At 46.5% G+C, this 144179-nt stretch overlaps 2 protein-coding genes across 3 annotated transcripts in view; one reads left to right on the top strand and one right to left on the bottom strand.

Annotated features, from left to right (window-relative positions):
• LOC144601619 (cytokine-inducible SH2-containing protein-like) overlaps window positions 1-7007 on the top strand; it is a 13947-nt gene extending 6940 nt beyond the window's left edge. The window contains exons 2-3 of the mRNA XM_078413837.1: window positions 4847-5088; window positions 6226-7007. Of these exons, the coding sequence (XP_078269963.1) occupies window positions 4847-5088; window positions 6226-6710 (727 nt within the window). The 3' untranslated portion in view covers window positions 6711-7007. The remainder of the gene's footprint in view (window positions 1-4846; window positions 5089-6225) is intronic.
• Window positions 7008-59573: 52566 nt separating this feature from the next.
• On the bottom strand, window positions 59574-141859 carry hemk1 (HemK methyltransferase family member 1). Of its 2 annotated transcripts, XM_078413835.1 has the most exons (11): window positions 141765-141859; window positions 139512-139951; window positions 137132-137223; window positions 134654-134747; window positions 101315-101461; window positions 94999-95063; window positions 89498-89547; window positions 77598-77703; window positions 75186-75281; window positions 62191-62304; window positions 59574-59778 (listed from the first exon to the last, which is right to left on the bottom strand). In XM_078413835.1, the coding sequence occupies exons 2-11, from the start codon at window positions 139884-139886 to the stop codon at window positions 59748-59750; spliced, it is 1170 nt and encodes a 389-aa protein (XP_078269961.1). In that variant the 5' UTR covers window positions 139887-139951; window positions 141765-141859; the 3' UTR covers window positions 59574-59747. The 2 variants fall into 2 exon arrangements, with proteins under 2 accessions (XP_078269961.1, XP_078269962.1); XM_078413836.1 differs by lacking the exon at window positions 101315-101461.
• Between the last annotated feature and the right edge of the window lie 2320 nt (window positions 141860-144179).

Genomic DNA, 144179 nt, shown 5'->3' with positions numbered 1-144179 from the left:
CATGTAGGTCAGCGTGGGCAAGTTTGGCTGAAGGGCCTGTTTCCAAGCTGTATGATTCTGAGACTCTCAATTTATCTACAGTCAGACAAAGGCTTCATTTAACATCACAGCTTGAAAGAAGCATCTGTGACTGTGTAGTGATCCCACACTGTGCCACATCACTAGGTTTAGGTTTATTATTGTGTGTACTGAGGCATTTAGTTGACTTTTTGGAGCGATACAGCATGGAAACAGGCCCTTCGGCCCACCGAGTCCACACTGACCATTGATCATCCATTCACACCAGTTCTAGGTTATCCCACTTTCTCATCCACTCCCGACACACAAGAGGCCAACAACTAACCTACAAACCCACACGTCTTTGGGAAACCGGAGGACACGACACACACATGGTCACAGGGAGAACGTACAAACTCCACACAGGCAGCATCCGAGGTCAGGCTCGAACCTGGGTCACTGACACTGTGAGGCAGTGGCTCTACCAGCTGCGCCACTTTGGTTTGCATGGTTTAGTTCAGTTTAGTTTATTATTGTTACGTGCACCAAAGTACAGTGAAAATCTTTTCCCATTGCGTGCTATCCAGTCAATGAAAAGACTGTGCATGATTACAATCAAGCCATCCACAGTGTACCGATACAGGATAAAGGGTATATTATTTATTGCAAGATAAAGTCCAATTGAAGATAGTTCAATGAGCTAGATGGGAGGTCAGGACCTCACTCTAGTTGATGGTATTGTGGTTTAGTTGCCTGATAACAGCTGGGAAGAAACTGTTCCTGAATCTTGAGACTCTGAAACATTGTGGGCTCCAGAAAGGTGGCAACTGTTTATGCTGTCTCGGTGGATGTTCACTATTATACTACACTTTTGTACTAGATGGTGCTTATCAATAGTATGATTTTACTGGATTGTATGCAAAACAAACATTGTCAATGTGCCTTGGTACATGGGTGCATGTGACAAAAAAGTTTCATCAGCAGCACTTCATCATCAATCTGGAGGTATGCGCTTTCAAACTCCTGTACCTCCTGCCTGATGGAAGAGGGGAGAATCAAGCCAAACTCAAATACAATAGGTGGGGCAAAAGGAAAGATACAGAATGCAGAAAATAGTTCTCAGCATTGTAGAGCATCAGTTCCATTGCGACTATCAGCCAAGATTGTGTGTCTAAGGTGGCACGGTGGCGCAGTGGCAGAGTTGCTATCTCACAGCGCCAGAGACCCGGGTACGATCCTGACCTTGGATGCTGTCTGTATGGAGTTTGTGCGTTCTCCCTGTGAGCACGTGGGTTTTCTCCGGGTGCTCCAGCTTCCTCCCACATTCCAAAGAGTGCAGGTTTGTAGGTTAATCGGCTTCTGTGAACGGTCCCCCATTGTGTAAGGGAGCAGATAAGGAAGTACTATTTTTACACACAGTTTTCTATTGTGCCGCTTCAAGTAAGAATCCCATTATTCTGATTGGGAAATATGACATTAAAACATTCTTCTGTAAAATTGTGTGTAGGATAGTGTGTAAGATAGAACGTGTGTAAAGGTGGTCGGTCGCTGGTCGGCGTGGACTCGGTTGGCCGAAGGGCCAGTTTTCACACTGTATCACTAAAACTAAAATCTAGAGCTATCAGCATTGCAAGCTGCTTTTCAGAGGAATGATACAGTGGCCTTGTAAATTGAAAGAAGATAACATAAAACGGACATACTTCTCCACGATTTTGAACAACAGCCAATGTCTAAAATGGGAGTGCGTTGGAACATTGTATTCTTGGATGTGAACCCATCACACATTTGTCCAAATCACAGACAAACCCATCTCGCCTCTCACCTTAGTGAATGGTGGTCAGGCTTTGTCTCATCACCACAAAGCCTGGGGACTTTGTCCTGCTCTCTTTTCCAGCTTTCTCCCCCCCACTACAACCCGTCCCGACCTGAAACATAACCTGTCCACGTTCTCCAGAGATGATGCCTGACATGTTGAGTTACTTCTGCACTTTGTGTCTTTGTTTGTGTAATCCAGCATCTGTAGTTCCTTGCGTCTACCAATCTTGGGTCTGCTTGGAAATCTCTGAAGACAGTGGAGGAATGCGAAGTGTGTCTCTGTGTCTGTGTCTGTCTCTGTCTCTGTCTCTGTCTCTGTCTCTGTCTCTGTCTCTGTCTCTGTCCCTGTCCCTGTCAAACGTAACCCTGGTAATTGACACTGTTTACTGGTGAGGAAGCCTGGATTGAGAAGGGGATGTTTGTCTCATTGACGCACTTGTTGCGTGCCTCTCTCACAGTAAGCACACTGTTCCTGTTGTCTTTGCAGTGAAGGCCATGGCTGTAACTCCACCCCTCCCTGTATCTCCTGCAAATCACAGGACATGACAGTCATTTTTCCCAATGACACGGGGCGTTGGCAGCCTGGGTTTGTTGTTCCTTACTGCTTTATGTAACTGAATGGGTTGCCAAGTTTAGGAAACGCCCATGTTTCTGGTTTAAAGATACAGCATGAAATTCATCTTTGTAAAAAGCTCAGTACAAGTATCCCTATACATAAGCCCTTAGATACATCTTGGATAAGCATGTCAGATACAGTACAAGTGTACAGCAGTCGTACACAGAGTCACAGATTTGGCGCCATTTTCAAGTCCCAGTTGTAAGTGTAGGGTTCTTGGCCGAATCATGAAGGCCCATTGTCCTGGCAGCGTTGGCCTGGCCAAGCGTAGTCTTGGTGACCTCCACCACTGTAGGCCGTGTCCGGTCCACGCACTTGGCCTGGCCAAGCGTAGTCTTGGTGTCCTCCACCACTGTAGGCCGTGTCTGGTCCACGTGCTTGGCCTCTTGGAGCGGCGCTCGGACCAGCCGAGCCCCAGGCAACTGCAGGGCCTCCAGCAGCCCACTCCCCTGTCGAGGCCGTGCATTCCCTCCTACAGCCGCTCCGTTTACCGACCCTCCGTTCCACTCCTTCCTCTCTGGGCAGGCGAGTCGTTTGCACGTCCCCCCCTGGGTGACCCGCCCTGGGTTTCCCCCGAGTGCTCCACTTTCCTGTCTGGTTGTTGTTAATTAACTGCTCTGGGTCAACTTTGGTGTGGATGGGTGGTGGGAGAATCAGGAAGGGTCAAAGGGCTGCAGGGAAATAAATGGAGACACTGGAGGACATTGATCAGACTGCTCTGAGAGCTGGTATAGGCTCAATGGGCCAAACGGCCTCATTCTCATTGATGAGCTGGACAGCCTCCTCTCGATGGACCTCATGGCCCTCACTGATGAACCGAAGGCTGCATCCACCTGATGAGCTGAATGCCCTCGCTCTCGTTGATGAAACAAGGGCAACTCTGTCTTGATGGGCTGCATGGCCTCATTCTGATTGATGAGCTGAGCAGTGTCATTCTCTTGTGGGTACAACAAACTGCAGATGCTGGTTTATGAAAAAAAAAGATACAAAGTGCTGCCGTAACTCAGCGGGTCAGGCAGCACAAGTAGAAACAAGAAACTGCAGATGCTGGTTTTTGTAGCAAAGATAGACAAATAGTGCTGGAGTAACCCAACGGGTCAGGCAGCAACTCTGCAGAACATGGATAGGTGACGTTTCAGGTTGAGACCCTTCTTCAGACTTCAGACCCTTTCCCAATCAGTCTGAAGACGGGTCCCAACCTGAAACATCACCTATCCATGTTCTGCAGAGTTGCTGCCTGGCCCGCTGAGTTACTCCAGCACTTTAAGCCTCAACATCTTGATGATATAAATGGACTCATTCTCATTGTGAATTATAAAAACATTAAGCAAAAGCAAACTGTGCTGCTGTTCACATTGAATTATGCTTTGTGCTCTAGTCAGTAGTGATTGGGGATTTACAACTCCACTGTTACATTCTCAGCTTTGTCGTTGCTGATTAATGTTTGAGCCTCGGTTCTAAAAGGTTACAACATTACTGAAGCAATAAATAATTGATCTGAGTACCGGTTTTATTAGTGCATCGATTTTGATTTAATTTAATCAGCTTCACTGGCAAGTAAAGGGATTTAAAGGTTGGAATCATTCCTGGTATCTAGCCTGGAATGGCACGGTGGCACAGTGGCAGAGTTGCTGCCTTACAGCGCTGGGGACCCAAGTTCGACCCTGGAAGTGTAGGAGGAAACCAGAGCACCCGGAGAAACCCCACACAGTCACAGGGAGAACGTAAAACTCCGTACAGACAGCACCCGTAGTCAGGATCGAACCTGGGTTTCTGGCGCTGTGAGGCAGCGACTCTATTGCAGTGCCATTGTGCCACCCCATTGAGGGACAAACTGTGGGTGGGATATCACAGATAATCATACCTTTGCATCTTTGAAGTAGTGCAAGGTGATCTTATATGCAAGAGGCATAGTCATTGAGCACACAAACCGACTACCTGACATCCATATTTCTCCATTCCCTGCTACGATCAGTTTGAGGAAGGGGCCTGACCTGAAATGGTGTGGCATTTAGGAGATTTTTTGATAGGTTTATGGATGTGCAGGAAATGGGAGGATATGGAGTAACTACAGGCAGATAAGAGTTGGTCTTGGCATTTTGTTCGGCACAGACATTGTGGGCTGAAGGGCCTGTTCCAATGTTGTAATGTTCTATGTTCTATACCGTTTATCCATGTCCTCCGGAGATCCTGTCTGTCCCATTGAGTTACACCAGGTTTGCTTGAGATTCCATGTATCTGGAATTTATTTTGTATCTCTCACAATTTCGGGGATGTAAGTGGGCCGTACTTATGATGTGGATATTCATATTGACAAAAACTTTTTTTTTCTCTCTTTCTCTCTCTTTCTCTCAATCTCCCCCCGCTGCACTCCCACCCTCCCCCTCCCTCCTCTCCCCACTCCTTCCCTACCCATAGACCTTTGGCGACACAGCAAGGAGCAAGGAACCTCACTCGACCCCGATCAAGGTCCGACATACTCATGATCTTGGAGCAGCCGGACGCTCAGATCCCAAGGAACGTGTCCCTTATGACGTTCCAGGAGGAGAGCGCCTCCGTTGGTCCGGTGCAAGTGCCCAGCGTGGAGCCCGTCGCCAAGAGAGACCCAGAAGATGACATGCAATGCCTCACCACCACCCTCCGCCAATTGGATCTGTCAGGTAGGCTAGTCAACGGTCAATGTACAATGAAAATTCTTTACTTACATACTGTCCTATGGCATCAGTGTCCGTAGGTCGTGTAGATACTACTTTGACATTGGGCTTGGGTTTTCTTGCTGGAGCACCTATCCTGGTGTGACAGCACGAGTACTTTGTGTTTTAACAGTAATTGCCACACCTGAGCACGATCCCCATTCACAAAGTGTACAGAAATATTCCACTGAGCCTGTATGCAAGAGGCGCCATGTTTTGGCGCCATTTTGAAAAGTCCAGTCCTATGGCCTGGGTCTTATGAGCGGGCAGGTAGGACTGGTGTAGGTGGGGCATCTTGGTAATTGATCACCCGTTCACACTAATTCCATGTTATCCCGCTTTGTCACTAGCGTAATATTTACAAAGGCCAATTAACTTACAAACCTGCACGTCTTTTGGGATGTGGGAGGAAAACGGAGCTCCCAGAGAAAACCCAGGTGGTTGTGCAAATAGGGAGAACGTGCAAACTCCACACACAGACAGCACCCAAGGTCAGGATTGAACCTGGTCTCTGGCGCTTTGAGGTGCAGGATATGGACTACCTCACCAACCGACCACAGTATGTGAGGACAAAGGACCTGGTCTCGGACAGGGTGGTCTGCAGCACTGGGGTTCCGCAGGAGATTGTTGGTCGGCGTGGACTTCGTGGGCCGAAGGGCCTGTTTCCATGCTGTGTCTCTAAAACTAAGCTAAAATCTAAAGTGTCGAGACAAAGAACTGTAGACGTTGGTTTATACCAAAGATAGAGACCATGTGCGGAGGTAACGGTGGCGCAGCTGTAGAGTTGCTGCCTTACACCGCCAGAGATGGCCGGTGAATATGGGTACGGAGTTTGTATGTTCTCCTCGTGACCGCGTAGGTTTCTCCGGGTGCTCCGGTTTCCTCCCACACTCCAAAGACGTAGAGGTTTATAGGTTAATTGGCTTTGGGAAATATTGTAAATTGTTTCTCGTGTGTAGGACAATATTGACGGTTGGCGCAGACTTGGTGGGCCGAAGGGCCTGTTTCCTGCTGTATCTTTAAACTGATCTAAACTGAACTAAACTCAATGGTTTGGAGATGTTGCCTAAACAGTAAAGTGACCGCTTTGCCTTTGATTTGCAGGATGGTACTGGGGCTCTCTCACTGCTACCGAGGCCAAGCTGCAGCTCAACAAGATGCCGGAAGGAACCTTCCTCATCCGCGACAGCTCGCACCCTAGCTACCTGTTGACCTTGTCGGTGAAGACCAGCCGCGGCCCCACCAACGTGCGCATCGAGTACAGCAATGGCAAGTTCTGCTTGGACTCCTACTTCCTGGCCAAGCCCAGGATCCTGGCCTTCAGGGAGGTTCTCGGCCTGATCCAGCATTACGTCACCTCTTGCGTGGTGGACCGGTACGACAAGCCTGCGGGCACCACCGCAGCGCTCCCCCCCAAGGACACCGCCATCCACCTGAAGCTCATCAAACCCCTGCACCGGAAAGACTCCTTCCCCTCGCTCCAGCACTTGTGCCGATTGTCCATCAACAAGGCGACGCACCAAGTGGACAAACTCCCATTGCCAAAACTCGTCCGGCGCTACTTGGAAGACTACCCTTTCCTTCTCTGAGCCATCTCCATAAGGGAAGAGATGGAGCAACATTGGTGCTTTTATATATCCATGGCTGAGACATGGTCAATTGATGGGTGCTTTAAGAACCTTGACATGGAGGAGATTAAATCCATGCGTTGTACTACGTTGCTCCTGTGACAGTTGAACATGCCTCTGTGGACATGACCTGCACATCGGGCCGATGACTTAAATGTGCACCGATGCATTTCCTAAACTCGTGGATCGGCAGCGATTTTAAAATAATGCGGGAAAGAATGCAGATCTGCAAAAAAACAAAAACAAACACAACTATCTATACAGTCTTTATATTAAAAGGATTGCACATTGAACATTTTTAAGGTTTCTGTATTTTTTTTAAAGAAAGACCAAAAGCAATGCAGTATTTCAAAATAAAGTATTATTAACTCACTTTAACTCACTCTGAGCCAAAGGCAAGCAGCTGGAAGAACGCGATGGGTCAGGCAGCATCTGCGGAGGTGAAAGGGCAGATGAATAGCGAAGGAGTGAATAGAGTGGATGTGGAGAAGAGGTCTCCACTGGTGGGAGAGTCTAGGAGCAGACGGCCGAAAAGCCTCTAACTCTTTTCAGAGGTTTAATTTAGTTTATTATTGTCATGTGTACATATAGGTACAGATAAAGAATGAAGGACACAACATTTAGTGCAAAATAAAGTCATAAAAACATAGACAATAGGTGCAGGAGGAGGCCATTTTTCCCTTCGAGCCAGCACCGCCATTCATTATGATCATGGCTGATCATCTACAATCGGTAACTGTGCCTGCCTTCTCCCCATATCCCTTGATTCCACTAGCCCCATGAGCTCTATCTAACTCTCTTTTAAATTCATCCAGTGAATTAAAGCCATGATCACATTGAATGGCGGTGCTGGCTCGAAGGGACGAATGGCCTCCTCCTGCACCTATTGTGTATTGAATTGGCCTCCACTGCCTTCTGTGGCAGATAATTCCACAAATTCACAACTCTCTGGGTGAAAATGTTTCTTCTTAAATGGCCTCCCCTTTATTCTTAGACTGTGCCCCCTGGTTCTGGACTCCCCCAACATTGGGAAGTGCGATTAAAGATTATATAAAGGCTATTTGCAGGTCAAGAGGTTTGGTTAGTGGGAAGCTTTTAAACGTAAGATTCATCTTGCCGACATACAGGAGGCCACATTGGGAACAGTGGATGCAGTAGATGAGGTAAGAGAAGGTGCATGTGAACCTTTGCCTTAACTGGAAGGACTGCTGGGGTCCCTGGATGAAGGCGAGGGAGGAGTTATAGGGACGGGTGTTTGATCTCCTGTAGTTGCTGGGGAAAGTATCTGGGTAAGGGGTCGTTTGGGTGGGAAGGGATGTGTGAACCAAGGAGTTGTGGAGGGAGCGGTTTCTACGGAAAGGGATGTGGATGGGAAGATGTGACTGGTGGTGGGAATCACATTGTAGGTGTTGAAAATACCAGAGGATTTCCGGATGTGGCCTTCTCTCAATAGCGAGACCCAGCGGCCGTTTCACCGAACACTCGTCTTGATACTCCAACGCCTGCAAGATCTCTTGGTTGTTATCCATGTTAATGTGTCTTCCCACTCCCATACTAACCTATATATTCCCAGGACTATCCTGGGCCTCCTCCATTGCCAGAGTGGGGCCATACGCAAACTGCAGCAACAGCACCTCGTATTCCACCTGGGTAGCTTGCAATCCAACGGTATGAACATTGAATTTTCCAATTTTAGGAATCGACATAACCCTCCCCTTCTGCCTTCTTCCTCCTGGACTCGCACCGATTTCTCCCCTCATTCTCTCCTTCCACCTATATTCCTTTCTCTAGCTTCACAATTTACAAGTCTTCAATCCTTTTGTCTCATTCCTTCTGTCTTTTCATCTCTGGCCTTTGACCAACCATCTTTAGATGTTAGACTTTAGCACAGAAACAGCCTGTTTGGCCCACTGAGTCTGCGCTGATCGGTGATCTCCCTATACACTAAGCTACACACTAGGTTCCATTTTACAGCTTGCCAATTAACCTACAAACCTGTATGTCTTTGGAGCGTGGGAGGAAACTGGAGCACCTGGAGAAAACCCACGCGGTCACAGGGAGAATACAGACAAGAGACAAGGGTCAGGATCGAACCTGGGTCTCTGGCTCTGTGAAGCAGCAACTCTACCGCTGCGCCTCCGTGCCACACACCTGCCTACCCTCAAACCCTCCTCGCCCGTGTCAGCCTATTACCTGCCAGGGTTTGTCCTGCCCTTCCTCTCTTCCAGCTCCCTGCTCCTCCAGAATCAGTCTGGAAAAGGGTCCCGACCTGAAACGTCACCTCTCCTTGTTCTCCTAAGATTCTGTCCGACCCGCTGAGTTACTCCAGCACTCTGTGACTTCCTTTGTAAACCAGCATCTGCAGTTCCTTGTTCTACAAGGGTCAAGAGCGTTTAATTGTCACATGTAGAGTTGCTGCCTCACAGTGCCAGAGGCCCAGGTTCGATCCTGACTCCGGGTGCTGTCTGTAAGGGGTTTGTAGGTTCTCCTTATGACCTGAATGGGTTTCCTCCGGGTGCTTCGGTTTCCTCCCATATTCCAAAGATATACAGGTTTGTAGGTCAATTGGATTGGTAAAATTGTAAATTGTCCCTTGTATGTGTAAGATAGTGCTAGTGTACGGCGGGGTGATCGATGGTCGGTGCGGACTCGGTAGGCCGAAGGATCTGTTTCTGCACTGTATCTCTGAACAATGAAATTCTTACTTGCTTCACCTTTACAGGCACATTAATGCAATAACACACAAATAATATATAATAATGAATAATACAAAATAAGAATAACCCTTAATACCAGGTAACCAGACCATAAAAGAGCAAAACAAAGTCCATAGTCGATAAAGTCCATAGTCGCTGAGATAGGGCTGAGGTTAGTGTTGTGCAGTGTTCAAGAGTCTGATGGTTGCTAGGGAGAAGCTGTTCATGAACCTGGAGCTGATGGTTTACAAGCTTCTGTACATTCTTCCTGATGGTAGCAGTGAGATGAGAGCATGGCCAGGATGGTGAGGGTCTTTGATGATATTAGCTGCCTTTTTGATGCAGCACCTCCTGTAGATCCCTTCGATGGTGGGTAGTTTAGTATCCATGATGGACCAGGCAGTAGTCACCACTTTCTGCAGCCTCTGTCATTCCTGGATGTTTGAGTTACCAAACCAAGCCATGGCTCAACCAGTCAGTGCGTTCTCTACCACACACCTGTAGACGTTCACCAAATCTCCTCAGTCTTCTAAGGAAGTAAAGGCACTAGAGTCATAGTCATACAGCGTGGAAACAGGCCCTTTGGCCCAATTTGCCCACGCCGACCTACATGCCCCATCTACACTAGTCCCACCTGCCTGCATTTGGCCCATCTCCCTCTAAACCTATCGTATCCACGTCCATGTCTAAATGTTTCTTAAACATTGTAATAGCACCTGCCTCAATTACCTCCTCCTGCAGCTCATTCCATACACCCACCACCCTTTGTGTAAAAAAGTTACCCCTCAGTTTCATGATAAATCTTTCCCCCCTCACCTCAAACGTATGTCCTCTGGTTCTCGATTCCCCTACTCTGGGCAAGAGACTCTGTACCTGATCTATTCCTCTCATGATTTTGTACCCCTCTATAAAATCATCCCTCATCTTCCTGCACTCCATAGAATAGAGTCCTGGCCTGCTCAACCTCTTCCAATACCTCAGGCTCGAGCCCTGGCAATGTCCTCGTAAATCTCGGCACCTTTTCCAGCTTGACAACATCTTTCCTACAAAATGGTGTCCAAAATACTTGCGTTGGTGAGCTTTCTTTGTGATTGCATCGATGTGCTGGGCCCAGGACAGATGTCCAGAGATGTGCACGCCCAGGAACTTGAAGCTGTTGTCTCTCTCCATCTCCATCCTGTCAATGAAGACTGTTGTTTTGTGGATCCCTTGCTTTCCCATCTTGGAGTCAACAATCAGCTCCTTGGTCTTGCGAGCCATTTCCACTGGCTGGAAGATCAGAAACCAGGCATCACAAATGCAATTCCCCCATGCCAACTGGAACAACAGCACATTATATTCCACATGGATAGCTTACAACCCAACAGTATGAACATTGGATTCTCCTGGGTAACCTCTAACAACACCCCCCCCCCCCCCCCCATTTCTACTCCCCTCCATTTCTCCTGCCTCCAAACCTCTCCACTGTGCCCCACCCTTGGAAGTTCACTTATATCTTCCCTTCACCTACATTCCTTCCTCCAGCTTCACAATCTGCAACTCTTCAATCCTTTATCTCATACTTCTTTTTTCATCTCTGGCCTTTGTCCAACAATCTGCCTATCAAGCCCCCCATGTCCTGTGTTTACCTATTACCAGCCAGGCTTTACTTTCTTCCATCTTTTTCCAGCGGGGGGGGGGGGGGGGGGGGGGTGTTGCCAACAAAGAGGGATGGGGTGGAAGGGGTGGCGCCGAGAACAAAGAGTGACCAACATGAGTCTAATGAGAACTTTTGTAATTTTGTCGGCAGATGCAGGTTTATACCAAAGGTATACACAATGTGATGAAGTGACTCAGCAGCTCAGACGGCATCTCTGGAATAAAAGGATGGGTGACGTGACGAGTCGGGACCCTTCTTCAGACTTATCGACCCATCCTTTTTCTCCCGCTGAGATACTCCAGCACTTTGTGTCTATCTTTGCCAAGTTAAACTAATCACTTCCATCTGGATGTGATCCATATCTCTCCATTCCTTGCATATCCATTTGCCTACACAAAGTTTCAAAGTTTAGTTTAGATTTATTATTGTCACGTGTACCGAGGTACAGTGAAAAGCCTTTGTGTTGCGTGCATCAGAGGAAAAACTATACATGATTACAAACAAGGTGTCCACAGTGTACACATTCAGGGTAAAGGGATAATCTTTAGTGCAAAATAAAGTCCAGTGATCCCTCCAATTAAAGATAGTACGAGGGTCTCCAATGAGGTAGATGGTAGGTCAGAACTGCTCTCTAGTTGGTAAAATTGTAAATTGTTCCTAGTCTGTGTAGGATAGTGTTAATGTTCGAGGATCGCTGGTCGGCGCACACTCAGTCGGCCGAAGAGCCTGTTCCCATGCTGTATCTCGAAACTAAAAATAAAACTAAACTTATAATATCCCTGTACTTTGTTTTAATCAATATATCCACAAACTCCACGTTCAATATGCCTTTTACTTGCTTCCATACGTGTTCTTCGAGCCAAGATGGCTGACCATTGGTGCCGACAAGCTCTTCGAGGAGTCATGATTGCTTTGCGAGAATGAGCACAGGGAAGCGGGTCAGAAGATGCGTTGCTAAAATCACGCCCAAGTTAACAGCCAGCTTGTACAGGATTGGCAGCCATCACGGATGTTTATCCATTGACCTGAAATGCCCTGCCACAAGTTAGACTGTACACGTCATGATCCTACGTGTCTGAGAGCATTGTTACTGCTTTTGGACATCCATTGCATTTGTAAATGAGGGCAGCGCAGTTGGTAATGGGATGGTTCAGTTGCCCGGTAATATCTGGGAAGAAACTGTCCCTCTTGCCTGACGGGAGAGGGGAGAAGAGGGAGTGTCCGGAGTGAGACTGGTACTTGATTATGCTGGTGGCCTTGCCGAGGAAGTCCGATAAAGTCCGATTAAAGACAGTCCAAAGGTCTCCAATGAGGTAGATGGGAAGTCAGGTAGCTGGGAAGATAGAGGCAAAGGTCTCAATCCAAAGGCCTCTTAAACACCACATCCTCCCTGCCCCGAGTATGCTAACTTTGGACAGTTCCCGTGTTTACGGCAGCTGATCTAACCTCTACCCCGGCAGTGTGCTGGGTCCACAGGCTCAACCCCAGGTTTCGCTGACCCAACGCCAGCAGGCAATTGCTCAAATCAAATTTCTCTGAAAGCCTTCACCCACGGTTTCAATGTATTGAAGATGAAAGTGAACTCTGCCCACATTCCAGCATAACATTGTCAAATAATCGCAATTTATTGATTAGGAGTTCTGATGAAACCGTTTGTCAAGAATTCCCTTATCAGTTTGACGTTGTAAATCAAATACAGCCGGACCTGGGAGGGTAATGTTTGAAAGGGGCTGTCAGGTGAATCTAGTTGATGCAGTTGATGCATTTATTTAGAGAGGACTAAAATATAAAAAACTGGAATGTAATGCTGGGCTTTATAAGGTGCTGGTCAGACCGCATTTGGAGTATTGTGAGCAGTTTTGGGAACCATACCTTAGGAAGGATGTGCTATCGTTGGAGAGGGTCCAGAGGAGGTTTACCAGATGATCCCAGGAAAGATTGGGTTGACGTAAGATGAGCGTTTGACGGCACTGGGCCTGTACTCGCTGGAGTTTAGAAGGATGAGGGGGGACTACGTTGAAACTTACCGAATAGTGAAAGGCCTGGATAGGGAGGATGCGAAGAGGATGTTTCCACTAGTGGGAGAGTCTAGGACCAGAGGCCATAGCCTCAGAATAAAAGAATGTACCTTTAGCAAGGAGATCAGGAGGAATTTCTTTCGTCAGAGGGTGGTGAATCTGTGGAATTCATTGCCACAGAAGGCTGTGGATGCCAAGTGGATATTTTTTAAGGCAGAGATAGATAGATTCCTGATTCTTGACGGGTGTCATGCGTTATGGGGAGAAGGCAGGAGAACGGGGTTAAGTGGTAAAGATAGATCAGACATGATTTAATGGTGGAATAGATGATGGGCTGAATGGCCTAATTCTGCTCCTATCACTTAAGAAAACACTCGAAAGACGTGTAGGTTTGTAGGTTAATTGGCTTTGGTGTAAGTTGTAAAATTATCGCTAGTGTGTAGGATAGTGCTGGTGTACGAGGATTGCTGGTTGATGCGGACTCAGTGGGCCCAAGGACCTGTTTCCATGCTGTGTCTCGAAACTCTAAAGGCTAAACTCTAACCTCTGCAGACTGGTTCACGAGCTGAGCACCATATGCAATGTGTTCCGTTTATTGTTTCATCTTCTGAAAAGCTGGGGTGAAGATGATTGTACGCGCTGCACGGGGCAGACATGCTCAGTACACAAGCACCTCCAGCCAATGTGCACCGTGGGAGGGTTTCATTTCAGTTCAGCAGAAAACCACAACCTTCCCAGGAGATCATCTAATGTCGTTGCACACCCGTTGCAAATCTGCAAACTACCCACAAAGTGCTTAATGCAGAGGCTTTTGGACAACGTGTTCACCGTTCTCATGTCTGATCGACTTGATGAACCAGATGTCTCGTGGTTTGTGTTAATTTACTGTTGGCATCGAGCACGGCTCCAGTTTAGTTTAGAGAAACACTGTGGAAATAGGCCCTTCAACCCACTGAGTCCATACTAACCATCAAGCATCAAGCGCTGACCATGGTGTGGCACAGCGGTAGAGTTGCTGCCTTACAGAGACAGAGACATGGGTTCAATCCTGACCGTGGGTGCTGACTGTATTGACTTTGTACGCTCTCCCTGTGACCGTGTGGGTTTTCTCCGGGTGCTCTGGTTTCCTCCCACACTCCAAAGACGTGCAGGTTTATAGTTAATCGAGTTCTGTAAAGTATTAATTGTTCCTACGGTGTAGGATAGTGCGAGTGTACAGGGTGACTGCTGGTCGGCGCGGACTTGGTGGGCTGAAGGGCCTGTTTCCATGATGTATCTCTAAAGTCTAAAGTAAAGTAAAGCACCCATTTAAACTAATGTTAGTTTAGTTTAGTTTAAGTTAGAGATACAGCGTGGTAAAACGAGGAGAACACAGCCCAGTCCCTCGAAGGGATCTACAAGAGTCGCTGTCTCAAAAAGGCAGCTGGCATCATCAGAGACCCACACCACCCTGGGCATGTGTTCAATTCACTCCTGTCATTGGGAAGAAGGTACAGGAGCCTGAAAACTGTAACGTGCAGGTTCAGGAGCAGCTTGTTCCCAATGCCCATCAGGCTATTAAACACGGAGATAGACACAAAAAGCTGGAGTAATTCAGCGGGACAGGCAGCATCTCTGGAGAAAAGGAACGGGTGATGTTTCAGGTCGAGACCCGTCCTCAGGCTTGCTTCAGGCTATTAAACACAACAACCTCCATATAGGCTCCGAACTACGTAGACTTGTGGACATAGTTTTTGTCTTTACACAAGTATTGTGTGTTTATTTGTTTGTTTGTATTCATATATGTGAAATCAAATATATTTCCGCAGGTGCTGCCTGGCCCTGCTGAGGGTTTCCTGCATCTTCAGGAAACTGGAAGAGTTTCTGATTTCAGATTTCAGATTTTCAGCATCCGTCGTAGTTTTTTTAACTTCCGGGCGACACCAGTAAGCGAGGGGTCATTGGACCGGCGGGGGAGAAGGGGCGTTGAGGGGCTGAGTTCCTGAATCGCAGGGGTCCTCGGCTGAAGGAACTCCCACAGTGCTGCTGATCACACAGTTCCATAGAACACATGACCCTCAGCCAAGTGGAGTAGGAAAATAACTGCAGATGCCGGTACAAATCGAAGGTATCACAAAATGCTGGAGTAACTGCTGGAGTTTAAAAAAATCTAAATCTAAATCTAACTCAGCAGGTCAGGCAGCATCTAGGAGAGAGGGAATGGGTGACGTTTTGGGTCGAGACCCTTCTTCAGTCTGAAGAAGGGTCTCGACCCGAAACGTCACCCATTCCCTCTCTCCTGGATGCTGCCTGACCCGTTGAGTTACTCCAGCATTTTGTGATACCTCAGCCAAGTGGACATTCGGGGCAAGTCAACAGAAACTTGGCCAAGGAATTAGGTCTTCGGAGAAGTTTTGGGTGGGAATTTCAGAGCTTGGATGCCAGACCACCAAAGACTAATGGCTGAATTGGTGAAAATCTCTACACCGGGCAGTAAATTATAATTTCCCAAAGCTCGGCAATCAGTCTAGAAGAAAAATGTTACTGGAAGTCGCAGCAATTTGGCACCAAATTGACAGAGTTTTAAAACACAACAACATTAACTGTGCAGTGCCTCAAAGGATTCCTGGAATCAAGCTGTCAACATTGCAGCGTTCTTGGGTCAGATTCACCTGTTTAAGCAAACATTCCTGGAATTAAACTGGATTTAATGGTTACAGATTAGATTAGGATCGTTTACAGTTGGTTTGAGTTATGGATAATTGAACCTGAATTTCACTTGCAGCAATCTTATAATATTTCATTACTTGTAGGACGGCACGGTGGCGCAGCAGTGGAGTTGCTGCCACACAGAGCCAGAGACCCGGGTTCCATCCTGACCTCGGGTGCTGTCTGTACGGAGATTGTACGTTCTCCCTGTGACCACGTGGGATTCCTCCGGGAGCTCCGGTTTCCTCCCACACCCCAGGGACGTGCAGGTTTGTAGGATAATTCGTTTCCGTAAATTGTCTAGTGTGTAGGATGGAACAAGTGTACGGCTTGATCGATGGTCGGCGCGGACTCGGTGGGCAGAAAGGCCTGTTTCTGTGCTGTATCTCTAAACTAAACTAAACAATCAGCCTTTGCAAGTTCCTGTCTAATGCCATCGAAGTTGGCCTGGCCCCGATTAGGATCGTCTCTAACACTGGTACAGTACTAGGTAATTTCAGATATCAATAAGGATCCTTCATTCATGAACTAGATTACAAAGGCCACTCACAGTGGCTGGCTCAGTGTTCAAATTACCTCCTAAAACCTTTTGTTCCTGGGTACTGTTGTAGCCTTTGGCAACATCTGATTACGTGAAGCTGTCTTTAAAGGGGTGTTGGCACAAAAGGAATAATTATTACTCATGGAGCAAATTACACATGAAACTTGCCTTCCAGGAAACACTGCTGACAAACAACGTGATTAACTGTTGCCCGATGTTGGTTGGGTATAAACATTGGCCTGGAAACACGCGTCGGGTTAATTGGCTTTGGTAAAATTGTAAATTTTCCTGAGTTTGTAGGATAGTGCTAGTGTATGGGGATCGCTGGTCGGCGCGGACTCGGTTGGCCAAAGGACTGTTTCTGCGCTGGATCTCCAAAGTCAAAGTGTACCGAGGGTACAGTGAAAAGCTGTTCTTTGCGTGCTATCCAGTTAAATCAGATTGCACTATGCATCAATACAATCAAGCCCTACACAAGTACAATGGGAAGAAAGAGAAAAATACCAGAGTGCAGAATACAATTTCATAGTATTGTAGTGTTACAGTTCCAGAGAAGAAGTACAATGTTTGCCACAAAGTAGGTTGGAAGATTGATATTATCCCTTAGTTTATGGGAGGAATGTTCAGTAGTTCGGTGTAATTTAGTTTATTTTAGAGAAATAGCATGGAACAGGCCTTTCAGCCCACTGAGTCTGTCTATCTGTCTGTCTGTCTGAATATCTATCTGTCTGTCTCTCTCTCTCGTTCTCTCTCTCTCTCTCTCACACACACACACACACACACACTTGTGTATATATATATATATATATATGCTGAACTTTATTTTGTCGTTTATTATGGTGTTTACAGGGTACTATGTTTACATATCTGTTGTGCTGCTGCAAGTAAGAATTCATTGTTCCATTTCAGGACATATGACAATTCTTGTTATCTTGACTTGAAATCAGATAACTTTTACTCAGAAGTGACTTTACTCCCAATGGATTCCTGGTTGGTGGGATTGTGTTTCATATTTATTGTGACATTAGTTGGCTAGGTCTAAGCATCCTTTGGCCCAAGATCAAACTTCCTTGGCCTTCTCCTCCCATGATTTCTCTCTGCTTTGATGGTCAGGGGTGCAGATAGCTGTGATCCAAATTGATCTTATCTCCCCTGCACTTGTCCAAACATAGGATCCCCCCAGGGTTGCTTCCTTAGCCCCCTACTGAACTCCCTGTACACACATGACTGTGTGGCCAGGTTCAGCTACAATTCCCTCATCAAGTTTGCTGACGACACTGTGGTGGTGGGCCTGATCTCCGATAACGAGGTAGCTGATCTGGCACTCTGGTGTCAGGACAACAGCCTCCTCTTGGACCTGTGTGTGTGTGTGTGTGTGTGTGTGTGTGTGTGTGTGTGTGTGTGTGTGTGTCTACCTGTGTGTGTGTGTGTGTGTGTGTTTTTGTGTGTGTGTGTGTGTGTGTGTGTCTGCCTAGATAGATAGATAGATAGATAGATAGATAGATAGATAGATAGATAGATAGATAGATAGATAGATAGATAGATAGACAGACAGACAGACAGACAGATAGATAGATAGATAGATAGATAGATAGATAGATAGATAGATATGCATAGGGATTACTATAAAAAAACAGTGCTTCAGATTTATAGGAAAAATTGTCTTGGATCCATGGAGCCATACAGCATGGAAAGAGGCCTTTCAGTTCAACTTGTCCATGCCAACCAAGATGCCCCATCTAAGATAGTCCCACATTTGGCCCATCATCCCTTTAAGCCTTTCCTATCCATGTACCTGCCAAATGTCTTTTACCCACAGTTCTCAGGAATGGAGCCCTTGCTTAACCATCAGTCCAAAAAAAGGTCATGACCCCGAAAGGTTGTCTGTCCATTTCCCACCGCAGATGCTGCCTGACCCGCCGAGTTCCTCCAGCAGTTTGTTCCTTCTTCGCTCAGGATTCCAGCATCTTGCTGTCTCGCGTGTATCCGCAAAACCTGGGAACCGCCTGAGCGTAGTTCTTATCGCAACGCTGTTTGTGAGAGCACTGTCATGGTTTTCTTTAAACATTTCCACATGCACTTCAAGTTATATTTATCTGTACGGATGTGAAGGCCAGCAACAAAATGTGTCTTATTTTTCATTTCCTGGGAAGGACCCAATCTCTCCTGATTCTGGTGATCCTGGCCCTGTGTTTTGAAATGCAATCACGGTTGCCAAGGAGATGAATGATCATGGACTGCTTTCCAGCTGAGATTAGCATGAACTGACACCTCTCAATTACCAATCAATGTTGTCTTTCTAGAATCCATTAAAACCACATTGCTTACAAAAAAAATCATAATCTCATTAAACAAATAAACATAAAAAATGCTTCATGTTAATTTTCCTGGAAGTTGCATTAGCAAACCTTCCAGGAACACCATCGCTCCTGTAATATTTACAAAGCCTTACATTTGCAAGGGAATGCTATCGGTGTTCAGTGCCAATATTGTGCAGGAAGGAACTGCAGATGCTGGTTTACACCGAAGATAGACACAAAATGCTGGAGCAATTCAGTGGGACAGGCAGCATCTCTGGAGAAAAGGAATAGGTGACGTTTTCGGGTCGAGACCCTTCTTTAGGCTTGTTCTTCAGAAGCCCGAAAAAGGGTCTCGGCTCGAAACGTCACCTATCCATGTTCTCCAGAGATGTTGCCTGTTACTCCAGCATTTTACGTCTATCTTTACTGTTCAGTGACAATCAGAAAAGGAAGCCATTTTTGCACGAAATAGTGAGGCTGAGCGGGGATTGGCACTTGATGGGAGAGGGGGGAAGCGTGTTTAGGGAAGTAAAAGGGAAAAGGACACTGAAGGACATTTTAACTGCGATGGTTGATTCTACCATTTAGAGTCAGGACCCTCCTTTCTCAGACTATCGAACAGCACGGTGACCAGCGACCACCAGTACACTAGCACTATCCTACACACAAGGGACAATTTACAATTTTACCAGAGCCAATTAACCTACAAACCTGTACGTCTTTGGAGTGTGGGGGGAAACCGAAGCACCAGGGAGAACGTACAAACTTTGTGCAGACAGCAACCGTAGTCAGGATCAAACCCGGGCATCTGGCGCTGCAAGGCAGGAATTCACCCGCTGCGCCACTGTGCCTCCCCAAAGTCAAAAGAGTTAGTCGCTTTTCTACAGGGAAAGGTTCATCTCAAGAAGGGTAGAAAAAGAAAATAGGGAGCTCTTGAATGGACCCCATCTCCATGGAGCTTTCATCTCCACTGTGCTTGTTGGTGTATGCGGGGAGATTTGTGGATAATATGGCCACCTAGACAAGCCAGCGCTGTAAAAGAGTTTGAAGTAAAAGAGATACAGCAAGGAAACAGGCCCTTCGGCCCACCCTGACCATCGATCTCCTGTACACACTAGTTTTATGTTATCCCACTTTCCCTACACACCAGGGACAATTTACAGAGGGCCAATTAACCTACAAACCCGCACATCTTCGTGATGTGGGAGGAAACTGTGTAGGATAGTGTTAATGTTCGGAGTTCACGGGTCGGCACGGACTCAGTTGGCCAAAATGCCTGTTTCCATGCTGTATCTCTAAACTAAAAACTAAACGAAACATAATATCCCTGCACTTTGTTTTAATCAATATATCCACAAACTCCACGCTCAATATACTTACTTCCATACGTGTTCTTCGAGCCAAGATGGCTGTCCTTTGGTGCCGACAAGCTCTTCGAGGAGTCATGATTGCTTTGCGAGAATGAGCACAGAGAAGCGGGCCAGAAGATGCGTTGCTAAAATTACGCCCAAGTTAACAGCCAGCTTGTACAGGATTGGCAGCCATCACGGATGTTTATCCATTGACCTGAAATGCCCTGCCACAAGTTAGACTGTACACGTCATGATCCTACGAAACAGTCACGTGGCTGAGAGCATTGCTACTGCTTTTGGACATACGTTGCATTTATAAATGAGTGGGGCGTAGTGACGCAGCTGGTAGAGCTTCTGTCTCACAGCTCCAGAGACCCAGGTTTGATCCCGACCTTGCACGCTGTCTGTGTGCAGGATTTGCACATTCTCCCTGTGACCTTGTGGGTTTCGTCCGGGTGCTCCGGTTTCCTCCCACATCCCGGTGACGTGCAGGTGTGTAGGTTAATTGGCTTCAGTAAAATTGTAAATTGTCCCTAGTGTGTAGGATAGTGCCAGTGACAGCTGGTCTACCACTGCCAAATTCCTCAATAGAAGCGTGCTGTTGAAGCCAGCCGCCACAAGGTGATCAAGCCTGTTACTATGGGTGGCATAAAGTAGGAAAGGATTTAATTTGCTCAGCGTACACGGCACCACACTGCCTTTTGCACAAAACTCTTAATATAGTGAAAGCGAGTACCACCAGACTCAGAAACAGCTTCTTCCCCTCAGACACTTTTTTTAACGCTGCTATGGACAGGCTTTGCACTACTGTTCATTATTTTTTTATTGTAATATATTCATCTTCATCTTTTTTTTTTCATTGAAGTGACTATATTTTATATTGATTGTTGTTTGCTGTGCCTTTTTAATTTTAACTTAATTTAATGCACTTTATTCCTCGGGATTGTGGGAAACGGTATTTCGATTTTCTGTCTGTGTAAACTAACTGAAAATTGACAATAAAGTTGACTTTGACTTTGACTTTGACTTTTCAGGCTTCTGAACGGTCCATCCATAAGCGAGAGTACTGTCCCATTCACCTCCACCCCCATTGCTGACATTGGAATTTGTCTCTGGAACTGGTGCGCTACAATGTCTGAAGAAGGATTTCGACCCGAAACGCCACCCATTCCTTCTCTCCTGAGATGCTGCCTGACCTGCTGAGTTACTCCAGCATTTTGTGAATAAATACTCTACTATCTTCCACTTTTCTTTACCTATTGTACTGAGTTTGACTTGACTGAATGGCTCGTGTTACCTGATCTGTTTGGATAGCATGCAAAACAAAGCTTTTCACTGTGCCTTGGTAGACATGACAATAATAAATCTAAACCCATTGAGTCATCAGACTGTTTTACATCTCCTTTCAATTTTACATTTCATGATCCATCGAAGTTGTTAATGATCAAGAGCGAGACTAACATGTGCCTGGATAATTCTGTCCAAAACCTAAGAGCTCCTGTATGAAATTAAGCCTCTAAAAAATGCAGTAGGGCATAATGAACTAATAGATCCATCTTGTTCATTCCCTCCACAGAGGCACAGATAGAGTAGACAGTCAGAACCTTTTTCACAAGGTATGAAAGTACAGCACTAGTGGGCATAACTATAAGGTGAGAGGGGGGAAGCTTAATGGGGATGTCAGGGCATGTTTTTTCACACAGAGGGTAGAGGAGACATGGAACACATTGCCAGGGGTGGTGTTGGAGGCAGATACAATATTGGCGTTTAAGAGGTGTTTAGAAAGGCACATGGGCGTTCGGGGAATAGAGGGATATGGATCATGCACAGGCAGATGAGACTACTTTAACTTAACATCATGTTCGGCCAAAATCGTTCCTGTTCTGTTTCATGTTCTGTCTTGACTTGGTGCTGTTTACAGCTGGCGAAAGAGTAACACGCAAAGACCAACTTAATTACATTATAATGCAAAATAGCTGCTGTAAAGCGGGCAAACATTAGTCCATTTGTAGAAGGCAAGATCCTTTTAAACCCAAATGAAATCTCTTTTGAGTTTGAGCTTAATTTATTGCATTGCCTGAGTGTGGATTGCTAGTTAACCCATCTCTCTATATGATGCAAACTTTGGTGACAGGACTTTTTATGTTGATTTTAGTTTAGTTTAGAGATACAGTGTGAAAACAGGCCCTTTAGCCCACCGACCAACGGTCCCTGTACACTAGCACAATCCTACACACTAGGGACAATTTACAATCTTTATCAAAGCCAAATAACCTACAAACTTGTACGTCTTTGGAGTGTGGGAAGAAACCGGAGCTCCCGGAGAAAGCCCACACAGTCACAGGGAGAATGCACAGACAGACAGCACCCGTAGTCAGGGTGGAACCCGGGTCTTTGGCGCTGTAAGGCAGCAACTCTACCGTAGCGCCACCATGCTGTCCAGCGGTTGGATTGCACATTTGAAAGATGAAGCGTATCGATTTTGGGGCCGACTTCCATACCCCACACTCTGATGGCTTGGCTTGAAAGCAAAAGTCAACGATCGCATCAATTGCCAACCAGTTTCACAACTCTGCTTATAACTATTTCCATTTTGCATAATTGAACAAAGACCAAGAGTATCCCTGGGTGATGCAAGCACAGAAAAATAACAAGATAAAGCCGTACCTGCCCACAGGCCTTTGTGCTGTTTGGCTGGATTGCAGTTGAGTTGCAACACATTGCACTGCCCCTTTGTTCCTTTTTTAATTCGGTTCCGTTCCATTCCGTTCCGTTCGGTTTGGTTTAGTTTAGTTTAGTTTGGTTTGGTTTGGTTTAGAGATGCAGTGTGGAAACAGGCCCTTCGGCCCACCAAGTCCGTGCCGACCAGTTATCCCCGCACACTAGCACTATCCTACACACACTAGGGACAATTTACAATTTTATCAAGCTAATTAACCTGCAACACCTGTACGTCTTTGGAGTGTGGGAGTAAACCAGAGCAAACCCACGCAGTGACAGGGAGAACGTGTAAACTCCGTACAGACTGCACCCGTGGTCAGGATCAAACCCGTGCCGCTGGTGCTGTAAGGCAGCAACCCTACCACTGCCCACTGCGCCGACCTGTAATTTATAGTCATTCATTAGTATTACCAATCAGAAATCCAGCGGCATCCATTCCAAAAGCAAAAGACGAGCGGCACGGTGGCGCAGCACATAGAGCCGCTACCTCACAGCGCCAGAGATCCGCGTTCAATCCAGACCTCGGGCGCTGTCTGTGTGGAGCTTGTACGTTCTCCCTCTGGCCGCGCGTTCACCCTCTGTGTGTAAAATGCCCCTAGTATGTAGGATGTAAAACTGGGATGACACAGAACTAGTGCAGAAACAAAGAACTGCAGATTCTGGTTTATACCAAAGGTAGACACAAAGTGCTGCACTGATCAGTATGGGTGCCAGGGGTTATGGGGAGAAGAATGGGGTTGAGAGGGAACAATAGATCAGCCATGTTTAAATGGCAGAGTAGACTTGATCGGCCGAATGGCTGAATTCTGGTCCTATAAGTTAAGAACTTATGAACTCAGTGGGTCAGGCAGCATCTCTGGAGAAAAAAGATGGGCAACGTTTTGGTCGAGACCCTCCTTGTGAACGGGTGATCGTTGGTTGGCATGGACACGGTGGGCTAGAGGCCCTGCTTCCACGCTGCATCTCTAAACTAAACCACGCTAAACTAAACCACGCTAAACTAAAACGTTCAACTTTCCATTCACGCACAAACTTCCACGCAACAATAAATTGCGTCATCGCTCAGTCACCACAGCCGAGAAAAAACCCGTTTTGAAATATCACCTCATCATTGACACAGCTCCACATGTAAAGAATCTTCTCTTGAAATGTGATCTCAGCCGTTTTTGCTGATCGCCAGTTCTGTGGAACCCAAGCTGCAGATGAACCACACTTTTCTCGGAATTTGCGAGGCGATGCACAAGATTTGCTTCCACATAAACTGAAGAGTCAGGCACTCTCGCCAGCCAATGAGAAGAACAGGTTTGCCTGCTTCACAAAGCGCTTTTGACGCTTGCATTTAATACGCATGCAAAACTCTGCCCTGCAGCTCTTTGATGTCTCATTCAACCCATCGTTTTAAAAGATTTTAATCTTGGCACCAATTAGCTTCAGTATTTTAAACAATATCTTTCACAGACTTAAGTGTTAGTTTAGAGATACAGCGTGGAAACAGGCCCTTCGGCCCACAGAGTTCACACCGACCAGCGATGGGTCGTGCACTAGGGACATGTGACCATTTACAGAATGCTAATTAACCTATAAACTTGTGTGTGGGAGGAAACCGGAGCACCCGGAGAAAACCCATGCAGGTCACAGGGAGAACGTATAAACTACATACAGACAGTGCTCGTAGTCAGGATCAAACCCGAGTCTCTGGTGCTGCAAAGCAGCAACTCTACCGTTGCGCCACCGTGACTTGTAGTTATCATATATCATATCATATATATACAGCCGGAAACAGGCCTTTTCGGCCCTCCAAGTCCGTGCCGCCCAGTGATCCCCGTACATTAACACTATCCTACACCCACTAGGGACAATTTTTACATTTACCCAGCCAATTAACCTACATACCTGTACGTCTTTGATGTCTCATTCAACCCTTAGTTTTAAAGCTTTTTTTTGGTCACCTATTAGCATCAGCATCTGCACATTATCTTTCACCGAATCAATAAGTCTCAGATATAAATTTTCACCATTAATAAAGAATTCTCGTAAACTGTTACAAGTTGAAATTGCAGCAATGTCAATGTTCCTGGAATGACTAGCAGCACCTCTCGCTCACACTTGGTCTAATTGACTTTGGTGGTACTTTAAGTTTAGTTTCGTTTGGAATCTAGAACCAGAGGATTTAAGGTGACGGAGGAAAGATTTAATGGGAACATGAGGGGTAACTTTTTTACACAAAGCGTGGTGGGTGTATACAACGAGCTGCCGGAAGAGGTAGTTGAGGCAGGTACTATTGCAATATTTAAGAAACATTTAGACAGGTACATGGATAGGAGAGGTTTGGAGGTTTGGAGGGATACTAGAGTGAGGTGGACACGTTGAGTCCAAATCTCCCCTGCGGGCCTCTCCTGGGGCAACAACTGACGATCCTGCGGGCCTGGCAGCGGGGGCCCCAACTGCGAACACGCGGACTGACGTGGAAAACGTAGCTCGTCCCCTCCCGGCAGGGCGGGGCGGGGGGGGGGGGGGGAGGGGCGGGTGAGGGAGGTGCGCCGGTCCGCCCGGCGGGGGTGGGGGGAGCACATTTATTAAAGTTAGCTCCCCCCCTCATTGGCCGTGATCCCTGTCACTCTGGCGGGTCTCGCCCCTGGCGATCATCGTGGCTCCTCCCTCCCTCATTGGCCGTCACTTGGGCGGGGTCCCATTGTGACGTTACACGCTGAACATGGCAAGTAATCGGTTTCAATAAGATCATTTTTAAACTTTAAAATCTCTCCAACTTTAAAAATATAAGACCAATTTGAATGAAACTTGGATGAAGGTATCCCCAGAGCAACGGTAACTAAGGTGGTGCTAAAATTGTCGTGCTATCGTGTACCATCTTTTTTCATGTACCGTTTTTTTGTGGATGAAAAACGCAACAAACAACGACACAAAGAAACAACGGCACGAAGAAACAAATACGGAACTAACAAGATGAGAGTTTTAGTAATATAATAGATGGGCCAAACACAAGCAGGTGGGACTAGTGTAGATGGGACATGTTGGTCGGCGTGGGCAAGTTGGGCCAAAGGGCCTGTTTCCATGCTCTATGACTCTATGACACAAAATGCTGGATTAACTCAACGGGTCAGGCAGCATCTCTGGAGAACGGGAATAGGCAGCTTTTCGTGTCGGAACCCTTTAGTTTAGTTTAGTTTAGTTTCGAGTATACCCTAGAGATACAAGCCCTTCGGCACACCTGGTCCACGCCAACCATTGATCACCCGCTTGCACTAGTTCTATGTTATCTCACTTTCTCATCCACTCCCTACGTACTAGGAGCAATTTACAGAGGCCAATCAACCTCTTTAGGATGTGGGAGGAAACCGGACCACCCAAGGGAAACCCACGCGGTCACATGGTGAACGTGCAAACTTCACACAGACAGCACCTGAGGTCAGGATCGAACTTGGGTCTCTGGCGCGGTGAGGCAGCAGCCCTACCTGCTGCGCCACCATGCCTCTCTCAACATAACGTTAATATAAATCTTCCCTCTACTTAGTGGCAGAGGTGAGGTGTGAGAAAGCAGATCACAGAGAGGGGGCTAAGAAAAGATTCACTAGGACGGTTTCAGGGAAATAGGTTCTCGTTATTGGAGAAGCTTGGGACATTTGGCGTGGAGAAAAGATGATTTAATAGAGTTGGAAAAGATCATGACAGATTTAGAGAGGGGAGTTATTCCCAGCAGCAGGTGGTTTAAGGATCAAAGGAAACAGTTTTAAAACTTGGGCAAAAAGAGCAAAGGAAATGTGAAGGAGATCTTTGTTCACTAGAGCAGGCGATCGAGGACTCGTTAGTTATTTGCTGGTCTCGCTGCTGCCATTGGGAGGAAGGTACAGGAGCCTGAGAACCATGACCTCCAGCTTCAAGAACAACTTCTTGAACCACCCTGCACAACCCTAACCATTAGCGCGTCTCAGCACCAAACCGTTACAGACTTTGCATTACTACGGTTGCTTGAAGTACTTTCATTTTTCCACTGTTATGGTCTAGTTTACTCAGTTTAGTTTAGTTTAACGTAGTTCCTTATTGTGTTCCAAGGTACAGCGAAGAGCTTTTTGTTGCGTGCTATCCAGTCAGCGGAAAGATTATACAAGATCACCATCAAGCCGTCCACAGTGTACAGATACAGAATGGAGGAAATAATGTTTGGTGCAAGATGAAGTCCAGAAATGTCTGAGGGTCTCCAATGAGGTAGATGGTGGGTCAGAACCACTACACTCTAGTTGGTGATAGGATGGTTCAGTTGCCTGATAACAGCTGGGAAGGAACTGTCCCTAAATCTGGAGGTGTGGTTTTTCACCTTCTGTACTGCTTGCCTGATGGGAGAGGGGAGACGAGGGAGTGCCAGCGGTGAGACTGGTCCTTGATTATGCTGTTGGCCTTGCTGAGACAGGTTGATAGAGTCAATGGAAGGGAGGTTGGTTAGCATGATGGCCCAGGCTGCGTCCACAACTCTTTGCTATTTCTTGCAGTCTTGGGTGGAGCTGTTCCCAAACCATAAATAATTCATGGTATAGTTATTTTTGTTGATATTGTCTCGAATGCGTCTTCAAGAGTTACAGATAGATTTGAATGGGACATGGAGCAGAGGGTTATCCTGGTTGGGATCAAGATGGCTGCTTATTACACACTCTGCCCAGGACTTGAAAGTGGCGTTACACGTAGAAAGGGAGGTCAAAAAGGCTTTTGGCATATTGGCCTTCATCAGTCTGACTATTGAGTATAGAAGATGGGAGGTCATGTTACAGTAATGTACAAGCCATTGGTGAGGCCACATGTCGAGTATTGTGTTTTGGTCACCATGTTATGGAAAGATGCTGTCAAGCTGGAAAGGGTGCAGAGAAGGTTTATGAGGATGTTGCCAGGACACGAGGGCCTGAGCTATAAGGAAAGGTTGAGCAGGCTAGGACTTTCTTAGAGCGCAGGAGGATGAGGGGTGATCTTATAGAGATGTACAAAATCATGAGAGGAATAGATTGGGTAAATCCACAGAGCCTTTTGCCCAGAATAGGGGAATTGAGAACTAGAGGATGTAGGTTTTAGGTGAGGGGGGGGGGGGGGGGGGAAGATTTAATAGGAACCTGAGAGGTAACATTTTACACAAAGGGTGGTGGGTGTATGGAACAAGCTGCCAGAGGAGGTAGTTGAGGCAGGTACTATCATAACGTTTAAGAGACATTGGACAGATACTTGGATAGGACAGGTTTAGAGGGAGATGAGTCAAGCATGGGGAGGGAGTGGTGTAAATGTGGCGTGTTGGTCGGGGTGGGCAAGTTGGATCAAAGGGCCTGTTTACACTCTGTATGACTCTATGACTGAACTGACTGAATGAAATGAATCAGATGAGTTATTTAACTGTTGACTTAAACAATATCAGCACGAACTGTGTTACCGCCCAAAATGAACTACAACCCTATAATCACACAAGGAAATTGCTAGAAAGCTATATTTTCTCCTCTAAGAAATTGTTTGATGGACATTGAAATTGTTAAACACATTTGTTTGATTTGCTGACAACCAGTCATTCATCACGATTGTAATGCTATGATATTCTCCGTGAATAGGGCTCCTGACCTTGTTAGACTAGTTGGTCAACATGCAGGGCAACAATCCAGTTACACATACTGGAAAATATTTTAAATTCCCTTTGCGACAGAAGTTTGGCCAATTAAGGTTTTGGCATCGGTTTCTAAATCGATATTATTTGGTGCTATTTCTAACAAAATAAAATGCTCGTTGATCTGATTTGATAATCTTACCTCTCTCTCTCTCTCTCCTTCACTGTTGCTATTGTGTGAATAATAACAACTATTGTTTAAGTCAATAATAACACTCTCGACCTAGTGTTATCGTCCGGATTCCCAATCAACAACATTGAAACTACTGAAGCCTGTCTATCGGACCACAGCGCTATAATTTTTGACGCATCTCTGCCTTTATCTCCCGCAAAATCTCATCTCCCTGTTCGCTACTCCCGCGACATAAATTCATTGACTGCCAGTAAATTCTCCGAGGCTCTCACAGCTGCCCCCAACATCTGCACTATTGAGGCCTCTCCCCCCCATCTCAGCACTGAAGATCTCGCCTCTTTATTTAATATCACTTGCTCTTCCATCCTGGATTCTATCGCTCCCCTTAAAATGAAAAAGCCTAAGCCCAAAGGTCGGCCGTGGCTCAATGACACCACCAAAGCCCTAAGAAGGGAGTGCAGAAAATCAGAAAGGAGGTGGAAATGTGACAAGCTTCAAATTTCCTTCGAAATTCTGAGAAACAATCTTCTCAAATACCAGGAAGCAGTAAAGTCTGCTAGAGCACAATACTTCTCCGACCTTATTTCCAAAAACTCTCATAACTCCAAGGTCCTATTTAGAACAATTACCTCTGTCATATGTCCCGCCCCCAGTACCAGCTTAGTTGGGTCCCCTGCTAAGTGCGAAGAATTCGCTAAATTTTTCACCAACAAAGTTGAGAACATTAGAATGAACATTTCCCCTCCCATCCGTGACCTAGCTGTCTCACTAGTCTGTTCATCTAAATTGGACTGCTTCCAACCCGTCACTCTATCCTCCCTTGCAAAGCTTGTCTCCGCTATGAAACCTGCAACCTGCCCCCTTGATCCTGCCCCCACTGCCCTTCTGAAGGATGTCATTGCAATTGCCGGTCCCAGCATCCTCTCTATTATCAACAGTTCTCTGGCCACTGGCACTGTTCCAACCAGTTTCAAGCACGCGGTGGTCCAGCCCCTACTGAAAAAACCTAACCTAGACCCCACCTTGCCTAGCAACTACAGACCCATTTCCAAACTGCCATTCCTGTCAAAAGTCCTTGAAAAGGCAATTCTAAACCAATTAGTGCTCTACCTGCACCAAAACACCATCCTGGAAAGTTTCCAGTCAGGTTTCAGAGCCCACCACAGCACAGAGTCTGCCTTGTTGAAGGTACATAACGACCTGCTTCTCGCCATCGACACCGGCGACTGTGCAATCCTGCTCCTTCTCGACCTCAGCGCAGCGTTCGATACAGTGGACCACACCATCCTTATTGACCGTCTCCGGTACGCGGTTGGCATTGATGGCACTGCCCTGAGCTGGTTCGCTTCGTACCTCAAAGATAGGAGTTTCGCCATCAACATAGGCAGTTATTCCTCTGCTCCAGCTAGCCTCTCCTGCGGAGTTCCACAAGGCTCCATCCTAGGCCCCATTCTCTTCTCTCTATACATGCTCCCCCTTGGCCAAATCATTCAAAGGCACGGCATTTCTTTCCACTGCTATGCCGATGACACTCAGCTATACCTCCCCCTGAAACCCAACAACCAGTCAAATTTAAACAGCCTCTTACACTGCCTTGAGGACATAAAATGTTGGATGGCACAGAACTTCCTCCAATTAAATGAGAGCAAGTCTGAGGTCATCCTATTCGCCCCCCCCCCCGACTCCATCAAATCGATAACAGGCAGTCTTGGAAGTCTATCCTGCCTAGTCAAACCGCATGTCAAAAACCTCGGCATGATATTTGACTCTGAATTAAAATTTGATAAGCAAGTCATCGCTGTGGTAAAAACCAGCTTCTTCCAACTTCGAACCATAGCTAAAATCAAACCTTTCCTCCAATTCGACGACACAGAAAAAATCATTCACGCTTTCATTTCCTCCCGCCTAGACTACTGCAACTCCCTATACACTGGGATCAGCCAATCTTCCCTGTCCAGCCTGCAACTGGTCCAAAACAGCGAGACTCCTGACGGGTACCCGTAAAAGGGACCACATCACCCCGATTCTGGCCTCTCTCCACTGGCTCCCTGTACGGTACAGAATCAACTTCAAGCTCCTCCTATTCACGTATAAAGCCCTAAATGGACATTCCCCCCCCTACATCAAAAATCTTCTAACCCCCCTCTCTAACTCCAGGTCCCTCAGGTCGGCCGACTTGGGGCTACTCACTATCCCGCGGTCTAGGCTTAAGCTCAGGGGTGACCGCGCTTTTGCGGTTGCAGCTCCTAGACTGTGGAACAGCATCCCTCTCCCCATCAGATCTGCCCCATCCATCGACTCCTTTAAGTCCAGGCTCAAAACCTATTTCTACTCCCTAGCGTTTGAGGCTCATTGAGGAGGCGCTGTGAACTGTTTGCGTGCTACTGTATGTTTCATTTTTTTTCCTTAGTACCTAATCAGATGTACAGCACTTTGGTCAACGTGGGTTGTTTTTAAATGTGCTATTGTAGCGACCATAGAGAATGGTCCAGGTCGTCGAACCCTCGGATTGGCCAGCGAGGTCACGTGGGAACGCGACCATGGGGATTGGTCCAGGGAACGACATCGCTGATTGGCCAGCGATGTCATGTGCGCGTTTGGCGCCCGTTTTAGTCAGTTCGGCGAAGTCTTCAAGGAAGACAGTAAGTTTGTATTGGTTGTCCTGTACCTTGTTGTTTAACTCTGTATTCGTGTATTGCGGCTGCAATAAAGTTCGTCTACAACCAACAAGTTTCGGACTCGCCATACTATACAAATAAAATTGACTTGACTTGACTTGACTATTGTGATTAAGATTGATTAGTAGGACTAGATGTTACAATCCCTAAGGTTTGCGCTACAATTGACTGGTGTTGTTCTTGGGGGTGACCACTAGGTAATGTTGCTACCATTCAGATACATCTTCAGTTCAGTATATTAATCAGGTTCAATTTAGTTTATTGTCATATGTGCAATGAAATTCCATGTGTGCACAAAGCTCATAGTGTACATAGTACATAGTATACAGAGAGCAATGGGGGGCAGCATGGTGGCGCAGTGGTAGAGTCGCCTGCCTCACAGCATCAGAGACCCGGTTTCGATCCTGACTACAGGTTTGTACATTCTCCCTGTGACCGCGTGGGTTTTCTCCTGGTGCTCCGGTTTCCTCCCACATCCCAAAGTCCATTTCTCGGAGTAGGGAAATCCAGAATCATAGGTTTAAGCAGAGGGGGGGAAAGGTTTAATAGAAATGTGTAAGAAGGAACTGCAGATGCTGGTTTAAACCGAAGTTCGACACAAAAAGCTGGAGTAACTCAGCGGGACAGGTAGCATCTCTGGAGAGAAGGAATGGGTGACGTTTTGGGTCGAGACCCTTCTTCAGAATAGAAATCTGAGGGGCAACTGTTTCACAAAGAAAGTGGTGGTGCATGGAACAAGCTGCCAGAGTGGTTGAGGCAGGTACAATAACAACATTTAAAAGACATTTGAACAGGGATGGAAAGGTTTAGAAGGATATGGGCCAAACTCACTTAGATCGGGCATCTCATAGTATGGGCGAGTTGGGCCCAAGGCCCAGTTTCCATGTGGTATGACTCTTTGACGTATTTTGCACTACAATCTTGCACTAGTTTATTTTAGTTTAGTTTGGTTTAATTTAGTTTAGTTTAGTTTAGTTTAGAGATACCGTGTGGAAACAGGCCGTTTGGCCAACGGAATTCATGCCGACCAGCGATCACCCGAACACAAGTTCTATCCTCCACACCAGAGAGAATTTACTGAAGGCAATTAACCTACATGTCTTTGGGATGTGGGAGGAACCCAGAGCACCTGGAGGAAACTCACGCGGTCACGGGAAGAACGTACAAACTCCATACAGGCAGCACCCATAGTCAGGATCAAACCCGGGTCTAAGGTAATAAAACTACAAGCGGTGCCGTCTGTTAATGAGCTTCTTTGATGCAGTTATGGCGAGTCCGAAACTTGCTAGTTGTAGACGAAGTTTATTGCAGCCGCAATACACGAATACAGAATCAAAACAACAAGTTACAGGACAACCAATATAAACTTACTGTCTTCCTTGAAGACTTCGCCGAACTGGCTAAATCGGGCGCCAAACGCGCACCTGACATCGCTGGCCAATCAGCGATGTCGTTTGCTGGACCAATCCTCATGGTCGCGTTCCCACGTGACCTCGCTGGCCAATCCGAGGGTTCGACGACCTGGACCATTCTCTATGGTCGCTACACAGTTACATAATGTTATTTTGGTTAACATTGGATTGTTAAATTCCTACATCTCTGGCCGCAGTTTGACAACACCACCCTGAATCCACCTGCTGAATTTTAACCTCTTCTCACGTTGATGACTTATATGTTCCACCTGTTAAGCTTCCAGGGAGAGATCATAATCATAATCATAACTTATTAGCCAAGTATGCTTTGCAATATACGAGGAATTTGGTTTGCCATAGGGTCATACCAAAAAAGCAACAACTACACACAACTGCACAGAAATTTGCCATAAACATCCACCACAGCGGCTCCTCCACATTCCACACTGTGATGGAAGACAATAAAGTTCTTATCTTGGTGTGGAGGGAATAGGGAGAACTGGTTTCTCAGCCCTAGAAGTATCATCTATCAAGCACGTTCCACTGTGGGGGGGGATGGACGACAGATGCTGGTTTAAACCAAACAACCTTCTTCAGTCTGAAGAAGGATCTCAACCCCAAAAGTCACCTATTCCTTTCCTTCACAGATGCTATCTGATCGGCTGAGTTACTCCAGCTTTTTGTGTCTAAGCACATCACGCTAATCCTGATCAGTACTTGTTTTGTGACGGTACGGTGTATTACTGAGGGAGGCACGGTGGCGCAGCGGTAGAATTGCTGCCTTAAATCTTTCTCTCTTCGTCTTAAACATGGCCGCTAGTTTTAGATTCCCTTCCAGTGGGGATGAATCTGTCATCTTATCTATGCCCCTCGTCATTTTGTGCACTCATATTGTTGGTGAGTATTTTGTTCAATTTCGGGCACTATGTTGCAGGAAAGACGTCAAGGAAAAGGTGCAGAGAAGATTTACGAGGATGTTGCCAGGACTCATGGGCCTGAGCTACAGGGAGTGGTTGTAGTACATGGATAGGATAGGTTTGGGCCAAACGCAGGCAGGTGGGACTAGTGTAGATGGGACATGTTGGTCAGTGTGGGCAAGTTGGATCCCTCCAAACCTTTCTTATAGTTTAGTTTATCTTTACATGCATCGTTATAGTAAAAGCTCTTTTAAAAGCTATCTAGTCAGCAGAAAGACTATACATGATTACAATTGAGCCATCCATAATGTACAGATACATGATAAAGGGAATACTGTTTAGTGCAAGATAAAGTCCAGTAAAGTCCGATTAAAGACAGTCCGAAGGTCTTCAATGAGGTAGATAGTAGCTCAGGACCACTCTCTAGTTGTTGGTTGGGTGGTTCAGTTGCATGAGAACAGCTGGGAAGAAATTGTCCCTGAATCTGGAGGCATGTGCTTTCACACTTCTGTACCTCTTGCCTGATGGGAAAGGGGAGAGATAGAAAAGTGTGAAAATCCATACCTCCAGATACCAGACTCCCAGAATGAATCTGTGCCACAGACGGCTGTGGAGGCCAAATTGATGGATAGTTTTAAGGTGAGGATTGATGGATTCTTGATTAATACGGGTGTCATGGGTTATGGGGAGAAGGCGGGAGAATGCGGATGAGAGGGACGGATAGATCAGCCATGGTCGAATGGCGGAGTAGACGTGATGGGCCGAATGGCCTAGTTCTGCTCCTAGAACTTATGAACATGAACTTATGAACACCAATGCACTTTGGTCTTGTACCCATGACATGACAAACATATTATCGTGGTAAGATAATCCAGCGGAGTGCCTCGAATTAGTTTAATTCATCTTTTTCTTTGCCTCGACTGCCTTCTAAACGTACTGATTAACACCACATGGTTTGATGAACAAATGCATTTCTTGTTTATAGAAGGCTGAGCTGAATGAAACAGCATTGCTATGCAAATATTTGTTGGCAGGGCTTGCACATGCTTGCCCCAGTGATCTGTATTTATCTCTGTCATTTCAAAGCTTTCAATCACCAGAAGACCTCTGTCCGTTTGACCTTGCCCTCTCCGTGAAAGGGATGTTTTCTGTTCCTTTTGAGTGCTTAATTGTTTGTCTCAGGGGGTGAAATTAGTCATCATATTATTCATTTCACAACTGGATCAAAACAAGAAAAGAGAAAAAGGATTCTTGGAACATGATGTTGCCAGTTTTTAAAAAAAAGTCCAAACTGCAATTTAAATAAAAATCTTCAAATAACAAAGCAGTTTGTGAGCGTTTGCTCGTTGTGAGAGCAACAGCCTCCACAATCCCCCCGGGAAAATTCCAACTGCTCGGTGTGAATATTCCCCTCTCAGATCCCTCTCACCCTGCTATCTCTCACCTTACACAGTGTGGCACGGTGGTGCAGTGTTGCTGCCTTACAACACCATAGACCCGGGTTCGATCCAGACTATGGGTGCTATCTGTATGGAGTTTGTATGACCGCGTGGGTTTCCTCTGGGTGCTCCAGTTTCCTCCCCCACTCCAAAGATGTACAGATTTGTAGGTTAATTGGCTTTGGTAAAATCATAAATTGTCCCTAGTTTGTAGGATAGTGTTAGTATGTGGGGTGATCGCTGGGTTGGCGTGGACTTGGTGGGCCGAAGGGCCTGTTTCCTGTATCTCTAAAGTCTAAAGTCTTAAATGGGCCTTTCTCTTTTAGATATTGCGTCTGTGGGCAAAAAGATTCTTACTCTCTATCATCTCTCAGAATTTAGTGGTTTAGCTTATGGAAGAACCATTCAGAAACCTAATAACAGAGGGGAAGAGACTGTTCCTGAGTCTGGTGGTGTGTGCTTTCAAGCTTGTGTATGTCAGCAGGGAGAAGAAGGAATGTCCTGGCTGGGACGAGTCTTCGATGATGTTGGCTGCTTTCCTGAGGCAGTGTGAAGTGTAGATGGAGTCGATGGTGGGCAGTCTGGTCTGAGTGATGGACTGGGCTACATCCACAACTCTCTGCAATTTCTTGTGGTCTTGGGCAGAGCTGTTTCCAAATCAATCTGTACTGCAACCTGCCAGTATGCTTTCTGTGGTGCATCTGTAGAAGTTTGTAGAAGTCATTGGAGACAAGCTGAATGTCTCCCCAGGATGTCGTCTTTAGTGTGCCTTCTTGGCCATCGCTTTGATATGGTAGACAGAGAGAGTTAGGCAAATAAGGCATAGTTCCTTGCAAATGGACACACACCTCGACAGGGTGGTGAAGGGAGTGTTTGGCTTGCTTGCCTTCATCAATCAGAGCACTGACCAAGAGTTGGGACAACTGCACAAGATGTTGGTTTGACCACTCTTGGTGTACAGTTCTGGTCGTTGTGTTATAGGAAGGATATCATTAGAGTCACAGAGTCATGCAGTGTGGAGTCACAGAGTCATGCAGTGTGCAGCCCAACTTGCCCACTCCGACCAACATGCCCCATCTACACAAGTCCTGCCTGCCTGCATTTGGCCCATATCCCTCAAAACCTATTCCATCCATGTAACTGTCCAAATGTTTCTTAAACCTTGCGATAGTACCTGCCTTAACTACCTCCTCCAGCAGCTCGTTCCATACACCCATTACCCTTTGTGTAAAAACGTTGCCCTACAGGTTCATATTAAATCTTTCCCCTCTCACCTTAAAGCTATGTGCTCTGGTTATTAATTCCCCTACTCTGGGCAAAAGACTTTTACCCGATCTATTCCTCTCTTGATTTTGTACTCCTCTATAAGATCACCCCTCACCCGCCTGCGCTCCAAAGAGTAAAATCCTAGCCTGCGCAACCTCTCCCTATAGCTCAGGCCCTCGAGTCTTGGCAACATCCTCGTAAATCTTCTCTGCACACTTTCCAGCGTGACAACATATTTCTTACAACATGCTGACCAAAACTGAATACGATACTCTAAATGTGGCCTCACCAACATCGTATATAACAGCAACTTAACCTTCCAACTTCTATTCTCAATACTCTGACTGACGAAGGCCAATGTGCCTTTTTGACCACCCTATTTGCCTGTATCACCATTTTCAAGGAACTTTGTGCCTGCACTCCTAGATCCATCTGCTCTACAACACTCCCCAGAGCCCTACCATTCACTGTGAAGGTTCTACCCATGTTAGACTTCCATAAATGCGGCACCTAACATTTCTCTGTATTAAGTTCCATATTTTCTCTGTATTAAGTTCAGTATTTCTCTGCAATCCATTCTGCATTAAGTTGGAAAGGGTGCGGAGAAGTTTCACAAGAATGTTACTGGGACTAGTGCTCTGTAGTAATAAGGAGAGTGGATAGATTTGAGGTTTCTTCTTTGGAGCGTAGATAGATGACTGAGGGGTGACATGGTGGTTTATAAAATCACAAGGTGCTTAGATAAGGTAAAACTCCAAGGGGATTGGGGTCAAAAACTAAAGGGCATAGATTTAAAGTGAGAGGGGAAAAGTTTAAAGGGGATCTGAGGCACAACTTTTCTACACAGAAGGTGATGGGTATATGTAACGAGCTGCCAGAGGAAGCTCTAGGAATGAATACAACTCCAATGTTAAAAGACTTTTGGATAGGTTGACACTTTTCCACTAGATTATGACTTTCCACACTTTTTGCTAATATATTACATAGATAGTACATAGGTAGTACATAGAACATTACAGCACAGGAACAGGCCCTTCGGCCATCATTGTTTGTGCTGAACATGTTGCCAAGTTAAAGTGATCTCATCTGCTGGAACATGATCCATATCCCTCTAAACACCACTATCATATCTGCCGCCACCGCCACCTCTGACAGTGTGTTCTAGGCCCACGCCACTCTCTGTGTAAAAAACTTGCTCCGTGCATCTCCATTAAACCTTCCCCCTCTCACCTGAAAGCAATGGGGCGGCGCAGTGGTTGAGTTGCTGCCTTAAAAAGACAGAGACCCCGGTTCGATCCTGACTACAGGTGCTGTCTGTACGGAGTTTGTACGTTCTCCCTGTGACCATGTGGGTTTTCTCCGGGTGCTCTAGTTTCCTCCCGCACTCAAAAGACTCACAGGCTTGTAGGTTAAATGGCTTCGGTAACATTGTAAATTTCTACGCTGTTTCTCTAAAATCTAAAATCTAAAAAAATCTCTTCCCTCTTCTGCTGGACATTTCCACCTTTGGAAAACCATTCTGTCTACCCTCCCTCTAGAAAAACATTCTGTCTACCCTCTTTGCCTCTCATAATTTTATATACTTCTATCACGTCTTCTCTCAACCTCTGGCGTTTGAGAGAAAGCAATCCAAGTCTATCCAACCTCTCCCTGTAGCTGAAACCCTCTAATGCAAGCAGCATTCTGGCAAACCTCCTCTGCACCCTCTCCCAATATCTCCTGAATAATAAATGCTGGATTGATGTCTCATTCTTAATTACTTTTTGCCTCTGGCTCTTTTTAAATAAGGGTACAGGTCCATCATCAATTTTTCGGCACCCTTGGTTCTAGAGCCTTTCTGGATTGTGCGCTCTGCCAGACCAACAGAGGTCACGGCCTCCGAGAGGAGTCCAACGGTACCGGAACGTTCCGCCTAGGCCACCGAGGGACTGAGGTGCAGCCATGCAAAATGGCCTCAGAGGTCGGCTACGGGAGTAGATCTGTCGGCTCTGGCTGTGTTCCAGAGGCCCGGCCGCAGGTGGTCGGTGGTCCGGCTCTGGAAGTCCCGAGGAGGCCAAGATCAGCCACCTCATTCGGCCTAGGCAACGCATTTTCAGGGGGACTTCCGGGGAGGAGGGGATTCCAAGTGCGCTCTCGTAATTTCGTCTGGTTTGAAGTAGGTGCCAGACCATCAGTTGCCAGAGGATCAAATCATGGAGCCATATCTCACTGACAATTTCCGTATCCTTTGGTAGCTTTTCTGCATCAAAGGATTCTTGGAAGTTGATAACCAATGCATCCGTTATTTCCTTAGCCGTTTCTCGGCAGACCCAGAGTAAACCAATGCCCCTAACTGGAAACAGTCAAATATTCTTTCCTACTTTGAGAATGGATATTGTCAAACCACGTTAAGCCTCTGACCTTGGTTTTGTTCCAAGGGGATTTTCAATGATCCACGTTAAGAAATAATTAATGTTTAAAAATTTATATTTACTCTGAGTTCAGAGGTCTGTTTAGTCCTGTTAACATTGATAAACATTGCACCCCGGGATAGAGTTGGTTGTTTTGAATAATCTTGGCAGAGCATCCAACTCTGGAAAGTCTTGGAGAGCGTTTGCACAGTTGGCAGCTCGGGAGACAATTTGGTGACATCTAGCTACCGTCTCAGTTTCTGGGTTCATACCCTCTCATGTTTCCCAAAAAGGGAGGCTTAGTTTAGTTTAGTTTAGAGATACAGCGCGGAAACAGGCCCTTCAGCCCACGCGATCCCCGCGCACTAACGCTATCCTGTACACACTAGAGACAACTTACGATGAAAACCAAGCTAAATTAGTCGAAAAATCCTGTACTTCTCTGGAGTGTGGGAGGTTAACCGGAGCACCCGGAGAAAACCCATGCAGGTCACGGGGAGAACGTACAAACACCGTATAGACTGCACCCGTACTCAGGATAGAACCTGGGTCTCTGGCGCAGTGAGGTAGCAACTCTACTGCTGTGCCCAGGCCTTGGAGAGGCACCACCTGGCTTTCCATGTCTTTTATCTAGAACAAGGGTTCCCAACCTGGGGTACATTCACCCCAGGCGGTAAATTTTGCCTACCCAGGGGGTAAATTTGTTGATTCTGGATTTGTACATTTCTTTTCAATTATAATTAAAAAAAAAAAAAAAATTTAGTTTAAAGGTTGAAATGTTTGAGGTGTTCTCATTGACTGACTGCGTTTGGTTCTGGTATACCGGTATCTGTTCATCATTAGTTGTTCATAAATAAGTGAAATAACATTGTCATGTGCTATTATTATTGTTATTTGAACTTAAAATAATAATGTTAAAAACAGTATTTTAAGATTTCTCCATTGTCGGTCGCTTTTATGGTAGAAGTGTGAACTCAAATTACTGAACAAAACAGAGTGGGGGTAAATTTACTTTCGAAACGTTGCCAGCGGTAAACGGGACGAAAAAGGTTGGGAACCCCTGATCTAGAAGAAGCGAGCGGGAGCATGAAAAGTTTCAAATAAGTGTGAAAAATATTAGAGACAGGAGAGATGCTGGAATCAGGAGCAAAAAATCAACTGCTGGATTTAGTTTAGTTTAGATTGTTATTGTCACATGTACCGAGGTACAGTGAAAAACTCTTTGTTGCGTGCTATCCAGTCAGCGAAATGGCTATACATGATTACAATCAAGCCGTCCACAGTGTGCAGATACAGGACCCCACTCAAGCTGGTGAGAGGACCATTCAGTTGCCCAATAACAGCTGGGAAGGAACTGTCCCTGAATCTGGACGTATGCGTTTTCATACTTCTGTACCTCATGCCTGATCGGAGAATAGGGAATGACGGGGGTGAGACTTGTCCTTGATTATGCTGGTGGCCTTGCCGAGGCAGCGTGAAGTGTAGAAGGAGTCAACGGAAGTGAGGTTGGTTTGTGTGATGGTCTGGGCCATGTCCACAATTCTCTGCAGTTTCTTGCAGTCTTGGATGGAGCTGTTCCCAAACCATGCTTGTGACCCCATGATGGTATTCAGCTCTGGCCTCAGCCACTGTCACTTACATGAAGTCAGAAAAGACTATCTGGCCATTATCACTGCCGTTTATGGGAGTACTTTGTGCATTAACTCTTGTGGTTTTTCCACATTCCAGCCCTGACCATCCATCAAAGTAACTTCTACTAGCATTCTCCCCCTTTCCTCCACCCTAGTCATTTTACCAGTTCCACAGTTCTCCACATTACTTCTCTTGAGATCACACCTTCCTTAGCCAACAATGGACCTACCAGGCACCGCCTTGCCTGAGGTCATTTGTTGCCAGCCCTGACTGTCCTGGTCTTTTCTCGCCTCCAACTCTTCAACTCCCCCCACACCCCTGCTAACCCCTACATTTAGTCTGAAGAAGGGTCCCGACCTGAAACGTCACCCATCCTTTCTTTCCAGAGATGCTGCCTGACCCGCTGAGTTACGCCAGCACTTTGTGTCTATCTAAGGATACTTGTTGGGTGGAATTTGCATTGAAATCTTGAACGGCTCAACATCAGCGCTAATCTATCTGTGTTAAATCTTTGTACTGGGTGCTCCTGCACCAAATTTGAGCGTGCAGCATTTGAGAGACAGGAGGAAGCTAAATCACCCCACCCTGTCTTGCACTTGGTTCTTGAGAGCTTGGTTCACTCATTTGCTCCAGGGGGGAACGGTGGCTCAGGGGTAGAGTTGCTGCCTTATAGCGCCAGAGACCCCGGGTTCGATCCTGACTATGGGTACTGCCTATAGGCAGTTTGTACGTTCCTGCCATCTGTGAACACGTGGGTTTTCTCCGGGTGCTCTGGTTTCCTCCCACACTCCAAAGGTTTTAGGTTAATTGGCTTCAGTAAAAATTGAAAATTGTCTCTGGTGTGTAGGATAGTGTTAGTATACGGGGTGATCAATGGTCGACACAGGATCGGTGGGCTGAATGGCCTGTTTCCGTGCTGTATCTCTAGTCTAAAGCTGCCTCCAATGCATGTGCCAAACATGATGCCAAGACCAACTCTTATCTGCATGCACATAATCCGTGTCCCTTTGACCGCCAGCGTTCTAGAGAAGACAATCCATGTCTGTGCAGCCTCTCCCTGTAGCTGATACCCGTTAATCCATGCATTACTCTGGTAAACCTCCTCTGCACCTTTTGCAAAGCCTGCACGTCGTTCCCCTAATGGGGCGACCAGAACTGCACACAATACTCTGAAACAGGCCTAACCAAAGTCCTATGAAGCTGCATCATGACTACGGGTGCTGTCTGCACAGAGTTTGTATGTTCTCCCGGTTACTGTGTGAATGTTCTCTGGCTGGTTGGCATGGACCCGGTGGGCCGAAGGGCCTGTTTCCACACTGTATTATTTAAAGTCAAAAGTCTAATCTGCCGTGAGGCATCGGTCGAAAAGGTCGACCATCCCTTTTTCTCTGTAGGAAGGAACTGCAGATGCTGGTTTAAACCGAAGATAGACGCAAGATGCTGGAATAATTCAGCGGGTCAGACAGCGCCTCTGGAGAAAAGGAATAGGTGACGTTTTGGGTCGAGACCCAAAACCTCACCTATTCCTTTTCTCCAGAGATGCTGTCTGACCCGCTGAGTTACTCCAATTTTTTGCGTCCACCATTTTCTCTGTAGATGCTGCTCGACATACTGAGGTTATCCAGCAGTTAGTATTTTGTCTCATAATATAAAGAGAGATTCCTTCATCCAAATGCTGAACTGGTCACATACACCTTTCTGTAATGGTCATAGAGAGATACAGCATGGAGACAGGCCCTTTGGCCCATCAAGCCTGTGCAAACCATCAACCGCCCATTTTGAGACTAATCCTACCCTAACTCATTATAAACTCTCCTCATTCCCAACAACAACCCCCCCCCCCCAATCCTTTCCTAGATTCTACTGCTCATTCCACACACGCACAGCAATATACAGTGGGCCAGTTAATCTAACAACCCAAAGGGTTTGTGGGATGTGGGAAGAAACCGGAGCACCTGGAGGAAACCCACGTGGTCACGGGGAGAACGTGCAAACTCTGCACATTCAGCACCCGTAGTTAAGATGGAACCCGGGTCTGTGGCGCCGTGAGGCAGCAACTGTACCACTGCGCCACAGTGCCTCCCTGTGCTGCTGTGTGTGTGTGTGTGTGTGTTGGTGGTCCCACACAGCTGCTGCTGCTTCATGCCTTAGTCATTTACAACCATTGTGGCTTTGAAACGACGGTTTTTCACAGAAAGCCAAGGCAGCATGGTGGACAATGTTATCACGGTGCATCAGAGTGTCAGGGTGCTCCATTTGCAAGCTGCTGCTGCTGCTGCCTGTGTGACAGAATGTCTGCCTTGCAGACAGTCTGTGTGTGAAGATAAAGGATTATTTCTGTTTCCATGATGTGAGCAAAATTCCACGTATCCAGGAACAGGCCGAAGAATGAACTGGGGGAGGGAAGGTATATTCTCCGTAGGCTGGGTGGGTGATGGTGAGAAAGGAAGGAGAGATGGGTGGATGGAGAGAGAGAAGTTCTAGGAAATGTGAGTCATGATGCAAATTAACAGAGAGGGTGAGGTGAGAAATAATCGTTAGTTTAGTTTAGAAATACACCATGTCCGTGCCGGCCAATCATCACCTGTATGAATAAAGCACCATTGAACCATTGAACTAGTTCTACTTTAGTTTAGTTTAGAGGTACAGCACAGAAACTGGCCCTTCGGCCCACCGAGTCGGCACCGACCAGCCGTCCCCAACACTAGCACTCTAATTTACAAAGCCAATAAATCTGCAAACCTGTACGGCTTTGGAGTGTGGGACGAAATCGGAGCACCTGGGGAAAACCCACGCAGTCACAGGGAGAACGTACAAACTCCATACAGGCAGCACCAGTGGTCAGTACAGCACCCGTAGTCAGGATTGAACCTGAGTCTCCGGCGCTGCATTCGCTGTGAGGCAGCAACTCTACCGCTGCGCCACCGTGCACTGAAAAAGGCCACGCTTCACCTTGGTGTTACACTGGAGTTTGGTTGTTGTAATGTTTTAAATTAGACCATGGACCTCCATTGGGCAGAAGCCACTAAAGCTTGAGATCACATACCACCGGATTCACAAATAGCTTCCTCCCCGCTGTTATCAGACTCATGAACAGATCTCTCAGGAGCTAAGAATGTAGTCCCGATATCCCAGCCCAATTTGTTGCACTGCAAGAGTCACAGAGATACACAGCGTGGAAACAAGCCCTCAGTACAACTTGCCCACGCTGACCGACATGCACCAACTACACTAGTCCCACTTGTCTGCGTTTGTCCCATATCCCTCTAAACCCATCCTATCCATACACATGTCTAACTGTTTCTTAAACGTTGCGATAGTACCTGCCTCAACTACTTCCTCGGGCAGCTCATTCCATAAACCCACCATCCTTTCTGTAAAGAAGTTACTCAACAGGTTACTATTAAATCTTTCTGTCCCTCACCTTAAACCCAAGTCCTCTGGTTGTTGATTCCCCTACTCTGGGCAAAAGACTCTGCGTGTTTATGCAATCTATTCCTCTCATGATTTTGTACACCTCTATAAGATCACAAATCCTTCTCCTATGCTCTAAGGAATAGAGTCCTAGCCTGCCCAACCTCTCCCAAAAGCTCAGACCCTCGAGTTCCGGCTACAACCTCGTAAATCTTCTCTGCACCCTTTCCAACTTGACAACATCTTTCTTCAAACTTGATACCCAAACCTAAACACAATACTCCAAATGCGCCTCACCGATGTCTTATATAACTGCAACATGACCTCTGGACTTCTATGCTCAGAACTCTGACTGATGAAGGCCAATGTGCCAAAGGCCTTTTTGACCACTCTATCTACCTGTGACGCCACTTTCAAGGCACCTCTTGGACATTCTACTTTCTGCAGATCAGTGGTAGCCATGGCCACTCATGGAGTCATACAGCACGGAAACAGGCCCTTCTGTCCAACTCACCCATGCTGACCGAGAAGCCCCATCTAAGCTAGTCACATTTGCCCACATTTGGTTCCATGTCCCTCTAAACCTTTCCTGTCCGCGAACCTGTCCAAATGGGCCAAACTCACGTGGGGTAGGCAAAAAGTGCTGGAGTAACTCAGCGGGCCAGGCAGCATGTCTGGAGAAAAAGGATGGGCGACGTTTTGAGTCGGAACACTTTCTTCAGACTGAAAGTATGGGAGGGTGGGGGAGGTATTTTCTCACCGCCAGCTCTTTACCTCCCCACCTTACCCCCTAATTTCAGCCTGAAGAAAGGCCACCAACCTTTTTTTCCAGAGATGTTGCCTGACCCACTGAGTTACTCCAGCACTTTGTGTCTGTCTCTGGCGTCAACTAGCATCTGCAGTTCCTTGTTTTGATCGTGGTAACTCCTGGCTGGCAATGAATGCGGAACATCTGTTGACGGCCGGTGCGTCAGAGAGACTTTTGATACTAAAAGAATGAATCATTCCAACAAACAAGAGAGATGTTTATTTTTAGCAGCGAGCCTTTTCCAAGGCGTTTATGCACAACCAGCTTCGATATCAGTAGCACATCATTTCCAAACAGGAAAGGCAGTCAAAGGGTAGCCACGGGTTGGAGAATGGTTAAAAATATCAGAGTTCCAAGTACTCCACTGCCTGTTATCATTTCATTAACACGCTATGTTTGCAAGGCGATTACGAAGGCATAACTTAGGGGGAGAGGTGCAGTGGAGATTCACCAGGGCATTGTCTGTAATGGTGTACAGGTCCACCACCGATTTTCCGGCAACTGGTGGTCCAGCACCTCCTTTAATCCGGACAAAATCACAGGAGAGCACTTGAAATCCCCCCTCCGAAAATCCCCCTGAAAATGTGGGGGCTAGGCTGGGTGAGGCGGCTGATCGCGACCTCATTGGGACTTCCGCGGCCGATCGGCGGGTCGAGTTTGCCCCCTGCGGCCGGGGCGCTGGAACCCCAGCCCGGCCGGAGCCGGCTGATCCGTTCCCATAGCCGACGTCTGAGGCCTATCTTGCGGGCTGGTGTCTCGGTGGGCCAGGGGGACCGTTCCGGTGCCGTTGGACTCCTCTCAAGAGGCCGTGACCTGTGTGGTTCTGGCAAAACGCATAATCCAGAAAGGCTCTGGAAGCAAGGATGCGGGAAAATCAATGGTGGGACCTGTACTCTTACAGTATTTTAAAAATAGTCAGAGGCAAAAAGTCATCAAGAATGGGACATCAATCCAGCATTTGTTATTCATGAGATATTGGGAGAGGGTGCAGAGGGGGTTTGCCAGAATGCTGCTTGCATTAGAGGGTTTCAGCCACAGGCAGAGCTTGGATAGGCTTGGATTGTTCACAACTGTGGACGGCTCGATTGTAATCATGTATAGTCTTTCCACTGACTGGATAGCGCGCGGCAAAGAGTTTTTCACTGTACCCAGGTGCACGTGACAATAAACTAAACTAAACTAACAATCATTTCATGGGCCCTTGATATCGAGTGACAGATGGAGATCCAAAAGACGTTTGTGGTTTCAGCTCCATTTCACAAGAGCTCACTCTAATCTATATATAAAGCTGCGTTGGTCAGGCCATTTCACTCCCAGCCTGAACCAGTGCCAATCTGTCATGAGTTCCTATTGGAAGACCCCACCCCCCCCACCCTCCCCACTCCCATGATTTGCATGTCTGGCTTCACCACACTGTCCTGTTACTTTCCATCTGCTGTGTGTCATCATTCATTGCTGTCTAGCTCACAGGAATAGCTTCAGGAACCCTACCCTGTTATAACCAAGTCACCCATCATCTCATCTCATTCACACCAATTTGTGGGTTGCATTAGCAACCTGACCCCCTCTTCTAAGCGACAAGGCTCCTTTTGCATAGTGCAAATGGAACTTAAATCAGCAATTGACACAGTACACACGGATAATTCTTGCCACGTACAAATTTAGTTTATTGGCGGTTGCTTGAAACTTCTATAAGTTATGAACCTCTCGAGTTATCCAAGAAATTTTTATTCCCATAAGCAATCACAATAGACAATAGGTGCAGGATTAGGCCATTCAGCCCTTCGAGCCAGCACCACTATTCAATGTGATCATGGCTGATCATTCTCAATCAGTACCACGTTCCTGCTTTCTCCACATACCCCCTGACTCCGCTATCCTTAAGAGCTCTTCGGATCACGCAACAGAAATGTCTTCAAAGTGTGGTTACTTTGAAGAAAGTCATTCCTTATCTCCAACGGGAGCTTAGTTTAGTTTAGAGATACAGTGTGGAAACAGGCTCTTCAGCCCACCAAGGTGTCTGGCGTTGTGAGGCAGCAGTTCTACCCGCTGCGCTGTCCCTTAATGTCCATTGTTAGACTTTAGACGTTAGCAATACAGCACAGAAACAGGCCTTTCGGCCGACTGAGTCCGTGCCAACCAGCGATCACCCCGCATACTAGCACTACCCTACACATTAGGGACAATTTACCTTTTTTTTTTACAGAAGCCAATTAACCTACAAACCCACTCTAAAGGTGTACAAACAACACCCGAGGTCAGGATCGAACCCGGGCATCTGGCGCTGTCAGGCAGCAGCAGCTCTACCGCTGTGCCACTGCGCCACCCCAAGTTTAGAGATGCAGCATTGAAACAGGCTCGTCTGCACCCGAAGTCTCAACGCGCTGTGGGGCAGCAGCTCTACCCGCCGCATCGCCCCTTCATGTTCGTTGTTCTCTCTCCTTCCTCTCGTTTAAGGGAGCACATAAATATTAAACTGTTGTTTAGTTCAATTTATGATCATTGGTAGAATTGTTAGAAATAATTCAATGATACTTTACCGTCACATTATACAGTGAAATTCTTTGTGTTTGCATATATGTGGCGCACGACAAAGTTCTCATTAGAGTCATTTGGCTCCCCCCCTGCCCCCCCCCCCCCCCCGCTGGGCTCCTCATTGTTCTCTGTGGCTGGATCCCCCCCCCCCCCCTGCTGGGCTCCTCATTGTTCTCTGTGGCTCCCCCCCCCCGCTGGGCTCCTCATTGTTCTCTGTGGCTCCCCCCCCCGGCTGGGCCCCTCATTGTTCTCTGTGGCTCCCCCCCCCCCGCTGGGCTCCTCATTGTTCTCTGTGCTCCCCCCCCCCGGCTGGGCCCCTCATTGTTCTCTGTGCCCCTCCCCCCGCTGGGCTCCTCATTGTTCTCTGTGGCTCCCCCCACCCCCCCCCGGCTGGGCCCCTCATTGTTCTCTGTGGCTCCCCCCCCCCCCCCCGCTGGGCTCCTCATTGTTCTCTGTGGCTCCCCTCCCCCCCGCTGGGCTCCTCATTGTTCTCTGTGGCTCCCCTCCCCCTGCTGGGCCCCTCATTGTTCTCTGTGGCTCCCCTCCCCCTGCTGGGCCCCTCATTGTTCTCTGTGGCTCCCCTCCCCCCCTCATTATTCCGCCGGCACAGCACGGCCCGACCGCCTCTCTGCGGCCCGTTCTCGGCCCGACCACCTGCTCATGGCACGGCTCTGTGGCACTCGCTGGGAGCTTCCCTTGAATGAAGAAGTCGGTGGTTACAATAGGGAAAACTATTTCCATGCCAACATGTGGATAGCCGGATATATTTCAGGTAAAACACTGAGATAAAAGGCATACTTGGTTGCACAACTGCTGATAATACAAAGTATGCTCTTCGAATCATAGTCATACAGCGTGGAAACAGGCCCTTCGTCCCAACTTGCCGACCAACATGCCCCATCTACACTCGTCCCACCTGCCCGCGTTTGGCCCATATTCCCCAAAACCTATCCTCTCCATGTACTTGTTTAAATGTTTTTTAAACATTGTGATAGTACCTGCCTCAACTACCTCCTCCACAGCTCATTCCATATACCTACAATCCTTTCTGTTTTTCAGGTTTCTATTAAATCCTTCCCCCCCTCACCTTAAACCTATGTCCACTATATCTTGATTCCCCTACTCGGTGTAAAATATGATCTATTCCTATCATGATTTTATACACCTCTATAAGATCACCCCTATTATCCTGCTCTCCATGGAATAAAGACCTAGCCTACTCAACCTCTCCCTGTAGCTCAGACCCATGGGTCCTGGCGATATCTTCGCAAAACTTCTCTGTACCCTTTCCATCTTAAAAACATCTTTAACAGCATCTCTTCTAGTAAAAATGATGATAGCAGAATTACCAACAACATACAAACTACGTACAGACAGCACCTGTTGTCAGGAACGAACCCGGGTCTCTGGCACTGATGAGGTGACAACTACACCCCTGCGCCACCGTGCCGCGGTATTGTTCAGATAACTCAGGGACGGGCCCATTGTGCTGAATGTGCTGTAAAAATTCTGTAGTAGATTGGTCATGAGAGAAAAATAAGTTACAATTAATTAATTAATTCTACAGCTCCATCCGCCCACACAGAGTTTAAGAAAATTCCCAGTGGATGTGTTCGGAAGTGGGATTACTGGAAAGGCATGTTGGGTTTTGTACTCCCTGTGACTGCCTGGGTTTCTCACCAAGGCTCCTGTTGCTCATAAGTGATAGGAGCAGAATTAGGTCATTCGGCCCATCAATTCTACTCAAGTCAAGAGTGTTTTATTGTCATCTGTCCCACATAGAACAATGAAATTCTTACCTGCAGCAGCACAACAGAATATGTAAACATAGTACACTGTAAACAATATAATAAACAAGACAGAAAAAATGTGTGTATATACACATACTCACGAATACACATATATAGAGATTATAGGCCCACCTTACTCACCGTCGCCCCTTTGGTGCTAATGGAGGAAGTTTAATTGAAATCGATGTTATATTTTTAAAGTTATTCACATTTTAATGTTTAAATCTATCTCCCACTTGGTCTAGTATTTCTCTCTCTCTCTCTCTCTCTCTCTCTCTCTCTCTCTCTCTCTCTCTCTCTCTCTCTCTCTCTCTCTCTCTCTCTCTCTTTCTTAAGCTTACCATTGATTAAGGAGGGGAGCGATGGTTCTTGATGCAAATAACAACAGAGAGATCTTCATGACGTTGCAGTTAGTCATTTATTAAAGCAAAATACAAACAGATTAGTGTATATCCCGTCGCTAACTTGTTTGTTTGACTTGTTTGTTTGATTTGTTTGGGAAGAATTTAGTATCTCATCGTCACTCCTTCGTATCCTGTTACTGACTTAATAAACCCTATTTTTAGTAGGCTAGGCGTGCCTTGTATGGCTTGCTAAACCCTGTGTCTAGCAGCTTTTGGTGTTACTGAAGCATTACGTCAGTGCTGGGCAAATTATACTCATAATTCTGACTCCTCCCATGGCTCCTCCCAGTCCACCTACGTAAGACGGGTATTATCTCATGACAACCCCCTGGTGTCCAAAAATAATACAGCAGGATACAAAGAAAATAATAATATGCTAAGATAGCTAATAAACACAAAATGGCACCTACACACACACACACACATATATATATATACATATACATATATTATATATGTATATATGGCGGGACTGTCGTATGTTGAAAGGCTGGAGCGATTGGGCTTGTATTGGGCGGCATGGTGGCGCAGCGGTAGAGTTGCTGCCTTACAGCGAATGCAGCGCCGGAGACTCAGGTTCAATCCTGACTACGGGTGCTGTACTGTAAGGAGTTTGTACGTTCTCCCCGTGACCTGCGTGGGTTTTCTCCGAGATCTTCGGTTTCCTCCCACACTCCAAAGACGTACAGGTATGTAGGTTAATTGACTGGGTAAATGTAAAAATTGTCCCTAGTCTGTGTAGGATAGTGTTAGTGTGCGGGGATCGCTGGGTGGCGCGGACTTGGTGGGCCGAAAAGGCCTGTTTCCGCGCTGTATCTGAAATATGAAAATATGAAATATGAAATATGAAATACACTGGAATTTAGAAGGATGAGGGGGGATCTTATTGAAACATATAAGATAATTAGGGGATTGGACACATTAGAGGCAGGAAACATGTTCCCAATGTTGGGGGAGTCCAGAACAAGGGGCCACAGTTTAAGGATAAGGGGTAGGCCATTTAGAACGGAGATGAGGAAGAACTTTTTCAGTCAGAGAGTGGTGAAGGTGTGGCATTCTCTGCCTCAGAAGGCAGTGGAGGCCAGTTCGTTGGATGCTTTCAAGAGAGAGCTGGATAGAGCTCTTAAGGATAGCGGAGTGAGGGGGTATGGGGAGAAGGCAGGAACGGGGTACTGATTGAGAGTGATCAGCCATGATCGCATTGAATGGCGGTGCTGGCTCGAAGAGCTGAATGGCCTACTCCTGCACCTATTGTCTATTGTCTATTGTCTATTGTCTATATATATATATATATGTGTACACACACACATACATACACACAAAAAACAAACAATAGTGCAATAATAACAATAATAGTCTATGTAGTTCAGAGCTTAGTTTGAGGTTGTAGTGTTTAACAGCCAAATGATTGTTGGGAAGAAGCTGTTCCTGAACCTGGACGTTACAGTTTTCAGGCTCCTGCTCCTGAAATGAGTGTGTGGCCAGGATGGTGTGGGTTTCTGATTATGCTGGCTGCCATTTTGAGGCAGCGACTCCGGTAAATCTCTTCGATACTAATCATGTTGTTTCCCACATCCCAAAAACGTGAAGGTTGACAGGTTAGTGGATACTGTAAATTGCCTCTTGTGTGGAGGTGATTGGTAGATTATGGGAATGTGGGGAGAATCAAGTGGCTGAGGGGGATGATTGGTGTAAAATTGGCTGCTTTGGACTCGGTGTGGGCTGGGCAAAGGGTCTGTTTCATGGAACAGCCCCCCATCGGGCCACAATATCCATCTTGAACATGATGCCAAGTTAAACTAATCACCTCTGCCTGCACATGATCCATATCCCTCCATTCCCTGCATATACATGTGCCTATCCAAGAGCCTCTTAAATCCCAATATCATATGTGCCTCCACCACCCCAGGCACCCACCACCCCAGTGTGAATACATTTGTCCAGTGAAACACTTCACAGAAGCAGGCTTTTGTCCTTTTATGTAAACAAGCACCTGCAGTTCCTGGTTTCAGCAGAATCAGGTTGTTTGGGGCAGTGTTAGCCACCAGCCATCTATTTACACTTTTCCTACACACAGCCCTTTTTATCCCCTTCATGATTCTTCACAGTGGCGCAGCAGTAGAGTTGCTGACTTGCTGCACCAGAGAAGCATGCAAACTCCACATAAACAGCACCCAAGGTCGGGATCGAACCCGGGTCGCTGGAGCGGTGAGGCAGCGGCACTCCCAGCTGTGCCACTCTCTTTATCCCAGGAAAGAATGAAAAATGGAGGAGGAAGGAACCGCAGATGCTGGAATCCTGAGCAAAACACAAAGTGCTGCAGTAACCCAGCGGTTACTGTGTCTGTTAGTTAATTTAAATTAGCATAGTCATCAGGTCTTGAGAGCAGCCAAGCGAAAACAAATTATATTTGCTTTTCCAGGAAAAAATGGACAGGTTTGAGAGGAACCAAGAGTACGAACAGGAAATAGTAAATTTGGCACTTATGAAAACAATTTATTGAAAGAGGTCTTGAAACTAACAGCCAAACATCATCGGGCCAAGCACAAAAAAAAAAAGAAAATGTTCAGAATTGTGTAAATTATGTTACGGAAGCTGCAAGACTTTTCGTGGAAATGGCCCATCGACATCCCTGTCCCTGATGTAATGTTAATTCAATGACTGCCTGAAGTCATGATTGCAGGCTTTCATTGAGCAGGCTGGGAGTGAACCAGGCCATTGTCGATTTGTAAAAATAACATTTCCTTGCCAAACGGTATGTTGGCCAAACGCAATGAATTATGGGGGCGCAACAGTAGAGTTGCTGCCTCACAGCGCCAGAGACACCGGATCAATCCTGACTACGGGTGCTCTCTGTACGGAGTTTGTACAGTACGTTCTCCCCGTGACCGTGTGGGTTTTCTCCGGGTGCTCCGGTTTCCTCCCACACTCCAAAGACGTACCGGTTTCTATGTTGATTGGCATCGATAAAAATTGTAAATTGTCCCTAGTGTGTAGGATAGTGCTAGTGTGCGGGGTGATCACTGGTCAGCACGCACTCAGCAGACTGAAGGGCTTGTTTCCACACTGTGTCTCTAAAGTCTAAAGTAAAGTTATCGTCTCTACTGTGAGGTAGGTGTGGCAGCAACTAATCAGACTGTAGCAAGAGTCTGAAGAACAGTGAGTCTGGGCAGCACGGTGGAGTTGCTGCCTCACAGCTCCAGAGACCCAGGTTTGATCCTGATTACAGGTGCTGTCTGTGCAGGGTTTGCATCTTCTCCTTGTGACCATGTGGGTTTCCACTGGGTGCTCCGGTTTCCTCCTACATTCCAAAGACGCGCAACTTGATCGGTTAATTGGCTTAAAAAAATTGTCCCTGGGGTGTGGGATAGAACTAGTGTACGGCTGATCACCGGTCGGTGGGCCGAAGAGCCTGTTTCCACGCTGTGTCCCCAAAACTAAAACTCCCTTAAACTTTGCCCCTCTTGCCTTAAAGCTACACCCTCTACTTTGATATTCCCACTCTGGTGCCTACCTGGCTCCCAGCCACGGACAGGGTGAGGTGCATTGCGATGCAGTCCTTCTCAACTTGCACTTGTTCACAGTTTTCCATTGGGGTTTCGAGTTCAGGCGCCAGCCATGGAACTCCAAGCTTAAATTTACCCCAGAAGAACTCGACAGCATTACCAATGACCTTGCCAAGAACTCCCACAGCTTGACATCTCAATGTGGCTAGGAAAAGGACATTCCTGAAAGGCACTGGTGAGTAATATAATCGACACGCGTTCCTGCACAGAACAATCCTCTGACTGGAAACCACTTGATCTGCAACTTATTTCACTGAACGCTTTTAAATTTTAACAACCTCTGTAAACTATCCTCAGCTATTTGCAGGTACCTTCTTCTGTTTTTAATCTGGCAAGTGCGCTTTAAGCTGATTAAAGGATCTCCGATCTACACAGAACAGCAGAACAGGCGGTTTCAATTTTAATTCACACATGAGGCTTGTCCCACACTATCTTATCCGATCAGCACATAGTTTTTTTCGTTTCTACATCGTATGCATAACGACCTTCTGCTTAACCCACTGGTTCCACAGTTTGCACCCATATATCTCTTCGTGATCACCTCCTCCGCAGCCTACAATGGGCCATTATGGGCTCCACCCTTCCTTGGTCATCTGTTGCCGGCCCTGATTTAGTTTTGTTTAGTTTAGAGATACGGCGCGGAAACAGGCCCTTCGACCCACCGAGTCTGCGCCGACCTGCTATCCCCGTACACTAGCACTACTCTGCACACTAGGGACAGTTTACAATCTTTACCGAAGACAAATAACCTACAAACCTGAATGTCTTTAGAGTGTGGAAGGAAACTGAAGCACCTGTAGAAAACCCACGTGGTCACAGGGAGATGTTTCTGGCCTTTTCCTACATCCAGTTCCCTCCCCTCTACATTCAGCCTGAAGAAGGGTCCTGACCCTTTTTCTCCAGAGATGCTGCCTGACGCGCTGAGTTACTCCAGCACTTGGTGTCTAACTTCTGCTTAAATCCATCTGAACCATCTCATGTGTCGACAAGTTCCACATTCTTAGTACATTGAGTGCTTGGTAATTTTCTCCTGAGTTTCCCGTTTCGTATATCAGTGAATCACATCCTTATGCCTCCTAAACTTTGGACTCTCTCACACATACCACTGTAACTTAGAAAACACAGAGATTGAGCTGTGAAATTGCAATTCAAGAGTTTGTGAATTAAAGAACTCTTGAGCAACCTATTCCACCCTGAACGTGCTGAAAATATGGAATGTCTTTTGTGCGATATTGAAAATTGGTGTTGCTTCCTGCACTTTTGTAGAACGTGAGCATTAAAATGCTCACCCTAGACGAGTCTCTTCTCCCCGCTCCCATCAGGCAAGAGGTACAGAAGTGTGAAAACACGCACCTCCAGATTCAGGAACAGTTTCTTCCCAGCCGTTATCAGGCAACTGAACCATCCTCTCACCAAATAGAGAGCAGTCCTGAGCTGCCATCCACTTCAACAGACTGTCTTTAATCGGACTTTACAAGACTTCATCTTGCACTAAACCTTATTCCCTTGATCCTGTATCTGTAGACTGTGGTCGGCTCGATTGTGTTCATGTATAGTCTTTCCACTGACTGGATAGCAAGCAACAAAAAGTTGTTCACTGAACTACCTGTCTGAAGAAAGGTTCTGACCCAAAACATCACCTATTCGTTTTCAACAGAGATTTTACCTGACCCACTGAGTTACTACAGCAATGTACGTCTATCTCTGCAATTTTTTGTTTAGTTTAGTTTAGAGATACAGCGTAGAAACCGGCCCTTTGGTCCACCAAGTCCATGCCGACCAGCGTGTTCTATGCTACACACCAGGGATAATTTGTGAAAACCAATTAGCCTACAAAGAAGAGATAACCCACACGGTCACAGAGAAAATGTACAAACTCTGTTCAGACGGCACCCGTGGTCAGGATCAAAACTGTGTTTCTGGCTCTGTAAGGCAGCAACACTGTGCCTTTTTCTGACTAAATACAAATGAGTTTTCTATCGTTAAAATATTCAAAATCAACTCATACAAAAGCCAAGTTTTCTCATGATTACCCTGAGAAGAGAGAAGTGGGTGGCACAGTGGCACAGCGGGTGAACCAGAGACCCGGGTTTGATCCTGACCTTGGGTGCTGTCTGTGTGGAGTTTGCATATTCTCCCTGTGACTGGGTGGGTTTCCCCTGGGTGCTCCGGTTTCCTCACATCCCAAAGACATGCGGGTTTGTAGATTAATTGGCCTCTGTCAATTGCTTCTAGTGTGCAGGGAGTGGATGAGAAAATGGGATAACATGGAACCAGTGTGAACAGGTGATCAATAGTCGATGTGGACTCAGTGGACCAAAGGGCCTGATTCCATCTCTAAACTAAAACTAAATGGTAAACTGTTCCGATGAAGGGTTCCAGACCCGAGAATAAATAGCAAGAGCAAATTAATGCTTCCTGCATTCTTCATGATTTAATCACAGTATGTAGCCTTAGACTGGGGTTTTGATTGTCAGTACAGATGGGAGTTTTAGGGAGGGCAGAATGGTTTGGCAGGAATACCCCAATGTTTTATCTAACTCCTTGACCGAGCATTCTAAATCTCCCAGAAGACTAAATGGTTGCACAACAGACAAAGGTGGTAATAAGTGGAGATAGAAGGAACAGATGCTGGAATCTTGAGCAAATCACAAAGCGCTGGAGTGACTCAGTGGGTCAGGCAGCATCTGCGGAGGGAATGGATAGGCGACGTTTCGGGCCGGGACACATTTTCAAGGTGATAGGTAGCTTGACATAATTTCCCAGATGTGGGCTTGATGGATCAGCTGATGTTCTGGCTTCCTTTCCCCCCACCCCTGCAATGAGCCTGAAGAAGTGTCCCGACCCGAAATGTCACCAATCTATGTTATTCCAGAGCTGCTGCCTGACCTGCTGAGTTACTCCATCACTTTGTTTTTGCCTGTGACCAGGGGTGTGCATCAGGGATGTGTGCTGGGCTCATTGCTTAGATAATTTGACTATCCCTCTTGAAACCCTGTTTATCCAAATGCATGTTTATCTTTTCTCTCAGAATCCCCTCAAGATTTGAGAAAACAATTGACAAGGTTTGCCGGGGCTTGAGTGACTGAGATATAAGGAGAGGTTGGACCCACCAAATCCACAGGTCGCAGGGCCTGTTTCCACGCTGTATCTCTAAACTAAACCAGAGCACTTGGAGAAAACCCACTCGGTCACAGAGTAAATGTATAAACTCCGTACACACGGCACCCGTAGTCTGGATTGAACCCTGGGTCTCGGCAGCAACTCTACCGCTGCACCACTGTGGTGCCGCCCTTTGGTTTAATGCCTTGACAGCAACATCATCAGAGTCCATATTGACTCAGAGTAATACATCTGACCTGTGAATGATCCAGACAGGGAAGTGTCATGTTTCCCTCTTCCACTACAGTTGGTTATACTCAGAAAGCACAACAGACAGCATTGTCACACTGGCCTTCTTATAAAAGTCTTGCTTAATATTCAATTTCTTGGCAGAATGCTTCATTTTTTACTTAAGAAGGACGAGGGAGGGACCTCAATGAAACTTACTGAATAGTGAAAGGCCTGGATAGAGTGGATGTGGAGAGGATGTTTCCACTAGTGGAAGAGTCTAGGACCAGAGGCCACAGCCTCAGAATAAAAGGATGGAGATTCTTCTTCCGTGATAAATATCGATAATTATGATATGAAATAACAAAAGAGAATTCCACCTCTGGAATTAATGAATGATTTTCAGAAGAGTACACCCACTCTTCAGAAAACGGGGCTTCCCCTCCTCCATTATTCTTCAGAAAACGGGGCTTCCCCTCCTTCATTATTCTTCAGAAAACGGGGCTTCCCCTCCTCCATTATAGATGAGGCTCTCACTAGGGTCTCTTCTACATCCCGCAGCTCTGCTCTTGCTCCCCCCCCCCACTCGCAACAAGGACAGGATCCCCCTCGTTCTCACCTTCCACCCCACCAGCCAGCGGATCCAACATATCATCCACCAACATTTCCGTCACCTACAACGGGACCCCACCACTGGCCATATCTTCCCATCCCCTCCCCTCTCTGCGTTCCGCAGAGACCGTTCCCTCCCTAACTCCCTGGTCCACTCGTCCCTTCCTACCCAAACCACCCCAACCCCGGGCACTTTCCCTTGCAACCGCACGAGATGCAACACCTGTCTCTTTACCTCCCCCCTCAACTCCATCAAAGGACCCAAACAGTCTTTCCAGGTGAGACAGAGGTTCACCTGCACCTCCTCCAACCTCATCTATTGCATCCGCTGCTCTAGATGTCAACTTATTTATATCGGCGAAACCAAGCGCAGGCTCGGCGATCGCTTCGCTGAACACCTGCGCTCGGTCCGCATTAACGCAACTGATCTCCCGGTGGCCCAGCACTTTAACTCCCCCTCCCATTCCCAGTCTGACCTCTCTGTCATGGGCCTCCTCCAGTGCCATAGTGAGGCCCGCCGGAAATGGGAGGAGCAGCACCTCATATTTCGCCTGGGCAGTTTGCAGCCCGGTGGTATGAACGTCGACTTCTCCAACTTCAGATAGCTCCTCTGTCCCTCCCTTCCCCTCCTCCTTCCCAGATCTCCCTCTATCTTCCTGTCTCCACCTATATCCTTCCTTTGTCCCACCCCCGACATCAGTCTGAAGAAGGGTCTCGACCCGAAACGTCACCCATTCCTTCTCTCCCGAGATGCTGCCTGACCTGCTGAGTTACTCCAGCATTTTGTGAATAAATCCACTCATGCAACTATTTGGTTTAGCATAATTTATATTGAAGACATTTTTTAGACAAATTTTGCATGTATTGTATGTTGTCCACTGAGTCAAATTGCTACCCCTGAGTATATGTGTCTCTTTAGTGAGAAGAATTTACTGTCAAAGAGTCATACAGTGTGGAAACAGGCCCTTAGGCCCAAATTGCCCATGCCAGCCAACATGCCCCATCTATACTAGTCGTACCTACCCGTGCTTGGCCCATAGCCCTCTAAACCTGTCCCATCCGTAAACATGTCCAAATACCTCTTAAATGTTATGATAATACCTCCTCTGGCAGCTCGTTCCATAGACCCACCACCCTGTAAAAAAGTTACCCTTCAGGTTCCTATTAAATCCTCCCCCCCCCCCACCCCACTGTGTTTATGAAACAAGAAGATTGGAGATTCAATTCATTCTTAGGTTTAAGGTTAGAGGGGAATTTTTTTTAAAGGATCTGAGAGGCAACTTTTTTCATGCAGAGAGTAGTTGTGTACATAGAAGGAGCTGTCCGAGAAGTGATAGAGGTGGGCGTGATTACAGCATTGAAAAGACATGTGGACAGGTACATAGATTGGAAACCTGAGGGACAACATTTTTACACAGAGGGTAGTGTGTCCATGGAACGAGCTGCCTGAGGAAAGTGGCAGGGGGCAGGTACTATTATGAAACTGAAAGACACCTCGACAGGGCATGGATAGGAAAGGTTTGAAGAGGTATGGGCCATGTGTAAGCAAGTGGGACTAGCTCGGTAAGTCAAATGGGTCGGCATGGATGGGCGGGGCTGAAAGGCCTGTTTAACCTGTTGTGTAACTCTCTGATTTACATGAAAATGGGGAGAAAATCCGGGCGTGGCATTATGTAGAACTTCACCAAGAAATGACACTGTAGTGAGTCCACAACGAGCGTCATTGTTCAAAGTCTTTATTCGAAGGTATTTGCAAACAGACTGCAGCTTTTGGACACACACTACTTAACTAGGTATTATAATCTAATCTCATCTTTCCAGCTGGTCGCCAGACACAACTATATCCCGTGCTCCCGCATCTCGTGACTCGTTAGCCCAACCGAGGGTTCGAGACCCCCCCGCTAATCCGTATGTCCCTACAACACACTCATTGTGGGCTGAACAAGCCTTCATTTGTTAAAAAAGGATACAAAGGAGTAACTCAGCAGGTCAGGCAGCATCTCTGGAGAATGTGGACAGGTGACATTTCGGGTGGCGACACGTCTTCTGACTGAGATTCTGCTTGACCCGGTGAATTTACTCCAGCCCTTTGTATCTTTTTTTGCAAACCAGCATCGTCAGTTCATTGAGCCTCCATCCATGTTGTGGAGATCTACCAATTCATACGTTCAAAAGTTCTAGGAGCAGAATTAGGCCATTCGGCCCATCAAGTCTACTCTGCCATTCAATCTATCCTTCCCCCTTAACCCCATTCTCCTGCCTTCTCCGCACAACCCCTGACACCCGTACTAACCAATTTAAGAGTAGAAAATTAAATAAACGTGGCTACATCATGCAAACCTCCGTGAGATTTTCTCATTTGTTTCCTGTCATTCCGTAGGAAATCCTGGACAGACGGATGAAGGGAAATAATGGTGGACAAGTGGCTCCTCCTCGTCCTGAAGAAAGTCCCACGGTACTTTTTGACAGTCGTGGCATCCCTTGTACATCAAGGATCTTGGTGTGGAGTCACTCGAAGCAGCAGAACCCATAAGGAACGCTGCTCTTTCAGGTGAAGTTGTTATCTATCCATAAGTAACGCTTAATATAAAAACTTAGAAGCAAGGAACTACTGATGTTGCTTTACAAAAAAAAGTCAGAGTGCTGGAGTAACTCAGCGGCTCAGGCAGCATCTCTGGAGAACTATGTAAGAAGGAACTGCAGATGCTGATTTAAACTGAAGATAGACACAAAAAGCTGGAGTAACTCAGTGGGACAGGCAGCATCTCTGGAGAGAAGGAATTGGTGACGTTTTGGGTCGAGACCCTTCAGTCTGAAGAAGGGTCTCGACCCGAAACATCACCCATTCCTTCTCACCAGAGATGCTGTCTGTCCCGCTGAGTTACTCCAGCTTTTTGTGTCTATCTCCGGAGAACTATCCAGTTTCTCCAGGGATGCTGCCTGACCTGCTGAGTTGCTCCAGCTCTTTGTGCCTATTAATATAAACCTTTCGGAATTGTACATAGATAATGTATCAGTCTCTTTTAAGTCCACGTGAGGAGGCAAGAGCTTGGTCCTTTAGTCTTTTTTACTTCCTCTGTAATATGCAGAAACGTTGCCTGTAATGCAAATAAATAAATTTGTGTATTACAACCAGATATTTCAATGTCATGAGCACACCACATCAATTCCTGGTATTCCCAATTTCCCCCCGTGATCTAATGCTTTAGGATAACTTGCTTGCATATTTTTTAAATTAAGGGCGGCACTGTAGCGCAGCTGGTAGAGCTGCTGCCTCACAGCGCCAGACACCCGGGTTCGATCCTGACCTCAGGTCTGTGTGGAGTTTGCACGTTCTCCCTGTGACCAAGTCGGTTTCCTCCGGGTGCTCCGGTTTCCTTCCACATCGCAAAGCCATGCAGGTTTACAGGTTCATTGGCCTCTGTAAAATTGCCCCTCGTGTGTAAGGAGTGGGTGAGAAAGTGTGGTAATATAGAACCAGTGCGAATGGGTGATCGATGGTTGGCGTAGTTTTAGTGGGCCAAAGGGCCTGATTCCATGTTGTATCTCTAAAATAAACCAAATTAAACTAATGTCCTCCCTACTAGGCTCCAGCTAGGTTGGTTATACCAAGCAGTATTAATGTACAGTGCTTTTGTAATCCAGCATCTTTCTTATTTCCTTATATCTACAACACTCTGATGTTCATAGGGATCTTGGGGTCCATGTTCCCCTGAAAGTGGCAACACAAGTAGATAGAGCGGTAACAAAGGAATGTGGTATGCTTACCTTCATCGGTCGGGCATTAAGAATAAGAGTCAGGAAGACATGTTGCAGCTTTATGGGACTCTGGTCAGGTTAATTGTGAGCATTGTGTGCAGTTGTGGTCGCTCCATTCTTGAACAATATACAGCGGGGCCTTACTGGAGAGGCTGCCACACTGGACCTCCTATTAGAGTCATTAGGCTCCCCTGGTTTAATTGAATTTTCTGAAGAGGTCACCAAGAGGTTTGATGAGGGCCGAGTGGTAGAGAGGAGGAATCGACAGTCGGAACCTATAGTCCGGGTTGGGTCCGAACTGGGAGGTCTGGAACCAGAGCTGGGATCCAGGAGGTAAAAGATGGAGGTGCAGGCAAGTCCCGAGTAAACAAATGTGGCTGTGGTAGCGAGTCTGGGTTAAAGCATGGTCGTAGAGTCGGAGAGCAAGGGGAATCACAGAGGGGGAGCATTGAGAGAGAGGATGTTGTCAAACTCTCGTCGGAGAGAGGAGGATATTGACTGTCGGCACCTATAGTCCTGGTTGGGTTCGTATCGACTGTCAGAACCTATAGTCCAGGTTGGGTCTGCATTGACTGTCAGCACCTATAGTCCGGGTTGAGTCCGTATCGACTGTCAGCACCTATAGTCCGGGTTGGGTCCGTATCGACTGTCGGAACCTGTAGTCCGGGTTGGGTCCGTATCAACTGTTGGCATCTATAGTCCGGGTTGGGTTCGATCGACTGTCGGCACCTATAGTCCGGGTTGGGTTGACATCCATATGGACTTTAGCAAGGCCTTTGACATGATCCTTCAATGTAGGTTGGTCTGGAAGATTAGATCGCATGGGATCCAGGGTAGGGATTGAATCCGGGTAGGTCTCTGGTGCCGTGAGAGCCACTCTGCCGCACTTTGCACCAACGATCCTAAGTCTCTCTCCTTTAACCTTATGTGTGTCAGCTCCTCAGCCATTTCTATCACCGTATTCTTTAACCATGTTCTGAATCTCTTGCAAGCTTTGTGTAAAAAAATGTCTTCAGGTTCCTATTAAAATTCTTCCCCTTCACCTTAAACCTATATCTTGGGGGGGGAGGACATGTACAAGTTATCTTACTTCTGTCTTGTGAATCCAACTCTCTACTTATGCAAAGAACATCTTCTTCTACCATCTAAAACCTGCGCACGCTCATTAAAGTTTTATGGGGATTCTCTACATTGCCTTTACATAACTCCTGCTACGATGGCAAGTGTCGTTACTTTTTAATAAAGCCGCTCACCATCTGAACTATTCCTTTTATTGCCTTGTAAACAGGATTCCACACAGCTCTCTGTTCATGCATATTTCTTTAATATAACATACCCCACAGGTGTCAGAGGTTATGGAGAGAAGGTGGAGAATGGGGTTAGGATTAGAGAGATAGATCAGCCATGATTGAATGGCGAAGTGGACTTGATGGGCCGAATGGCCTAATTCTACTCCTACCATTTATGACCTTATGACCGTCTATTTTATTATCCACCCTCTTGTCAAAGGCACATGGTTATAAAACTAATAGAAGATAGACACAAAATGCTGGAGTAATTCAGCGGATCAGGCAGCATCTCTGGAGAAAAGGAATCGGTGACATTTCGGGTCGAGACACCTTCAGACTAAAACAAATTCTTTGCTCTCCGTCTGTCAGTGTGACTCATTCTGTCCCTGCTCGCTGTTAGTTACACAATGGGTTTTTAAAGATTATGTCGGTTCATATTAAACTATGAAACCTGATGCTTACTTTCCGTAGAGGTCCTGGTGGGTAGCTTGATAGCTGAGCTGCAGTTTGGGGTATTCCTGAAGCCAATTTTCTATCATCACTGGATGTCTGGGATCCACCTCAAGGAAAACCTTCCTAGAGCAAAGAGGAAACTCGATGGTGAGGTCAACTGAAATGCAGCACCAGAGAAAGAAAGAAAGAAAATAAGTTATTTTCATTTCCATATCCTCAGGGCAACTAACAATAATGAGATACTTTTAAGTCTAGCTCTTGAGCACACAGCCGTCAATGGGTTTAGAGAAAAATCCCACAGCGATGAGCTAACAAGGGAGGCACAGTTTTAAATATAAAGTCATAGAGTTATACAGTGTGGAAACAGGCCCTTTGACCCAACTTGCCCACGCCCACCAACATGCCCTATTTACACTTGTCCCACCTGCCTGCGTTTGACCCATATCTCTCTAAGCTTATCTTATCCATGTACCTGTCTAAATAGACAATAGACAATAGACAATAGGTGCAGGAGTAGGCCATTCAGCCCTTCGAGCCAGCACCGCCATTCAATGCGATCATGGCTGATCACTCTCAATCAGTACCCCGTTCCTGCCTTCTCCCCATACCCCCTCACTCCGCTATCCTTAAGAGCTCTATCCAGCTCTCTCTTGAAAGCATCCAACGAACTGGCCTCCACTGCCTTCTGAGGCAGAGAATTCCACACCTTCACCACTCTCTGACTGAAAAAGTTCTTCCTCATCTCCGTTCTAAATGGCCTACCCCTTATTCTTAAACTGTGGCCCCTTGTTCTGGACTCCCCCAACATTGGGAACATGTTTCCTGCCTCTAATGTGTCCAATCCCCTAATTATCTTATATGTTTCAATAAGATCCCCCCTCATCCTTCTAAATTCCAGTGTATACAAAATGTTTCTTAAATGTTGCAATAACACCTGCCTCAACTACCTGCTCTGACAGCTCATTGCATACACCCTCCACCCTTTCTGTAAAAAAGTTACCCCTCTGGTTCCTATTAAATCTTTCCCCCCTCACTTTAAACCTATGTCCTCTGGTTCTCGATTCCCCAATTCTGGGCAAGAGACTCTGTGCGTCTACCCGATCTATTCCGCTCATGATTTAGTACACCTCTATAAGATTACCCCTCATCCTCCTGTGCTCCAAGGAATAGAATCCTAGCCTGCCCAACGTCTCCCTATAGTTCAGACCCTCTAGTCCTGGCAACGTCCTCGTAAATCTTCTCTGCACCCTTTCCACCTTGACAACATCTTTCCTATAACATGGTGCCCAAAACTGAACAATCTACAAATTGTTCAAAATAGCCAAAAGTTTATTTTTGCTTTGACTTGTGCTGTTGGAAAAAAGAAAGATTAAATTTGTTGGGTCTTAAAGACTGTGAACGACAGCCTCTATATAGTCAACAGAAATCCTCATCCAAAAATAACATTGCTTGGGATGGGAGCCAGATAGAAATGTATAATAATGAATACTGGAGAGCCACAGATCGAGCAACTGTCTCTTCAGTCTGAAGAAGGGTCTCGACTAGTAAACATATCACCGATTCCTTCTCTACTGAGATGCTGCCTGACCTGCTGAGTTACTCCAGCATTTTGTGAAATAAATACCTTCGATTTGTACCAGCATCTGCAGTTATTTTCTTACACTAATTAGGATATAGGATAGTTAATAAAAGTTCATAAGTTCTAGGAGCAGAATTAGGCCATTCGGCCCAACAAGTCTACTTTGCCATTCAATCATGGCTGATCTATCTTTCCCTCTCAACCCCATTCTCCTGCCTTCTCCCCATAACCTCAGAATCAAGAATCTCCGCCTTAAAAATATCCATTGATTTGGTCTCTAAAGCCGCCTGTGGCAATGAATTCCACAGATTCATCACCCTCTGACTAAAGAAATTCCTCCTCATGTTGTTTCAAAAGACACATCCTTTTATTCTGAGGCTGTGTCCTCTAGTCCTAGACTCTCCCACTAGTGGAAACATTCTCTCTGCATTCATTCTATCCAGGCCTTTCACTATTTTTGAAAGTTTCAACGAGGTCCTTCTAAACTCCACTAAGAACAGGCTCAGTGTCATCAAATACTCATGATATATTAACCAATCATTCCTAGCATCATTCTCGTTAACCTCCTCTGGACCCTCTTCAATGCCAGCACATCCTTCCTCAGAGATGGGGGCCAAAGCTGCTCACAATAAAAACCAAAAACAGTGGGGCAGCTGGTAGAGCCGCTGCCTCACAGCACCAGAGACCCGGGTTCGATCCTGACCTCGGGTGCTGTCTGTGTAGAGTTTGCACATTTTCCCTGTGACTGCGTGGGTTTCTTCCATGTGCTTCGATTTCCTCCCACATCCCAAAGACGTGCGGGTTTATGAGCTAATTGGCTTATGTAAATTGCCCCTAGTGTGTAGAGAGTGAAAGTGAAAGTGGGATAACATAGAACTAGTGTGAGTGGGTGATCAATGGTCGGCATGGATGCGATAGGCCGAAGAGCCTGTTTCCATGCCATATCTATAAATTAATTATAACTTGCGGAAGGCACAAAGTGCTGGAGTAATTCAGTGGGTCAGGCAGCATCCCTGGAGAAAAAGGTTAGGTGACATCTCAGGTCGGGACTATTTCTTCTGAAGAAGGGTCTGAAGAAGGGTCCTGACCCGAAACGTCACCTATCCTTTTTCTCCAGAGATGCTGCCTGACCCGCTAAGTTACTCCAGCACTTTGTGCCCTTCTTTGGTATACGCCACCAGTTCTTTGTTTCTAAACTTGAGGCAGATCGGGAGATCAGGACTAAATCTTGACCAAATGAGAGGCCCGTTTAAGTGCCTGATAACAGTGGGGCATCAAGGAGTGTGGGATTACTGCAAGGAAGTGGTACTGAGGTAAAAGATAAGCTGCAATCTTACTGAATGATAAAGCAGACATGGTTAGCCAAATAAAGGCACAAAGTGATGGAGTAACTCAGCGGGTCAGCCAACATCTCTGGAGAACATGGACTGGCGTGGTAGCCAAATGGTGAACTCTTTAAGTATCATAAGTTCCAAGAATTATTTTTTGTTAGCTCTGGGGGTGGAACACCAACAGTTCCCCGTTATTTTTCATTGAATCTTGATGATTTGATCTGCAGATTTTCATGAGTTCTGTAAAAATAAAACATCTTAACTTTCCAGCTACAAGGCCCCATTGGACCATTATCTTTGTGATCTTGGACGTGCTATTTCGGAATGTGCTGTTTCGAAACAGATGCGGCCATCTTTCTCAGAATAGGAGGAGGGGGGGGGGGGGGGGGGGGGGACACACATCATGGAGACTTACTGAATCTGGATAGAGTGGATGCGGAGAGGAAGTTTCCACTTATGGGAGAACCTAGGACCAGGGGCACAGTCTCAGAATAAAAGGTGGTGCCTTCAGAAAGGAGATGCGGAAGAATTACTTTAGCCAGAGGATGGTGAATCTGTGGAATTCACCGTCGCTGACGGCTGTGGAGGCCAAGACAATGGGTATTTTTAAAGTGGAGATTGACAGGTTCCTATATAGTTTAGTTTAGGGATATAGCGCCCTTCAGGCTCACCGAGTCCGGGCTGACCAGGGATCTCTGTACACCAGCACTCTCCTAGACACGAGGAACAATTTACAATTATTGTTACCAAAGCCAATGAACCTATAAATCTGTACGTCTTTGGGGTGTGGGGGCAAACTGGAGCACCCAGAGAAAACCCATACTTTCATGGGGAGAAGATACAAATTCCGTGCAGACAGCATCAGTGGTCGGGTCTCTGCTGCCGTAAGGTAGCAACTCTACTGCTGTACCACCGTGCCGCCAGAAAGGAAGGGTGTCAAAGGTTATGGGGTGAGCGCAGGAGAATGGGATTGAGAGGGAGAGATGGCTCAGCCATGATTGAATGGCGGAGCCGACATGATGGGCCGAATGGCCTAATTCTGCTCCCATGTCTTATGATAGTATGACTAGTGTTACTAGGCCTGCTGTGGAAGGCAAGGAAGCATGCCACTGGAGATTTACCCAGGGAAACTTCCCGAGATCTGAACCAAGACAACATCTGCCAACATAAACCCCTCACCCACCTCTTTTTCCAGCTTTCTCCTTCCTAATGCAATTAGTCTGAAGAAGGGACCTGACTCGAATCGTCACAGATCCACGTTCTCCAGTGATGCTGCCTGACACGCTGAGTTACTCCAGTGCTTGTGTCTTTTTTTCGTTAACAAGCATCTGCAGTTCCTTGTGTCAATCAATCAAGACACTGCATGGGACATGTTTACTGAGATGTTGGACTGGTGTAAAATCTGAGGAGAGAACAACTGGACTTCATAAACACAGCAAAAAAATTGGCCCAAGTTTAAAATTGTAATTATATCTGACTAAACTATCTAGCTACTGAATAATATTAACAAGAGATCTGGTGTTTGTGGGAACAGTCAAATAAAAATCTTCTATTCAGTGAGAAGCAATGATCTGGAATAAAGAGAAAGTGTAGTACCGGGAAGATTCAGCAGATTGAAGACAATCCTTGTAAAATGAGAAAGGAGTTATGGTTCAGAAATTCAACTGCGTGGCATTGAAGTAGAATCGTGATTATCGGAAAATCAGCAGATGCTGGAAATGTAAAATAAGAAGGGAAAATGTTGTAAACATTGGTGGCATCTGTGGAGAAAAGAGTCCGAGTTATTATTTCAGTTTGCGGATTCTTTGTTTGATCTGAAAACAAAGTATTTCTGACCTGAAACGTTTGTTGTGTGTCCTTCTCCACCGGTACGACAAGACCTGCTGTTTCCAACTTTTTCAGAAATATGGAGAAATTTGGAACTGCAGATGCTGGTCTTACTGCTGTGTTATTTCATTCCCTCTGCTATCAGGCTTCTGTATGGTCCTTCCATTAGCTGAAGTACTGTCCAATTCACCTCTACCCGATTGCGGGCTTTGTCTATGGAACTGTTGTGCTACAATGCTGAGAACTATATTCTGCACTCTGTGACTTCCCCTTTGCTCCACCTATTGTACTTAAGTTTGACTTAATTGTATTGATGAAAAGTATTATCGAATATCTAGCAACAAAGGAGAGGAATTTCTTCAGCCAGAGGGTGGTGATTCTGTGGAATTCATTGCCACAGACGGCTGAAGAGGTCAAGTCATTGGGTATTTTTAAAGTGGAGATTGTCAAAGGTTACGGGGAGAATGGGGTTGAGAGGGGAAAATAGATCAGCAATGAATGAATAATGGAGTAGACTTGATGGGATGAATGGCCTAATTCTGCTCCTACATCTTATAGTAGATGCTAGTCTCTTGAATTCTTTGGGAGCAGATGCCTTGGACTATCTTTGATCGGACTTTATCTTGCACTAAACATTATTCACATTATTCCCTTTATCATGTATCTGTACACTGTGGATTGCTCAATTGTTATCATGTATTGTTTTTCTGCTGACTGGATAGCAGCAACAAAATGTTTTTCACTGTACCTCGGTACACGTGGCAATAATAAACCAAATAAATACATAAACAATTGGCCGCTGTAAAATTGTTCCTGGTGTGCAGGCAGTGGATGCAAAAGTGGGATAACATAGAACTAGTGTGAATGGGTGATCCACTAAACTAAACTAAACAATATGGAAACAGGGAAAAATAGATCAGCCAAGATCAGCGGAAGTGGCGGCGCTGCCCTGCAGCTGCGGCTCGCCGGCAGTCTGTTTGTCTTTCTTCTTTCTTTGTCTATTTGTTAGTGTTAGATGTATGAAATAGCCTATCTTTAGCTGTGTATATGTGGGGGGTGGTGGGGAGGTGGGGGAAACCTTTAAAAATCTCTTCCTCAACAGAGATGCGACCCTTTCCGAGTCGTATCTCCGTTTGCGCTAAAAAAAAAAAAAATTAAAACGCGGGGCCTTCCATCGCCCGCGGGGCCTTCCATCGCCCGGTGCGGCTCGGCCGCTGGACTTAACAGTGCCCGGTGCGGCTCGGCCGCTGGGCCTTCCATCGCCCGGAACGGCCGCGGGACGGTTCAGCGCCAGGTGTGGCTCGGCCGTGGGGCCTTCCATCGCCCGGCGCGGCTCGGCCGCGGGACTTTACATCACTGGTGCGGCTCGGCCGCAGGACCTAACATCGCCCGGCGCGGCTCGGCCGCGGGACTTAGCTGCGCAAGGTATGGCCGCGGGGCCTTCAATCGCCCGGCGCGGCTCGGCCGCGGGACATTACATCACTGGTGCGGCTCGGCCGCAGGGCCTTTCATCGCCCTGTCGCGGCTCGGCCGCGGGGCTTTCCATCGCCCGGCGCGGCTCGGCCGCGGGCCTTCCATCGCCCGGCGCGGCTCAGCCGCGGGACCTAACATCGCCCGGCGCGGCTCGGTCGCGGGACTTTATATCGCTGGTGCGGCTCGGCCGCGGGACCTAACATCGCCCGGCGCGGCTCGGCCGCGGGACTTAGCTGCGCACGGTACGGCCGCGGGGCCTTCAATCGCCCGGCGCAGCTCGGCCGCGGGACTTTACATCACTGGTGCGGCTCGGCCGCGGGGCCTTCCATCGCCTGGCGCGGCTCGGCCGCGGGACTTTACATCGCTGGTGCGGCTCGGCCACGGGACTTTACATCGCTGGTGTGGCTCGGCCGCGGGGCCTTCCATCGCCCGGCGCGGCTCGGCCGCGGGACTTAGCTGTGCACAGTACGGCCGCGGGGCCTTCCATCGCCCTGCTCGGCCGCGGGATGTTTCAGCGCCCGGTGCGGCTCGGCCGCGGGGACTTGGGCGTGGGGAAGAGAGCGGAAGTTTTGTTGCCTCCATCACAGTGAGGGGGTGTTTGGAGTCACTGTGATGGATGTTTGTGTTGGGGTTATGTGTCTTGTGTTTCTTTTTTTGTGTGACTGCTGGTAACGTAATGACCTCGGTACCGAATGACAAATAAAGGCTCTGTACCTGTATCTGTATCAAATGGCGGAGCAGACTCGATGGGCCGAATGGCCTAATTCTGTTATGTCTTATGAACTTTACTTATCTGATCCAATAGATAGACTGCAAAGCAAAACTTTTCACGGTTTCTCGGTACATGTGACAACAATAAACCTGAACCTAAAGATACTTTGAATTGGATTCATTGCTCCAAAGAGCGAATGTCTGCCATATTATAGTCACGGTCATACAGTGTGGAAACAGGCCCTTCGGCCCAACTTACCCACACTGACCAACATGTCCCATCTACACTAGTCCCACCTGCCTGCGTTTGACCCATATCCCTCTAAGTCTGTCCTATCCATGTACCTGGCGAACTGTTTCTTAAACGTTGCGATAGTACCTGTCTCAATTACTCCTCTGGCATCTCGTTCCGTACACTCACCACCCTTTGTGTGAAAAAGTTACCCCTCAGGTCCCTGTTAAATCTTTCCCACCTCACTTTAAACCCATGTCTGGTTCTCAATTCCCCTACTCTGGGCAAGAGACTGTGCATTTACCCGATCTATTCCTCTCATGAGTTTGTGCATCTCGATAAGATCACCCCTTGTCCTCCTGCGCTCCAAGGAATGTTAAATACATTTATTGCACTGATCTTCCAGCTATTTTGCAATCGAAAATATTCCTTGGCAACGGCAGCAACAAATAATAACATGATGATGTTGAACTTTCAGTGCCGGGAAAGTCATTACAAAATGTTCCCAGAGTTTTAACCGAGTGAGTGCATTCGTGAGAACAGACAGTGGAAATACGTTACTAAAGGGACAATTTAGCAGTGAAAGAAAGCAATTTAAATTAAATTCCACTTGAAGCATAATTTCAAAATATTTTTGGAAAATCCAAATAACTACAGATGCAGAAACGACGAAGTTTCTTGGTTCTGAAACTTTATTTTACTTTCCACAGATATTTCCTGACCTGCTGAGTGTTTCCAGCATTTTACAACATAGAGTGGACGTTTCCATCAGTTGGAGAGTCTAGGTCATAGTCTTAGAATTAAAGGACGTTCATTTTGGAAGGAGATGAGGGGAAATTTATTTAGTCAGAGGGTGGTGAATCTGTGGAACTATTTGCCACAGAAGGCTGTGGAGGCCAAGTCAGTGGATATATTTAAGGCAGAGATAGATAGATTCTTGATTAGTACAGGTGTCAGAGGTTATGGGGAGAAGGCAGGAGAATGGGGTTAGGCGGGAGAGATAGATGAGCCATAATTGAATGGCGGAGCAGACTTAGGGCCAAATGGCCTAATTCTAGTCCTATTCCTTATGACCTTAACATAGAACAGTACAGCACAGGAACAGACCCTGCAGGCCACAATGTCCATGCCAAACATGATGCCAAGACTAACTCTTATCTGCCTTCACTTAATCCATATCCCCATGAAGCTAATCTGCTCTGGTCTGTATTTCCATGTGCATATCCAAAAGCCTCTTAAATGCCACTATCGTTTCTGCTTCCACCACCACCCCTGGCAGCCCTTACCAAACCCATCACCACTCCCCTTGTGAAAAAAAATTGCTACGCACATCTTCTTTAAACTTTGCCCCTCTCATCTTAAAGCTATGCCAACTTGCCTTTGACATTTCCATCCTGAGAAAACAGATCTAAAGTAAAACTAAAACACAACATTCTGGAGCAACTCAGTAGGCCAGGCAGCATTTGTGGAGGGAATGGGCAGGTCTACTTCAGACTCGCCTGTCCATTCCCTCCATTGATGCTGCCTGACTCACTGAGTTTTAGTTTAGTTTAGGTATACAGCGTGGAAACAGTGCCGTTAGCCCACCTATTAACCTATAAACCTGCATGTCTTTGGAATGTGGGAGGAATGTGGGAGGAAACCGGAGCACCCGGAGAAAACCCACGTGGTCACAGGGCGAACATGCAAACTTTGTACAGACAGCACCCGTAGTCAGGATCGAACCTGGGTGTCTAGCGCTATAATGCAGCAACTCTACCGCTGCACCACTGTGCCGTCCTCGTTACTCCACCACTTTGTATTTTGTTCATAAAGACAATATCTATTAGCCTCCCTTCATCAAGCTGAGAAAACTCCTCAAAATCTCAAGCAAATTACATTATTTGACTGAAACATTCAGACTAGGACTGGCAGTGGTTAGTTGGCCCACTCGTTTTTTTAATCAAAATCCAGATGACTTGCTTAGAATGAACATGTGAATAGCACAGTCAGAGTGTTGTACTTACAGCGATGATCTGGTCAGATATTAAACTTAGATTTAGACATTAGATTTAGGGCAGAACAGTGGCGCAGCGAAAGAGTTGCTGCCTTTCAGCGCCAGAGACTCGGGTTCGATCCTGACTACGGGTGCTGTCTGTATGGAGTTTGCACGTTCTCCCTGTTACCGCGTGGGTTTTCTTCAGGTGCTCTGTTTCCTCCAACACGCCAATGACGTGCAGCTTCGTAGATTAATTGGCTTCAGTAAAAATTGTAAATTGTTCCTAGTGTGTAGGACAGAGTACGGAGATCGCTGGTCGGTGCAGACTCTGTCGGCCATAGGGCCTGATTTCGCGCTGTATCTCTACAGTAAACTAAACTAAACCATTCAAACACAAGGTAAGTAATAAAAAACATTCAAGAAATTCTCTGTGGTAAATTCTATTCCATGCAGCAGAAACACTTGGACCATATTCAATATATCCTGATCCAAAGAGGAAATATTTGCACATAATCCCAGCTATTTTAGGAATATTGTTCTTTCTAATTAGTTGGAAATTCAGGTTGATAAAAATCAGTACATCCTGCACTGTATCAAACATTTTAATATAAATATTTAATGATGATTTGTACTCAGAATTGACACTTGATGTGAAACATCAGTTCTGATTTCCTGGTAAAAATCGGGCTATTAAAAGTGACTGTTCTTGAGAATTCAGAATGTGAATTCTTAGTTGGAACGGGGAAGCGGTCTCTATTTATTTAACCAGAGTACTTAATGTTCTTTTCTTCCCTTAAACACCAATCTTCTGATGTGTAGCATACTTACGTCTAGTTTTAGTTTAGAGATACAGCATGGAAACAGGCCTTTCGGCCCACCGACTCCATGCTGAATCATCAATCACTTGCTTATGTTATCCCACTTTCGCATCCACTCCCTACACACCTGGGACAATTTTACAGAGGGCCAATTAACCTGCAAACCACCACGTCTTTGGGATGTGGAAGGAAAGCCTGAGCACCCAGAAGAAACCCACATAGTCACAGGGAGAACGTGCAAACTCCACACAGATAGCACTCGAGGTTGCAATCGAACCCAGGTTACTGGTGCTTTGAGGCAGCAGCTGTACCAGCTGCACCACACTGGCTAATTATCCCAAATTATTGGGTCGTCTCTTAGTGGCTTCCACAAGCTGCGATGAAAACATATAAATAATTATATAGATTGTAGGTCTGTAAATTGTCCCCAGTGTGCAGGATAGAAGTATTATATGGGTGATTGCTGGTCAGTGCTGACTCGGTGGGCTGAAGGGCCTGTTTCCACGCTGTATCTCTCTAAACCACTGCTACACCACCGTCACGTATCAACAAGAATGCCTGGCACTCTGGCCATTCCTTCATCTCTCTGGTAGAAATAAAGAAAGGCAGACGCTGGTTCATACACAAGAGTACACAAAGTGCTGGTGTAACTCAGCGAGGTAGGCAGCACCTCTGGAGAACATGGATGGGTGTCGTTCCGGATTGAGATCCTTCTTCAGACTGGTCGGAAGTTTGAAAAAGAGTCCTGACTTGAAATGTCACCTATCCATGTTGTCCAGAGATGCTGCCTGACCCGCCGAGTTGCTCCGGCACTTTGTGCCTCTTGCCTTGCTGTTTGGCAGCTGCCCTTGACTGCTGTCCTTATGTGATCCGAACACCATAAAGTGAGAGAAACTCGATGTGGTCAAATTGGGAAATATGTAGATTCCTGTTGTAAATGCAACCTCATTCTGTTTCAAATGTTTTTTTGTCCAAATGCAAAGTTTTTTTGCAAGGGACCTGTCTTTAGTTTAATTTAGAGATACGGCGTGGGAACAGGCCCTTCAGCCCACCGAGTCAATGCCGACCATCGGTCACCCGTTCACACTAGTTCTATGTTATCCCACTTTCACATCCACTCCCTACGCATTAGGTGCAATTTACAGAAGCCAATTAACCTACAAACCCGCACGGCTTTGTAATGTAGGTGGAAACTGGAGCACCCGGAGGAATCCCACGCGGTCACAGGAAGAACGTGCGAACTCCGCACAGACAGCACCCGAGGTCAGGGTCGAACCCTGGTCTCTGGTGCTGTGAGGCAACAGCTCTACCAGCTGTGCCACTGTGTAGGCTTAATTTCTGGACATTGAATGAGTTTTTTCCCCCATCTAATTATTTTACTATTTCTTACTTTCCAGGATCCGCCACATTTCTATTCCCTGACAAAGACTGTAAAATAAAGTTCTTGTGCGTCTGTTGCTCTGAATCTTCTGCCTGCAGGTGTCTCTAGCTCCATCTGCAGGAGATAAACATTAATGACCACCCATGGACACACGTGATTCCACTAATGTCATGGTACAGCAAAATAAAATGACTCCTCTTGTAAGTCACGAGAAGAATTTTATGCAATGTACATATTCCACATTTACAAGATAGAATGAATGCACAGAATCAAACACCAAAGAACATAAGTTTAAGATGAGAGGGGAAACATTAATAGGAACCTGAGGGGAACCTTTTTTACTCAGAGGGTGGTGGGTGTATGGAATGAGCTGCCAGAGGAGGTATTTGAGGCAGGTAGCATTTAAAAGGCACTTGAACAGGCACGTGAATGGGGAAAGCTAGAGGGATATGGGCAAATGCGGGCAAATGCAGGCAAATGGGACTAACTTAGATGGGGGCATTTTAATCAACATGGATAAGTTGGGCTTTATGGAAACGGGGCCTTCAGCCCACCAAGTCCGCACCGACCAACGATCACCCCATACACTAGCACTATCCCACACACTAGGGTCAAGTTACAATTTACAGAGGCCAATTAACCTACGAATCCGCACGTCTTTGGATTATGTGAGGAAACTGGAGTACCCAGAGAAAACCCACGCGGTCACAGGGAGAACGTCCGAACTCCATGCAGATATCACCTGTAGTCAGGATCGAACCTGGGTCTCTGGCACCACAAGACAACAACTCTACCGCTGCTCCACCCCTTTACATACTTTGACCCTGATAGTAATTCCTCCCAATATTTTTTTTAAAAAGTAATAAGACTGAATAAGGATGGGAAATGAACCATAGTTCCTTAATATCCCCAGCGAGAGCCGTCACTTTCAAAGCAAACACCACCCCCACACTTGGACATACATCATCCTTTGTTGATAGTTGCTGTACAGAAATCCTGGATGTACATCCAGTTCAGAAAGGCACGGAGAGGAACTTGGAGGACATGGTGTTCCCACTGAGATCATTATTCCTGTCCCATCAGTGATGGGGGTCATAGAGTCATCCAGCACAGAAACAGCCCCTAGAGACCGACTTGTCCATGCTGACTAAGATGCCCCAAGTGCCCGAGTCCACATCTGCCAGTGTTAGGCCCATATCTCTCAAAACCTTTCCTATCCACATACTTGCCCAAATGTCTTTTAAATGCTGTTATAGTACGTGCCTCAACTAACTCATCTGGCAGCTCGTTCTACCCTTCACACCACCTCCCTCCCCTCTCCTCTCAGCCTCCATCATAAGAACCTGAGGACATAGGTTTAATGTGAAAGGGGAAATATTTAATAGGAACCTGAGAGGCGACCTTCCCATGACCAATCAGTATGTGATGAGTCCATAAGTTGTAGGAGCAGAGTTAGGCCATTCGGCCCATCAAGTCTACTCTGCCATACAATCTTAGCTGATCTATCTTTCCCTCTCAACCTCATTCTCCTGCCCGTTCCCCAAATCCCCTCCGCTGACACCTGTACTAATCCACCCTTACAGTGCTGATGTTCCAATAATACATAACGAAAACAAAAATAATAGTCTTAGGACAACATTTTCATGCTAGATTGCAGTAATAAGCCACACTAACCCATTGTCCTTCAGAACCTTTGAAGCAAGATTCAGTATTGCTCTAATGACGTCCATTCCATCCACTCCTCCGTTCAAGGCATCATGGTCTTCATACCTGGAGGCATTAAGTTAAAGTAGCTTTCATTAAATTCTTGGATTTTTTTTGTAGAAACAAGGAACTGCAGATGCTGGTTTACAAATTAATACAGAAAGTGCTGGAGTCACTCAGTGGGCACTTCCTCCGGCAGCTCGTTCCATACGCCCACCACCCTTTGTGTTAAAACGGTACCCCTCAAGTTCCTACTAAATCTATCCCCCCCTCACCTTAAACCTATGTTCTCTGATTCTCAATTCCCCTACTCTGGGTAAGTGACTCTGTGAGTTTACCTGACCTATTCCTCTCGTGATCTTGTTCACCTCTATGAGAATACCCCTTATCCTCCTGTCCCGGCAACATCCTTGTAAATCTTCTCTGCAGCCTTTCTCGCTTGACAACATCAAGCTGAAAACAACTTCCCCCATCGACTCCATCTTTGCTTAGAGAAAGCAGCCAACATATTCTTCCATCAACCACTTTTTTGAGGATGTGACAAGTAAAATGGATGAAGGAGAGCCAGTGGATGTAGTCTATCTAGACTTTCAGAAAGCCTTTGATAAGGTCCCACACGGGGAGGTTGGTGTGCAAAATTAGAGCACATGGTATTGGGGGTAGGTTGTTGACATGGATATTGAATTAGTTGGCCCACAGGAAGCAGAGAGTAGGAATAAGCGGGTCCTTTTCAGAATGGCAGGCAGTGGAGAGTGGAGTGCCGCAAGGCTCGGTGTTGGGGCTGCAACTATTTACAATATATATTAATGATTTGGATGATGGAATTAGAAGTAACACCAGCAGGTTTGCGGACGACACAAAGCTGGGTGGCAGTGTGAACTGCGAAGAGGATGTCAGGAGGCTGCAGGGTGACTTGGACAGGTTGAGTGAGTGGGCGAATGCATGGCAGATGCAGTATAATGTAGATAAATGTGAGGTTATCCACTTTGGCGCCAAAAACAAGGAGGCAGATTATTATCTCAATGGTGTCAGATTAGGTAAAGGGGAAGTGCAACAAGACCTGGGTGTCCTTGTACACTAGTCACTGAAAGTAAACGTGCAGGTACAGCATGCAGTCAAGAAAGCTAATGGCATGTTGGCCATAACGAGAGGATTTGAGTACAGGAGCAAAGAAGTCCTTTTGCAGTTGTATAGGGCCCCGGTGAGACCACATCTGGAGTATTGTGTGCAGTTCTGGTCTCCTAATTTGAGGAAAGACGTCCTTGCTTTTGAGGCAGTGCAGCGTAGGTTCACGAGATTAATCCCTGGGATGGAAGGACTGTCATATGAGCAAAGATTGGAAAGACTGGGCTTGTATTCACTGGAGTTTAGAAGGATAAAAGGGGATCTTATAGAGACGTATAAAATTATAAAAGGACTGGACAAGCTAGATGCAGGAAAATGTTCCCAATGTTAGGGGGGTCCAGAACCAGGGGCCACAGTCTAAGAATTAAGGCGAGGCCATTTAAAACTGAGGTGAGAAGAAACTTTTTCACCCAGAGAGTTGTGAATTTGTGGAATTCTCTGCCACAGAAGGCAGTGGAGGCCAATTCACTGGATGAATTTAAAAGAGTTAAATAGAGCTCTAGAGGCTAGTGGAATCAAGGGATACGGGGAGGGCAGGCACAGGTTACTGATTGTAGAGATCACAATGAATGGCGGTGCTGGCTCGAAGGGCCAAATGGCCTCCTCCTGCACCTATTTTCTATGTTTCTACGCCCCATCTAAGTTAGTCCCATATGTTCATGCCTGGCCCATATCTCTCTGCCTTTCTTAAATGGATAGGACAGGTTTAGAGGGATATAGGCCAAATGCAGGCAGGTAGGATTAGTGTAGGTGGGACATGTTGATCAACGTGGGCAATTTGGGCCAAAGAGCCTGTTTACACATTGCTTCCATACCCCATCCATGTGCCTGTACAAATGTATTTTGAATGCATTGTTGTACCTGCCTCAACTACTTCTTCTGGCAGATTGTTCCGTACACCTACCAGACTGTGTGTGAAAAATTTGCCTCTCAGAATCCCATTAAATCTTTCCCCTCTCACCTTAGATTTAGTTTGGAGATACAGCATGGAAACCGGCCCTTCAACCCATAGGGTCCCCGCTGACATTCAATCGCCTGCTCACTGTAGTTCTATGTTATCCCACTTTCTCAACATTGGGGGGGCAATTTCACACAAGCCAATTAAAGCCGACAAACCTGCACATGATTGGGATGTGTGAGGAAACCTGCCCACGGTCACAGGGAGAACAGGCAATCTTCGCCGAGGTCAGGAGATTGAACCCAAGTCTCTAGCGCAATATTTAAGGAAGCGCGAATAAACGTTTCTGTTGGATTTACCTGAGGATATCCGGCATTAACCCAGCCATATCTTCATGGAATACATATGGAGGGTTACTGACAATAACATCCACGGCTCCACAGACTCGAATCAGTTCACAGGCATCTGTGCAACACAAATGCATGTTTAGGGCTGGTGCCACAATGTATTTTGCTGAGCTCAACCTTGTCGCCTTAAAACAAATATCACAACAAATACAAGAATAACTGGATAAACAAAAATACTTTCATGATGCGGGAAAGGCCAGAGGTTAGTTTAATTTAGCTTATTATTTTCACATGCACTGAGTTACAGTGGGAAGCTTTTTGTTGCGTGCTAACCAGTCTATAACCAGAAAAAAAGGGTTCCGACCTGAAACTTCACCTATTCCTTATCTCCATAGATGCTGCTTGACCCGCTGAGTTACTCCAGCATTTCTTGTCTTTCTTTGGGACAAACCAGCATCTGCAGTTTCTTCCTACACATACATGATTACAATCAAGCAGTCCACAACGTACAGATACTGGATAAAAAAGCATAACGTTTAGTGCAAGATAAAGTCCGATTAAAGATAGTTCAAAGGTCTCCAGTGAGGTAGATGGGAGGTCAGGACAGCTCTCTAGCTGGTGAGAGGAAGGTTTGGTTGCCTGACACCAGCTGGGAAGAAAAAGGTAAGAATAAAAAGGAACTGCAGATGCTGGTTTATACTAAAGATAGACATAAAATGCTGGTCAGACAGCATCTCTGGAGAATATAGATAAGGGACAATTTGAGTTGGGACCCTTCTTCAGACTGATTCCAGTCTGTCAGTCTGAAGAAAGGTCCAGACCCGAAATGTCACCGATCCATTTTTTCCAGATGCTGCTTTTCAGTCATGTTGGTTGCTAGATGCATATTGGCCTGGACATCAGGCTGAACTATCTTGCTTATATTTGAACAGTGCCTGGTTCTTTTATGGCCATCCAAAAGAAATGGGAGCTTGGTATCATCGGAGGCTGATAAAAATATACAAAATTATGAGAGGAATAGATAGGGTAGACAGTCAGAACCTTTTACCCATGGTGGAAATGTCAAAGACTAGAGGGCATAGGTTTAAGGAGAGAGGCCGCAAAGTTTAAAGGAGATGTGCATGCAAGTTTTTTACACATAAGGTTGAGAGTGCCTGGAATGTACAGCTAGGGGCGGTGGTGGAGCTTGATACGGTGGTGGCATATACAGTAAGAGATTTTTAGATCAGCACATGGATATGCAGGGAGTGGTGGGGTATGGATCAGGTACAGGCAGAGGAGATAGACTTGGTATCGTTCGGCAGGACATTGTGGGCCAAAGGGTCTGTTCCTGTGCTGTACTGTTCTATGTTCAGTGTTCTATTCATTGGTACTGGGTGGATCAGTCTAGCCTTCGTGCTTCACTTTCGCAAGTGAAGCTTCATCTGACTTAGAGTGTTGTGGTTAAGGATTGAATAATAATTGGGGAAAATTAAGAATTAGTAATTAACAGAGAGACAATGGAAGCTGCTTGGAACATTTTTCAGGTCTCAAATTGCTGGTGAATGTGTGAGAACCTTGGTTCATGCAACGTATTCATACTGTCAATAAAGCTGCATTATAAGTAGAATGACATTTATCGCCTCTTTGAAAGCAATGCAATCATATTTGAAGTGGAGAATTCAGTAATTAGTGCTGCTGTATCACAATATCTATGTCAGCTCTGAGTTATAACTTGCCACAAACGTCACCCACGGGCAATTAAAAGCAATAAATACGACTGCAATCATCTTCCAGGTTGCAAAAGTGAGACCACACTTGGAATACTGTGTGCAGTTTTGGTCTCCAAATTTGAGGAAGGACATTCTTGCTATTGAGGGTGTGCAGCGTAGGTTTACTAGGTTAATTCCCGGAATGGCGAGACTGTCGTATGTTGAAAGACTGGAGCGAAACTGGAATTTAGAAGGATGAGAGGGGATCTTATTGAAACATAAAAGATTATTAAGGGATTGGACATGCTAGAGGCAGGAAACATGTTCCTAATGTTGGGGGAGTCCAGAACCAGGGGCCATAGTTTAAGAATAAGGGGTAGGCCATTTAGAATGGAGATGAGGAAAACTTTTTACTCAGAGAGTTGTAAATCTGTGGAATTCTCTGCCTCGGAAGGCAGTGGAGGCCTATTCTCTGGATGCTTTCGAGAGTTAGATAGAGCTCTTAATGATAGCGGAGTCAGGGGGTATGGGGAGAGGGCAGGAACGGGGTACTGATTGTGGATGATCAGTCATGATCACATTGAATGCCGGTGCTGGCTCGAAGGGCTGAATGGCCTACTCCTGCACCTATTGTTTATTGTCTAGTGTCTAAAAGTTGTAATTATGGAAGTCGGAAAGAATGAATTTATTGAATGTGGTATGGGTTACTCTTACTCCAAAACAAAGTTCTAAAGAGTCTATTGTACATAGAACGTACAACAGTACGGCACAGGAACAGGCCATTCGGCCCACAATGTCTGTGCTGGACATGGTGCCAGGATAACTAATCTGATCTGCCTGCACGTGATCCATAGCCTTCCATTCCCAGCAGATGCACATGTCTATCTAAAAGCCACTTAAATACCACTTCTCATTTCTGCAACGAAAATGTCAGAGGAAAGTGTGTGGTACAGTGGAGTTTTGCAGAGTTTCGATATCATAATCTTAGTTCGGAGTTTCAACTTCCTTCTCCTTTGTTAAGATTCTTCCCTTTCCTGAAAAACTTCCCTTTAGCCAAGCTGCCAGCTGCCAGCAAGAACACTGCACAAAGTGAGGATGAAGCAGTGGCTAGGGTAGGCGTGGAATCTTTGGCCACTGGAGATTGCTGGCTGACAGCAAGGATTGCTGGAAAAACTTTTTCAGTCAGAGTTGTAAATCTGTGGAATTCTCTGCCTCGGAAGGCAGTGGAGGCCTATTCTCTGGATGCTTTCGAGAGTTAGATAGAGCTCTTAATGATAGCGGAGTCAGGGGGTATGGGGAGAGGGCAGGAACGGGGTACTGATTGTGGATGATCAGTCATGATCACATTGAATGCCGGTGCTGGCTCGAAGGGCTGAATGGCCTACTCCTGCACCTATTGTTTATTGTCTAGTGTCTAAAAGTTGTAATTATGGAAGTCGGAAAGAATGAATTTATTGAATGTGGTATGGGTTACTCTTACTCCAAAACAAAGTTCTAAAGAGTCTATTGTACATAGAACGTACAACAGTACGGCACAGGAACAGGCCATTCGGCCCACAATGTCTGTGCTGGACATGGTGCCAGGATAACTAATCTGATCTGCCTGCACGTGATCCATAGCCTTCCATTCCCAGCAGATGCACATGTCTATCTAAAAGCCACTTAAATACCACTTCTCATTTCTGCAACGAAAATGTCAGAGGAAAGTGTGTGGTACAGTGGAGTTTTGCAGAGGTTCGATATCATAATCTTAGTTCGGAGTTTCAACTTCCTTCTCCTTTGTTAAGATTCTTCCCTTTCCTGAAAAACTTCCCTTTAGCCAAGCTGCCAGCTGCCAGCAAGAACACTGCACAAAGTGAGGATGAAGCAGTGGCTAGGGTAGGCGTGGAATCTTTGGCCACTGGAGATTGCTGGCTGACAGCAAGGATTGCTGGAAAAACTTTTTCAGTCAGAGTTGTAAATCTGTGGAATTCTCTGCCTCAGAAGGCAGTGGAGGCCAATTCTCTGAATGCATTCAAGAGAGAGCTAGATAGAGCTCTTAAGGATAGCAGAGTCAGGGGGTATGGGGAGAAGGCAGGAACGGGGTACTGATTGAGAATGATCAGCCATGATCACATTGAATGGTGGTGCTGGCTCGAAGGGCCGAATGGCCTACTCTTGCACCTATTGTCTATTGTCTATTGCAGGAGGATCTGAAGAGGAGTATTGAGCATGTATGGCTAATTGAGCATGTAGGACTAATCATATGCCTTCTGATTTAGTTTAGTTTAGAGATACAGCACAGAACAGGCCCTTCAGCCCACCGAGTCCGTGCCAACCAGCGATCACCCCGTACACTAGCACTATCCTACACACTAGGGACAATTTACAATTTTTACCAAAGCCATTTAACCTACAAATCTGTACATCGTTGGAGTGTGGAAGGAAATGGGAGCACTCTGGAAAACCCCACATGGTCACAGGGAGAACGTACAATCACCCATTGTGAAGATCAAACCCGGGTCTTTGGCACTGTAAGGCAGCAACTCTCCTGCTGCGCCACCGTGTCGCACCAGTCTCCTGAGCCAGTGTGAGGTGCTGCACTTTGAGAGGTTGAATGAAAGGGTAAAGTATACAATTAATGGTATCACCCTTAGCAGCATTGATGTCCAGAGGGATCTTGGGGTAGAAGCCCATAACTTTCCGATAGTGGCAACATAAGTAGATAGGGTGGTAAAGAAGGCTTATGGTATGCTTGCATTCATTGGCAGGGCATTGAGTATAAGAGTTAGGAAATCATAATGCAACTTTGTAGAACGTTGGTCTGGCCGCATTTGGAGTATTGTGTACGGTTCTGGTCGCCCCATTACAGGAAGGACGTGGAGGTTTTGGGAAGGGTATAGATGGGGTTTACCGGAATTATGGCTGGATTAGAGGGTATTAGCAACAGGGAAATGTTAGACGGACTTGGGTTGTTTTCACAGGAACGCCGGAGGTAGCGGGGAGACCCGAGACTGTCGAATAATTAAAATATGTTCAATATATAAACAGATGAATGTACAGTACAGAATATATGATATATTTACAGTAATCATAAATCTTAATAAATTCTATCAACTGTGAGGAAAACAATGTAATTTGCCGTCTGCCAAATATATGAAGTTAGAAAATAGCCAAGTAAGATTTAAACAAAATATTTACAAATATGGGAGGCATAGGTAGGATAGACCATCCAAACCTATTTCCAATGATGGAAATATCAAATACTAGAAAGGTGAGAGGGGCAAAGTTTAACAGAGATGTACAGAGCAAGTTGTTTTACACAGAGCAAGGTGTTGAGTGCCTTGTATGTGCTGCCAGAGGTGGTGGTGGAGGCAAATATGATAGTGGCATTTCAGAGGCCTTTTGGATATGCACATGGTTATGTAGGGGGATGGGGAGATATGCATTATGTGCAGGCAGATAAGGGTTGGTCTTGACATCATGTTCAGCACAGACATTGTGGGCCGAAGGGCCTGTTCTTGTGCTGTACTGTTCTGTGTTCTCCCCAGGGAAGAGGACATCAAGGTCCCCTCCCTCTCCTCACCCGTATCCACCTATCACTTGTCAAGCTTTGGCCTACTGCCACCTCTCTTTTCCAGCTTTCTCCTTCCCTACTCCATCAGCCGGAGGGTTCTGACCAGAAACGTCGCCTATCCATTCCCTCCAAAGATACTGCCCGACCCGCTGAGTTACTCCAGCACGCTGCGTTTTGCTGTTGTGTTTCCAAGGATCTTGGGTTTCTGTATTTAAAATAGACCCCAGTAGATTCTAAAATAATTAAAATATGTTCAATATATAAATAGATGAATGTACAGTACAGAACATATGATATATTTACAGTAATCATAAGTCTTAATGAACTTTATGAACTGTGAGGAAAAAAATGTAATTTGCCGTCTGCCAATTATATGAAGTTAGAAAATAGCCAAGTAAAATTTTAACAAAATATTTACAAGGCCATGTTCCATACAAATGTCTACTCCACCCTTCTTCAACTAACCCCATTAATATCTTCTATTTTACCCCCACGTGAGTTAATCAAGTTTCATAAACTCATAGAAACATAGGTGCAGGAGTAGGCCATTCGGCCCTTCGAGCCAGCACCGCCATTCAATATGATCATGGCTGATAATCTAAAATCAGTACTCCGTTCCTGCTTTTTCTCCATATCCTTTGATTCCTTTAGCCCTAAGAGCTAAATCTAACTCATAGGTTATACGAGCAGAACTAGGCCATTCGGCCCATCACGTCTACTCTGCCATTCAACCATGGCTGATCTATCTTTCCCCCTCAACACCATCCTCCTGCCCTCTCCCCTTAACCCCTGACACCCTTACCAAACCAGAATCTGCCAATCTGTGCCTTAAAAATATCCTTTGACTCGGGTGGCACGGTGGTGCAGTGATAGGAGTTGCAGCCTTACAGCGTCAGGCACCCGGGTTCGATCCTGAACATGGGTGCCATCTGTACGGAGCTTGTACGTCCTCCCTGAGGTTTTCTCCGGGCGCTCCGGTTTCCTCCCACACTCTAAAAATGTACAGGTTTGTAGGTTGATTGGCTTCTGTAAATTATAAATTGTCCCCAGTGTGTAGGACAGTTCTAGTGTACAGGGTGATCGCTGGTTGGCACAGACTCGGTGGGCCGAAGAGCCTGTTTCCACGCTGTGTCTCTATAGTCTAAAGACGGCCTCCACAGCCTTCTGTTGCAATGCATCTACCTCCTAATGCATCTCTGTTACTCGCCTCAACTGCTTCTTGCGGCGATAGGTTTCTGCTGAGCAAAGACATTTCTCCTGCAAGTCACTGATTAACGTCCTATTCTTGGTGTCCCTGACGAACCCACTGACTCCCGGCTGTCAAACAAGCTAAAATAAACACGCTTCTATCTATCACTGAGACCGGCATTGATTCTGATTTAGCGGTCAAACAAACATACTACTCAACAAATAAAAACCCTGCACGATTTCACTGATTATGAGCTTTTCCGAGTTCACTTGAGATGATAAAGATGAACCCTTGGTAGGCAGCTGATGGGAGACAATATTGTTCCGCAGAAATGATAAACCACTTCTGGAAGAGTGGGATACATTGGGACAAACGAACTTCCATGCCTTCATTTTCTGCGATTTTCAGTACAAATTCCTGAGAAGTGATCTACAACCTATCTAATTATTTATATGAAAGATAGACACAAAATGCTGGAATAACTCAGCAGGTCAAGTGGCATCTCTGGAGAAAATGGATGGGTGATGGTTACATGTACTGCCTAACTCCCTGAGTTACTCCAGCACTTTTAGTTATAGTTTTAGAGATACAGCGTGGAAGCAGGCCCTTCAGCCCACCGAGTCCGCACTGACCAGTGATCACATCGAACACTAGCATTATTCTACATACTGGGGACAATTTTTACAATTTACAGAAGCCAATTAACCAACAAACCTGTACGTCTTTGTGATGTGGGAGGAAACCGGAGCACCCACAGGAAACCCACGTGGTCACAGGGAGAACATACAAACCCCACACAGACAGCACTCAAGGTCAGGATCAAACCTAGGTCTCTGGCGCAACTCTATCCCTGCGCCACTGTGCCGTTCTGTATACATTGTATATCTGTGGTATTAACATGCCTCTGCAGTTCTTTGTTATTATATTATTAATTATTTATTGCAGCTTGAGGAATCTGCTGCGAGACAACCCCATCATTTGGGACATTAAGGCACAGTGGTGCAGCTGCTGGAGTTTCTGCCTCTCAACTCCAGAGACCCAGGTTCCATCCTGATCTGTGTGGAGTTTGCACGTTCTCCCCGTGACCGCATGGGTTTCTTCCAGGTGCTCCGGTTTCCTCCCACATCCCAAAGATGTGTGGGTTTGTACGTTAATTTGCCTCTGTAAAATGGCCCCCAGTGTGTCGGGACTGGTGAGAAAGTGGGATGGAGGGGTGTTGGGAACAATAAGCGTTTTACTTGTAGGTAGACACAAAATGCTGGAGTAACTCAGCTGGACAGGCAGCATTTCTGGAAAGAAGGGATGGGAGACGTTTCGGGTCGAGACCCTTCTACAGACTGAAATTTTTTACTTGCTGCAGCTTTACCGGCACAATAAATGCAATAACACTACAAATAAATCTACAATAAATGATCAATTATCCTAAGAAAACCTGAGGATAACATAGAACTAGATGTGTAGAAAGGAACTGCAGATGCTGGTTTATACTGAAGATAGACACAAAGCGCTGGAGTAACTCAGCGGGTCAGGCGGAGTCTCTGGAGAAAAAGATAGGTGATGTTTTGGGTTAGAACCATCCTTCAGATTGATAGTAGAGGGGAGGGAACTAGAGGTAGGAAAAGCCAAAACCAATGGTGTTTTGGAATTAGAGTAAACGGGTGATCGATGGTCGAAGTGGACTTGGCGAGCTGAAGGGCCTGTTTCCATACTGCATCTTGAAACCAAAGAGCCAATGTGGTGCCATCTTAGTGCCAAGTCCACAGAACTTTGGTTCTGGAGTCGGGTTGTGGTTAGGATTGTGCAAGGTGGTTCAATAACCTGATGGTTCTCAGGCTGCTGGACCTTCTTCCCAGTGGTAGCAGTGAGATGAGTGTGTGGCCAAAGTGGTGCGAGTCTCTGATGATGTTAGTTGCCTAGAATCCTGCAGACATCTCCGATGGTGGGATGTGGGGAGGTCAGTACCCATGATGGACTACGCAATGTTCCTCACTTTCGGCAACCTCCTTTGTTCTTGAACGTTCAAATTATCGAACCATGCTGCGATTCTACCAGTCATTACAGTACACTACTTGCACAATAGTATAATACATTTTCAAGTAATGTGCTTAAAGAAAGAAGAATGTCGAAACAAGGAACTGCAGATGCTGGTTTACAGAAGAAGACACAAAGTGCTGGAGTAATTCAGTGGGTCAGGCAGCATCCTTGGAGAACATGGATAGGTCTGAAGAAGAGTCCCGACCTGAAACGTTGCCTATCCATGTTCTCCAGGAATGCTGTCTGACCTGCTGAGTTACTCCAGCATTTTGTGGTGCAGCCTGTGAAAAATTCAACTTGTCTATCCAGATTCTTGGTTTCCAAAGCTCTGACTATGAATCCATCCATGGCTCCTGCACTTACTCCCTGGGATACGTAGCCGACCGCAGGAACACAGAGATCCAAGCAGTAGGCCCGGCCATACCCCGACAGCAGGCCCGGCTCACCCGCTGCGGAGTGGAACCAGGAGACGGAAGCCCGTCCCTGCTCGCCCCAAAGACCGGGAACCGGAGAGGAGGTGGAGGGAGTCAGCGATGGCAGTGGACACTGGGCAAGGGACAGTAGGAAGAACTGGGGGGGCGGGGGGTGGTCTTACATTCCACGCCTTCTAGGTCGGTTACAGTAGGCGCCTCCGGGGCATGACGGTCATGGCCTCAGAGTTAAAGGACCTTCTTTTAGGAAGGAGATGAGGAAGCATTTCTTTAGTCAGAGGGTGGTGAATCTGTGGAATTATTTGCATCAGAAGGCTGTGGAGGCCGTCAGTGGATATTTTTAAGGCAGAGATTGATAGATTTCTGATTAGTACGGGTGTCAGTGGTTTTGGGGAGAAGGCAGGAGAAAAGGGTTCGGAGGGAGATCTTATGATTTATGATGAAGGTTGAAGATGGCCGGGCGAGGGGAGGAACGACGGTTCGCAGGCCGACCAATTGGAGGCGATGGCTGCAATGGGGCTTTATGGCCAGCTGCAACTGGGACTGTAAAATGACACCAAATCCCTGGCGACTCTTGCATATGGACTCAGTGGGATGTTTCTTTGCATTATGCGCTAACTGGGGATTGAATTTATGTATGGCAATAATCTCACAGTTCTGTATGCAAAAAAAGAATCTCACTGTCCCTTAGTGCACATGATAATAAGGGAACCACTGAACACAGCAGAGCAAAGAGGTCCTTCTGCAGTTGTACAGGGCCCTAGTGAGACCGCACCTGGAGTACTGTGTGCAGTTTTGGTCTCCAAATTTGAGGAAGGATATTCTTGCTATTGAGGGCGTGCAGCGTAGGTTTACCATGTTAATTCCCGGAATGGCGGGACTGTCATATGTTGAAAGACTGGAGCGACTAGGCTTGTATACACTGGAATTTAGAAGGATGAGAGGGGATCGTATCGAAACATATAAGATTATTAAGGGGTTGGACACGTTAGAGGCAGGAAACATGTTCCCAATGTTGGAGGAGTCCAGAACCAGGGGCCACAGTTTAAGAATAAGGGGTAGGCCATTTAGAACGGAGATGAGGAAAACCTTTTTCAGTCAGAGTTGTAAATCTGTGGAATTCACTGCCTCAGAAGGCAGTGGAGGCCAATTCTCTGCATTCAAGAGAGAACTAGATAGAGCTCTTCAGGATAGCGGAGTCAGGGGGTATGGGGAGAAGGCAGGAACGGGGTACTGATTGAGAATGATCAGCCATGATCATATTGAATGGTGGTGCTGGCTCGAAGGGCTGAATGGCCTACTTCTGCACAGATGGTCTATTGTCTATTGTCCATGAAAAGCGAGGGAGAGTCTTCCAGTTTCATCCCACTCTCCACAGGCGTGCAGGTTTGTAGGTTAATTGGCTTTGATAAAAATGCAAATTGTTTCTAGTGTGCAGGATAGTGCTAGTTTATGGGGTGATCGCTCGTCATTGTGGACTTGGTGGCCCAAAGGGCCTGTTTCTGTGCTGTATCTCGAAAGTCTAAGGTCCAAAGACCAAGCTTTTCTGAAAGAGTGAAAGAGCAATAGTGTAAGGATTGGTGGTTGGTGAGGACTTGGTGGGACGAAGGGACTGTTTCTGTGCTGCTGCGGGGCTCCATCACACTACAAGAAGCCCAGTGTAAACAGCAAGGTTGAATCATTTCACCCGCCACCCACCCACCCATCCGTCCACCTGCCACTCACCTATAGACAGGGTAAATGCCAGGATAGGGGAATCAAGAATCAGAGGACATAGGTATAAGGTGACGGGGGAAAGATTTACGAGGGACCTGAGGGACAACTTTTTTTTATACAAAATGTGGCGGGTGTATGGAATGAGCTGCCGGAGGAGGTGGTTGAGGCAGGCACTGTCCCAATGTTGAAGAAACATTTGAACAGGTACATGAATAGGATGGGTTTCGAGGGATATGGGCCATACGCACGTAGGTTGGACTAGAGTAGGTGGGGCAAGTCGGGCTGAAGGGCCAGTTTTCACGCTGTATGACTCTATGACCTTCTGCTTCACCTGTGGCAGAGTCTACATTCCCACACCAGCATCGTCAGCTGCCACTGCACCCACATAACCGGAGAGGAAACAAGCGGTCACCGACCATCGACAAAGGGGAAGAACACTGATCTGTCACCTCTAACTGTCTGCAATCAGTCTGCAATCAATCTGCAACCACCGAGCGAGATAACAGGCTTGCTGACCAATGTGCATCAGCTTACCCTGCACAGCTTGCAATTTCCACTCACTGACGCCACGTACCCAGCACTGGGAAAAATGGACTGAGAATTTCCAAAATGAACAAACGTGAAACCAAACTGCACCCTTGGCCAGCCCACGCTGCCTCAGCAGCTCTGGGAGCTCTGCACCACAGTCTGATTTCCTGTGATGACTGACATTAACGGTCAGGAATGTACATGCTCAACTGTGGCACTGAAATGAGGAACGCTTTCTGAAGAAGTGTCCCAACCCAAACCGTCACCCATCCTTTATCTGCCAGAGATGCTGCCTGACCCACTGAGTCACTCTGTGTCTATTGTCGGAATAAATCAGCATCTGCAGTTCCTTTCTACACCAGAACGTTGTCTGGATTAGGGTGCATTAGCTACAAGGAGAGGTGGACAGACATGTAGTTTAGAGATACATCGTGGAACAAGGCCCTTCGGCCCACTGTGTCCATGCCTACCAGCGATCACTCTGTACGCTGGCACTATCCTACACACTAAGGACAATTTACAATTGTTACCGAAGCCAATTAACCCACGGTACGTCTTTGGAATGTGGAAGGAAACCAGAGCACCCAGAGAAAACCCACACGGTCACAGGGAGAATGTACAGGTAACAAACTTCACACAGACAGCACCCGTTGTCAGCATCGAACCCAGGTCTCCGGCGCTGTAAGGCAGCAACTCTACCACTGGGCCACCGTGCCACCTGAAATTGAAATACATGAAACACTTCATGCACCCATTGTCTTACGTACCTGATATAACATTGAGCTGCAGTTCCCGAAGTCTGTGGAGGACACCCAACCTAAAAACCAACCAGCAGAAAACATGAGTGTGGTCTTGCTGGAATAACACACTTTTATTTGTAATCACGTTCAGCACAGCCACCATGGGCCGAAGGGCCTGTTCCAGTGCTGTACCGTTCTATGTTCTTATCATTGAGAACAGAAAAAGCAATGACTTTTTTCGTTAATATGCAAAGAGTTGATATTCTGAAATAATAGTACATATTGGTATAGTGGTAGAGCTGCTGCCTCACAGCGCCAGAGACCCGGGTTCAGCTGATGTCTGCGTAAAGTTTGTACGTTCTCCCTGTAGCTGTGTGTGTTTCAATAGACAATAGGTGCAGGCCATTCGGCCCTTCGAGCCAGCACCACACTCAAAGTTTCCTCCGGGTGCTTCTGTTTCCTCCCACATCCCAATGATGTGCAGGCTTGTAGGTTAATTGGCCTCTGTAAATTGCACCTAGGGTGCAGGGAGTGGATGAGAAAGTGGGATAACATAGAACTAGTGTAAATGGGTGGTCGGCGTGGACTCATGGAGCATGGGTGATCTTTCAATCACTCAAAGTGGTATGGGGCTAATGGATAAATTAATTTCAATGTTCATTGTAAGGAAGGATATTTCTCATTTAAAGTACCCTTACAACGTAGTTGAGGAGGAACTTCTTTAGCCAGAGGGTGGTGAATCTGTGCAATCCATTGCCACAGACGGCTGTGGAGGCCAAGACATTGGGTATTTTTAAAGCGGAGATTGATAGGTTCTTGATTAGTAATGGCATCACAAGTTACTGGGAGAAGGCAGGAGAATCGGGTTGAGGGGGAAAATAGATCAGCCATGATTGAATGGCGGAGTAGACTTGATGGGCCGAATGGCCTATTTCTGCTCCTATGGTCTTAGCATTTCAGGTACAAAACACAAAGTGCTGGAGGAACTCAATGGGCCAGGCAGCATCTGTGGAGGGAATGCATAGATGAGGTTTCGGGTAAGGACCCTTCTTTGAGGCTGGGGAGAAAGCTGGTAGAAATAGGTGAGCAGGAAGGGTGGGGGCAAGAGCTGGCAAGTAGTTGAACTGTACACAGTTGTCAACCCTTCCTGTAGTCAATTAGTGCAACGATGCAGATGAGACCGAAGAAGGGTCCTGACTCAAAATGTCGTCTGTCCATTCCTTCCACAGATGCTGTCTAACCCACAGAGATCCTCCAGCATGTTGTGTTTTGCTCTAGATTCCAGCATCTGCAGTTTAAAGTATCTAGCATTTCAGGTGAATGAATGTACATCAAATTTGAAATATAACTCTGTTTCTTTCACCACAGATGCTGCCTTACCTGCTGCATCTCTAACATTTTCTCTTTTTATTTCTGATTTCTATAAGCTGCGTTTTCTTTGTGGGTACACGGTACTGCAGATGCTGGTTTACAAAGAAAGACACAAAGAGCTGGAGTAACTCAGTGGGTCAGGCTGCATCTCTGGAGAACATGGATAGGCGATGTTTTGGGTCAGGACCCTTCTTCAGACTGATTGTAGTGCAGGGCAGAAAGCTGGAGGAGAGGTGGGGTTGTATCAAAACCAGGCAAGTGATAGGTGGGTACATGTGAGGGGGGCAGTTTGATACGCAGATGGGTGGACAAGGACCAGAGATGGGAGAAATACAAAAGGTTGTAAGATAAGGAGGAAAGTAGCATAAAATGGGAAGCCACTGGAAGGGAAATAGATGGAAGGGGACAGGAGGAAGGGGAGTTTAGAGTTTAGAGATACAGCGCGGAAACAGGCCCTTTCGACCCACCGGGTCCGTGCCGACCAGAGATCTCCTCGCATTAACACGATCCGATATCCACTAGGGACAATTTTTTTAAACATTTACCAAGCTAATTAATCTACATACCTGTACGTCTTTGGAGTGTGGGAAGAAACCAAAGATCTCGGGGGAAATCCGCGCAGGTCACGGGGAGAACGTATAAACTCCGTACAGACAGCATCCGTAGTCGGGATCGAACCCGGGTCTCCAGTGCTGCATTCGCTGTAAGGCAGCAACTCTTCCGCTGCGCCACCATGCGATAATGGGAGAAATGGGAGCACATCGGATTGGGCACAGGGGAAAGAGGAAGAAGAAAGTCCCAGCTGTTGTAAGTGCAGGGTTCTTGACCTGACCATGAAGGCCTGTTGTCCTGGCAGCATTGTCCTGGCCAAGCCTAGCCATGGTGTCCTCCACTGTTGCAGGCGTTATTCCTCCAGTTTGAGAATGGCAATGGAGGAGGCCCAGGACAGAAAGGTCAACATGGGAATCGGAAGACGAATTAAAATTGTTAGCAACCGGGAGATCCAGCAGGCCTTTGTAAACCGAGCGCAAATGTTCGGCGAAAATGGTCGCCTCGTCTATGCTTGGTCTTGCTGATGTAAAGGAGGCCATATTGGGAGCACCGACTGCAGTATTTCAGGTTAGAGGAGATTCATGTGAAGGGATGCTGTGGTCACGTGAACCTCTGTAGTTTTTGTTTTTTATAGGTTAATAGTTCAGGCCTCCAGTAAATGAACAACTGTGCTATCAAACATGGTAGTTCAAATGGAATAAGAAGACGTAACAAATTCCCCTCTTGCTAATTGTTTTCTTAAAAGATGAAGGAGATTAGTGTTAGGCTTCTGTTAGAGACACGGTGTGGAAACAGGCCCTTCAGCACACCTAGTCCGCATTGACCAGCAATCACTAGTTCTATCCTACACACGAGGGACAATTTTTACAGAAGCCAATTAACCTACAAGGCTTCACATCTTTGGAATGTGGGAAGAAACCGGAGCACCCGGAGAAAACCCACACGGTCAACCTCCATACAGATGTTTGTACGGGAGAACGTACAAACTCCGTGCAGGCAACAGCTGTCATCAGGATCAATCCCGGTCGGTCTCTGGCGCTATAAGGCAGCAACTCTACCGCCGCGCCACTGTGCCGCCCATTATGCCATTACTATTACGTTTTTTATCATCATATCATCATATCATATATCTACAGCCGGAAACAGGCCTTTTCGGCCCTCCAAGTCCGTGCCGCCCAGTGATCCCCGTACATTAACACTATCCTACACCCACTAGGGACAATTTTTACATTTACCCAGCCAATTAACCTACATACCTGTACGTCTTTGGAGTGTGGGAGGAAACCGAAGATCTCGGAGAAAACCCACGCAGGTCACGGGGAGAACGTACAAACTCCTTACAGTGCAGCACCCGTAGTCAGGATCGAACCTGTGTCTCCGGCGCTGCATTCGCTGTAAAGCAGCAACTCTACCGCTGCGCTACCGTGCCGCCTTTTATCTAACTATAGTTTACGTACTTCATAGATTAATTCCTACAGTCAAGCACATCAAGCCATTTTGACATTAAAATGCGACACACAGGCAAATATGAATTATGACATCTAGTTACTAACAAGTTAACTCTAAACATGAATGACAATGGTTTTACGAACAGAAAATTTCTCATGGGTAATTCCACTAAAAGTAACCTGAATTAGCATATATAATTTTAGATAAGAGATGATGCTTGCAAACAAATGTTGTAAAAAAGAATTGACTTCACAAAAGGATGTTCAGAATATGATACAAGTTGTTTTGTAATCTTTTATCAGTACTATTTAATCGTTACTTCCCCGAGCCATAGGGGATCTCCAAAATTAGGCGATCAGTTTCCAAGTAAATGGCAAAATTGTTTGTTCGTTACCATTTACAAATAAGAGTGTTGAGTGAGAAGATTAAAATGTTCACCCTCAGAAAAGTTTACTTGATCGGTTTGTGGCTGATAAGTAAAAAATCTGACCACAAGCTGAAATTTTCATGTCGGGAGGAGTTAAAACCTAGCACAAGTTTAGTTTAATTTAGTTTAGAGATACAGCGTGGAAACAGGCCCTTCGGCCCACTGAGTCCATGCCGACCAATGTTCGCCCACAATGTTCTATCCTACACACTAGGGATAATTTTAGACAAGCCAATTAACCTACAAACCTGCACGTTTTTGGAATACTTAAAAAAACTATTCATTTTCAATCACTGTGCAAAAGCTAGGAAAGTGGGACTGCAAACAAAATATTTTGACAAATGCCTACTCAAGTGCAATACACTTGAATGAAGTCTGATAGTTAACAAAAATTACTTCTACGACATCCCGTTTTTTCATCCACTCCCTGCACACTTGGGACAATGTATAGAAGCCGATCAACCTACAAACCTGCACATCTTTGGGATGTGGGAGGAAACTGGAGTTTTCACCCGGTGAAAACCCATGTGATCACGTGGAGAACGTACAAACTTGGTGCAGACAGCAGCCATGGTCAGGATCGAACCTGGGTCTCTGGCGCTGTAAGGCTGCAACTCTACCGCTACGCCACTGTATCGACCCAATGCAATATGTTTTGGAAAACTTACCCTAAGGATTTCCTTGTTGAGCAGTTAACTAACCGTTACTACATCGATAGGTTTAGCAATAATGTGCATCTCTAGTTACTTGAATGTATACATTCTACCTCACTCATCTTAACATCAAAGAACAAAGAACAGAAGGCCAAGAAACCAAGATCTTTATTTAAAATAAAAATTAAGATATTTAATTAAAAAAAACCTTAAAGTGCTTCTCAGAAGTAGATCCAATCCAACATTTAGACAAAAAAAACCCACACAAAGTGCTGGAGTAACTCAGCGGGTCAGGCAGCATCTCCTGAGAACATAGGTAGGTGTCATTTTGAGTCAGGACCCTTCTTCAGATCATATAGCCTTAAATAAAATCATTAACATTGTCTAATTTACACTGAGTCCCATATCCTACAAACCACTTAGCCTTAGACGCTCAAGAGGATGACAAAACCTTTGTTGCTGTTTTGTGAATGGGGCTGGTTCTAGCCTTGTGGTTCTAGCCTCTAGCCCAGAGTTGAAGAAGGGTCTCGACCTGAAACGTCACCTTCCCATGTTCTCCAGAGATCCTGCCTGATCCACTGAGTTACTCCAGCACTTTGTGTCTACATTTGATAAAACTCACATTTTGCCCCTTGGCAGCACTTGAAGGATGCAGATGTTCTGAAAAGATTTAGCGGACTAATACTTGGATTGTGGGGGCTGTTTCACGAGGAAAGATTGGAATGTCTGGCCATGTACCCACTGGAGTTTAGTAGTGGGAGGGAACTTGACTGAAACCTATAAAGACGCAAGGTCCAGCAGATGCTCTCCCTTGATCTCCAGGCATGCTGCCTGACCCACTGAGTTGCTTCAGTACTTTGTGTCCTCCAGGGATTAAAGGTGCGAGACAGACTGATTGAACAGTTGTAAATTGTGAAGCCAGAGGAAACAATGTTGGAGGAGGAGGAGGAGGGGGAGGAATGGGTGCGTGTCCAGGTGGGGCAAATGAAAGATCGATAGATCAGCCATGATTGAATGGCGGAGTAGACGTGATGAGCTGAATGGCCTAATTCTGCTCCTATAACTTATTAACTTACCTCTCCGCGTTTTCTCTGGTAAGTTTGACAGCTTCAGGGCTTTTATCCACTGCCATGGCCAAACTCTGCAAAGCAAAGCATTCAATCAGACAAAGTCATGCGACATACGCCAAGAACAAAAGACACACGGTGCTGGAGTAAACTCAGCGGGTCAGGCAGCGGTTGCTGGAGGGCCTGTTTCCATGCAGTAACTTTCAATCATCAATAAATAGAAGTATAATGGGGAGAGAAGTAGAAGGAAAAAAGATGGGACACAGAAAGGAATATCGCATACAGGAAAGAGAAATGTCGCAGTCACAGAGCTACACAGCACAGGACCAGGCCCTTCAGCCCATCTTGTCCATGCCGACCAAGTTGGCATATTTGGTAAGTCCCATTTGCTTGCATTTGGTCCATATCCGTCTAGACCCTTCCTTTCCATATATCTGTCCAAATATCTTAACACAGCATGGAAATGGGCCCTTTGGCCCAACTCACACTTGCCGAGCACTATATGCCCGGGTTTAGCCTATATCTCTCTAAACCTTTCCTATCCTTGTATCTGTCCAAATGATTTTTTTAAGTCTTACTTTTATCCACTTCTACAGCTTCCTCTGGCAGTTCATTCCAGATATGGAATTTGAGTTTGAGCTTTTGAGGTTTTTTGAGTTTAGTTTATTGTCACGTATACCGAAGTACAGTTGTGTGCTAACCAGTCAGCGGAAAGACAATACATGATTACAATCGAGCCTTCCACAGTGTACAAATACATGATAAAGGGAATAACGTGAATAACATTTAGTGCAAGGTAAGGTCCAGTAAAGTCCATTCAAAGATAGTCCGAGGATCTCCAATGAGGTAGATAGTAGATCAAGGCTGCTGTCCAGTTGTTGGTAAGATTGTTCAGTTGCCTGATAACAGCTGGGAAGAAACTGTCCCTGAATCAAGACATGTGCGTTTTCACACTTCTGTATCTCTCCCATCTGTATGAAATAGTTCACCCTGAGGTCCCTCTTAAATCTCTTCTCCCTCACTTTAAGCATATGCCCTCCAGTTTTTGAATCCTATACCCTTTGAAAAAGGCTGTGAGGGTTCACCTTATCTCTGCCTCATCTTGTACACCTCAATAAGGTCTTCCCCCAGTCTCCTACGTTCCATAGAAAAAGATTCCAGTCTGTACAACCTCCTCTCCCCATAACTCAAACCCGCAAGTCTAAGTAACATGCTGGTGATTCGCTTTTACATCCTTTACAATGTCAAACCGAGATCAGCAAGTGGAGGGGCAAATGTTTAATAGTCTCACCAGCAGTAATGTTCACGGAAAGCATCTAATAGACAATAGGTGCAGGAGTAGGCCATTCGGCCCTTCGAGCCAGCACCACCATTCAGTGTGATCATGGCTGATCATTCTCAATCAGTACCCCGTTCCTGCCTTCTCCCCATACCCCCTGACTCCGCTATCCTTAAGAGCTCTATCTAGCTCTCTCTTGAATGCATTCAGAGAATTGGCCTCCACTGCCTTCTGAGGCAGAGAATTCCACAGATTTACAACTCTCTGACTGAAAACGTTTTTCCAGCAATCCTTGCTGTCAGCCAGCAATCTCCAGTGGTCAAAGATTCCACGCCTACCCTAGCCACTGCTTCATCCTCACTTTGTGCAGTGTTCTTGCTGGCAGCTGGCAGCTTGGCTAAAGGGAAGTTTTTCAGGAAAGGGAAGAATCTTAACAAAAAAAATGGAAGTTGAAACTCTGAACTAAGATTATGATATCGAACCTCTGCAAAACTCCACTGTACCACACACATTCCTCTGACATTTTCGTTGCAGAAATGAGAAGTGGTATTTAAGTGGCTTTTAGATAGGCATGTGCATCTGCTGGGAATGGAAGGCTATGGATCACGTGCAGGCAGATCAGATTAGTTATCCTGGCACCATGTCCAGCACAGACATTGTGGGCCGAATGGCCTGTTCCTGTGCCATACTGTTGTATGTTCTATGTACAATAGACTCTTTAGCACTTTGTTTTGGAGTAAGAGTAACCCATACCACATTCAATAAATTCATTCTTTCCGACTTCCATAATTACAACTTTTAGACACTAGACAATAAACAGTAGGTGCAGAAGCAGGGGTAGGCCATTCGGCCCTTCGAGCCAGCACCGGCATTCAATGTGATCATGACTGATCATCCACAATCAGTACCCCGTTCCTGCCCTCTCCCCATACCCCCTGACTCCGCTATCATTAAGAGCTCTATCTAACTCTCTCTTGAAAGCATCCAGAGAATAGGCCTCCACTGCCTTCCGAGGCAGAGAATTCCACAGATTTACAACTCTCTGAATGAAAACGTTTTCCTCATCTCCGTTCTAAATGGCCTACCCCTTATTCTTAAACTGTGGCCCCTGGTTCTGGACTCCCCCAACATTAGGAACATGTTTCCTGCCTCTAATGTGTCCATCCCCTTAATAATCTTATATGTTTCGATAAGATCCCCTCTCATCCTTCTAAATTCCAGTGTATACAAGCCTAGTCGCTCCAGTCTTTCAACATATGACAGTCCCGCCATTCCGGGAATTAACCTAGTAAGCCTATGCTGCATGCCCTCAATAGCAAGAATATCCTTCCTCAAATTTGGAGACCAAAACTGCACACAGTACTCCAGGTGCGGTCTCACTAGGGCCCTGTACAACTGCAGGACCTCTTTGCTCCTACACTCAACTCCTCTTGTTATGAAGGCCAACATTCCATTGGCTTTCTTCACTGCCTGCTGTACCTGCATGCTTCCTTTCAGTGACTGATGCACTAGGACACCCAGATCTCGTTGTACGTCCCCTTTTCCTAACTTGACACCATTCAGATAATAATCTGCCTTCCTATTCTTACCACCAAAGTGGATAACCTCACACTTATCCACATTAAACTGCATCTGCCATGCATCCGCCCACTCACACAACCTGTCCAAGTCACCCTGCAATCTCATAGCATCTTCCTCACAGTTCACACTACCACCCAGCTTTGTATCATCTGCAAATTTGCTAATGGTACTTTTAATCCCTTCATCCAAGTCATTAATGTATATTGTAAATAGCTGCGGTCCTAGCACCGAGCCTTGCGGTACCCCACTAGTCACTGCCTGCCATTCTGAAAGGGACCCATTTATCCCCACTCTTTGCTTTCTGTCTGCCAACCAATTTTCTATCCATGTCAGTACCCTACCCCCAATACCATGTGCTCTAATTTTACCCACTAATCTCCTATGTGGAACCTTGTCAAAGGCTTTCTCAAAGTCAAGGTACACCACATCCACCGGCTCTCCCCTGTCAATTTTCCTAGTTACATTCTCAAAAAATCCCAGAAGATTAGTCAAGCATGATTTCCCCTTCGTAAATCCATGCTGACTCGGAATGATCCCGTTACTGCTATCCAAATGCTCCGCAATTTCGTCTTTTATAATTGACTCCAGCATCTTCCCCACCACTGATGTCAGACTAACTGGTCTATAATTTCCCGTTTTCTCTCTCCCTCCTTTCTTAAAAAGTGGGATAACATTAGCTACCCTCCAATCCACAGGAACTGATCCTGAATCTATAGAACATTGGAAAATGATCACCAATGCGTCCACAATTTCTAGAACCACCTCCTTAAGTACCCTGGGATGCAGACTATCAGGCCCTGGGGATTTATCAGCCTTCAGTCCCATCAGTCTACCCAACACCACTTCCTGCCTAATGTGAATTTCCTTCAGTTCCTCCGTCATCCTAGGATCTCTGGCCACTAGAACATCTGGGAGATTGTTTGTATCTTCCTTAGTGAAAACAGATCTAAAGTACCGGTTTAACTCGTCTGCCATTTCCTTGTTCACCATAATAAATTCCCCTGCTTCTGTCTTCAAGGGGCCCACATTTGCCTTGACTAAGCTATGTGACAGGATTAGTTCTAAATAGTTTTCACAATTATTGGTTCATATTCCCATGCAGGTGATGTTGAGGGTAGTGATGTGGCCGGGGTTAGTACAACCCTGGTGATAAAGCATTCACTATACGGGGTAAGGAGGTCCGTGGGTGGCACCAGGGACCCGGGTTTGATCTTGACTAAGGGGGCTGTTGGTACAGAGTTCATACTTTCTCCCAAACTTCTCCCTTAAGTTTTCTGTGGGTGCTCCAGTTGCCTCCTACATCCCAAAGACATGCAGTTTCGTTGGTTAATTGGCTTCTTTAAATTGGCCCTAGTACGCAGAATGCGAAACTGGGATGACATACAAGTAATGTATGACTTAGAAGTAATGCATCGTTGGTCGGCGTTGACTCTGTAGGCCGAGTGGCCTGTTTCCACGCTGCATGGTATGGTATTGTATGCTGCCTTATTTGTCACATATGCAATTGCACAGTGAAATTCTTTTTGGATATTACACATGCAGGTGCTGCCCTGTTTTGCGCCATTTTCAAAGACCAAAGTCCAGTCGGCCCGCTTGCACAATGTACTGGAGTAGTTGCAGCGAACCAATGTCCCTCTCCTCACCCAGCAATCTTTGTGCCCCGGCGGTGCAGCTTCAAGGCGCTGGAGGCAGTAACCCGGTTCACCCTCCTACTGGCCCTTGCTCCTCTCGTAAGACGTCTCAAGCTCACTCCCGGTTCCACCGTCCGCCGAGCCTTCGGGCGGGCCCCTGCGGTCTGACGAGCCTTCAGGCAGGTTCCCAGTGCCGCTGAGTCTTCGATGGGCCCCTGCCGTCTGACGAGCCTTCAGGCAGGTTCCCGGTCCCGTCGAGCCTTCAGATGGCCCCAGCCGACCGCCGAGCCTTCGGTCGTTGAGTTGCTGGAGTAACGCAGCGGGTCAGGCAGCATCTCTGGAGAACATCGACAGGCGATGTTCCAGATCGGGACCCTTCTCCAGACTCCCTTTGCTCATTCTATCTCTGGCTCTCTCCATAGCCTGGGATCTCTAAATTAAACTAAATGTGTAGGAAGGAACTGCACATGCTGGTTTACACCGAAGATAGACACAAGAGGCTGGAGTAACTCAGCAGGACAGGCGGCATCTCTGGAATGGGTGACGCTTCGGGTCGAGACCCTTCTTCAGACTGGGTCTACCCAAACTTTGACTCAGCAGTAATGAAGCGCTATGATTCCAGGATAGAGAGAATGAACACACTTATCCCCGGTGGCAGAACTCCTGGCATGGGAGCAGCTTGTTTGAACTTTTAAGTGTGTTTTGTCAATGGTTCATATTGTGCTCACTGTGTGCTGGGAGAGGAGAGAGTTTCTATGGCCTTAATGTTATGAAGTTGTTTACTGTTGGATGTACACATATCCAGGCAAGCAGACAGCAGCATTCCATCACGTCTTGACTTGGCTTGTGTGTGGGAGAATGGTTCAGGGGGATCAGGAAGAGCCATTAGCTGTGGGATACCATTCCCTGACTGCACTTGTAATCATAGCTTTTTAATCCACAGGGTATAGAGAGTGGGAGATTTAACAATCATGCCAGACTTGATAACTTCCAGCTCATTACTCATTGTTAACAATATCTTGTTGCCTAAGTATCACCATGAGGTTTCAGCTTAAATCATAATTTAATTTTACTTTGGAAGAATCAGATAGGTGACAACTGGCATGGTTGTTTTCAAACAGTTTAGAAAAAAATGAGAACATTTCATTTTAATATTGATTGAATTGATTCATTGATTGAAAGATACAGCATGGAAACAGGCCCTTCAGCCCATCGAGTCCACACCAGCCATCCATCCCCCATTCCCACTAGTTCTTTAATTTTAATTTAATTTTAGTTTACCATTGTCATGTGTGCTGAGGTACAGTGAATAGCCTTTTTAGTCGCCTGCTACCCAGTCAGCGGAAAGACTATACACGATTACAATCAAGCCTTCAAACGTTTACAGACACAGGATAAAGGGAACAACAAAGTAAAGTCCAGTAAAGTCCGATTAAAGATAGTCCGAGAGTCTCGAATCAGGTAGATGGTAACTCAGGACCACTCTCGAGTTGGGGATAGGATGCTGCAGTTGCCTGGTAAAAGTCGCTGAATCTACAGCATGGAAACAGGCCCTTCAGCCCACCGAGTCCACACCATCCATCAATACCCCGTTCACACTAGTTCTACATTATCCCACGTTTGCATCTGCCCCCTACAAACTAGGGGCAATTTCACAGAGATCAATTGGCCTACAAACCCGCACGTCTATGGGACATGGGATGAAACCAGAGCACTCGGAGTAAACCTACGTGGCCACAGGGAGAATGTGCAAACTCCACAGAGACGATGCCTGAGGTTAGGATTGAACCCGGGGTTTCTGGTGCTGTAAAATAAAGATGTTGGTAACACCCACCTGCTTGAAGGAATTCAGCAAGCTTAGGATTATGGCACCCGACCCACATCCAACTTCCAGGAAGACAGGGCCGGATGTCTGATTGAAGCTGTGCCAACGATCCTTTTTACCTGTGGCAAGTTCTGACAGAATCAGGCTAACTAACTCCTAATTAAAATAAAAACAGAAAATCAGTCTCAAACAACAGCGCCCTGTTTTGCACCGATGCAGACAAAAGTCGCTGCGCCAAATGGATTATAGACTTCAAAGATTATTTCTCTTGCAAACCCATTAAATAATTGAGTCTGTTCCAAGCTCCGTAATAGGCGATGCCTCATCAAGACTTTCTTCTCAGATTTTTCACTGTAACAACTAAGTTACTGATCTAGAAACAAAGAACTGCATGTGCTGCTTAATATACAAATGGACACAAAGTACTGGAGTAACTCAGCTGGTCAGGTGGCATCTCTGGAGAACATGGACCGATGAGGTTTTGGGTCGAGACCCTTCTTCATACTGTACTCAATGCCCCGACTGATGAAGGCAGGCATATTACAGTATGAAGAGATTGTTCGAACTTGTGCCTTTCATGCCTTTTGTGACATAAAGCATCTAACGTCCACTGCAATGAAGTTCTACACAGCCAGCTCTCACAAAACAGCTTTGGTCTTGATCTTGAGATCTCGAGTGAATGATAAATATCGGGCAAAACATCAAGGATAAATCTCTTCCTCTTCATCCGGATAGTGCTGTGGGATCTTTAAATCATGCACAAACAGGATGCTCCAGTCTCCAGTTATCAACTCCCCTCAATAACTTAGCATCAGTCTTAATGTCCCCTCCGGCTTGCTTGAGGTCATTTTCTACATTTGAAAGAATGTTCCTTATTAATTGGACATAAATCAGCGTCTACGATGCAGGCTAAAATTCCACTCACAACGACTCGATTTCAGCCCGAGCATTATAAATACGCTGCGACATCAGTCTGCTGGAGGAACTCAGCAAGTCGAGCAGCACTGGGGGCTGCAACTACCCTGCATGACCCTAAGCACAACCTCACCCCAGCACCTGACTACCATGAACCTTAGATACAAGGAACCGCAGATGCCGGTTTACAAAAAAACACACAAATTGTTGGCGTAACTCAGCGCGTCAGGCAGCATCTCTGGAGAACACGGATAGGTGGACATTTTGGGTCGGCACTCTTCTTCAGACACAATGTGCTGAAGTAACTCAGCGAGTCAAGCAGTATCTCTAGAGAACATGGATAGGTGATCCTTCTTGAGTCTGAAGAGGTTTGACCCTTCTTCAGTTCCCCAGAGATGCTTCCTGATCCGCTCAGTTACTTCAGTACTTTGCGCCTTTTGTTTTTAACTATGCACCTTACACTACTAAAGTATTTATTTGTTTAGAGATACAATGTGGGAACAGGCCCTTCAACCCACCGAGTCTGTACCGACCAGCGATCACCCGTACACTAGTTCTATCCTACACTTTCCCCTTACATTTGCAGCTCAGACTTTTCACAGTTTCTCCAGGTGATTGTTTGCTGCTCTAGATTCCAGCATCTGCAGTCTTTTGTGTCTTCATTATAAGGTGCTAGGTGGTTTCCCGTACAGTGAAACACTTCAGTAGTCACGGCACATCTGCAAAAGAGCAAATGCATGCTGCTTGCTTGACTCAATGTGAAACATGGTTTCTGTCAGGTATAGGCATGAAAAGGGAAAGTCCCAAAGCATTTTACAGCTATATTAAGAGACAGGAGTGCAAAATGCGAAGAAGTCGGCAAAGTGACAAAGTGTGAGGTGCCAGAATATGTAAGCTGAGGTCTTAAATAAATAACCCTTATCTGTATTTACGATGAAGAAGGACACTGTAGTTGGAATATTTAGGGAGGGGGATGAAACAATTCTAGATCAAATTATCCAGCACTTTGTTTTACCCTGACCCGCTGAATTATTCCAGCACTTTGTTTCTTTATGGCCTATCCAGCCCTTCCACAGAGGCTGCCTGATCTGCTGAGTTACTCCAGCACTTTGTGTTTTGCCCTGACCCGCTGAATTACTCCAGCACTTTGTATTTTTACGGCCTGTCCTTTCCTTCTACAGATGCTGCCTGACCTGCTGAGTTAATACAGCATTTTCGTAAGTTCATAAGTGAGAGGAGCAGAATTAGGCCATTCGGCCCATCAAATCTACTCTGGCATTCAATTCATGGCTGATCTATCTTTCCCTCTCAACCCCATTCTCCGGCCTTCCCCCCATAATCCCTAGACCCTTACTAATCAAGTACCTGTTAATCTCCGCCTTAAAAATATCCATTGACTTGGCCTCCACAGCCGTTTGAAGAGGGGCCAGATGACCGGTGGGAGGCAAATGTGGCACCTTTATTCAAGAATGCAGCAAGAAAAAGCCAGGTAATTGCTGGAATCTATTGAACATCACTGATGGGGAAATTATGCATTTGTAAAATGCATTTGCATTGGGGAAAAATTAAAGACTTCTCAAGGGTAGTCATCATGGCTTTGATAAGGGGACACCTTTTCTAGCTGACTTGATTGAATTTTTTGAGGACATAGCACAGCCGATGAGGGCAGTGGGTGCAGCTCATAGCTTATAAAAGGCACAGACAGGTACATTGGATAGGAAAGGTTTAGAGGGATATGGGCCAAGCGTGAACAGGTGGGACTGGTGTAGATGACACATCTTGGTTGGCATAGACGAGTTAGGCCGAAGGGCCTGTTTCCATGATGTATGATTCTATGACAATGAACAGTGCAGCACAATAATAGGCCCTTCAACGCACAATGTCTATGCCGACCACGATCAATGGAATTGATTGAAAGATACAGCATGGAAACAGGCCCTTCGGCCTACAGACACTAGATCAGTTCTCCCACTTTCACACCCTTTGCCTCCACAAGTCACAGAGGCCAATTAACCCAATGCTGAGGCTTTATAAGGCACTGGTCAGACCGCATTTGGAGTATTGTGAGCAGTTTTGGCCCCATATCTGAGGAAGGTTGTGCTGGCGTGATTCCTCTCATAATTTTGTATACTTCCTCGCATGATTTTTAATATTATACTTCTATCAAGTCTCCCCTCAGCCTTTGAAGCTCCAGAGAAAACAATTTAAGTTTGTCCAACCTTTTCCAATAGCTAATACCCTCTAATCCAGGCAACATCCAGGTGAACCTCTTCTGCACCCGCTCCAAGTTTAAGGAATATACCGGGCAAGTTTTCTTTACAGAGAGTGGTGGGTGCCTGGAATGTGCTGCCTGGGGTGGTAGTGGAGATGGCAGAGATAATAGTGGTGTTTACGAGGCTTTTACATGGGCACATGAAATGCAGGGAATGGAGATGGATGGATCACGTCCAGGCACTGGAGATTAGCTTGACTTGACGTCATGGGCCGAAGAGCCTGTTCCTGTGCTCTGCTGTTCTATGGCGACACAAAGAACTGCAGATGCTGCTTTACAAAAGTGCAGGAGTAACTCAGCTGGTCATGCAGCATCTCTGGAGAATGTGTATACATAACGTTTCGGGTTGGGATCCTTCTTCAGACTGATTGCTCTACCCTCTCAGACCATCGTCGACTAATTGACCTGAAGGTTGATGTGGGTGGAACGATGAGCTGCATTTCGGATGTAGCGGAGAAATCTCTTGAGCCACTGCCTTGACAAGTCGCTGCATGATGGATGTGTTGCCTTTGGCAACCAAGGCCTAATTTCCCATTCAACACAAGCATGAACTTCGGACTGACTGAAGCAGCGATGTGGAAGGAGTTGGAAGATATTCAGGCACTGTAGTGACTATGACAGCAAGAGGCAATGTAGATGCAGCTGTTTCTTGATACATTTGACACTTGATCACCAACAAAAACTTTGCTTCCCTTTGCATCGCTCTTCAGAGAATTTTAACTTTGAATGAGGGCTGCTTCTAATTATCTATTGCTTTGCACTTCTGTTTATTCTTTCCTACTTCTCTTTAATAGAAGTGCCCTTCTAAGAAAACGAAAAAGAATGTTAAAATCCCCTTTGCGGTCCAAATCTACAAAAAGAGTAAAGGAAGTTTTGATGAGGGCAAAGCAGACTGATTTAGAGGACGGCACAGTTGTGCTGTGGGTTGTGTAGTATCTGACAGGACAGCCACCAGGGTTTGATTCTCATCTCTGGCTCTCTTTGGGTGGAGTTTCCATATTCTCCATGAAACTGTCTGCGTTTCCTCCGGGTGCCCCAGATTTTTACTTTAGTTTAGTTTAGAGAATCAGCGGGAAAACAGGCTCTTCGGTCCTTCAAGTCTGCGCTGACCAGCGATCCTCTGGTCTAGCACTAGATAGCACTATCCTACACATTAGGGACATTTTATATATATTTTTACCTTAGCCTATTAACCTACAAACTGGCGCAGGGAGGCAGCAACTCTACCGTTGCGCCACCACGCTGCCCCTGCCACATGATTGTTACATAATTTTTTCTCTCAACGAAAATAAACAAGACTTATTTATATTTATTTTCATATTTCAGATACAGCGCGGAAACAGGCCTTTTCGGCCCACCAAGTCCGCGCCGCCCAGCGATCCCCGTACATTAACACTATCCTACACACACTAGGGACAATTTTTACATTTACCCAGCCAATTAACCTACATACCTGCACGTCTTTGGAGTGTGGGAGGAAACCGAAGTTCTCGGAGAAAACCCACGCAGGTCACGGGGAGAACGTACAAACTTGTTTGATGGTAATCGATACCACCAAGTTAAATGATTCTCCCACTGGTATTGACTTGTCAACTAGGCTCAGTTGGTAGCTTTCTCTTCTTTGAAACAGAAGTCAGTGGGTTTGATTCCGAATATAGACTTTGGTTTGTACTTTTGGCTGACATTGGATGCCACTCTGCGAGCCCCTTGGATTGTTGCATAAGATGCATTTCAGTTTCGCTGCTTGCCCGTGCGAGTGTAAGATATCCCGCAGCATGAAGGGAATTCTCCCTGCCCTGTCATATATCATATCATATCATATATGTCCATCATCCCTTCTTCAGTCAGCACCACCAAAGAACAGACTTGTGTTTTTCCAAATGAGTTTTGAGATTTGCCAGCCACAAAAATGATTCTCTAATTGTGAAATGCACTAATTGCACTAATATTAAACACTCTTGATTTCTGACCTGCTGAGTTACTCCAACACATTGTGTTCTTTTGTGTACTAACCAGCATCTGCAGTTATATGTTTCTAGAAAAAAGTTAACTGGTCATTTTCGCACTGCCATTTGCAAGGTCATGCGGTGGGCAGTTTAGGTACTGCAATCCCGACATTTTGCAGCAGCTACTCTTAAAAGCACTTAGTTGACTTATTTTCATCTTTGGCCTTTGTTCAACCATATGCCTCTGAAAAACCCTTCTCGTCTGTGTTCACCTACTACCTGCCATTCTTTGTCCTGCCCCTCTTTTCTTCCAGCTTTCTCCCCCCACTCCCCCCCTGACAATTAGTCCAAAGAAGAGTCCTGACCCGGAACATCACCTATCCATGTTCTCCAGGGATGCTGCCTGACCTGCTGTTAGTCTAGCACTCTGTGAAACATCACATATCCATGTTCTCCAGGGATGCTGCCTGACCCGCTGTGTTACTCTAGCACTCTGTGAAGGTCACCTAATCATGTTCTCCAGGGATGCTGCCAGACCCCCCGCTGAGTTACTCCAGCGCTTTGTGTCTCTTTTTCACTTATTTGAATAAAAGCATTTGAGGATAAAGTGGGATCTGGTCTCGACCTGAAACGTCACCCATTCCTTCTCTCCAGAGTTGCTGCTGTCCTGCTGAGTTACTCCAGCATTTTGTGTTTATTTTTGGGATCTATTGTTTCTTTACAAGGTCTTTATAAATTTCTATCAAAGTTCTGATAACTTTAGACACCCCAGTTAAATTTATTAAATAAAATCCTAGCAAACTAATTTAGGTCTGAAGAAAGGTCCTGACCCGAAACATCACATATCCACGTTTAAGACACTTTGTGTCTTTTTGTTCCAGCAAATTAATGGTGGGTCGGCAGTGGAGAGAGTTAGCAGCTCCAAATCGCTGGCCGTTAACATCTTGGATGGCTTGCCCTGGTCAAGGTGCCTGGATGTGATCATGAAGAGGTTATGTCAGCACCTCTACTTTCATTTAAGTTTAAAGTGATTTGGCATGTCACCTAATGCTCCAACAATCATCTACAGATGTACTGTGGAAAGATCGGGTGGCATGGTGGCGCAGCGGAAGAGATGTTGCCTTACTGAGACTGATTATGGGTGTTGTCTGTGCAGAGTTTATACGTTCTTCCTGTGACCTGCGAGGGTTTTCTCCAGGTACTCAGGTTTCCTCCCACACTCCAAGGACGTACAGGTTTGTAGGCTGATTAACTTTGGTAAAAATGGTAAATTGTCCCAAGTTGAGTAGGATAGTGTTAGTGTGCGGGAATCGCTGGTTGGCGCGGACTCAGTGGTCTGGATGGCCTGTTTCCACACTGTATCTCTAAACTAAGCTAAACCTAAACTACTGTATAAAATATAGATGCAAGGCACTGCAGATGCTGGTTCACAAAAAAAAGACCCAAAGTGCTGGAGTAATTCAGCAGGGTCAGGCAGCATCTCTGGAGAACGTGGACGGGTGGTGTTTAGGGTGGGGACCTTTCTTCAGACTGCATACAGTATCCTCACTGGTTGCATCACGGTCTGGTATGACAATTTCCAATGCACATGAACGCAAGAGGGTGCAGAGAGTGGTGGATACAGCCCAGTCCTCACGGGCACAGCCCTCCCCATTATTGTCGGCACCCACATGAGGCGCTGCCTCTACAAGGCAGCATCTATCATCAAGGATCCCCATCATCCGGGCTGTGCCCTCTTCTCACTGCTTCCGTGAGGCAGGAGGTACAGAAGCCTTAAGTCCCACACCACCAGGATTAGTAACAGCTACTTTCCTGCAGCTGTTGTGTTCCTGAATGATCCTATCTTGTTTAATCATGATCCTATCGTGTTCTTGAATGATACGAGAATGATCTCAGAAATGTGTGGTTAACATATGAAGAGTGTTTGATGGCACTGGGCCTGTACTCGCTGAAATTTAGAAGGATGAAGGCAGACCTCTAAAATTCACAGCTTAGTGAAAGACCTGGATAGGGTGGATGTGTAGAGGATGTTTCCACTAGTGGAAGAGTCTAGGACCAGAGGCCATTGCCTCACAATAAAAGGAAGTACCTTTAGAGAGGAGGAGGATTTTTTTAATTTAAAGGGTGGTGAATCTGTGAAATTCATTGCCAAAGAAGACTGCGGAGGCCAAGTCAACGGATATTTTTAAAGTGGAGATCGACAGATACTTGATTAGTAAAGGGCCTGTCCCACTTAGGCGATTTTTTAGGCGACTGCCGGCGACTGTCAAAGTCGTAGCAGATCGCCAAAATTTTCTTTTACCCTACGACAATGACCACAACAATGCCGAGTCAGGTCGAGATTACACCGTCTTCGGAAACATCGCGAAATTCCCACGCTGTCAATGCTTCTCCGGCGTCCTAATTCTCCCTGAAATCACTGACAAGTCGGTAATTACTTGAGAGTTTTGAAATATAACATGTTGCCCGGGTTACTTGAAAACAAAGCTTCACGGTAACAAGGCATAAACTGGATTGACTTCCAGTTTACTAATAGCAGTATTAAGAAATTTAACTTTAAAAGTGGTTAAATGGATTTTTGTGCGAGTGTGGCATTCTATGAAAATGTACGGGAGATGCATATCTGGTTTCTGGGTTGCATGTCTAGGTTGAGAGTCTACTTTAAATGTAATCGCTGATGGCCGTAAACATTGCGAAATTCCCACGCTTATCCTGACCGTCAAACTGTCGCCTCCAATCTACCTGTCAAATGTCCTGACGGTAAATAAATTGGTTAAACACAAGTATTTTATGGTATCTTCAGATGACTTTACTTAATTTAAAATTACGTGCTTCTAAATGCATCTAAGAGAACCTATCAAACCTGGGGACAGCATGCGACAGCGCCCGCAATAAGCAACGATACCTGGCGACAAGCCAGCTGTTGCCGAGAAATTTAAATCCGGTTGAAGACCTCACGATCATGCCCGCGACATCCCGGCGAACTGTCGGCAACAGCCTAGTCACCTTAAAATCGCCTAAGTGGGACAGGCCCTTAAGGGTGTCAGGGGTTACAGGGCGAAGGCAGCAGAATGGGGTTGAGAGGGAAAGATAGATCAGCCATAATTGAATTGTGGAGTAGACTTGATGGGCCGATGGCCTAATTCTGCTTCAATGACTTATGAACTTGAACTGACCTGTACAAGCCTGATCCCAGCTCAGCAAGGGAAAACTACAGACAACTAACTCCTTGTACTATCACGGACTTGTATTCTAATTGTGTATTTTTGCACCAATGTCTTGTTTTCTTTTACACTGTTTTTTTTCTTTGCCCTGTCTTATAGAATCAATGTGCAATTTATGAATAATTGATGTTTTTGTGTTTTGTCTATGTTCCTGCAAACGAGATTTTTGTTGTAGAAACAATAAACTGCATAGGTGTTGGTTTTCACAAAATGACACAGAGTGCTGGAGTAACTCAGGCAGCATCTCTGGAGCACATGCACCGATCAGCCAAAGCATTATGACCACTGACAGGCAAAGTGAACAACATTGATTATCTTGTTGCAATGGCACCTGTCAAGGGGTGGGATGTATTAGGCAGCAAGTGAACAGTCAGTTCTTGAAGTTGATGTGTTGAATGCAGGAGAAATGGGCAGGAGTAAAGACCTGAGCGACTTTGACAAGGGCCAAATTGTTATGGCCAGATGACTGGGTCAGAGCATCTCTGAAACAGCAAGGCTTGTGGGGTGCTCCCCGTCAGCAGTGGTGAGTACCTACCGACAGTGGTCCGAGGAGGGACAAATCACAAACTGGCGACAGGGTGTTGGGCACACAAGGCTCATCGATGCACGAGGGCAACGAAAGCTATCACGTTTGGTCCGAACTAACAGGTCTACTGTGGCACAAGTCACAGAGAATTTTAATGGTGGTCGCGGGAGGAATGTATCACAATACACAGTGCATCGCACCCTGCTGCGTATGGGGCTGCACACGGAGGACCAACAGCATATGAGGCAGGTGGTCATAATGTTTTGGCTCATCAGGTGTGGCTGCGTTCTGCAGCTGCGGCTCACCGGCAGTCTCTCTGTCTTTTTTTTTTGTTTTGTCTATTGTCATCGTTTAAATGTACGTTTTGATTTATTTTTAACTCTGTATATGTGGGGGGTGGTGGGAAACCTTTTTTCCAATCTCCTCCTCAACGGAGATGCGACCTTTATCGTGTCGTATCTCCGTTCGCGCTACGGCCTAACACCGTGGAGTCGGCGGCCTCCAGCTGGGATTGACCTTGAAGACTCCGGTCGCAGGGCCTGGACTTACCATCTCGGAGGCTTCGGCCGTGGGCCCTACAGACCACAACATCTGGAGTTCGCAGGTCCCTGGCTGGCGACCGGCTTTCGGGAGCTCCAGCCGTAGCAGCTTCGACCGCCCGGTTTGATTGACCCGCTCGCAGGCCCCTCATCGCCCTGCGTGGCCTGGCCGCGGCATTTTCCATCGCCCGGTGGGGGCTTAGGACCTTTATCGGCCTGCTCGGCTCGGCCCTGGGACCTTCCATCGCCCGGTGGGGGCTTCAAAAGTTGGGAGCCTCGATCTCCTCGTGGCACCACGGGAGAAGAATGAGGAGGAGATGACTTTTCTTTGCCTTCCATCACAGTGAGGGTGTGCCTGGAGCAATCACTGTGATGGCTGTTTGTGTTAAAATTGTAATTGTGTGTCTTGTGTTCTTTATTGTCTACTGCCGGACCCTGACGTGAGAGGACGCTGGCGCTATTTGTTCGCCGCTTCTCCGTCAGGATAGTTCGTCTGTTTGTTTTTATGTCATGACTGTTTTTGTAAAGCGTCTTTGAGCACTTGGAAAAGCGCTATATAAAATAAATGTTTATTATTATTATTATAATTATAATTATAATGTTTTGGCCGATCGGCGTATCTATCGTGCAGCTGCAAGTAAGATTTTATTTCCTTTTCGGGACATATGACACTCTTGACTAAACGCTCTTGACTAGGTAACATTTCGGGTCAGGACCCTTCTTCAGACTGATTTTTGGTGTACCTGTGTTCACCATGCTGGTGCATATGACAATAAACTCGACAGGACTTAACTTGCTAGTGTTTGTTTTCCAAGATTAATATCTATGGTTTACAGCTTTCAGTTGATGTTGAAATTAGCCCTAGGCAAGTGTTACATGGAAAAAAGTCCCGTATAATTTGTGCTCACTGATCACAAAAATGATAAGCAACATTGCTGCATTTTAACATGAACAAGATTTCTTTGTAGTCCAAAACGATAACAAAGTGCCCCCAGAGAAATTAAGCTTGCGTGTACTTCCTAGTAGAAGTGGCGAGAGCACTAGTTCCTAGAATTAAAGAGAGCATGCAGTTCAGAGAGGAAGCATGTGCACCACAGACCCAACCTGCACAAGAACGCTCGCTTCAGTCCTGGCCACCATCCAAATCTTTTACTGCATGGTTAACATTAACTCTTGCATTTCCTGCCTTTTTTCTCCCTATCACATTGTCATTTCTACACAGATATTTTTTCCTTTTTGAGTTTAGTTTAGTTTAGTTTAGTTTAGTTTAGAGATACAGCGTGGAAACAGGCTCTTCGGCCCACCAAGTCCGCACCGATCAGCGATCCCCGCACACTAACACTACCCTACACACACTCGGGACAATTTACAATTTTGGCCAGCCAAGTAGCCTGCAAACCTGCACGTCTTTGGAGTGTGCGAGGAAACCAGAGCACCTGGTGGAAACCCACGCAGGTCACAGGGACAACGTACAAACTCCGTCAGGATTGAACCCGGGTCTCTGGTGCTGTAAGGCAGCAGAGCCATGGCCACAGTGGCACAGCGGTTGAGTTGCTGCCTTACAGCACTGGAGATACGGGTTCGATCCCGACTAAGGGTGCTGTCTGTACGGAGTTTGTACGTCTCCCGTGACCGCGTGGGTTTTCTCCGATATCCTCCCACTCCAAAGACGTACAGATTTGTAGGTTAATTGGTTTGGTGTACAGTGCCCTCCATAATGTTTGGGACAAAGACCCATCATTTATTTATTTGCTGCTGTACTCCACAATTTGTGATTTGTAATAGAAAAAAAATCACATGTGGTTAAAGTGCATATTGTCAGATTTTAATAAAGGCCATTTTTATACATTTTGGTTTCACCATGTAGAAATTACAGCAGTGTTTATACATAGTCCCCCCATTTCAGGGCACCATAATGCTTGGGACACAGCAATGTCATGTAAATGAAAGTAGTCATGTTAGTATTTTGTTGCATATCCTTTGCAATGCAATGACTTCTTGAAGTCTGCGATTCATGGACATCACCAGTTGCTGGGTGTCTTCTCTGGTGATGCTCTGCCAGGCCTGTATTGCAGCCATCTTTAGCTTATGCTTGTTTTGGGGGCTAGTCCCCTTCAGTTTTCTCTTCAGCATATATAAGGCATGCTCAATTGGGTTCAGATCATGTGATTGACTTGGCCACTCAAGAATTGACCATTTTTTAGTTTTGGAAAACTCCTTTGTTGCTTTAGCAGTATGTTTGGGATCATTGTCTTTCTGTAGAATGAACAGCCAGCCAATGAGTTTTGAGGCATTGGTTTGAACTTGAGCAGATAGGATGTGTCTATACATTTCAGAATTCATTATGCTACTACCATCAGCAGTTGTATCATCAATGAAGATAAGTGAGCCAGTACTTTCAGCAGCCATACATGCCCAGGCCATAACACCCCCACCACCGTGTTTCACAGATGAGGTGGTATGCTTTGGATCTTGGGCAGTTCCTCCTCTCCTCCATAAGTTGCTCTTGCCTCACACTGATGTAAGTTAATCTTCGTCTCATCTGTCCACAAGACCCTTTTTCCAGAACCGTGGTTGCTCTTTTAAGTACTTCTTGGCAAACTGTAACCCGACCATCCTATTTTTGCGGCTAACCAGTGGTTTGGATCTTGCAGTGTAGCCTCTGTAATTCTGTTCATGAAGTCTTCTGCGGACAGTGGTCATTGACAAATCCACACCTGACTCCTGAAGAGTGTTTCTGATCTGTCGGACAGGTGTTTGGGGATTTTTCTTTAATATAGAGAGAATTCTCCTGTCATCAGCTGTGGAGGTCTTCCTTGGCCTGCCAGTCCCTTTGCGATTAGTAAGCTCACCAGTGTTCTCTTTCTTCCAAACAGTTGATTTTGGTAAGCCTAAGGTTTGGCTGATGTCTCTAACAGTTTTATTCTTGTTTATCAGTCTCATAATGGCTTCTTTGACTTTCATTGGCACTTTGGTCCTCATGTTGATAAACAGCAATAAAAGTTGATGGAAAGACTGGAGGAAAGACTAGGTGCTGAGAGCTCTCTTATACCTGCATTAAGGAGGCAATTAAAAACACCTGAGCAATTACAAACGCCTGTGAAGCCATGTGTCTCAAACATTATGGTGCCCTGAAATGGGGGGACTATGTATAAACACAGCTGTAATTTCTACATGGTGAAACCAAAATGTGTAAAAATACCCTTTATTAAAATCTGACAATGTGCACTTTAACCGCATGTGATTTTTGTCTATTACAAATCTCAAATTGTGGCGTACAGAGGCAAATAAATAAATGATGGGTCTTTGTCCCAAACATTATGGAGGGCACTGTATGTGTAAATTGTCCCTAATGTGTGTAGGATAGTGTTAATGTGTGGGGATCACTGGTAGGTGCGGACTCGATGGGCCGAAGGGCCTGTTTCCACGCTGTATCTTCAAACTTAACTAAACTCTACTGCTGCACCACCATGCCACCCTATTAGCGGCTATTAATATCAAAATAGGTGCCTTGAATATCTTGAATTATGTATGGTGAGCGTTTGGCTGGAGTTTAGAAGGATGAGGGAGGAACCTTACCGAATAGTAAAATAGAGTGGATGTGGAGAGGATGTTTCCACTAGTGGGAGAGTCTAGGACCTGAGGGCACAGCCTCAGAATAAAAGGACGTACCTTTAGATAGGAGATGAGGAGGAACTTCTTTAGTCAGAGGGTGGTGAATTTGTGGAATTCATTCCCTTATTTGGCGGTGGAGGCCAAGTCATTGCGCATTTTTAAAGTGGAGATTGTTAGGTTCGTGGTTAGTAAGAGGGAGGAGCCAGCGCTGCCGTCGCAGCTGCGGCTTGCCTGCAGTCCGTCTGTCCTTTGTGTTTTTTGTTGTTTTTGTCTGAATTGTAGTTTTAATATGGTGTAGTGTTTGTATGTTATGTTTGGGGGGGGTGGGAGGGAACGGGAACTGTAAAATTCTCTCTCCCGAACGGAGACGCGACCTTTGTTTCTGTGTCGTGTCTCCGTTCCCGTTGCGGCCTACCACCGGCCATGCACCTGGGACCACCTGGGGCTCTGGTTCGCAGAGCCCGCGGCCCGGACTCACCACCTGCGGCGCTGGCCGCCTTCGGGATGCTGCGGGAGCGGCTGCGACTCGTCTCCGGAGGCTCCGGCGCGGGCCACCTGGACGTCGGAAGCCCGCAGCCCCCTGGATGGGGGCCGACATCGGGAGCTCCGGCAACAGCAGAGGCAGCGTGTTCCCCGCCCCGGATCGCGGGGCTTGGGTCGGCCCGCCGCGGACCTTTCACCATCCGGCGCGGCCTGGAATAGGCCGTGGACCTTTCACCGCCCAGCGGGGGCTTCAATGTCGGGAGCCCCGACCGCCCCGACATGGCAAGTTCAACAGCTTGACCGCGGGACAAGACGGCAGGGAAGAGAAAAGACATTGTGGCCTTCCATCACAGTGAGGAGGGACTGGAGGAGACTCACTGTGATGGATGTTTCTTTTTGTTTGGTGTTAGTTTGTGATTGTATGTGTTATTGCATTTTTATTGATTATTCTTATTGGTCTTATTGTTCAACTGCGGGTAATGTTTCATTTCACTACACATTTATGTGTATGTAACAAATAAACGACTATTGACTATTAACTATCAAATGTTATGGGGAGAAGACAGAAGAATGGGGTTGAGAGGGAAAGATAGATCAGCCATGATTGCATGGCAGAGCAGATTTACATAGAAACATAGAAAATAGGTGCAGGAGGAGGCCTTCGTGCCAGCACCTCCATTCATTGTGATCATGGCTGATCTTCCACAAACAATAACCTGTGCCTGCCTGCTCCCCTTATCCCTTGATTCCACTAGCCCCTAGAGCTCCATCTAATTCTCTTTTAAATTCATCCAATGAATTGGCCTATACTGCCTTCTGTGGCAGAGAATTCCACAAATTCAAAACACTCTGGGTAAAAAAGTTTTTTCTCAACTCAGTTTTAAATGGCCTCCCCTTTATTCTTAGACTGTGGCCCCTGGTTCTGGACTCGCCCTACATTGGGAATATTTTTCCTGCATCTAGCTTGTCCAGTCCTTTTATAATTTTATACGTTTCTATAAGATCCCTTCTCATCCTTCTAAATTCCAGTGAATACAAGCCCAGTCTTTCCAATCTTTGCTCATATGTCAGTCCCTCCATCCCAGGGATTAATCTCGTGAACCTACGTTGCACTGCCTCAAAAGCAAGGACGTCCTTCCTCAAATTAGGAGACCGGAACTGCACACAATACTCCAGATGTGGTCTCACCAGGTCCCTATACAACTGCAAAAGGACTTCTTTGCTCCTGTACTCAAATCCTCTCGTTATGAAGGCCACGGGGGCGGCACGGTGGCGCAGCGGTAGAGTTGCTGCCTTACAGCGAATGCAGCGCCGGAGACTCATGTTCGATCCTGACTATGGGCGCCGTCTGTACGGAGTTTGTACGTTCTCCCCGTGACATGCGTGGGTTTTCTCCGAGATCTTCGGTTTCCTCCCACACTCCAAAGACGTACAGGTATGTAGGTTAATTGACTGGGTAAATGTAAAAATTGTCCCTAGTGTGTGTAGGATAGTGTTAATGTGCGGGGATCGCTGGGTGGCGCGGACTCGGTGGGCCGAAGGGCCTGTTTCCGCGCTGTATCTCTAAATCTAAAAAACTAAACATGCCTTTCTTCACTGCCTGCTGTACCTGCACGCTTACTTTCAGTGATTGGTGTACAAGGACACCCAGGTCTCGTTGCACTTTCCTTTTTCCTAATCTGACACCATTGAGATAATAATCTGCCTCCTTGTTTTTGCCATCAAAGTGGATAACCTCACATTTATCTACATTATACTGCCCACTCACTCAACCTGTCCAAGTCACCCTGCAACCTCCTAGCATCCTCTTTGCAGTTTACACTGCCACCCAGCTTTGTGTCATCTGCAAATTTGCTAGTGTTACTTTTCATTCCATCATCAAATCATTAATATATATAGTAAATAGTTGCGGCATCAAACTCGCCACTCCCTGCCATTCTGAAAAGGACCCGTTTATTCCTACTCTTTGCTTCCTGTCTGCCTACCAATTCTCTATCCATGTCAAAACCCTACCCCCGTTACCACGTGCTCTAATTTTGCCCACTAATCTCTACTTAGTGCTCTAATTTTGCCCACTAATTTAATGGGCCAAATGGCCTAATTCTACTCCTATGACTTATGAACCACTCAGATTCACGCTGAAAGCACCAACATCGTTGTTCCTCTTGAGTGAGCTCTATCACAGGACTGTTCATAAGAGGACAGAAAAAAGTCAGCAGGTCAGGCAGCTTCTTTTTTTTAAAGTATACAGCATGGAAACGGGCCTTCACTCCACACATATAGCACCCGAGGTCAGGTTTGAATGTGGATCTCTGGCACTGTGAGGCAGTGGGTCTACCAGCTGAGACACTGCTGTCCACAGCACAAAAATTTATTGCAGGCTTATTCCAGTAAAGTTGTAGCATAAAAACTGCAAATACCGACATTCTGACACAAAACACTCAGCAGGTCAAGCAGCACCTGGCGAGTGAAGGACATTCAGTATTTCAGATCAAGAATCTTTCAAACTCCAGTACTTTGCTCTGCACCCAAAGCACGAGACTCACCAGATTGAACCAAGGTGCAGAGGGTATCCAAATCCAAAAGGTCACAAAGTGCTGGAGCAACTCAGCAGGTCAGGCAACATCTCTGGAGAACATGGATCGGCAATGTTTCGGATCGGGACCCTTCTTCGGACCTATCCTTTTTCTCCAGAGATGCTGCCTGACCCGCTGAGTTACTTCAGCACTTTGAGTCCTTTTCTGTAAACCAGCATCTGCAGTTCCTTGTTTCTGCAAAGCTAAACCCAGTGTTTAATCCCACGCCCACGCTATTAGACGGAGTGGGTCACCACACATCAGACAAGCACGCCAAAGCTCTCTCTTCTCCTTAAAGGAACGTTGAATCTGTGGTATTCTTTGCCACAGGCGGCTGTGGGAGGCCGTCATTGGCTATTTTTAAGGGGGATATTGACAGATTCTTGATTAGTACGGGTGTCAAGGGTTACGGGGAAAAGGCAGGAAAATGGGGTTATGAGGGAAAGATAGATCAGCTGTGACTGAATGGCAGAGTAGACTCGATGGGCTGGATGACTTAATTCGACTGCTATGATTTCTGAACAATGGCTAAGAGGCTTGTTAAATGCCAGCCATAGTCTATTGTACAGTTCTGGCTACTCTTGACTTCATTAGTTACTTTAAACTCCTTTCCATTTTATTTTCTGAACCCGTAGTCCCTTGTGCGTGATTAATATTCCCACAGCAACAATCCTTTCCGAGAACCATTAGGAATTAATTTCCCCTTCTTAATTCCTGGATTGGAAAGGCCAGCTGTATCTACAACACCACCTTAGATCAGATAACAGTCTTGCAATTACTTTAGTTTAGAGATGCAGCGCGGTATCAGCCCGACCAGCGATGCCGTCCAGCGATGCCCTTACAATAGCACTATACTAAAAAACTAGGGATAATTTACAATCTTTACTAAAGCCAGTTAACCTACAAACCTGTACGTCTTTGGAGTGTGGGAGGGAACAGGAGCACCCGGGGAAAACCCACGCGGTCACGAGGAGAACGTACAAACCCCATACAGGCAGCCCCCTAAGTCGGAATCGGACCGACTTGTGGTGTCTGTGGTGCTGTAAGGCAGCAACTCTACCGCTGCGCCACCCACTGATCCTGAGATAATCTGGGATAAGTGACTGCTTTAGATATAACCGTTTCCGAATGAACCATTTTGTGTGTGAGAATTTTTTATTCAAGCCTCTTCTTCTCTGCGGTGAAAAACATAAGACAAAAAAAAACGCACAGGAAATAAAACCGTGCTGTTGGCAGAACAGTAAAAGCAGTGTGGGCAGAGGCTCACACCCTTGATCCCTACTCAGCATTGGAGATACATGTCATCATTAGTCTGACTGCCACATGCAGTATAAATAGAACATATCACGGATGGCAGGCAATTCAGTATTCATTCAACGCAGCTAATGACTGTGCAGAAATCATCCACAGGACCCTCTGCATTTTGTGCTGAAGCAGAATTTCTTATCTTTATTGGAATCAAGAGTATTTTGAAGGAGTGTTTAGAATGTAGAAAAGAGGAACTGCAGATGCTGGTTTACACAAAAGGACACGGTACGCCAAAGTAACTCAGCAGGTCAGGCCGCATCTCAGGAGAACATGGATAGGTGCCGTTTCAGGTCTGAACCCTTCTCCTGATCCAAGTCAAATTTATTTGTCACATACACATACACGATGTGCAGTGAAATGAAAGTGGCAATGCCTGCGGATTGTGCACAAAAAAGAATTACAGTTACAGCATTTAAATAAAGTTAATAAGTTATTATAGTGTAGACAAAAATGTAGTCTCTGGGGTTATAAAAGTTGACAGTCCTGATGGCCTGTGGGAAGAAGCTCCGTCTCATCCTCTCCGTTTTCGCAGCGTGACAGCGGAGGCGTTTGCCTGATCGTAGCATCTGGAACAGTCCGTTACTGGGGTGGCAGGGGTCCCTCATGATCTTGCTTGCTCTGGAACTGCACCTCCTGATGTATAGGTCCTGCAGGGGGACGAGTGTAGTTCCCATGGTGCGTTCTGCCGAACGCACTACTCTCTGCAGGGCCTTCCTGTCCTGGGTAGAGCTGTTCCCAAACCAGACTGTAATGTTGCTGGACAGGATGCTCTCTACAGCCCCAGAGTAGAAGCAATGAAGGATCCTCAGAGACACTCTGAATTTCCTCAGTTGTCTAAGGTGGTAAAGGCGCTGCTTTGCCTTACCCACCAGTGCGGCAATGTGCGTTGCCCACGTCAGATCCTCTGCAATGCGGACTCCCAAGTATTTAAAACTGCTCACCCTATCCACAGTAGACCCATTTATCTCCAGTGGCGTGTACGTCCTTGGATGTTTAGCCCTTCTGAAGTCCACAATCAGCTCCTTAGATTTTGTGACATTCAAGAGGAGGCTGTTGTCCTGACACCAGAGTGCCAGATCAGCCACCTCCTCCCGGTAGGCCTTCTCATCGTTGTTGGAGATCCGGCCCACCACCACAGTGTCGTCAGCAAACTTGATGATGGAGTTTGAGCTGAACCTGGCCCCACAGTCATGTGTGTACAGGGAGTACAGTAGGGGGCTAAGGACGCAGCCCTGGGGGGATCCTATGTTCAGGGTGAGGGAGCTAGATGTGTGTTCCCCCATCCTGACCACTTGGGGCCTGGCGGTGAGAAAGTCCAGGACCCAGGCACACAGAGGGGTGCTAAGCCCCAGTTCCAGCAGCTTCTCAACCAGTCTGCTGGGGACTATTGTGTTGAATGCTGAACTAAAGTCAATGAACAGCATCCTCACATAGCCCCCCTGGTTGTCCAGATGAGAGAGAGTGGTGTGTAGAACCTGGGAGACCGCATCATCCGTGGACCTGTTCGGACGATATGCGAACTGTAGTGGGTCCATGTTGCGAGGAAGGAGGGCGCAGATGTGCTTCTTGACTAGCCTCTCAAAGCATTTCATGACAACCGAGGTGAGGGCCACCGGTCAGTAATCATTTAAACACGCTGGAGAGGCATTCTTTGGCACCGGTACAATGATGGATCTTTTGAAGCATGCAGGGACCACGGACTTTGCCAAGGAGAGGTTGAATATTGTGGTGAGCACTGGAGCAAGCTGAGTAGCACAAGACTTTAGTACTCGCCCAGATATACCATCTGGGCCTCCAGCTTTCCTCGTGTTCACACGCGTCAGAGCCCACCACACCTCATGCTCGGACACCGAGAATGTGTGCACATCCCCGGCGGTGGATCCCCCTCCAGCCTCGCTAGCCAGCGCCCCTTCGGTGCTGTTTTTAGAAGGCGAGCTGGTGGTGTTACCCATCTCAAACCGTGCGTAAAAAGAGTTCAGGTCATCAGCTAAGGAGGAGCCGGCACTTCCGGTTGAGGGGGTGCTGGACCTGTAGCTAGTTATTGTCCGTAGCCCCTGCCAAAGGCGTCTGGTGTCCTGCTGCTCCATCTGTGACTCCATCTTGTCCCAGTACCTCCTTTTTGCGTCCTTCACTGCCCTTCGCAGTCGGTAGGACTCTCCCTTGTAGTCGTCCATGTTGCCGGATGCCAAGCCAGAGTTGTAAGCAGCGGTGCGAGCATTCAAGGCCACGCGAATAGACCTGTCCACCCAGGGTTTTTGGTTAGGGAAGATACTGACCCTTACCGTGGGGATGATGGTATCGGCTATTGTGGCAATGAAGTCCGTAACCGCTTCCGCAAACTCATTTACGTCTCTGGAACTTGCTTGGAACATATTCCAGTCGACATCGCCCAGTGCATCCTGCAGCATGGCCTCTGAATGATCAGCCCACCGCTTTACGTCCCTCGTCACTGTTGCTTCCCGTACTATCCGAAATGTCACCTACCGATGTCCTCCAGAGATGCTGCCTGGGCCCACTGAGTTACTCCAGCACTTTCTGTCATTAAAGAAGAGTTTATTGCCTCATTCACATTTACTTTCCTGCCACATGTTCTCCAATGGACTTTTGTCCACATTTTGATTTGGTTCCCTCCCTCTGGTTCTAAAACCTTTTGCCAATGGCAAAAAAGTGGGTGCAACGGCGGTGGCGCAGCGGTAGAGTTGATGCCTTACAGTGCCAGACCCGGGTTCGATCCTGACTACAGGGTGCTGTCTGTACGGAGTTTGTACGTTCTCTCCGTGACCGCGTGGGTTTTCTCCGGGTGCTCCGGTTTCCTCCCACACTCAAAAGACGTAGGTTGGTTTGTAGGTTGATTGGCTTCGGTAAAATTGTCCATGTGTGTAGGATCCCATTCTCCTGCCTTCTCCCCATAGCCCTTGACGCCCGTACTAATCAAGAATCTGGCGATATCCCAACTGGTGGGCGCAGTCTCGGTGAGTCAACGGGCCGGTTTCTGTGCTGCATCTCTAATCGAAACTAAACTTCTTTCTATATACCCAATCTAAACCCATCGAGATCTTGTACTCCTCTGAGACACTGGATCTACCAATGTGTTTGACTCTTGACCAACTAGGCAAAAGCGATATAGAATGTAAAAATGTTCAAAGTAATTAAATCTAAGTACAGGGTTTGTACACTTGGAACAGCAAAGAATTCAAGGACTTTTCAAGGACTTTCAAGGTCCAAAAATCCAATTTTCAAGGACCAAAATCCAGCAAACATTGATGGTTTTTTCCAGTTTTTCTCCTTATAGGTAAGAAAATACTGTTTTCAGAACTGTTAATTTGGGGTGTACATGGTTAATTAGTAAAAGCTACGATGATTTTGTAGGTTTTTTTGCTTTATGCAGCGAATTCCCCTCAACTCTCCCCGACTCTTTAACTTGTCCCGGAGCCGTGGGACCGCGGCTGCAGCAGTGGGGACTGGAGGCAGAAGCTGCCGGCGAAGGTTCACCGGAGAGTGGATCACCACCGACCCAGAGCAGGGATGGGGCGAGAGATCGCAGCACGCCCCTCGCAAACAACAAACCCAAGGAAACTTCCCTCCTCGCCGCCGCCGCCACCGCCGCTCACCCCGGGGATGCGGAGCCTCTGAACAACAAATACAACACTGGTGTTTATTCCTATTCCGCTGCGCTAGAGGGAGACGAGGCCGGGGAAGAGAGTGGAGGAGCGGCACAGATCTCGCTGGCGCTGGGAGAGAGAGAGAGGGGAGAGAGAGAGGGGAGGGGAGAGAGGGGGGAGACAGAGGGGGGGAGAGAGAGGGGGGGGGGAGAGAGGGGGGAGAGAGAGGGGGGTTGAGAGAGGGGGGGTGAGAGAGGGGGGGTGAGAGAGGGGGGGTGAGAGAGGGGGGAGAGAGAGGGGGGGAGAGAGAGGGGGAGAGAGAGGGGGGGGAGAGAGGGGGGAGAGAGAGGGGGAGAGAGAAGTGGGGGGAGAGAGAGGGGGGAGGAGAGAGGGGGGGTGAGAGGGGGGGTGAGAGGGGGGGATAGAGAGGGGGGGAGAGAGAGGGGGGAGAGAGGGGGGAGAGAGGGGGGGAGAGAGGGGGGAGAGAGAGGGGGAGAGAGAGGGGGGAGAGAGAAGTGGGGGAGAGAGAGGTGGGGGGAGAGAGAGGTGGGGGGGAGAGAGAGGTGGGGGGAGAGAGAGGGGGGGGTGAGAGAGAGGGGGGTGAGAGAGAGAGGGGGGGTGAGAGAGAGAGAGAGGGGAGTGAGAGAGAGGGGGGTTGAGAGAGAGGGGGTGAGAGAGAGGGGGTGAGAGAGAGGGGGGTGAGAGAGAGGGGGTGAGAGAGGGGGTGAGAGAGGGGGGTGAGATGAGGGGTGAGAGAGAGGGGGAGAGAGAGAGAGAGGGGGAGAGAGAGGGGGAAGAGGGAGAGGGGTGAGAGAGGGGGGGAGAGAGGTCGGGAGAGAGTCGGGGTAGAGGAGCAAGCGGGTGAGAGCGGGAGCACGGGGAGGGGGAGGGTAGTCTGAGGGTCTAGTGAAGGAGTGCCACTTGCGGGGGATTTTCTCTCTCTCTCTCTCTCTCTCTCTCTCTCTCTCTCTCCCCCTCTCTCCCCCTCTCTCCCCTCCCCTCTCCCCCTCCCCCTCTCCCTCTCCCCCCTCTCCCTCCCCCTCTCCCTCCCTCCCTCTCCCTCTCCCTCCCTCTCCCTCTCCCTCTCCCTCTCCCTCTCCCTCTCCCTCTCCCTCTCCCTCTCCCTCTCCCTCTCCTCTCCCTCTCCCTCTCTCCTCTCTTCCCTCTCTCCCTCTCTCTCTCAGCGCCAGCGAGATTTGCTCCGCTCCTCCACTCTTCCCCGGCCCCGTCTCCCTCTAGCGCAGGGAAATAAGAACAAACACAAGTGTTGTAGTTGTCGTTCAGAAGCCCCTGGGTGAGCGGCGGTGGCGGCGAGGGAAAAATAGGCGACAAAGACAAACATGTCTAACAATGTTTCCCGACTTTTAATTAAAAAACGCAATATAAATGATGAAAAAAACGCCACATTGCTCAGCATGAATGAATATTGCTATTGAGGGCGTGCAGCGTAGGTTTACTAGGTTAATTCCCGGAATGCGGGACTGTCGTATGTTGAAAGATTAGAGCGACTAGGCTTGTATACACTGGAATTTAGAAGGATGAGAGGAGATCTTATCGAAACGTATAAGATTATTAAGGGGTTGGACACATTAGAGGCAGGAAACATGTTCCCAATGTTGGGGCAGTCCAGAACCAGGGGCCACAGTTTAAGAATAAGGGGTAGGGCCATTTAGAACAGAGATGAGGAAAAACTTTTTCAGTCAGAGAGTTGTGAATCTGTGGAATTCTCTGCCTCAGAGGGCAGTGGAGGCCAATTCTCTGAATACATTCAAGAGAGAGCTAGATAGAGCTCTTAAGGATAGCGGAGTCAGGGGGTATGGGGAGAAGGCAGGAACGGGGTACTGATTGAGAATGATCAGCCCATGATCACATTGAATGGCGGTGCTGGCTCGAAGGGGCCGAATGGCCTACTCCTGCACCTATTGTCTAGTGTCTAATACTTTTATCATAAGAAGTGAATGTTCAAGGACTTTCAAGGACCTATGATAAATCTAAGGACTTCCAAGGCCTTGAAAAACAGGATTTTAAATTCCAGGTCTTTCAAGGACTTTCAAGGACCGTACAAGCCCTGTAAGTAGGGCCTTCCCCAGAGATGCTGCCTGACCCACTGAATTGCACAGCTGGTATTGGGATCAACGCTGTAGAAGAATTAATCTGAACAGACTGTTCTCTACGGTTAACATCAGATTGTGAATGGAAACTGTAAGGAAAGCCCCAAAGCACACAGCGTGAAGCAGAAGGCGAAAGAAAGTGACTGAATTTTTTTTTATCAGGTTTTTGGTTTCAGTGAAACTCATACAAATAATACAGGTTTCCAACATCAATGGAAAGTGGAGGTGGCAGGGGCAGGCAAGACAAAGGTTGCGTTATGATTGAATGCTTCAACTGCGACATTTTAGTGCCCGTTTCCCCAGAGATGCTGCCTGACCCACTGAATTGCTTCAGCACTTAGTGTCCTATCTTCGTGACATTTTAGTTGTTTGGTATCTGGCTTAAAATCATGCTAATGCTTTTCAAATCTCACCTCAGCAACAGAATTATTTTTAATGACTTAAATCCGACACAGTACTGCAGCCGGTAGAGCCGCTGCCTCACAGCTCAAGAGACCCGGGGTCCAATTGCTGTTAGTGTGGAGTTTGCACGTTCACCCTGTGACTGCACAGTTTGCAGCTTAATTGGCCTCTGTAAATTGCCCCTGGTGTGTAGATGAGGGTTGGAATCTGGGGGGAGTTGATGGGAATATGGGATTAATGTTAGAAAATAACTGCAGATGCTGGTTACAAATCGAAGGTATTTATTCACAAAATGCTGGAGTAACTCAGCAGGTCAGGCAACATCTTAGGAGAGAATGAATTCTTCAGTCTGAAGAAGGTATCGACCCGAAAACGTCACCCATTCCTTCTCTCCTGAGATGCTGCCTGACCTGCTGAGTTACTCCAGCATTCTGTGAATAAGTACCTGGGATTAATGTTAGATTAGCGTAAATGGGTAGTTGAGGGTTGGCATAGACGATGGCCGAAGGGATTGTTTGTGTGTCTCCCCTTTAGGGTGGCACAGTGCCACCGTGCAGTAGAAGAGGGCAGACTGTACTGCATTCTGAGAAAGGTTGGCAAGTATGTGTACAAGAACATGCGTCAGGAGCTTGTCTTCAGGACAATAGACTTCAGAATCTTTGCGAGGATGTTGCTAGGACTGGAGAGTCTGAGTTGTAGGGAGAGGTTGAGTAGGCTGGGACGCTATTCCTTGGAGCATAGGAGGATGAGGGGTGGTGTATAACATCATGAGAGGAATATATTGGGTAGATGCATAAAGTCTCTTGCCCAGAGTAGGTGAATTGATGACCAGAGGACAACGGTTAAAGGTGAAGGGGAAAAGATTTAATAGGAATCTGAGTGGTAACTTTTTCTACACAAAGGGTGGTGGGTGTATGGAACAAGCTGCCAGAGGAGGTAGTTGAGGCTGGACTATCCCAACGTTTAAGAAACAGTTAGACAAGTACATGGGATGGGACAGGTTTGGAGGGATATGAGCCAAATGCTGGAAGGTGGGGACTAGTGTAGCTGGGACATGTTGGCTAGTGTGGGCAAGTTGGGCTGCGGGGCCTATTTCCACAGTGTATCACTCTATGACTCTAAACTGCAGAAGCATCTTAGCCAGAGCTTCACTGGGCGAAGGTCACCCTCCTAAACTCTTCTTATGACACAAGAGGCAATGGATGTGGAGGTTTGTGTGAGTCACTGGAGATGTGCGAATTTCCTGAGGAAGTGGAGCCGTTGTGCCCTTCTTGGCTGCTGCCTCAATGTGGTCAGTCCATCAGAGATCTTTGGCAATATTTATGCAGACGTAGTGAAGGGGGGGAAGTTTTTTTATTCCTCAAAAATCGGAGATATTAGTTTAGTTTAACGGCATGGCTTGGAAACATGTCCTTCAGCCCACCGAGACCAGGCTGACCATCCATTACCCATTCACACTAGTTGCATGTTACCCCACTTCCTCGCCCATTAGCTATACACACTAAGGGCCAATGAAACCCACAAACCCGCACAACTTTGGGATATGGGAGGAAACCGGAGCACCCGGAGAAATCCCCAGCGGACACAGGGAGAAGGTGCAATCACAGGGAGAAGACAGCACCTGAGGTTAGGATCGAACGCGGGCCTTTGGCACTGCAACACCAGATGGCCCTATTTTTGTCTACGAAAGTTTGATTCTAGGGTAACAACCGGTTTAATGGAGACAATGTTTATGAATGACAGGGAATTAGAATTCACAATAATGTTCACAATTTCCCGTGTGTTGTTTCTTTGTAATTGAAATGGTGTAACTCTTTGCGATCCTGGCATCTACACACGTTGTATTGTACAATTTTGCAAAATCCAGTTTCTAGGTTGCTATTTCTCCCTTCTAAGGTCAACGTAAATGCCCAGAGTGCAGTAAATCTGCCAACAATTTGCCCATTCAGTTAACTAACTACTAACCCGCTCTAATTATTTTGCTCAAGATTACAGCATCCGCAGTCTCTTGTGTCTCCTTCTGACTATAGAGTGTTGCAATTCCTCAATATAGTTCACAGGCCGTGAAGAATACTCTTGAGGTGCACTGCAGGGAATGTGGCAGACTGACTGCCTAGATTTGGCTCCCGTAAAACACTGTTGAAAGGAACTGCAGATGCTAATATATACTGAAGGTAGATACAAAGTGCTGGAGTAACTTAGGGGGCCAGGCAGCATCTCTGGAGAAAAAGGATGGGCGACGTTTTGGGTCGGGACCCTTCCTCAGTCTGAAGACTTTCAGTTTAAAGTAGGGTCCCGACCCAAAACATAACCCATCCTTTTTCTCCATGATGCTGCCTGACTGGCTGAGTTACTCCAGCATTTTGTGTCCATCTCCCATAAAACACTATCTTTTTCCGAAATTCTAGTTTTGCTTAAGGGATAAATATTAACCAAGTCCAGTGTTTGCTTCACTGATCTTCTTTGAAATTGTGCTGTGGGATAATTAATTACAAATGAAGTTTTTTTACCCTTAATAGAACACTGGACAGTACAGCACAGTAACAGGCCATTCAGCCCATAATCTCTGTGCCAAATCAAACTAATCCCTTGTGGCTGCATGTGTTCCATTTCCCTCCATGTTCATGTGTTTGTCAAAATCGTGCTAAAATGCCACTATTGTATCTGCCTCCAGCACCATCCCTGGCAGTGCGTTCCAGTCACCCATCGCTCTGTGTGTGAAAGAAATTGCCGTGCACATCTCCTTTCAACCTTGCTCCATTCACCTTATTGTGGGACGAGTGCGGGAAGAAACAGGAGCACCGGGAGAAAACCTACGCAGTCGCAGTGAGAACGTACAAACTCCGTACACGTAGCACCCACAGTCAGGATGGAACCTGGGTGTCCGGCTTCTAAGGCAGCAACTCTACCGCTGCGCCACTGTGCAGCCTGGAGCACAGCACAGGAACAGGTCCTTTGGCCCACAATGTCCATGCCAAGCACGAGTTAAACTAATCTCCTCTGCCTGCACATGATCTGTATCCCTCCATCACCTGCATATCATGTGCCTATCTAAGAAGCTCTTAAACATCACTATGGTATCTGCCTCCACCACCACACCTGGCAGCATATTCCAAGCACCCAGCACCCACTGTGCAAAACAACATTGTCCTGCACATCCCCTTCAAACTTTGCCTCTCTCACCTTAAACCAGTGCCCTCTATTCTTTGAAATGTCCATAATCTTAAGGAGTTTTTTGAAAAGTATGTAATTGGCTTTAAAATGATCTGAGGTACCACCTACATGGAAAATTAGTTTTACATTTAGAAAACTATCCAGAACATCCAGAGATGTCACTTAAAACAATGTTACATTTGTAGCAAACAAATAAAAATAAAGCAGTAAACATTTCACAAAACTCAAAGATTTCCTAAAAAACTGTCAGAATAGTGGGTGTTCACATATAATACTGAATCTGTTCTGCATGCATTCTAGCCTTAGAGGAAGTACAGAGAAGGTTCACCAGATTGATCCCTGGGATGGCAGGACTTTCATATGAAGAAAGACTGGATAGACTAGGCTTATACTCGCTGGAATTTAGAAGACTGAGGGGGGATCTTATAGAAACATATAAAATTCTTAAGGGGTTGGAGAGGCTAGATGCGGGAAGATTGTTCCCGATGTTGGGGAAGTCCAGAACCAGGGGTCACAGCTTAAGGATAAGGGGGAAGTCTTTTAGGACCGAGATGAGAAAACATTTCTTCACACAGAGAGTGGTGAGTCTGTGGAATTCTCTGCCACAGAAGGTAGTTGAGTTCATTGGCTATATTTAAGAGGGAGTTAGATGTGGCCCTTGTGGCTAAAGGGATCAGGGGGTATGGAGAGAAGGCAGGTACAGGTTACTGAGCTGGATGATCAGCCATGATCATATTGAATGGCGGTGCAGGCTCGAAGGGTCGAATGGCCTACTCCTATTTTCTATGTTTCTATGTTTCTATGTAAACAGAGCGGAAACAAACAAATTGCAATAAAAAGGAACTGCAGATGCTGGTTTATACCAACGGTAGACACAGAGTGCTGGAATAACTCAGCAGGTCAGGTAGCATCTCTGGAGAAAATGGACAGGTGATGTTTTGGGACGGGACCCTTCTTCAGACTAGTTTTATCATTGTAAATGTACCAATTCCACCATCTTCTGGCAACTTAGGGTAGTGCAGGACATTGCTAAAGGGAAAATTAAATAATGCACAAAACAGAGAAGAAACTGCAGATGCCAGTTTACACAAAAGAATGCAAAGTGCTGGAGTACCTAAGCAGGTCAGGTGACATCTCTGGAAAACATGGATAGGAGATGTTCTGGTAAACGTTTCGGTAAATGTCATCAATCCACGTTCAGACTGAAAGTCATGGGAAAGGGAAACGAGAGATATAGACGATGATGTAAAGATAAAGAACAATGAATGAAAGATATGTAAAAAAATAACAATGATAAAGGAAACAAGCCATTGTTAGCTGTTTCCTTTATCATCGTTACTTTTTTACATATCTTTCATTCATTGTTCGTTATCTCTCTACGTCATCGTCGATATCTCTCGTTTCCCTTTCCCATGACTTTCAGTCTGAAGAAGGGTCTCGACCCAAAATGTCACCCATTCCTTCTCTCCAGAGATGCTGCCTGTCCCACTGAGATACTCCAGCATTTTGTGTCTATCTTCGGTTTAAACCAGCATCTGCAGTTCCATGTTCTCCTTTTGCTAGAGCTTTATGCTATAAATGTACCAATCGACCAACTGCTGGAAACTGAGGGTAGTGCAGAACATTGCTTAAAAAGGGAAAATTAAACGATGCCAGGCTGCGGCTGCTCAAAATTAAATGATGCCTGGTTGCACAAAGAGTTATCTTGACATTATACCTTCAACCAATTCCCCAAGTGTGTGGATCGTATGAGAAATTTAAGCCATCTCAGTTTAACATGTAGCATCCATCACTGACAATGTACATTGGCAAGACACAACCAATGTAGACTCAGCGATGTGTTTCGCTCAACACATACTCTCGTTCCGCCAAGCCCTACTGGACCTCCCAGTTGCTAACCACTTTAACTCCCCATCCCATTCCCACACTGACCTTTCTGTCCTGGGCCTCCTCCACTGCCAGAATGAGGCCACGCGCAAATTGGACGAACTGCGAATATTATTTCTCTTGTGTATCGTACAACCCAGCGGTATGAACGCTGAATTCTCCAATTTCAGGTACTTTCTACAAACACAGTCCCCCTCCCCTCATCCTCCACTAAAGCTCCAATAACCAGTTCCACAGTTTGCAAAGATGTATCCCTCCTGGGCTCACACCATCTCTAGCCAACAATCGGCCTATCACGGAATCTACTTGCTTGTGGTCATCTGATGTGCCGTGTTTTTTTCTTGCTTCCAGTTCAGTGGTAGAGTTGCTGCCTTACAGCACCACAGACCCGGGTTCCATCCTGACAACGGGTGCCGTCCGTATGGAGTTTGAACTTTCTCCCCGTGACCTGTGTCAGGGAAGCTCCGGTTTCCTCCCACACTCCAAAGACGTACAGGTTTGTAGGCTAATTGGCTTGGTATAAATGTAAATTGTCCCCAGTGTGTGTAGGATAGTGTTAGTGTGCGGGGACCGCTGGTTGGTGCGGACTCGGTTGGCTGAAGGGCCTGTTTCACTATTGCATCTCTCAACTAAACTAAACTGAACAAAACCTTACGATTTATTTAGTTTAGTATGAAAATATATTGCTGTCCTTTTATTACTTTTGTATTGCTTCCGTACTTGCAAAATAATTTGACATTGTTCATTTGAGCACCCTTGCCATCTATATTCTATTCCCTAACTCCAGTGATAATAATATTCATTGCAACTACAATAAGACTGTGCCTCTTGCTTATGTTATGACTTTTCCTTTTACTGCACGGCACTTCCACATTTTTTCCAAAGTTCATTCTCAGGATCAGGAAGAGGCCCCCTTGGGGGTACAGTCTTCAGTTTTGATCACCTTGCAATTGGAACGATGCCAGGAAGCTGGGAAGAGTGCAGAGAATGTCTACGAGAATGTTGCCAGAACTTGAGGGCCTGAGCTGTAGGGAGAGTTTGGGCTGGGTAGGACTATATTCCTTGGAGCGCAGATGGATGAGGGGTGATCTTATAGAGTTGTATAAAATCATGAGGGGAATAGATAGAGTAAATTGCCCAGGGTAGGGGAATAAAGAACTAGAAGGCAGATACAATGCAAGGACGGCACGGTGGCGCAGCGGTAGAGTTGCTGCCTTACAGCGAGTGCAGCGCTGGAGACTCAGGTTCGATCCTGACTACGGGCGCCGTCTGTACGGAGTTTGTACGTTCTCCCCGTGACCTGCGTGGGTTTTCTCTGAGATCTTCGGTTTCTTCCCACACTCCAAAGACGTACAGGTATGTAGGTTAATTGGCTGGGCAAATGTTAAAAAAATTGTCCCTAGGGTGTAGGATAGTGTTAATGTGCGGGGATCGCTGGGCGGCGCGGACCCAGTGGGCCGAAGGGCCTGTTTCCGCACTGTATCTCTAAATCTAAAAATCTAAAGTCCTTACTGCGTTCTACCAGTTTTCCCTCTCTCTCTTCTTCTCCTCCATTGTCACTCAGGGTAGGAGAATCAAGAACCAGAGGGCATAGGCTTAAGATGAGAGGGAAAAGATTTAATAGGAACCTGAGGGGGCACAGAGAGGATGCTGGATGTATGGGACGAGCATCCAGAGGAGGTAGTTGACGCAGGTACTATAACAGCATTTAGGACACATTTGGACAAGTACATGGTGTGAACGCGCCCACTCTAGGATGCCACTCTGATCCCTGTCAGTGGCAGACAGACCAGGAGTGGCCAACCCCCGGCATCATTGGTAACAGCTAGAGTCATAGTCATACAGTGTGGACACAGGCCCTTCGGCCCAACTTGCCCACATCGGCCAACATGTCCAACTACACTAGTCCCACCTACTACCGATGGCCAACTACACTAGTCCCACCTACTAGCATTTGGTCCATCTCCCTCCACACCTGTCCTATCCATGTACCTGTCTAACTGCTTTTTAAATGTTGGGATAGTCCCTGCTTCAACTACCTCCTCTGGCAGCTCGTTCCACACCCTTTGTGTGAAAGAGTTACCTCTCAGATTCCTATTAAATCTTTTCCTCTTCCTCGATTCACCTACTCTGGGCAAGAGATTGCAATGTGCAATGTGGTTAGCTGACAATTAGCTGACATTGGTTTGGCCATCTGAACATTATCAGCCTACTCCCTCTAAAACACAGGCATTCCAGCCAGTGAGAGGAAACAGGAAGGGAGGAAAGGGAGAAACAGAAGAACCCCCCCAAGACTGCCAGCAGCCCCCTCACGGCCAGAGTGAGCTGCTGGGTTAAATCTGAGATGCCAGAGCAGACGATGGACAATGCCCCTGTGCGGACCCGCTCCTTCTTCTCACTACTGTCCTTCTTTAGAAATAAACCATATTATGTGAGTTCACCCGACTATGAATGTCAGTGTAGCTATTGTCAACCCATGACTAACACCACAATGGGCAGCAAAGGATTAGATGGATATGGGACGAACACGGGCAGGTGGGATAAGCTTTGATCAGTCGGCATGGACTAGTTGGGCCGAAGGGCCTGTTTGCGTATTGTATGACTCAATGGAGGTGGTGGTGAGGTATTACTCTGCTCTGGTGAGGTATTACTCTGCTCTGGTGAGGTATTACTCTGCTCTGGTGAGGTATTACTCTGCTCTGGTGAGGTATTACTCTGCTCTGGTGAGGTATTACTCTGCTCTGGTGAGGTATTACTCTGCTCTGGTGAAGTATTACTCTGCTCTGGTGAGGTATTACTCTGCTCTGGTGAGGTATTACTCTGCTCTGGTGAGGTATTACTCTGCTCTGGTGAGGTATTACTCTGCTCTCCTGGCTTTTGCAATCACTGCTAACGATTGTGCATTACTCACTTATAGGCAATTCTGTGCAACGACAATCACCTTCCCTGTCAGATTTAGTGGACCAGGTTTTAGTTTTGCTTCCAACTTTAGCGTGGGAACAGGCCCTTTGGCCCACTGAGTCCGCGCCGACCAGCGAACACACCGTACACTAACACTATCCTACACACAATTTTACAAAAGCCAATTAACCTACAAACCTGTATGTCTTTGGAGTGTGGGAGGAAACCGGAGCACCCGGAGAAAACCCACGCGGTCATAGGGAGAACGTACAAACTCCGTACAGTCAGCACCCATGGTCAGCATCGAATCCGGGTCTCTGGTGCTGTGAGGCAGCAAATCTACCGCTGTGCCACCATGCCTCCCTAAGCTACTTAGGCCAAGCTATAATTTCACAGGTGCTCTAGCTACGAGATTTCTTTCCCAGATTAATTTAATTAATCAAATTTAAATCCCTCTGCTGCATTGGCAGGAAGTAAACTCTTGGTTTCATATCATTAATCCCAGTTTTTATATTACCAAACCCAGTGGTAATGACTGTGCTGCCTCAAACCATTACTGCAATGTCAGGGGAGTTATCATTTTAATTTCTGTTCAGTCAATTTCAAATGGTACTTGGAAGCAGAACTTTAATGTAGTGCACCACCTGTAATCACCAGCATTTCACTCGAGCATATTACAGCTTAAAATGGCCACATTGGATGCCACCTTTTATAGTGCAATAATCTGTCATCTGCTATATTACAAGCTTGAATGAGCAGAGGCTAAAAGTGATTAGAGGCAGCAGGAACTGCAAATGCTGGATTACACTGAAGATAGACACAAAATGCTGGAGTAACTCAGCAGGTCAGGCAGCATCTCTGGGGAAAGGGAATAGGTGACGTTTCGGGTCCAGACCCTCTTCAGACAGAGAAGGGTCTCGACCCGAAAGAGGCCAGTTCATTGGCTATATTTAAGAGGGAGTTAGATGTGGCCCTTGTGGCTAAAGGGATTAGGGGGTATGGAGAGAAGGCAGGTACGGGATACTGAGTTGGATGATCAGCCATGATCATATTGAATGGCGGTGCTGGCTCGAAGGGCCGAATGGCCTACTCCTGCACCTATTTTCTATGTTTCTATGTCACCTTTTCCTTTTGTTCAGTGATGCTGCCTAACTCGCTGAGTTACTCCAGCATTTTGTGTTCATTAAAACTCACTTGATTGATTAATTGAAAGATATAACATGGAAACAGGCTCTTCGGCCCATCGAGTCCCCGCCGACCATCGATCACCTTTTCACACTATATATTATTTATCCCACTTTCTCATTGACTCCCTACACACAAGGGGAAAGGAAACCTACAAACCCGCACGACTTTTGGGAAGTGGAAGGAAACCAGACTGTCTTCGACTACATTCTATCTTTGTCCCGCCCCCTCCGCTGACTTTAGTCTCGACCCGAAACGTCACCCATTCCTTCTCTCCAGAGATGCTGCCCGACCCGCTGAATTACTCCAGCATTTTGTGTCTGCCATTCAGATAATAATCTGCCTTCCTGTTCTTGCCACCGAAGTGGATAACCTCACATTATTCTGCATCTGCCATGCATCTGCCCACTCACCCAAACTATCCAAGTCACCCTGCAGCCTCATAGCATCCTCATTGCAGCTCACACTGCCACCCAGATTTGTGTCATCCGCAAACCTGGAGATGTCACATTTAATTCCCTCGTCTAAATCGTTCATATATATTGTAAATAACTGGGGTCCCTGCACCGAGCCTTGCGGCACCCCACTAGTCACTGTGTCCAACTCTGAACACTGTGAGACCTCACTAGATTTATTCAGTGCTGAAGCACAGATGCCTTGTTAGCACTGCGACTGAACTTACCTCTGTTTCTGGTCTGGGAATAAAGACTGGTGGCTTAATTTTCAGCGTGAGATCACGGAAATCCCATTCCTCGATCACGTACTGTATAGGCATGCTGGAAGACAAAAAGAACATTCAATTACTCAAGCTGCTTGGAGTTTTTGCGGACATTTTCAACCTCTCATTACTGAGGTCTGAGGTTCCCACCTGCTTTAAGTGAGCATCAACAATACAAGAAGAGTAAGGTGGCGTGCCTCAATGACTATCGACCGGTGGCACTAACGTCTGTGGTGATGAAGTGCTTTGAGAGGTTGGTTATGGTGGATATCAACTCCTACCTCTACAAGAACCGTGACCAACTACAGTTTGCCTTCCGTCACATTGGTCAACAGTGGATGTGATCTCACTGGCTCTCCACTCTGCACTGGACCACTTGGACAATAAAAGCACATATGTCAGGCTGTTGTTTATTGACCACAGCTCGGCGTTCAATACCATCATCCCCTCCAAGCTGGTTACCAAGCTCACAGATCTGGGTCTCTGCGCATCCCCCTGCAATTGGATCCTCGACTTCCTCATCCACAGACCACAGTCTGTTCGAATTGGGAGGAACTCTTCTTCCTCAATAACAATCAGTACAGGAGCACCTCAAGGCTGCGTGCTCAGCCCCCTGCTCTGCTCACTCCATGCTCATGACTGTGTAGCTAGACACAGTGCCAACTCCATCTTCAAGTTCGCCGACGACACCACCGTTGTTGGACGAATTACAGATGGTAATGAGTCAGCGTATGGAAGGGAGATCGACCGATTGACCAAATGGTGCCGGCACAACAACCTGGCTCTCAATATCAGTAAAAGCAATGAACACATTGTGGACTTTGGAAGAGGAAGGATGAGGACCCACAATCCTGTTTATATCAACGGGACGATGGTGGAGAGAGTCAAAAACTTCAAATTCCTGGGCGTGCATATTTCCAAACATCTTTCCTGAACCCAGCACACTGATGCAATTATAAAGAAAGCACATCTACGCCTCTATTTCCTGAGAAGATTACAGAGATTTAGTACGTCAGAGAGGATTCTCTTGAATCTCTACAGGTGTACAGTAGAGAGCATATGGACTGGTTGCATCACGGCCTGGTTCAGCAACTTCAGCGAAGAAGCCTGCAAAATACTTGTGAACACTGCCCAATCCATCACCGGCTCTGACCTCCTCACCATCGAAGGGATTTACCGGAATCGCTGCCTCAAAAAGACAGCCAGCATCATCAGAGACCCACACCACCACATACTCATTTCACCACTGCCATCAGGAAGAAGGTACAGGAGCCTGAAAACTGTAACGTCCAGGTTCAGGAACACCTTCTTCCCTTCAGCCATTCGGCTATTAAACACTACAACCTCAAATAAGCTCTGAACTACAGACAATTATTGTTATTATTACACTATTATTGTTTTTTGTTTGTACGTACGAACATACATATATATATATAGATTTTATATATATATATAATCTATATATATATGTATTTTCATGAGTATGTGTATATATACATATGTATACACACTGAACTTTGTTTCTGTCTTGTTTATCATATTGTTTACAGTGCACTATGTTTACATATTCTGTTGTGCTGCTACAAGTAAGAATTTCATTGTTCTATCTGGGACACGTGACAATAAAACACTCTTGACTCTTATGATTTTGTACACCTCGAGAAGATCACCCCACATCCTCCTGCACTCCAAGGAATAGAATCCTAGCCTGCTTAATCTCTCCCAATAGCTCTCGAATCCTGGCAACAGTCTTCAACAATTGTAGGCTGTAGAAAAGGAATCCACTGTAGCCTGTGTCCCATCTCAAGGAATCACAAAAGCGGCAAGGAGGAAGGGCACAGTGTTCTGTTGCCGAGGTATGATCAGTATTGTACAGGTTGTTCATGAAGCTGTGCAACCTAGCTGTTCACAATTGATATGTAAGCAAAATAAAAAGAGACTGGCTGATCTGATGTGCAGGTCAGGCAGCATCTGTGGTAAGGTATCTGTCCTTTGATACAACAAGCAATTGAACAGTTGAGAAGATGGATGGTAAAGCAAAGGGAATCTGGAGATTCCCAAGTAGAAGTGAAGTTCCTCCTTGATCCAGAGGAACCGAGCTTTGTACGTTCTTCCCGTGACCACGTGGGTTTTCTCCAGGTGCTCCGCTTTTCTCCAACATCCCAAAGACGTGCGGGTTTATCGGTTAATTGGCCTCTGTAAACTGTCCCGAGTGTGTGGGATAGAATTAGTGTACGGGGTGAACGCTGGACTTGGTGGGCCGAAGGGCCCGTTTCCACGCTGTACCTCTAAAACTAAACTCTAAAACCTGGGAATCATTATTCTGGCAGGAAGATCAGATGGCTGAGAAATAAAAACTTGGGCTTAGACAAACAGAAGCATGATTTACTTTAAAATGTCAGACGGGCAAGGAAAAATATAAATATATTTTAAGTATCGCACTGTTCAAGGCGCCTCGCACACAAATCCCAGATGATCTGCTTCTGTGATCCAGTGAGGAGACGAGTCAGGGCCTCAGCTCCAAGGCTGTGAATCTGCAGGAAGAAGGTGAAGGACATTTAGTAAACAGTGTGGCTGTTGCTGCATCTTTCATTCATTCATTCATCCACCCTGCTGTTACTTAGTCATAGTAAAAACAAATTCAAAGTGAAGATTTAGATTCACACCAATTTAGCTTAACAGCACCGCACACATCAACGCTCCAGGTTCAACCCTGACCTCTGCTGCTGTCTGTGTGGAGTTTGCACGTTCTCCCCGTAACAGCGTGGGTTTCCTTCGGGTGCTTCGGTTTGCTCCCACATTGCAAAATCATGCGGGTTTGTAGGTTAATTAGCTCTCTGTAAAATGCCCCGAGTGCGTAGGGAGTGGATGTGAAAGAGGGATAACATAGAACTAGTGTGAGCGGGGATCGATGGTTGGTGTAGACTCACTCGGTGGGCAAAGGGTCCGTTTCCATGCTGCATCTTTCAATCATTCTTTCAATCATTCTTTCAATCATTCAATCAATCAATCATTCAATCAATCATTCAATCATTCAATCAATCAATCAATCAAACCCCCATATCAGACTCCATTTTCCAACATTTTTCCCACTCACTGAACCTATTAATATCTTTCTATAAACTGCTGATATACTCCCACTGCTTGCCCTCCCCACTACTGCCACCTCGCGTTTTACGCCAGGGTTACGGGCTTGAAATGCAACATGGAAATCAAAAGGTACGTAAATCAGACCTGTACCAGGTACTGCAAGTGACTACGATGCCAATTGAAATAAATGAGGTAAATCACATCATACAACGTTATAAAGGCTTCCCTTCCATCTGTACAATGCTTCACCCAAATGTACGATGCTAACCGTCAGAGCATCAAGCTGAGAAAACTACCCACTTATGCTCTCTAATTGGACATATGTATTGCAAAGGCATATACATTTAAACATACATCCTAATAGGTACAGGGCAATCAGTCATACAGTGTGGAAACAGGCCATTCGGTCCAACTTGCCCATACCGACCAACATACCCCATCCACACCAGCCCTACCTGCCTGTGTTTGGCCCATATCCCTCTAAACCATTTACCTGTCCAAATGTTACTTAAACGTCGCAATAGTACCTGCTACCGAAACCCAGGATTGAACCAGGGACCTTTAGATCTTTAATCTAATGTTCCCCCCTCTGAGCTAAATTCATATACGAGTTACAATCATTTGCGTTTTCTGTCTGTTGAGTAAAACTGAATTTACAAGATTACTTTGACAGCTGATAAATTTGCCAGGCTTAAATTTAAGAAAGTTATTCCGAAAATAGGAGCATGAAAAGGAAACTGGTAGTAATTAGGCCAGAACATGATTATAAAAACATGTAAATCGAGCACATGTTGAACCCGAGATGCCTGTAGTTTTGTGCCATCCACAAATTTGGTTTGTAGGCCAACTGCAGGAGATTAGAAGAGAGAGCATATTGACTGGTTGCATCAGGGCCTGGTTCAGCAACTTGAATGCCCAGGAATGAAGAAGATGACAAATAGTGATGAACACTGCCCAGTCCATCACGGGTACTGACCTCCCCACCATTGAAGGGTTCTATGGGCGACACTGCTTCAAAAAGGCAGCTAGCATCATCAGGGACCCACACTCTCATGTCACTCCTGCCTTCTGGAAGAAGGTATAGGAGTCTGAAAACTGTAATGTCCAGGTTCAGGAGCAGCTTCTTCCTTACAACCATAGGACAATTAAACACCACAACCACCAAATAAACTCCAAACTACATAGACTTGGGGACAATTGTTTGACTTTGCACTATTATTATTTGTTTTTTTCTGAAATTTCACAGAATTTTCTGTTGTTGTTTATTATGGTGTTTACAGAGTACAGTGTTTACATATCTGTTGCAAGTAAACATTTCATTGCTCCGTTTCAGGACATGTGGCAATAAAACACGCTTGACTCTTGACTATCGCATTTGAAGGCATTTCAATGGCTGTTAGTTGCCTAATCTAGACGAGCTGCACACTGGTGTAGCAGTAGAATTGCTGCCTTACAGCGCCAGATTCAATCCTGACTATGGATGCTGTCTCTATGGAGTTTGTACGTTCTCCCTATGACCACGTGGGTTTTCTCTGTATGCTCCGGTTTCCTCACACACCCCAAAGACCTGCAGGTTTGTAGGTTAATTGGCTAAGGTAAAATTGTACATTGTCCCTTGTGTAGGATAGTGTTAGCGTGCGAGGATCACTGGGTCGGAGCGGACTTGGTGGGCTGAAGGGCCACTTTCCGCGCTTTATCTCTAAAGTCCAAAGTGAGGTAAATTATACTTAACAGTTTTTCCTCCAAGCACGTGGGACACTATGTGCTCTGCAGACAGCAATGGCTCCGATATCCCTTTCTGTTCGAATACCTCCCGCCAGTGGGTCACACTACTTGCTGCCGTCACAGGCGCGGAGCTGCACAGATTCCAAGGGGAGGCGGTAGAGAGGCAGACGACTCCTTCAGTTCCGTTGTGAGCAAGTGACTGCATCGCGGCACGTGAAGCCAAGCGGAGGCCGCATCCTGTGAGGAGGCTCCTGAACGCGCAGCGGCCTAACATCCCGTTCATCCTCCTTGCTGATTCCGTGAACCAGCTTGGGCGGGAGTCCTTATGATGCTGCTGTTCTTGAGCTATTAATTGTGCTGCTCTTGGCTTGGGCAAGGACATCGAACCGACACTCTGAATTCCTTACTGCTGGAGTTCCTTACTTCACTGCCACATTGGTTGGAGTTCTAAACACACAAAAAAAAAGAGTTTTGATTTTAGGTGCAGCATGGAAACAGGCCCTTTCCCCCTCCTGCAAATCCAGGCGAGGGGGAAATTTTGAGATGGGCAGATAGTAGGAACAAAGGCCAGTGATAACAACAATAGGTGTGAGACGGGTTTGATGATTTGCAGATTGTGAAGACAGTGGGGAGGAAAGCCGCCGGGGGGGGGGGGGGGGGGGGGGGGTGGGGAGATGGAGAGGGAAATGAGCAGGAGTCCAGGTGGGGCCCAGAGGAAGGAAGTGGGAGAAGAGAAGGATTAGGTGGTTAGGTTAGGAAAGTGGAGGCAGGCAGGGGGCAGAAAGAATAGAGCTGGTGAGGTTACTTAAAATTGGAGAATTCACCGTTCACACTGTTGGGTTGTAAGATACCCAAGCAAAATATGAGGCGCTGTTCCTTCAATTTGTATGCGGTCTCACTCTGACAACGGAGAAGGCCCAGGACAGATAGGCCAATGTGGGATTCGGAAAGGGATTTAAAATGGTTAGCAACCAGGAGATTCAGCAGGCCTTGGCGGACAGAGGACAAGAGTTCAGCGAAATGGTTACCAAATCTAAGCTGTGTCTTGCCAACGTACAATGATAGGTATAGGTATTGGACATTAAACTGAGTTGGCTTAAGTTTCTCATACTGTCCGCTTAGGTTATTTGTTGAACACCTTGTGTTCTTGAAACATGAAGAAACGTGTTCCTTGTGTCAACAATTAAAATCTCTTTTCTCTCCTGAAGAGCACCGACACGGGCGGCACGGTAGCGCAGCGGTAGAGTTGCTGCTTTACAGCGAATGCAGCGCCGGAGACTCAGGTTCGATCCTGACTACGGGTGCTGCACTGTAAGGAGTTTGTACGTTCTCCCCGTGACCTGCGTGGGTTTTCTCCGAGATCTTCGGTTTCCTCCCACACTCCAAAGACGTACAGGTATGTAGGTTAATTGGCTGGGTAAATGTAAAAATTGTCCCTAGTGGGTGTAGGATAGTGTTAATGTACGGGGATCACTGGGCGGCACGGACTTGGAGGGCCGAAAAGGCCTGTTTCCGGCTGTATATATATATGATATGATATATGATATGACACTCCACCATGCCTGCCTGCCATCCAACCTTCAACCCTCCCTCCATCCACCCCTCACCTCTCCTTCCATCCACCCCTCACCCCTCCCTCCAACCACCCCTCACTCCTCCCACCTCCCTCCCTCCTCCCACCTCCCTCCCTCCATCCACCATCCATCCCTCCCTCCATCCATTCTCCATCCATCCGTCCGTCACCCCATCCATCCCATCCTCCATTCGATCCATCCCTCCCTTCCCTCAACCATTACTTCCTTACTCCACCCGTCCCTTCCTCCACCCATCGCTTCCTCCACCCGTCGCTTCCTCCACCCGTCGCTTCCTCCATCCGTCTCTTCATCCACCCATCCCTTCCTCCACCTGTCGCTTCCTCCATCCATCTCTTCCTCCATCCATCTCTTCCTCCATCCCTTCCTCCCTTCATTCCTTCCTCTACCCATCCATTCCTCCCTCCATCCATCCATTCCTCCCTCCATCCATCCCTTCCTCCTTCCCTTCCTCCCTGACCCATCCTTCACCTTCTTCCTTCCATCCCACCTGTGATGGGCTGGGGGCGGGGCCTAGATTACAGGGACCCCCACGTGACGTCACGCGCTCCGTACAACAAAATGGCGGCGCGCTTGTGAGTCGGAGTCAGGTCTGTGCCGCCACCGTTGGCCCTCCGTCTCACTTCTCTCACCGATAATTTCAGTTTACTCCCCTTCCCCCACTTTACCGTTCATGTTGTTTACATCCAACCCCGGTTGTTTTCTCTATTCCTGGGTTATTTGCTCCCTGCACCGCTCGTTTGTCCGTCGCACACTCCCTCCGGCCTCAGGCTGCGGCGCTTCACGTGAAACAGTCCGGGGTGGAAACGGGGCCGGCGCCGCGGGTTCCCCCTCCCCCTCCCCCTCCCCCTCCCCCTGCTGGCAGCTGCCTGTACTCTCCTCTCAACATTGAGTGGTATTGTAGACAATAGACAATAGGTGCAGGAGGAGGCCATTCTGCCCTTCGAGCCAGCACCGCCATTCAATGTGATCATGGCTGATCAGTCACAGTCAGTACCCCGTTCCTGCCTTCTTCCCATACCCCAGCAAGGATCCCTCTTTCGCATCCACTCTCTTCACAAACGGGGCCATTTGTAGCGACTAATTGACCTACAAACCCGCGTGTGTTTGCTCGCAGGGTGGCTACAGCTCCACAACATTTGAATACATATTTTCTTACGGCCAAGCTAACTGTTTTGTTGGTTTGAACCCCAGGACTGCACCAAAATCTTGGACTACAACGCGACAGTGTGCAGCCGTGCCAGAGGCACCAGTTCATGAGTTGAGATGTCAAAGGCCAACTTGGTTTCAGATGGACATGAAAGATTCTTGTCCTCCGATTCCTGGTTAATATTGGTCCCAAATTCATCATCACGTGGCCACATGTCTGAGTTTTTTTAGGTGGAAACAATCAGTTCAAACTGAAGTACAATAGATAGAGCAAAGGGGAATCTACAGAGTGCATTCAACGGTACTTCATTGTCACATGTCCAAAACACAGTGAAATTCTATTATTTTCTTGTCGCCAGACTTGGCACTATTTCCAAAGTCTAGTCGATGCTCTGTCTTATGGAGTGGTGCCCAATCCAGGTGAGCTCCATAAGACCCAGAGCGTGGACTGGACTTTGAAAATGGTGTCAGGTCGGGTGACAAGAAAAAAATAGAATTTCATTGCGTTTTGCACATGTAACAATGAAGCACAATTTAATCATTGATTGCACTCTGTAGATTCCCCTTTATTGTACTTGTTTGAACTGATTGTATCTACCTAAACCTAAACTCGTACAAATATAGCAGAATATCGTTCTCAGCTTTGTAGCGCATCAGTTCCATAGACAAAGTCCAATGTCCGCAATGGAATAGAGTTGAATTGAACTGTACCCTAGCTTATGGAAGTACCATTCAGATGCCTGGTAACAGCGGGGAAGAATCTGTTCCTGAGTGTGGTGGTACAAGGTTTCAAGCTTCTTTACTTTCTGCTGGGCAGGAGCAGAGAGAAGAAGGAATGACCGGGGTGGGGCAAGTCTTTGATTATGTTGGCTGCTTTTCCGAGGCAGCATGAAGTATAGATGGAGTCAATGGTGGGAAATTTGGACTGTGTGATGGACTGGGCCACATCTACAACCCTCTGAATGTCATGTTTGAGTGAAAAGCTTTGTTTTGCATGCTATCCAATCAAATCAGATACTCTAAGTCTCTAAGGCCCCCCTCGGTCATGGCTGACCATGGGTGATGCATCCTGGTTGTTGGCTGCCGGCTCCAAACCTCGGCTAGATCAGCGTCGATGTGTGGTCGGATGCAAGCCTGGGTGATGTCATATGAAGGACAGGCTGTTGCCCATGCAGCACGTCCCCCCTCTCCACGTCGCTGATCGATCCAAAGGAACAGCAGAGCCGTTACAGTTTGGCACCAGCGCCGTCGCAGGAGCTGCCAGAACGAGCCTGTTTCCTCTGTCATTATCATGCCAGAGGTCCCCTTCCCAGGTATTAACCTCCTCCCCTTTATCATTAGTGAACAGACTATAATCGGGTCAACTTGTCAGTCCGCACGCTTAGCTGCCTCCGCTTGCTTGAGCCTGGCCAACCCACAAGCGGTGTCCACTGCCCGGTTTTCCATTTCCGCTGCTGGTTTTGTGGATGTTTCCACTGCCTCTGACAGAGTCAGGGAGCGCTCTTTTAACTTATCAATTTCATCTTTTTGGTTTTTAAGATTCTCATGTTGAGATCTAACTATCGATAGCAACAGCCACAATGCTCCTTTGTGGCTCCCCTTTTTATCGGAAACCCGCTCTCTTTTAACTGTGTCAATCTATGGTGCCTGATTTTAACATTAGGGTTTTTGTTTAGTGCATCAGACCAGGCGACGGGCAATGAAGTTGGCCAAACTCGCAAACCCGTCCGTGTTATCCACCCACCCCGGGATCCCATAGGTTTCAGGCTCCACTGCTTTCTTGAACTTAAACATTATTACTAAGTGTCTGTTATTTGAGTCCTTCCTGCCTTGTATCTGTTGTCTGAATCCTGCCGACTACGCCAAATGTTGTGTTCCATCATTCACCGGATTCAGACAACAGAGTTTGAATGACAATGTATTTTATTACACTT

This window comes from Rhinoraja longicauda, chromosome 17 (assembly GCF_053455715.1).
Source record: "Rhinoraja longicauda isolate Sanriku21f chromosome 17, sRhiLon1.1, whole genome shotgun sequence".
NCBI lineage: Eukaryota > Metazoa > Chordata > Chondrichthyes > Rajiformes > Arhynchobatidae > Rhinoraja > Rhinoraja longicauda.
Note: the sequence above shows the minus strand (reverse complement) of the source record. Positions and strands in the feature narration are given on the sequence as shown.

Excerpts from the sequence above, each read along its gene's own strand:
- hemk1 (XM_078413835.1), bottom strand. The coding sequence starts at position 139,886 with ATGTCCTTGCCCAAGCCAAGAGCAGCACAATTAATAGCTCAAGAACAG. Across the intron at positions 101,462-134,653 it reads TTCCCAGACCAGAAACAGAG|GAGTTAGTTAGCCTGATTCT; the intron begins GTAAGTTCAGTC and ends TATTTTAATTAG. Across the intron at positions 95,064-101,314 it reads TGCTGAATTCCTTCAAGCAG|AGTTTGGCCATGGCAGTGGA; the intron begins GTGGGTGTTACC and ends TTTGCTTTGCAG.